We start from the raw sequence: 144179 nt of genomic DNA on the forward strand, positions 1-144179 counted from the left end.
GATACTTGAGGGGATTTAGATACATGAGAACGAAGAGATCATGAACTGATTAGAGGGTATTTGAGCGATGCACCGGTAAGATTTGGAGAGCGAGAACTGAAAGCTGGAATGAATAATTATGACATGATGGCCTTCGGAGGAAAGAAATGGAAACAACTCATGAATTGTTTCGGATGGTAAGAAAAGAATTGTCACAATCAAAAACAATTATGAGGATGGCATGAAGCTAGAACCATGAATCTCTTGAAGAACGGGTAAGGATTTAAGAGGAACTCTTCTTCGGTCTTCAAAATCCAAGAGTGACGACGAGAAACACCACTATGAATTGTTGGGACACTCTGGGAGAATTAAAAACAAGGAGGTTGAGCCAACAATGAAAAATAATTTTAAATCGATCCTGGAAAAACATATGACTGATGAAATTCATTCTTACGTCAAACTTCAAAAAGAATTTGGGAATGACTCCTAGAAAATTAGAAGATTCAGGTAAGATCCTGGAAAAAGACATGTGGGTTAGGGCCCACTCAAAGTTGCACCGTTGAACGATTGATTGAAAGGGGGGATTGCACCGGTTGAATTAAATGACTTCAATGAGATAATAATCTCCAATTAGCATGAACATATTAAGAATGGAAAACACGAATCTTCTGAGATATCTTGAGCACTCCGGATATGAACTGGGCAAGGTGAATAAATAAGAGAGCCTTGGATAAGAAATTCACATGGAAAGATATGTGAAACAAAAGGAAGAGATATAATCAACACGAAAGCTTGAATTAATCCACCAGAGAAGAAAAGAGACGAAGAATAATAAGCTTGTAGCTCCGTTAGTATCTTCCTGAGAATCACCGGATAAGAACATTGACGGAAAAGAATGGAGAGAGTTCCCACAAATAAAAGGATACATGATCAAGAAATCTGAGTCCTTGAAGAAAAGGGGTGGGAGGGCGGGAAAACAAAGGCAACTTGGGGACAGATGAAACGGATACCGTTGAGAAAACTTAGAATTGATCTCACAAATGTTGAAATGATCGGATCCACTTGAAGAGAAGCACACCGGTTGGAAAAGAATTGACATGACAATCTCGATGATCGAAAGGATTAATACTCCCATAGAAATATGAGAACACCGCTTGAAAGGTATGGAATCAACACTTGACATTGAAGCAACTCAAATACCACAACTCAAATCAAAACAAAGTATTGGCTTGCAGAAATAAGCCGGAACAAATACATATGATAGAGATTTACCCAATCCCATATCAGGCATCTGCCGGAAAGATATTCTAGGAGCTACTTGAATTCCCACCTATAAACTCCCGAAACTTTCTGGTTATGCAATCTGGTGTTGGGGATACAGGGGAGCAATATATCTCAGCCAAACTAACAATCCCTACATCCAGCTGTATCCATCCGTCAACACATAACCAAGAAAACTCCGGAAATCGTGTAAATCAACCTTCGAAAAGCATCCGTTATACGAGCTATGGCAATACTCCCGAACTCCCCAGTACTGGGTCGCGTCGAGGTTATCTTACCACTAGCTGCATAAAAGAGATTTTCGATGTCGGTGAAACTCAGGTATTCCAGAACTGCAACGATAAAATTATGACAACAACACCTCGGAGCTCAACTCCCCGGGACACTGCCACAACCCCTAAATGTCAGGAGGCACCAAGAACAATGTTCTCATCATAAGAATATCGGAACGATCCCAAGATACCCGCGTGATCCTAAATTTTTTTAGTGAAATTTGAGGAGAGGAAAGACAAAAACATCTACGTCAGGAGACCTCACCAGAGCTACGAAGGGACTGAGGAGTAAAAAGAATCCTACTCTCCGATATATATAATCCTAAGACTCAAAACATTTTTGTTCTAGACTCAACAACGCCATCGATTCGATCAAGCAGGAGGCTCCTAAGTCGGGGATGGCTCTGATTACTAACTTGTAACACCCACGATGTGGCTATATCTGCCACATGTCGAAGCACGACTTAGAGGCATAACCGCATGGTGGTTTTGTCGCAAGAAGGGTCATCTTCACACAATCCCATGTAATGAACAAGAATGGGATAAAGGGTTGGCTTACAATCGCCACTTAACACAATGAACATATAATTCATACATCATTCAAAGTACACACTTAGTCCGACTACGGACGAAGCCAAAAGAAAAGAAGATAACCCAACTGCTAGATTCCCGATCGTCCCAACTGGGCTCCACTACTGATCAACAAGAAATGAAACATAGCAACGACCAAGATCTTCGTTGAGCTCCCATCTGAGCTCGGTTGCATCACCTGCACTGGTGTCATCGGCACCTGCAACTGTTTGGTAGTATCTGGTGAGTCACGAGGACTCAGCAATCTCAAAACCCGCAAGATCAAGACTATTTAAGCTTACGGGTTGGAAAGGGTAATGGGGTGGAGCTGCAGCAAGCACTAAGCATATATGATGGAAAACATACGCAAATAAGAGCGAGAAGAGAAGCAACGGAACGGTCGTGAAGCTAGAAGTGATCAAGAAGTGATCCTGAAACTGCTTACGTTCATACATAACCCAAACCGTGTTCACTTCCCGGACTCCGCCGAGAAGAGACCATCACTGCTACACACGCGGTTCATGCATTTTAATTAAGTCAAGTGTCAAGTTCTCTACAACCGGACATTAACAAATTCCCATCTGCCACATAACCACGGGCACGGCTCTCGAAAGTTTTATACCCTGCAGGGGTGTCCCAACTTAGCCCATCACAAGCTCTCACAGTCAACGATGGATATTCCTTCTCCCAAGAAGACCCGATCAGTCTCGTAATCCCGGTTTGCAAGACATTTCAACAATGGTAAAACAAGACCAGCAAAGCCGCCCGATGTGCCGACAAATCCCGATAGGAGCTGCACATATCTCGTTCTCAGGGCACAACGGATAGGTCAGCCTACGAGTAAAACCAGCCCTTGAGTTGCCCCGTGGTGGCCCCGCAGTCTGCCTGGTTCGGACCAACACTCGAAGGAGCACTGGCCCCGGGGGGGTTAAATAAAGATGACCCTTGAGTATGCAGAACCCAAGGGAAAAAGGCTTAGGTGGCAAATGTTAAAACCAAGGTTGGGCCTTTCTGGAGGAGTTTTATTCAAAGCAAATTGTCAAGGGGGTCCCATAAATCACCCAACCGCGTAAGGAACGCAAAATCAAGGAACATAACACCGGTATGACGGAAAATAGGGCGGCAAGAGTGGAACAAAACACCAGGCATAAGGCTGAGCCTTCCACCCTTACCAAGTATATAGATGCATTAATTAAATAAGAGATATTGTGATATCCCAACATAATCCTGTCCATCATGGAGCAATCTTCAACTTCACCTGCAACTAACAACGCTATAAGAGGGGCTGAGCAAAAGCGGTAACATAGCCAAACAACGATTTGCTAGGAAGGGTGAAAAGGTTAGAGGCTGACATGGCAATATGGGAGGCATGGTAAATAAGTGATAGGTAGCGCAACATAGCGATAGAACGAAGCAACTAGCAAGCAAAGATAGAAGTGATATCGAGGGTAATGGTCATCTTGTCTGAGATCCCGCAAGGAAGAAGAACGAGTCCATGAAGAAGACAAACGGACGTAGTCGAACGAATCCTCACAACCCCGGAACAAAACCGAAGCTAACGAGAGAAGCAAACCGGAAAGAAGCAAACAACATGGTAAACACACAAGCATAATCATGGCATGATGCACGATCAAGTATGATGCATGTCCGGTTTAATGAGGCATGGCAAAGTGCAACAAACAATACTACAAGTTAAGTGGAGCTCAATATGCAACGAGTTGCATATTGACAAAACACCACATTGGCATATTTAGTTCTCTCCCGTTTAAACTACTCAAAAATATTAAATGTTGGTTAACATGGCAAGAGGGAAACAAAATCTGGTTGGTCTCGGAACGGTCAACGAAGGTGAGGGGGAAACACGGCAACTACGAGCGGATGCAAGTTTTAAAAACAATGACGGCAAGGAGTGTCGATGCAATGCGGATGATGCCATGAGATGAGATGCATGACCTGAGCAAAATGCAAAACAAAAGACAAAAACCCAACCATGAAGGAAATAACATATCACAAAGCCGGAAATGGCAAGAGTTGGAGTTAAAATTATGGAAAGTTACATCCGGGGCGTTACATTCTAGTAACCCCTCGGTGCTCTGATAAATAACTGAAACATCCCGAAACCATTCTGGTGTCCAAATACTATCGCCCAATTTATCAATCTTTACCTCTCGACCATTTCGAGACTTGTCGTCATGTCCGTGATCTCATCAGGGACTCTGAACAATCGTCGGTCACCAAAACACATAACTCATAATACATATTGTCATCGAACGTTAAGCGTGCGGACCCTACGGGTTCAAGAACTATGTAGACATGACCAAGACACATCTCTGGTCAATAACCAATAGCGAAACCTGGATGCTCATATTGGTTCCTACATATTCTACAAAGATCTTTATCGGTCAAACCGCAATAACAACATACGTTATTCCCTTTGTCATCGGTATGTCACTTGCTCGAGATTCAATCATCGGTATCCTCATATCTAGTTCAATCTCGTTACCGGCAAGTCTCTTTACTCATTCTATAATGCATCATACCGCAACTAACTCATTAGTCACATTGCTTGCAAGGCTTATAGTGATGTGCATTGCCGAGAGGGCCCAGAGATACCTCTTCGATACCGGAGTGACAAATCCTAATCTTGATCTGTGCCAGCCCAACAAACACCTTTGGAGACACCTGTAGAGCATCTTTATAATCACCCAGTTATGTTGTGACGTTTGATAGCACGCAAGGTGTTCCTCCGGTATTCGGGAGTTGCATAATCTGATAGTCAGAGGAATATGTATAAGTCATGAAGAAAGCAATAGCAATAAACTTAATGATCATTATGCTAAGCTAACAGATGGGTCTTGTCCATCACATAATTATCTAATGATGTGATCCCGTTCATCAAATGACAGCACATGTCTATGGTTAGGAAACTTAACCATCTTTGATTAACGAGCTAGTCAAGTAGAGGCATACTAGGGACACTTTGTTTTGTCTATGTATTCAGACATGTACTAAGTTTCCGGTTAATACAATTCTAGCATGAATAATAAACATTTAGCATGATATAAAGAAATATAAATAACAACTTTATTATTGCCTCTAGGGCATATTTCCTTCAACGTGCATGCTACGGGACTCACAAACATTAACACAAGTATTTCTCAAATTCACAATTACTCACTAACATAACTCTAATATCACCATCTCTATATCTCAAAACAATCAAACTTCTCATAGTATTCAATGCACTTTATATGAAAGTTTTTATTATATCCCTGTTGGATGTCTATCATATTAGGACTAAATTCATAACCAAAGCAAATTACCATGTTGTTTAAAGACTCTCAAAATAATATAAGTGAAGCATGAGAGTTCAACAATTTTTATAAAATAAAGCCACCGCTGTGCTCTAAAAAGATATAAGTGAAGCACTAGTGCAATATTGCCTAGCTCAAAAGATATAAGTGAAGCACATAGAGTATTCTAGTAAATCATGATTCATGCGTGTCCCTCTCAAAAGTTGTGTACAATACTACCTCTTGAGCACTGCATTGGTTTTCCCTTGAAGAGGAAAGGTTGATGCGGCAAAGTAGCGTAAGTATTTCCCTCAGTTTTTGAGAACCAAGGTATCAATCCAGTAGGAGGCTTCACGCAAGTCCCTCGTACCTACACAAACAAACAAGAACCTCGCAACCAACGCGATAAATGGGTTGTCAATCCCTTCACGACCACTTGTGAAAGTGAGATCTGATAGAGATAATAAGATAAGATAAATATTTTGGTATGTTTATGATATAGATTGGAAAGTAAAGATTGCAAAATAAAATAGATCGGAAACTTATATGATAGAAAATAGACCCGGGGCCCATATGTTTCACTAGTGGCTTCTCCCAAGATAGCATAAGTATTACGGTGGGTGAACAAATTACTGTCGAGCAATTGATAGAAAAGTGCATAGTTATGAGAATATCTAGGCATGGTCATGTATATAGGCATCACGTCCGCGATAAGTAGACCGAAATGATTCTGCATCTACTACTATTACTCCACACATCGACCGCTATCCACCATGCATCTAGAGTATTAAGTTCATAAGAACAGAGTAACGCATTAGGCAAGATGACATGATGTACAGGGATAAACTCAAGCAATATGATATAAACCCCGTCTTTTTATCCTCAATGGCAACAATACAATACGTGCCTTGCTGCCCCTGCTGTCACTGGGAAAGGACACTACAAGATTGAACCCAAAGCTAAGCACTTCTCCCATTGCAAGAAAGATCAATCTAGTAGGCCAAACCAAACTAATAATTCGAAGAGACTTGAAAGATAACCAATCATACATAAAAGAATTCAGAGGAGATTAAAATATTTCTCATAGATAAACTTGATCATAAACCCACAATTCATCGGATCTCGACAAACACATCGCAAAAAGAGTTACATCGAATAGATCTCCAAGAAGATCGAGGAGAACATAGTATCGAGATTCAAAGAGAGAGAAGAAGCCATCTAGCTAATAACTATGGACTCGAAGGTCTGAGGTAAACTACTCACAACTCATTGGAGAGGCTATGGTGTTGATATAGAAGCCCTCCGTGATCGATTCCCCCTCCTGCGGAGCGCCGTAAAAGGCTCCAAGATGGGATCTCACGAGTATAGAAGGTTGCGGCGGTGGAAATAGGTTTTCGTGGTGCTCCTGGATGTTTTCGGGGTACGTAGATATATATAGGCGAAGGAAGTCGGTCAAGAGAGCCACGAGGGGCCCACGAGGGTGGGGCGCCCCCCTAGGGCACGCCTTGCACCCTCGTGGTTGCCTCGACTGCTTCTTGACGTCCACTGCATGTCTCCTGGATTGCGTTTGTTCCAAAATGATCGCTCCCGAAGGTTTCATTCCGTTTGGACTCTGTTTGATATTCCTTTTCTTTGAAACACTGAAATAGGCAAAAAAAACAGCAATTCGGGAAGGGCCTCCGGTTAGTAGGTTAGTCCCAAAAATGATATAAAAGTGTATAGTAAAGCCCATAAACATCCAAAACAGGTAATATAATAGCATGGAACAATAAAAAATTATAGATACGTTGGAGACGTATCATACAACAAGGATGATTGTGGCAAACTAAAAAGAAAAGACTCAAATCCTACAAGACACTCCAAGCAAAACACATATCATGTGGTGAATAAAAATATAGCCTTAAGTAAAGTTACCGATAAATGAAGACAAAAGAGGGGATGCCTTCCAGGGCATCCCCAAGCTTAGGCTCTTGGTTGTCCTTGAATATTGCCTTGGGGTGCCCTGGGCATCCCCAAGCTTAGGCTCTTGTCACTCCTTATTCCATAGTCCATTAAATCCTTACCCAAAACATGAAAACTTCACAACACAAAATTCAACAGAAAATCTCATAAGCTCCGTTAGTATAAGAAAAAAAATCACCACTTTGGTATTGTTGTGAACTCATTCTTTATTTATATTGGTGTAACATCTACTATATTTTAATCCTTTTGTTGAGTTTTATAAGAAAACAAATTAGTTTTTACATACTTCCTATGCATAGGCATTTTATAAGCAAACAAATTATCAAGGCAATCAAAAACTAGCATATGCATGGAAGAAGAAAGAAACAATAGCAATCTCAACATAACGAGAGGTAATTTAGTGACATGAAAAATTTCTACAACTATTTTTTCCTCTCTCATAATAATTACATGTAGGATCATAATCAAATTCAACAATATAGCTATCACATGACATATTCTCAACACGATCCACATGCATGCGAAGTTGACACTTTTCCAAAATAGTGGGATTAACATTAACTAAAGTCGTGACCTCTCCAAACCCACTTTTATCAAAAATTTCATAAGTTTGAACATTCTCCAAATATGTGGGATCTAAACTTGATAATTTGCCAAACCCACTTTCAATATTATTGCAAACATTATTATCAATCTCATATTCATCATGGGGCTTAAATAAATTTTCAAGATCATAAGAAGAATCACCCAAATCATGATCATTGCAATAAGTAGCGGAAATAGCAAAACTAGCATCCCCAAGCTTGGGGTTTTGCATATTATTAGCATAGTTGACATTAATAAAATTTATAGTAACATCATTGCAATCATGCTTTTGATTCAAGGAACTATCAAGTATGGGTGCAATAGTAACAATCTCATGTTTAACATAAGGAACTATAGCAAATTCATCTCCATAAATATTGGCATCATGGCCACAAGAATAGCAAGCATCATGGTTATCAAGGGATATTTCAATCAAATCATCGGAATCATAACTATCTATAGATTCGTGCATATCATTATTTTCTTCCAAAGCAACGGTCATTCTCTCAATAAATTCTTTGACATAGGCATTATGAGCATAGTTTTCATAGCAATATTTAAGTATGTCAAAATTTTCAGATTTGCAGAGAGTAATATCATACATTTCAATCAAAGAAGCAACTCCATAAGCACCCTTAAAAGCAACAAATTCTTTAATTTGTTCGATATCATAGTAACTATAAACACCCTTTTCATAAGAAGATAAGATTTCATTATCATTAAACTCACATAGGTAGGGAAGGTGTTTTTTAGGGTTCTTAGAGCAACAAGTAAAATCACAAATTTCACAAATATTCCAAGCATAGCATAGCAAACAATTTATTTGATTCCATAAGAGCTTCCCTTTTTCAAACAAACGACGACGCACAAAATGAGCATGTTCATCTAAAGATTTTCCCTCAACTAAACTAGTTGGGATTTCAGCATGAGCACATATGGATCGAAGATGATCCAGGTAGAAAACTTTGAGTAGATCCATATCAATAGATTTTTAGCAAGCAAAGATGTAAGCAAAATAGAAGGCACATGGAAACACAAGCAAGCATAAGATCGAACGCAAAGAAGGGCGAATAGAAAAAGGCAAATCTTTTCAAAAAATTGTTTTAGAAGTGGGGGAGAGGCAAACGGTGAATAATATAATGCAAGAGATGATAGTTTTATGATGGGTACTTGGTGTGTCTTGACTTGGCGTAGATCTTCCCGGCAACAGCGTTAGAAATTCTTCCTGCTACTTCTTGAGCTTGCGTTGGTTTTTCCCTTGAAGAGGAAAGGGTGATGCAGCAAAGTAGAGATAAGTATTTCCCTCAGTTAGAGAACCAAGGTATCAATCTAGTAGGAGACAACGCACAAATCACCTAATACCTGCACAAACAATCAAACAACTTGCACCCAACGCGATAAAGGGGTTGTCAATCCCTTCACGGTTACTTGCAAAAGTGAGATCTGATAGAGATAGATGAAAATAAACAAATAGTAAAGTAAATATTTTTGGTATTTTTGGTTTATAGATCGGAAAGTAAAACATTGCAAAATAGTAGATCGGAATTAATATGATGGAAAATAGGCCCATGGGACATAGGTTCCACTAGAGGCTTCTCTCATAATAGCAAATAATACGGTGGGTGAACAAATTACTGTCGAGCAATTGATAGAAAAGCGCAAAGTTATGATGATATCTAAGGCAATGATTATGAAATATAGACATCACATCCGTGTCAAGTAGACCGAAATGATTCTGCATCTACTACTATTACTCCACACGTCGACCGACTCCCGCCTTCATCAAGAGTATTAAGTTCATCAAGAACAGTGTAACGCATTAAGTAAGATGACATGATGTAGCAGAATTAACTCAAGCAATATGATGAAAATCCCTTTTTTTATCCTCGATGGCAACAATAGAATATGTGCCTTGCTACCCCTACAGTCACTAGGAAAGGACACCGCAAGATTGAACCCAAAACTAAGCAGTTCTCCCATTGTAAGAAAAACCAATCTAGTTGGCCAAACCAAACCGATATTTCGAAGAGAAGTACAAAGATATCAAATCATGCATATAAGAATTCAGAGAAGATTCAAATAATATTCATAGATAAGCTAATCATAAATCCACAATCCATCGGATCTCGACAAACACACCACAAAGAATATTACATCGGATAGATCTCCAAGAACATCGAGGAGAACATGGTATTGAGAATCAAATAGAGAGAAGAAGCCATCTAGCTACTAGCTATGGACCCGTAGGTCTGTGGTAAACCACTCACGCTTCATTGAAAGGGCAATAGAGTTGATGTAGAAGCCCTCCGTGCTCGAATCCCCTCCGACAGGGTGCCGGAAAAGGCCCCTAGATGGGATCTCACGGGAAGAGAAGGTTGCGGCAGTGGAGAAGTCTTTTCGTGGATGCTTCTTCTGGTTTGGGAATATATGTGAATATATAGGTGAAAGAATTAGGCCAGGGGAGTCACGGGGGGGGCCCACAAGGCAGGGGGCACGCCCTCCACCCTTATGGCCGCCTCGTGGTTCCTCCGACTTAATCTCCAAGTCTCCTGGGTGTCTTTTGGTCCAAGAAAAATCATCGCGAAAGTTTTATTCCATTTGGACTCCGTTTGGTATTCCTTTTCCACAAAGCTAAAAAATAAGGAAAAAAACTGCCATTAGGCTCTAGGTTAGTAGGTTAGTCCCAAAAATAATATAAAATAGCATATTAATGCATATAAAACATCCAAAACAGATAATATAATAGCATGGAACAATAAAAAATTCTAAATACGTTGGAGACGTATGGCCTCTCCGATACTTGGAGTGACATCTATGCCAACTCAACAAAAACCTTCAGAGATACCTGCAGAACGTCTTTATGATCACCCAGTTACGTTGTGACGTTTGATAGCACACAAGGTATTCCTCCGGTATCTGGGAGTTGCATAATTTCATAGTCGAAGGAATATGTATTTGACATGAAGAAAGCAATAGCAATAAAACTGAACGATCATTATGCTAAGCTAATGGGTGGGTCTTGTCCATCACATCATTCTCCTAATGATGTGATCCTGTTATCAAATGACAACACATGTACATGATTAGGAAACCTTAACCTCTTTGATCAACGAGATAGTCTAGTAGAGGCTCACTAGGGACAAGGTATTTGTTTATGTATTCACACATTTATTTAAGTTTCTAATCAATACAATTCTAGCATGAATAATAAACCTTTATCATGAATAAGGAAATATAAAATAACAGCTTTATTATTGCCTCTAGGGCATCTTTCCTTCAGGCAAAGCCCGCGTGGTGCCGGTGGCGGCGGGATCTGCATCGCCATCTCCTAGTGAGGGGGACGTTGGGGGGCTCTTCTCTGACCTGAGGGCGGTCTTCGGAGGCTGGCGCGCCGTGGCCTGGTGGGGTGCGCAGGCGGATGGCGGACCGGGGCAGCGCAGCTCACTGGTCGTGCAGGTTGCGACGGTGCATCTCATCATGGCGGGTTCGGCCGTGCTAGATGCGAGCTGGCCGGGTGCGAGGGAGGCAGCTGGTGCTTGGCAAGAGGCACGGCGGGTCTGGTGGGGTTCAGCAACGGTGTGGTGGTCCAATTTGGTGGAGGCGGCGCTGTCTGGAGACAGCGGCGTGAGCTTACGGGCAAGTGGGTGACGACGCTGTGACGACTCAGCAAGAATGGAGTTCTGGCGAGCAGCAAGTGGCTGATCACTCCTATGATGTGTGGAGAGCGACACTGCGCTTTTGGTGGTGCTGGCATCAGAGTCTTCATGGTGAGGCAGGTTCGACCGTCGCAAGGCCGTCCCTTGGAGTGGACGATGGCTATTTGGGTGGTCCTGGACATTGCCGGAGGAGTGGGGTGGCTGCGGTTCTTCGCCATGGCTTGGAGTTGGTGGTGTGGTCGTGTTTGCCCCTTGCCGTGTGTGTGGCCGGCCCTCGGCCCTTGGCTTTGCGGCTTCATCGACTTGGCGCTGCGGTAGAGGCGGTGTGAGGCTTCTTGGACGGTGTCACCAAGTCCCTGGAGGTGTGGAGATGTGCGACACGCGGATGAAAGTCTTGCATGGTGATCGCCGGGCCGGCGGTGGTGGCACCCATGGTTGTCATTCCCCTCCTTAGAGGCGTCGTCGAGGCGTGTTCGTCATTTCCCTTGCTCTCTTGGAATTGGTGCCTGTCTCCGGGTGAAAGCCTCGATTCAGTGTTGGATCGACACGATGGCGGCGTCCTTGACGTTGTTCCTCCGTTGGGAGCATGGTGTTTGGAGACATGGTGGCTTCCTTGTTATCCTCCTCCAGTGCTCGCCGCTGTCCTCTCTTGATCCTCGGCGGCGCTATGTACGCCTGTCACCAGTGTTTCCAAGACGGCATCATCTTGGGATCTGATTGAGTCCTGCAATCCACTTGTTGTTTCCCCTTAGGCATTCAGAGTGGATGGTGCGTCAACACGAGATGCTCAGCGAAAGTTGGTGGTCTTCGGAGGTGTTCAGTGTCGGTCGTGACGTGATGCCTTGTATCAGCTTAGGATAGGCGTTTTTGTATTGCAGCTGCTTTGCGGTGGTGCTCGTCTTTGTTCTCACCCGGGTGTGGTGTGTTCTACGCTCGTTGTTTGCACCGAGTGCTAGTGTTCTTGTAATTGACATTCTGTCTTCTATAAAGCTATGGTACGCCTAGACGTACTCTCGAAAAAAGAAATAAATACTCCCTTCTTAAAGAATACAGTAAGGCGTGAAAAATGACAAAACTGACTCTTTCGACAAAATTCAACATAAAATGACCTATTTTAAAAAAAAACATAAAATGGTCCTTCCTTCATGATGCCCGCACTAGAGGCGCCATACTAGACTACACAATGCCCATATCAAAGGCGTCATGCAATGGCGTTGACCTTTCAACACAACAGCATGACGCCCTTGGTCAAGGCGCCATGCTCAATAGCATGACGCTCGTGGGCCGAGGCGCCATGCATATACGTTAATTGAAATACTTGATTGGTAGCTAGCTCATTGATACTTGCTTGCTTAGAATGAATGCATGCAAAATACTTTCTTAATAGCTAAGCCAGAGTAATGCAAAAACTGGACCTGTTGAAGATGCCCCTAAGTAGGTATAGCGGGTATTTGGATATGTATATATATCTATATATATATATATGTCATATGTATACATCCAGGTATTGGGTACATCCCCGCGAGCTCGTCGACCGGTGACTCGGATATCCAAATACATACACATAGAGTATATATATTAGAGTATATATATGAACTCTAGGTCGCGCCAGGCCTTGTCATGTTGTATATATACTAGCCATGCCCGCACCGCACCCTGTCGATATGTTGTCTATATATAGGAATTTTGAAATCGAAGAACAATAACGCATTATAATTTTTACTAATATATATTAACTTTTCAGCTCAGTTAACTACTCTCTTCGTTCTTAAATATAAGTCTTTTTAAAGTTTTAATATAGGCTACACATGGATCCACATAGATATAGTATAGAGTATAGATTCACCATTTTGCTCCCTAAGTAGTTCATATCAGAATCTCTAAAAATACTTATATTTAAGAGTGGAGGGAGTACCATTGAATTACCTACATTAATTCAATGCATTATTAAAAACTATTGGTTATTGAAAGAAAAATAAAAGAAGAACGTCGTCAATATCTGACAAGCTGGATGCGGCAGAAATTCGGTCACACATTAGACGCACGCCCGACACATCCATAAATTCGGGCGGACACGACCTCATTGCCACCCCAAACAGACAAAATCCGGATAAAACGGATATCCGTTTAGGGTCGTGCGTTGGAGTTGCCCTAAGATATATATTGCAAAGGACAAAAATTGAAGAGTGATTGGATCATCTATGCAGAGACGCCCCCCGTAACCTCCTCCTCCCTCCCCTCGTGCAGCGACGCTGCACCGCACCGGGGCCAACCCGTCAAGCCTCCTTCTCCTTCCCCCAGCAAACGACCCTCTCGCCGCCGCTGCGAGGGCATCGCAGGCTAAGCCTGCAGGCCGCAGCGGTGGCGGCGGAAACCTTCCTCGGTCGGTGATCTGATCTGGGTGGCGGCGACCCACTCCGGCCGATTCAAGGGCGGTGGCGCAGGCCGGCGGCGACCAGGGTTGTGGTGCTGGCGGCGGCGACGAAGGGATCATGTCGGCGGCTAGGGTGCCCGATCTGGATCCCTTTCAGATCTGGGTGGTGGTACCCCGAGCCATCGTGCGCGCCCTTTGTTCCGGCGCGGCAAGCGGCCTCTGGACTAGGCCCGCGACACGAGGATGTTGGGGGCTCCGGTCCTGGGTGTGGAGGTGGTGGCCATCTTCTTCGCCGGAGGTGGTCAGCTAGATGGTTGTGATTCTCGCATCTAGTCCCGGCGTCAAGTGGAGAGATGAGGCTACCGGTGAAAACCGTGCTATAATCATGGTGGGCGATGGCGGAGTTTTCACGTCATTATCTTGTTGAAGACATCGCTACTGTAGCTTCTATCGACTTGCTTGCGCTGCTCTGGGTGAAAACCTAGACCTGGAGTTTCCGGATCGGACGATGGCGGTGTTTTTGGTGTCGTTTTCCCTCATGGGGCATCATTTTTGAGCAGTGGATGGATGTAGGATTAGAGGATGGATTCTTTGGTGGAGCGGTGCGTCATCTCACTCATTGATGGCGGCGGGTCTCAGTGGCATGGCGCTGTGGTGACTCGGTGTCCGATGCGCGGAAATGGACTCACGCAGGAGGGTGACGCGGTCTGGCGTCATGGTGACGTCGACCGCGGCTAGACTGGGCAAGGTTGATGCAACAGTGTAGTTCTGAAGATGAATTGGTGGCAGGTGGCTGTGGCGGCCTCATACCCGGCAGGTGTCCTGGTTGAGGAGTGCGCCGGACCGGTGGGTGCCCCATATATAGCTGGCAGGCGTCCTGGATGGGATCTCAGGTCTTAAATGTTAGGATTGGCTGCGAGGTCTGTTTGGTATTAGGCCCAGACTATCAGCATCCCTTCATCAACTGGATAGGAGTAGCGACAGATGTTGCCTAGACGATGGCTTTAGTTTTACTGTTGTATGACTTTGTAAGATCTTGCGTGAATAATTAATAAAGTGGTTGCATGCATCATCCAGATGCAGAGGCCGGGGGTCCTCCTCCATTTCTAAAAAAGAAATCTATGCAGAGACGCTCGGAGGCCTCTGTGGACGCGTAAGGGCCGGATTAGCTAGGTTTACATGTAGATACTCATAGCTAGCTGCAGCACCACAAACAAGTCCAACGTATGGTCTTCTAGTGGCCTTGGTCTAGCTTAGCTGCTGCTATGTACGCGTCCGCTTTTTCTATTGCTCTACCTTAGCTACTAAGCAAGTAGTTTGCATGCACCTATTCTAAGCAAGCAAGTATCAATGACCTAGCTTCTAATACACGTTGCCTGATCTTGGTTCTTGCATCTTCGCAGGTTTTGGATCGTGGCTCATGGCTCTTGTATCTTCGTAGGTTTTGGATCATGGCTTGTTGCTGGATTCGGAGCAGACGGAGGTTTGGTGTCATAGGATGGGGACCGGAGGAAACTTTGGTTGGCTAGGCCGGTCCAGCATTGGCGACGTCACTCGACGCCCTTACCCTTCATGGAGGCGAAGCCGTGGTCTTTCCTATCCACCTTCGAACCCCTCCCGGACGAAAGTCCAAAATTCAGTCTGGATTGGGTAGTGACGACGTCCTGCGCGTCGTATCCTTCATGGAGGCGCCGTCTTGGGAGGACCTGCTGTTCGGGGGAGAGATGTTGTGGATGGTGGGCTCCGAGTACCTCCAGCAGTGGCGACGGTGTGGAGGTTGCCAGGTGGTGTGGTAGTGTATCCACTTCATAGATGGCGACGAGTTTTGGCGGCATGGTGCAACTGCATATCAACGACGGATGCGGCTGGATGGACGAGCGCAGGGCGGTGGAGCTGTCTGGCGCCATGGTGGCGTCGACGACAGCGAGACCGGGTAAGGTAGATGCAGCAGTAAACACTGAAGATGGATTGGTGGCAGGTGGCTGTGACGGTGGCCTCATACCCAGTAGGCGTCCTGGTTGAGGAGTGCATCGGACTGGTAGGTGCCCCATACCTGACAGGCGTCCTGGTTGGGACCTCGGGTCTTAGATGTTAGGTTTGGATGCGATGTCTGTTTGGTATTAGGCCCAGACTATCAGCGCCCCTTCGTCAACTGGTTAGGAGTAGCGATAGATGTTTCCTAGACGGTGGCTTTAGTCTTATTGTTGTATGACTTTGTACAGTCTTGTGTGAATAATTAATAAAGTAGTTGCATGCATCGTCCAGATGTAGAGCCCGGGGGTCCTCCTTATTTTCTAAAAAAAAACTTCTAATGCACGTACATGCATGGCGCCCTGGGACAGGGCGTCATGCTACTGAGCATGGCGCCTTGCCTAGGGGCGTCATGTTGTTTTGTCTGTCCTGGTGTGGCAGGTCAATGTCGTTTCCTGGCGCCTTTGACAGTGGCGTTATGTAGTCTAGCATGACGCCCCCGGTACGGGCCTCGTGCAGGAAGGGCCATTTTGTGATATTTTTAAGGGTCCTGATAACACCCACACGTGTGGCATATTAAACATTTGCCCACACATCGTGTGTGGCGTGGCAGGAGGCAGCCCACACGGGTTGTGTGTGGGCGAACATTTGAAAGTGCAACTATCCCTGGGTGGTTTTGGTAATTCCTAACAACATATAGTTCATTGAGCTAATGCTATTTCAAGATAAATATTTTAGGAAAGCTTAATGTTTGGCATGGCATGGATGAGAAACGTGGACCCCTCAAAATGCTAAGGACAAAAGGATTGGCTCAAGCTCAAAGCACAAGACTCTACATTTTTCATTTTAGTGATCCAAGATCACATTGAGTCCATAGGAAAAGCCAATACTATCAAGAGGGGGTGAGGTGTTGCTTAATGAGTTTCTTGCTCAAAGTGCTTAGTGATATGCTCCAAAAACCATCAACAACTTTCTCACATCCACATATGTCCACAACCAAAAGTCAAACTCGGCCCCATCGAATCTTTCTATCCGGCTCCACCGAGTTCAGTTGACATAGCCACTGCCAGAAACCCTAGTCTTTTCGGTATCACTGATAGGGATCTCGGTCTCACCGAGATGGGATTGTAATTTCTCTGTTTCCCTTCGTAACGTTTCGATCAAACCGAGATGAGCGATCGGTCCCACCGATATTGCAATGCAAACTCTCTGTTTCCCTTTCGTAACGTTTCGGTCCAACCGAGATGAGCGAATCGGTCCCACCGAGTTTGCCTGACTAATTCTCTGTTTGTCTATTACCAAAATCGATATCACCGAGTTTGAGTAATCGGTCTCACCGAGATTACGTTATGCCCTAACCCTAACGATATCTGTCCCACCGAGTTGACATGTCGGTCCACCGAAATGCCTAACGGTCACATTATGAACTAAATCGGTCTGACCGAGTTTCATGATTCGGTCCCACCGAGTTTGGTAAATTGTGTGTAACGGTTAGATTTTGTGTGGACGCTATATATACCCCTCCACCCACTCTTCATTCCTGGAGAGAGCCATCAGAACACACCTACACTTCCAACATACATTTTCTGAGAGAGAACCACCTACACTTGTGTTGAGGTCAAGATATTCCATTCCAACCACATAAATCTTGATCTCTAGCCTTCCCCAAGTTGCTTTCCACTCAAATCTTCTTTCCACCAAATCCAAATTCTGTGAGAGAGAGTTGAGTGTTGGGGAGACTATCATTTGAAGCACAAGAGCAAGGAGTTCATCATCAACACACCATCTATTACCTCTTGGAGAGTGGTGTCTCCTAGATTGGCTAGGTGTCACTTGGGAGCCTCCGTCAAGATTGTGGAGTTGAACCAAGGAGTTTGTAAGGGCAAGGAGATCGCCTACTTCGTGAAGATCTACCCGAGTGAGGCAAGTCCTTCGTGGGCGACAGCCATGGTGGGATAGACAAGGTTGCTTCTTCGTGGACCCTTTGTGGGTGGAGCCCTCCGTGGACTCGTGCAACTATTACCCTTCGTGAGTTGAAGTCTCCATCAACGTGGGTGTACGATAGCACCACCTATCGGAACCACGGATAAAAAATCTTTGTGTCAACATTGCGTTTGCTTCCTCAAACTCCTCCCTTTACCTTCATATGCAATTGTTTTACATTCCACTGCTATACTCTTAGAATTGCATGTGTAGGTTGATTGCTTGACTTGTGCTAAGTTGCTAAAATGTGCCAAGAACTAAAATTGGGAAAAGGCTAGATTTTATTTGGTCAAGTAGTCTAATCACCCCCCCCCCCTCTAGACATACTTTCGATCCTACAAGTGGTATCAGAGCTTTGGTCTCCATTGGCTTTGATTTCCATAGCTTTTGGTGGTCATAGCCTTGGTTTCACAACCTAGGAGAGTATGGCGTCTAGCGAGGGAAATTACCACCATAGAGGTCCTTACTTCGATGGTACAAATTTTGCAAGTTGGAAGCATAAGATTAAAATGCATATTCTTGGACATAACCCCGCCGTTTGGGCTATTGTGTGTATTGGTTTGCAAGGTGAATTCTTTGATGGGAGAGAACCGAACCATGAAGCTACCACGGAAGAGTTGAAGATGCTGCAATACAATGCACAAACTTGTGATATTCTCTTCAATGGATTGTGCCCCGAATAATTCAACAAAATCAGCCGTCTTGAGAATGCAAAGGAAATATGGGATACTTTGATTGATATGCACGAAGGTACCGACTCCATCAAGGAATCCAAATTGGATGTGCTTCAAAGTCAACTTGACAAGTTCAAAATGAAGGATGGTGAAGGCTTGCTCTCATCACAAATGAGATTGTCGGCTTAGGAAGTGAAGAGATGACCGATAAATTCATCATCAAGAAGATCCTAAGAGCCTTGGATGGAAAATATTATACCGTGTGCACATTGATCCAAATGATGCCCAATTACAAAGATCTCAAGCCAACAGAAGTCATTGGAAGAATTGTTGCTCATGAGATGTCACTCAAGGATAAGGAAGAGCTCCACAACAAGTCAAGTGGTGCTTACAAAGCCTCATGTGAAGCTCCCACATCATCAAGTGAGAAACAAACCTTCAATGAAGAATTGAGCCTAATGGTGAAGAACTTCAACAAGTTCTACAAGAGTAGAAGCAAGGAAAGAAGTTCCAAGTCAAGGTCCTACAATGACAAAAGGTCTTCTAGTCGTGAGCGTAATTGCTACAATTGTGGAAGACCCAGAAACTATTCCAATGAGTGTACGGCTCCCTACAAAAGAAGAGACGATTCTCCAGAATGAAGGAGTAGAAGAGAAGAATCACCATCAAGAGAAAGAAGGAGTAGAGATGATCGTTATGAACGAAGACCCTCTCGGAGAAGCAAGGATTCAGAAAGAAAGGATAAGTCATCAAGGAGCTACACGAAAAGAAAACATCAAGCTCATGTTGGTGAATGGGTATCCGGCTCCGACTCCGACAATCACTCCGAAAGAAGTTATCACTCGGACTCCGAATATACTCAAGATGAAGGTGTTGCCGGACTAGCACTTGTGACAACCAACTCCTACGACATGTTTGACTCACCAAATGAAGGAATTGGGAGATGCCTCATGGCTAAAGGTCCAAAGGTAACACACCCCGAGTATGTTGATTTCAATAGTGATGAAGATGATTTGCTAGGAGATGATGATTTACTTGTTTACAACTCTAGTTATGAAAACTATGATGGATTTTCTATTAATCATGCTAATCAAGATAAAACGAATGACGATGATAAGAAGGAGATTAAGCGTTTAACTAAAGAACTAAACACTCTTAAGTTAGTTCATGAAACTACCTTGGAAGATCATCGATAACTTTTAAAGACTCATGAGAAACTACTCTTTGAAAATCTCACCTTGAGCAAGAGCATGAGTTTTTAAAGGCAATCAATGATGATCTTCGCAAGAAAAGTTCTTCTTACATTGCCAAGCGTTTACTCTTGTCTACTTACATGCCACAAGTTAAATCTAACAACAAGTACAAGAAAGATTATTCATCTAGTAGTAACAACAATCATGCTAAATCCAATGTTGTTGCTTCTAGTAGTTCTCTTGATTCCACTAATGATTCTCTTAGCCAAGTTACACTTGAGCAAGAAAATAGCTTATTGAAGGGAATTATAGAGAAAGGTGTTTACAAGAGCCTTGCCGGAAGTAAGCAATTCGAGGAGATTGTACGCAATCAAGGAAGACACCGGAAGAATCAAGGTGTTGGTTTTGAACGAAAGTTCAATGCCAATGGAGTTGAGTGGGAAGAAGATCAATACCCCAAGACAAAGTTTGTTCCTTAACAAGAGAAATATGATCCTACTTTCAAAGGAACACAAGCTCAGGATGATCTTCCACCACAAGACCACAAGCAAAAAGGCAAGTGTAGGTGTCAAAACCGGCGGATCTCGGGTAGGGGGTCCCGAACTGTGCGTCTAAGGCTAATGGTAACAGGAGGCGGGGGACACAATGTTTACCCAGGTTCGGGCCCTCTTGATGGAGGTAATACCCTACTTCCTGCTAGATTGATCTTGATGATATGAGTATTACAAGAGTTGATCTACCACGAGATCATAGAGGCTAAACCCTAGAAGCTAGCCTATGATTATGATTGTTCTTGTCCTACGGACTAAACCCTCCGGTTTATATAGACAACGGAGGGGCTAGGGTTACACAAAGTCGGTTACAGAGAAGGAGATCTACATATCTGAATTGCCAAGCTTGCCTTCCACGCAAAGGAGAGTCCCACCTGGACACAGGACGAAGTCTTCTATCTTATATCTTCATAGTCCAACAGTCCGGCCAAAGTATATACTCCGGCTGTCCGAGGACCCCCTAATCCAGGACTCCCACAGTAGCCCCTGAACCAGGCTTCAATGACGATGAGTCCAGCGTGCAGATTGTCTTCGGCATTGCAAGGCGGGTTCCTTCTCCGAATTCTCCATAGAAGATCTTGAACACAAGGGTCGTGTCCGACTCTGCAAAACAAACTCCACATACTACCGTAGAGAGTACAATATTCCACCAATCTAATCTGTTGACAATTTTTCACAGCATGACATCACGCCACGACCCGGTCATTATTCGAACTGTTTTTCTCAACCTGCTACTGCACATATTGCGAGGTGGTTTCATTGGCACGTCTTGTTGAAGCAGAGATCGTGTCCCCTTATCACGGGATTCTCATCAATACGGGTGTGGGTAACCCAACTGCGCCATCAACACGGTGCTTGGGGAACAAGCAAGTTTATCGGGAAAGTGGGGAGACGCATGGTTTCTACCGTCTTTATAAAGAGATAAGGATTCCCCTTTTTTCACCCACGCCTTCTTCTTTCTCTGCTCATCCATTCTCCCTCGCTCTAGCTCCAGCGCCCAAGTTCTCACCCTCTCCGCAAAGCCATTCCAAGCATGTCCGGAGCGGGAGTCAAGTGGATGGCCTCCTCCGTTAAGGAGGAGGACATCATGAAGCTCCGGGAGGCCGGATACCTGGTCGCAGACATCACGCACCGGCTCCCTACCGAAGGGCAGATCATCCCTACCCCGGAGCCCCAGGAGAGGGTAGTGTTTCACTCTCACTTTGTCCGCGGACTGGGATTCCCCCTCCACCCATTTGTCCGTGGGCTCATGTTTTACTACGGGCTGGACTTCCATGATCTGGCCCCCAATTTCATCCTCAACATCTCGGTGTTTATCGTCGTGTGCGAGGCCTTCCTCCACATTACGCCCCACTTCGGCCTATGGCTGAAGACCTTCAACATGAAGCCGAAGGTGGTGGTCGGCCAGCAAGCAGAGTGCGGAGGCGCCATGGTGGGTAAGATGCCCAATGTCACTTGGCTCGAAGGCTCCTATGTGGAGACCGTGAAGGGGTAGCAATCGGGGTGGTTCTACATCACTGAGCCGCATGACACCAACTGGGCAGCAGCCCCCGAATTTCGATCCGGCATCCCCATGTGGCTCACCTCCTGGAAAGAGAAGGGCTTAGCCTGGGGCTCATCGGTGGAGCTGACCGGACTCCAGACCTGTATCAAAAACATGATAAGCAAGAAAATCAAGCTTGTGAACATGGTCCAGGTCGTGCTCTTCCGCCGGATCCTTCCGTGTCAAAGACGGGCTTTCAATATGTGGGAGTTCGACCTTGCCAAACACCAGACGCTGCGAGAGCTCTTCGATACAACGCACAAAGACGTCTGGAAGGTGTTGTTCAAGGCCGCCGAGGTACCTCCTCCCATAACCGAGGATCGTGGACTCAGCGCAAAGATGTTTCTTTCCCAGTATATTCGTGGGAGGAATCTAAGCCTCCACGTCAATTCAACAGGACTGGGTGGCGGTAGCGGAGCAGGTTGACTGTCCAGCTCCACTACCTAAAGATCCAACAACGGCTCTCTTAACGCAGATGCTGTTTCCAGCGCCCTACGAGGTGCCGGAGAAGAAGGCCAAGAAGAAGTCCACGGGGACCAGGAAAGGTCTCCGGCGGAAGGTTGTGTCGGACTCATCGTCCGAGGATACCAAGGCGCGCTCCTCCAACGAAAACGAGGAGGAGGAAGAAGAAAGCCCCCCCCCCCCCCAACCGGGGGGAGGGGGGAAGAAAAGGAAGGTCGCCCCGTCCGGGGAGGCCGAAGGTTCTAAGAAAGGAAGGACCCTCCCTCCGGACCACTCCACCACAGACGCCTACAGCGATGAGGAGTGGTTGCCAAGGGACAAGCCCCTGGCGAAGTCGTAAGTATCCGGACACTATAATACTTTCGGTATGTATTGTTGTATTGCTTCTTATCATGTCAAATATGACTGTGCAGGCCGGCCAAAGCCCACATCAATTTATCCTCCTCTGATGGGTCCTTGAGTCAGTTGGCTATGAACAACGATTCACTCCCGACGGCCACCTCCCCCCAGCCCGCGGATGACACCGAGGTGCTGTCCCAGAGGATACCGGACCAGGGGGAGACTGTTTTGGAGACGCCCCAAGGCTAAACCCCAGACGCCGGGCACATCGGGGGAAGACCCCCATGGATTCTGATTACGGGGGCCACAGCAAGTTTGGTCCCCATCCAGATACTGCGCTGGAACCTCCAGTGGTTCCGGATTCAGGCAGGCAGCCCCTCACTAAGGAGGGCGAGCCGCCTGTGCCGATGACCTTTGTCCATCCAGAGGCATCGGACAACTTGCTGGAAGCGCTTCGCGGCGCTTCCATAGACGAAGAGCACCGCACCGTCATGAGTGTGGTGATTGAGAAGGTCCGGTCCGCCAAAAGCGGATTGACCAAAGCCTGCGTCAGCCTCCTAACAGGTTTCGAGGTAAGTAATAAAATTATAAGAAAATATCACAGTATAGATAGTAGCCCCTGATGCTCTATTTCGTGTTCGGAAAGAAAGGCCGAACAGAGGATCAAATAACATCCACAGGAGTCTAACAGAATGTGTCTATGTGAATAAGCAGGCGTCGCTGTTGGCCGCTGTCGCCCGTACTGCGGAGGTTTCCGGACTAAAGCGGGACCTGGAGCGGACCGAAGGAGAGCTCGGCCTCGTGAAGAGGCAGCTCGAGGAGAACAAAGGTACATAATACCCCGTATGTATATTGATAAAGAAGGAATGGTTTTAGCTCATAGAAGCGTTATGAATTTCAATAGGGGCCACGACCGAAGTGGCGTCCCTTAAAAAGGTGCTGACCAAGGCCAAAGACAAAGCGGCCAAGGAGCGCACCGAGCGCGAAGCAAGAGGCCCGAGTTGGTGAGGTCCAACAAGAGCTCCAGGATTTTGTCAAAAAATATGAGTCCTTGGAGCGTGACTCCAAGACGCAAGAGTCCGAGCTTGCGAAGGCCCTCTAGAGCGCACGAGACGCCAAGATCGAAGCCCAAAAGGCCCTCCAGGAGATTGAGGCAGCCAAGAACATTGTGGCGGGTAAGGCATTCAATATGCAAACCAAGCATGTGAAGGAGACTTTCCTTTTACTTACCCAAATTTGGAGCTCTCCAGGAGCGTTCGCAGATCTGCAGCGCAACATATCTGATGCCGCAGAGTTCTACCGAGCTGAAGAGGGGAGCTTGATGGAGAAGTTGTTCTGGTCCCAGTATATTGGGGCCGAACATCCGATGACCTTGAGCGACCAGCTGAAGCAACTGGTCGAACTTCACAAGGCGGTTGAACTGGCCATGAAGGACCTCATAGTCCGGATGTGGCCTGCCGAGCCCCTGCCCACACTACAAAAAAAATACACTTCCGTGATGATACATGTTTGTCACAGTAGGTCGCGTTTTTTGTCATGCATGTACATCCATGACGATTTTATGACAGAACCAACATAGTCATACCTGTGCTATCGTAGAAGTGTTCCATGACATTACCAAAATTATCATCACAGAAGTGTCCACTTCCATGACGATAAATCGCATGTCACAGAAGTGCTTTCGTCAAGGGTGACTGACACATGGCATCCACCGTAACGGAACGCCGTTAAGCTATCGGGCCGAGTTTTGGATCCGATAACCCGTTAACAGCCCCGACCAATGGGAAATTTCCACGTGTAAAATTCTTATTGGCCGGACAAAACACGTGTCAGCTCGTCAGTGGGTCAGATAGGCGCCTATGATATGTCGACACGTGCCACGGCCCACCACTGGCCCATTTAGCTTACAAAGTCGGCCCGTTTGACTTGGTCAAAAGTTAACGGGCTGGCCCATGAAAAGCCTGTTAAGGGTCTCTTCGCAAATAGCCCATTTTACGGCCCGTTAACTCACGGCCCGTTAGGCCCTAAAGGAAATCGGCCCAACAACGTCATGTGGGCCGTCGAATATAACACCAGCCCATTTCACTTTCGGCCCATGTATGGCCCACGACGTCTTTCGGCCCATATGAGGCCTTCGTATCTTTCGGCCCTTTACAGGCCCACGGTGACTCTAGCCCATAATGAACAGTAATTTTCTTTGTACCCGTTAATGGCTCGTGATTTACATGGGCCGTTTCCATCCTGTGTTAGCTTTCGGCTTATGGACGGCCCATACGTTCTTGGGCTCTTTTTCGGCCCTCGATTACTTTCGGCCCGTGACTGGCCTGTTCCCCTAATGGGCCAAATTCGACCCATGGCAAGAGTCGGCCCGTTACTGGCCTGTTACCCTAATGGGACAAATTCGGCCCATGGCAAGAGTCGGCCCATTTTTGGCCTGTTAACCCGTTGCGCCATTTCCAGCCCGTCCTATATTCTGGCCCATTAACGACCGGTTATGCATGTGACAGAATTAAGCCTTTGCTGTCCTATGGCTTGTTAACGACTCGTTACCATGTTGGGCCGATACCAATTACGCCCGATTACGGCCCATGTAGACCCATTTATCCGATGGCCCAAGGCCCACCGATTCTACGGCCCTATTGGAGGCCCATTTATCGATGGCTCGTAGGAGACCCATGGATCCTACGGCCCGTAGGAGACCCATGGATCCTATAGCCCGTATATGGCCCATGGTAGTTGCGGCCACTAGAAAACCAGGGAAAAGAAGACTAGGAAATAAATAAGGCTGAAACTAACGCTAGGCTATTAAGGCGATTGCACAGATTACATCCACTCGGCATCAAAGATCGCCACCAGTGCAAATATAGGGAACACCCTACACTATACAAAAATGGCTTGCTGTTTTCTTCAGCCGGTGGCTGCACGTTAAGAATAAATTTTGTATCGCACCAAAACAAATTACAACTATATAACAAAAGGAAGGTTGGCATAAAACTTAACAGTCTAGCAGATAAATGCACCACCAGAAGTTCAGAAGCTCAGTTCATTTGACCTGACTGTTACGTTTCATGTTGTATTGTCCGATGGAGCACCATAACCCTCGACATCATTTCCATTAGGCTCGTGAACAACATAGCAAATGTCTGATAGTCTGCTTTCAAAACCATGCATATCTTGACGACATCGAACAATGTCTCTCCTTGTTTCACAAAGGGTCTCTGTTAGGGAATGGACTTGTGTCTGGAGCGCAGATACAACATTGCTTTGAGCTTGCATATCTTGATCATGAGGCAGTTTGGACGATATTGCCTTAACAACCAACCCAGTATTACGCAGGAACGTGCTTTTGGCACTGTTAGTGGACAGGTACTGACCCACTGCAGCAAGAGCTGACATTGCGGTTATAGTTGCCTCGCCACCTTCAGAAGGTGGCGGTTCCACCATTTTTTCCATAGCTCGCTGAAAAGTTGAGGTTTTACATTAGTAGTACCAGAACAGAAGATATTAAGGAGGCAGCAAAACCAAACAAAATAGCTTTGGTCTATATACAGAACTTATTCTGGTGAACCCATGTAAAATATTAGTTGTATTTTATTGCAAAGTACATAATAAAACCAGGTTCCAAACATATGACCATGTACCATCGCTAATGTATTGTCTATTTCTTCACATTGTATTGAGGGCTAAGGATAAAGAGACGAAGTTTATAATACGGTAAGCATAGTATGACATCATTCATATCACAAAACAACTGAGAACAGACAAACAGGCAATTGTAACATTGTGTGGGCAAGTCCAGCACGGAACTAGATTACGGGTCAAGATCAAAGGAACATCACTCCTCTCTTTTAAACCTTGTAAGGTGCAATGATACGCTAAGACAATTGTGTATAAAATTGAAAAGAGTAATAGACATTGGCTGCAAACCATGCAGTTCAAGGCACAAGTCAGAGTAAGTAGTAGTTAAAAGGCATGAGGATTAAGGACTTACAACAGCGGCTTTGACTGGTGTAGTCATGCCCTTCTTCTTGCTGGTGTGACAGTCCTTGAAGATTTCCACAACATTTGGTTCAGGTACTTTTTGGTCCTTGCGGGCTTTCCTCTGCATTTCGAACAAGTCAATATAGATCTGATAATATGGTACAGCGAAAAGAGTGAAACAACAGCTAATTACAAGAGCCTCGCAGTGTGCAATATAGCTACGAGATCCTGTCGTCTGTTGGAATTTCACTTTCGTACGGTTGGCCTTGTTCTTTGAACAGTTCACCTACAAGAAGATAGATTTGTGTGGCACATGCGTAAATAGGACTTCAACATGTGATCTGATCACATATATATAATGTACCTGATACTTCGGATCAGACCAGTGTTTAACAAGGCCCCTCCAGTCTTCATCCGATATATTTTCCACTGGAGATGTTTGGGAAAGTTCACTGTTAGCCTTGCCTTCAAAGTGAGTTTTCCTCAAGTTATACCGATACTGTCGCAGAGCAGACTTGAAAACATGGGTGCAAGCTTGTCTGGTTGCATCATCTTGGCTATCCAACTTGAACCTCATCTGTTGAAAATTATGGGAGTCTCATTATCAGCAACCTAGAAAGTATGGGACAGAGCAAGACGATATTACTAGTTTCCATACATAACCATACTTACAGATAAATGGTCGAGGAAGGTGTTGAACTGGGTTTCGTCTTTGTCATTCCTGTACTGAATCCATGTTGGGAGGATACGTACATGACACCTAACGGCAACCGCTGCCTCTGATACTAACTTGGCTGACTCTGTAGCATCACGTGGCCTTTTTAAACCTGCCTCAAAACGGATCTCCATTCTTCCTCCTCTAGATTTAGTTAACCTATCGAGCAATATCCCTGATGTTTGTTTCCTCTTGCGCCTAGGTGCTAGTCCAACAACGAACATAGGAAGTGTTAGTGTACATCAAACTGTGAGACTACATATAAAGAAGCATGCAACTGTAACTTGACTCCAGCAACTACCTTCTTGCTGTTGAAGCTCACAAGGTTCATCTGATATTGCCAACTCGTCTTGTGTCAAGAGTGCTTGGGAAGTAGTGTCAGGTGGCAAGGGAGCTTGGGAACGTGCTGCTAGCTCAGTTGACGCACGAGTAAGTCGTGCAGCTGGTAGTACTGTGGTAGGTGTTGCAAGAACTAGGGCTGTCTCTGCTTGTTTGGTGGCAGCTATTTGTTTCTGTTTGGCTTTTTTTGCAGCTCGTGTAGCATGGGATGCCGTGTTTGTAGAATTTTCCGCTGGACTTTGACCTTCTATTGCACCATCAGTACCAGCAGAATCTGCAGGATTCATCCGCTTCTCATTCCCTGCCATTCTGTGTTTCTTCCTCTTTCTCTGTGCCATGTTAAGTCAAGCCGACAAGAAAAACGAATAACAATTTAGTTCTTCAGAACAAATTGATGCGTGATGCAGACGAACTGAACTTTGATGTTAGACAACCACATGATAGGAGGATGTAATATGTATGAAAAACAGGACGGAAGAGATAACCAGAACTATGATGTGTAAACTAAGAAGAAGACATTTCACCAAATTAGAAGCAATGCAATGGAAGGTAGACACCATATGAAAGATGCTACAAATATCGCTCTGCCAAGTTAACAGTGTCTCATCATAAATGGCGTTTAAACAAATGTGAAGCAGTACAAGAAATAAATCATATGCAAGATGCAAACAACATCACACTACCATGTTAGAGGTCTCTCGTCATTAGTGCCATTGCATATTCACAGCATTGCATATTCACAGCTTATGATGTGTAAACTAAGGAGAAGGCATTTCAACAAATTAGAAGCAATGAAAGCTAGACACCATATGAAAGATGCAACGAATATCACTCTACCAAGTTAAAACTGTCTCGTCATAAGTGCCATTTCAACAAATTAGTAGTACAAGCTAGAAAAGAATGTGAGATGTAACCTATATCACACTCCGAAGTCAAACGTGTCTTATGATAAGTGATTGTTGCAGGTTACACAACAGTAGTAATTTGATGTAAGAACATGGTGTGATAGACAGATATTGTATGTTCTAGAAACAGGAACACGTGTCTTATTCAAGTATAATGTGTAAAGTAAGCAGATGGAATTCAACAAAATTAGAAGCAATACAAGCTAGACATCACACATAACATGCAACCACATATAACAGTGCCAAGTTAGAGGGAGCACCGGTGATGCTGCACTAGGGGAGACGTGCTCATCATAAACACAGCTTTGTTGAGTGTCTATGCATGTGTTGTCTTGGAAATCATCTTGGGGTGTGGAGGAGTAGAAACTGTAGAGGCCCTCCGTTCGGAAGGAGCACCTTTATCCGCTGCCTTGCTAACTTCCTTCCGCTTTATTGATTTTGAATTGTCAAGTAAAACCGACAAGAAAAAGCAATAAAATTCTCTCTTCAGAACTCATTCATGCATGATACTGACAATCACTACTTTGATGTAAGGCAAACACATGATACCAGGATGGAATATGTACGAAAAACAGGACGACATGGCATGTTCACAACTGTTTGTGTAAACTAAGCAGAAACCATTCCAGCAAATAAGAAGCAATGCAAGCTAGACACCACATGAAAGATGCAACCAATATGACTCTGCCAAGTTAAAAGCGTCCCATCATAAATGGAATTTCAACAAATTAGAAGCAGCGCATGCTATAAATCATATGAAAGATGCAACTAATATCGCACTGCATATACTAAAGGTGTCTCGTCATATTGATTGATGCGGGATACAAAAAACAATAGTTTTATGTAAGGACATGCTTAATAGACAGATGTACTATGTACTAAATACAGGAAGGCATGTCACATTAACAGGTATAATGTATAAGCTAAGCAGACTAGCACATGCAGTTTAACCAGATTGGAAGAATTACAATCTAGACACCATATGCAACATGCAACCACATATCACGCTGCCAAGTTAGAGCAAGCACCTGCGATGCTAGTGTAGGGGAAATGCTGTAATCAACTACAGAGCTACGTTCACTATCTTCATCTAGCATTTCTGTTTCTTGAGAATCATGTCGGGAGGCTGACGCTGCATTCTTTAAATGAGGAGTAGTCCCCTTGCCTGCCTGCCTCATCATAAGTGATTGATGAGGGATACACAAGAACATTAGTTTGATGTAAGAACATGGTTAATACACAGATGTACTAGTATGTACCAAAAACAGAAAGGCATGTCATATTCAAAGGTATAATGTGTAAGCTAAGCAGATGCAATTTAACCAAATTGGAAGCAATACAAGCTAGACATCCGGCTGGAGTGGTGAGCATGATCATCTAGGACCTGAGAGCCTGGTGGGAGGCGGGCTGCTTCGCCACCATCGCAGCTTTTTAGTTGGCTTCCAGGTGATGCCTATCTTTGATGGGCTTGTCACTGGCTCGGCCAGTGCCCTGACTAGCTATTTGTCTTCTGGTGCTCATGGGATGGTGGTTCATGTAAAAAAAAGTCCTTATCTTGGGGCTGTTTGGTTTGTGACTAACTTTGCCAAATGTTGCCACACCTAAAGCTAGGAAAGTTTGACTAACTTAGGTGAGTGTTTGGTTCAAGCCACACCTTAGGCAAGCCACACTTGGACCCCACATGGCATACACACAAAAAATGTGGCAATATTCCCTTAGGCTTGCCAATTTGTGGTTTTCATTTTGATCAACTTACCTTAGGCAAGTTTGGCAAAAATATGTGGCAAAGTGTGGCAATGCTAGGTCTAGAACCAAACAGCCCCAAAGACCGACTTCGGCCTTTTGAATACAAGCTAGACACCATATGGAACATGCAATCACATATGACACCGCGAAGTTAGAGCAAGCACCTGGGATGGTGGTTCATTGCGAGCGAGGTCATCAACTCCAGAGCTACGTTTACCGTCTCCATCTGCTGACACTGCACCCTTTATAGCACTGTAACATGTCGTGCATACCCGCGAAGAAAGCTGACGCGACTTCTCTCTTTTCTTTGCTGCTTCTCTTTCGGCAGACTCTGAAATACCCTTGCATAAAAACACAATAGTGAGAGTATGGGTGAAGTGTGTGCAGAACTAGTGCACTATAAAAGTAGCAGATAGCAGGTGGCTGAAAAATAAATGACAGGAGACATATGATAGCTCTACAACATTGCATGGCAAACAAAATTAGATTCTACTCCGTATGATTTTGTAATATATGAGCACAGGAAATGCAGGTACTCCTCTAGCACACCACCACATGTGGTCATATCTAAGATAACAGTCGACTGAAAATAAATAGGTCAGTCGATTTTTTTTAAATGAACCATCCGATCTATAAGGAACGGGCAGATGGCCTTCGTCTACCTCCTGCCAGTCACTATTGATGATCTTTCTCGAACCGCCAGCGACCACCAGCCCAGACCCCTGCCTCCGCCGCGCCGCCCTCCCCTCGACCTCACACCACCGTCGTGCTTGGCAGCGCCCCCAGGCCATCCCTTTAATCCCGGCCGACCTCCAGATCGGGCGCCAGTAGCTCTAGGCCGCACACGTACCTAAGATAAACACCAAGGCGCTGCTTCCCTGGCGTAATAGGCGTACTAGCACCTGTTACGCCGGGGAATGCTTCCGTTAATTGGGAATCAACTGGCCAGAAATTGAAATTCAGGGGGGCGACGAACCTCTAGCTAAGGTGAAATAGTATATGAGGAGAAACCTTGTGCATCACGAGTTACTAGGAACATCTAGTATCAAGAAGAAGCTGTCAACTAGTGTCTTCTGTGGGATGAATACTGTGCAAGCAGAGACGTAAGATTTGCACGAATAAGGGAAGAGGAGTACCTTTTTAGGTTGCCGGTGTGGTCACCTCCACATGTCGCGCTGATCTTCTTCTTTTTACCGGGGAAACTGATGTTCCGGAGGGTGCAGGCTTGGACGAACCCATGGCCAAATTGTTGACTGTGTTGTCGTGGCCATATGTCAGCGGAGGGGAAGCATATCCGAGACAACGAAGGATGGCGTAGCAGGAACAGCTCCGGTGCGGTGGAGAGTGGCGAAGTTGGAGCGGCAGTGGTGAGGCGCAGGACGGCATGGTTGAACTGGCTCGGGTACGGACGGCTCGGCCTCGGCTTCAACTACTAGCCGTGGAGGGCGATGCGGTTGAGGTTGCGGTGGATGACGACGTCGGGGTATCGGCTCCGGCGTGATGGAGGAGGGCGGCGGTTGATGTGTGGGATGGGGTGGCGGACGGAGGATGCCGGGGTTTCGCGGCTGGTGGAGAGGTAGTTTTGGCGCCCACGGAGTACGAATGGGGAATCAGACGGGTGGGGGCGAACCATGTTTCGGTCTGGGACGCGCTTGTTTTTGGCTTTTCTGAACAGAAGATGGGACATGCTTGTTTGAAATTTGGGGAAAGTACAAACTTTGCCCCCTCTTAAATTTTGGACCTACTGCGGGTCGGGGGTAGGATGGTAATCCCAGGTGTCCCAAATAGTGGGCGGGGGCGATTTCGGCCGCGCGCATGTGTGCTTAGGCGGCCATTGTGTATGAATGTTTTTCGGAGGCGGTTGCGTGGCGTCTAGATGAAGCTACAAACCTACCCCGGTTTAGACCTTTGGACGTCGGGCCGGTAGGTTTCACGGGTCGGAGTTATTAGAAAAGTAATTTCCCTGTACTACCAAACATTGGTCTCACACGGTTTCGGGCGAGTAGAGGCTCTTTTGGCGCTTCGTTCGAAATTTTGAAACACAAGCATTCACGTTTAGAGTACTCTTGAACTATGAGGATTGACCTAAATAGACAACGTTATATTTGACCTTGTATGTTTGAAAACCTCATTAAATTATCCGCTTCTTTTTGAAATTTTGACACTTGAAAATCCTATAACTACGATTATTTTGGAATGGAGGAGCTAAATTTGAATCTATTTTGTACACGACTACATATGCTATTATGTACAAAATCAGAGCAAAGATTGGTGCCCCCATAATTTAGGTATAGTTTACAAATGCCATGATATCAAATTCAAATAATTGAATGGACTTCATGTTGAATTCGATTTTTTTAAACCACCTTAAGTTGAATTCAAATGTATGCTAGTTCATAGGTAGCTATTTATAATGTTCATTGTGTAACTTTCGTATGTATAATGTGCTTTACACACACAACATGAACTATACTCACGTTTATATTCGGTTGCTAAAGCGATGCATTGTCTGGAGTTCAAAATACTAACTATGTGGATCAATTGTGTCAAATAATAACATAGACATGCTCAAATTTGATAGAATCTAGATGTCTGATGGATCAATGACCGCTCCTTACGCGAAGTGCAAATATCATGAGCCCATCCTAATATTTGGATACAATTTATATCTTTAATCAATGTGTACATCAGTCTTTTACGTGTAGTTTTACTCTCCATCGGAGGTCTCTCACACATGCTCACACACTCTCTCCCGAGGTGTCTTTCTCGCACACATGCTCTAGATATAACCCTCCCTCCCTCTCGTAACCATTTACAACTGTTTTCACTAACCTTTATCACAAGCACTCTTCCTCTCGCAAACGGACACACGCACAATCCCCATCGACCCTTTCTATATACATGGACCTGCCTACGTGTCTCATGTACGCACATTATCTTTAGGCCTGTCTCTCACGCATTGTCTCACACCTCTCTTCCTAATCGACGTGTATGATTCTAGCAGAGCATTCTGTAGGATGCCCCTTAAAGTTAGGTTGGATGAATAGTAATATCAGAGATAAAGGGGTTACCTTAGTCCAAGAACCTAGGGTTACAAATCCTAGCCAGCTTTGTTAGTGGACACAGAGTCCTTCACAATTCTGCTATCTTTGTCTTGTACGACTAGTCATCCATGGGTCTTCCTAAATGTGTCACGGGCCGACCAATATGGCGCAGGACGGAACCGAACGAAGGGCCTCACCTCAACCCACCGGACCTCACGGGGTGACACACACTCTGCCCCCACGTCTCATTATCTTCTCACACCCACACATTCCAACACAAACACCACACACACAGAAAATTTCTCCCGGTGCCTCTATCCCCCCCCTTGCATATACACACTCAAGGGAATGGAATCTCTCGTCGATCATATTCGTCTCTCTCTCTCTAGACCACTCTCATTTCTCGTGCTATCTCTCCCATGCCCCCCCTCGTCAGCCCCTCTATCCATGCCTCTCTCGAATACGTAATACGCACACATACCTCTCTAGGCCCCGCCAAATGCATCAACTACACATTCACACATGTTACATCGCATACCCATTCATCTAAAAAGCCCTCTCTTCACGTTTATTTTGCATACAACATTCCTTTTGAATAAAGTGTGGCCAAAAAATTATTTTAGAGTTTCTACATATATACAACATTACAAAGTTATATGGAGGAGTACGAACGCTAATTTGCATTGCATGGTGCCCACAATGATATTTATTCCGCACTGTGAATTTGTATATTTTTATACTATATACAAAGTTAGTCATAATAAAGAGAAACGAAGAGCATCTCTCTCTCCATCGCATACCCCCCCTGTACGCCCCTTTCACGTATGCACACAAAACTATCTCCAGGTCCTCTAAAAGTAAGCCTCCAGAAAATTCACGCATGTTTCATCTTTCTCTCGCGATATATGCAATGACGATCATTGTATTTGAAGCGAAAGCATGGTACGTACATTGGACTTCAGAATCCACTCATTACGGTCACCATTTACATTTAGTGGTTATTATACAGTCACGGGCTCATCGTACAACTCTATATTTGCTCATGACATGACTAGTTGACCAGTTAAACGCTCCACGTGGCACCTCTAGTGTTGCATCACATTATCTCACTACCATCATGCCCACCTGTCGACTTGTATCTACTCTACATCTACACTCTTATAAAATACATAAAATACACTCTTATAAAAAACAGAGTTGGTGATAATGGTGTGCCTGCCATCCTGCAATATAGGTCGTCCGATTTATATCTGGCGGATAGGAAAGAAACTATGGCAATTTTGCAAAAAGGTACCCACACACCTCTCCACATTTGCAAATAAGGCCTTCCCTCGTTCATCTTTTTCTCTCACAAGATAAACAAGTCATACAAATGCATCTTGAGGTTACATGCAACGCACGGGCATCTTGCTAGTAAGAATGAAAACAAACGACAAAAAAAATATTTGGACGGTGGTTCGAAGTCATGACCGCGGGCATAGCGGACAAGGTGGCCTTGTATTGGTATGCTGAGCCATCTGTTTTAGCACACTGGAGCTTGTGTGGTGATTATACACACACGCACGCATGCACACGAACTGCATCCACGCAACACTCACACAAACACATGCACACACGCATGCACGCAACACTCACACGTACACACGCAGCCATGCACGCACGCAACACTCACACGCACACACGCACACATGCATGCACACACCAGTACACCACACGACCAACACACACTCTCACGCTCAAGTGCTCAACCTACACGTGCATGCGCACACATCAGGCCCTGATAGACACATACACAACCAGGTGATTCCCGCGCACGGGTTGGAGCCTTGTCGCGCCTGCGTAAATTTGTGTTTATCTGACCTTTTCCCTATGCGAACTGACAGGTGGGACCCACAAGGAACATGGTCAATTTAACTAGTCAACATGGCGCCACGCAACCTATTTGGCCGGTCAACAAAGTGCAATCCGATGTTGAACCGTGAGCAAGTGACCGTATAATCACCGCAAAATGTATATAGTGACCATAATCAGCTTATTCTGAAGTTCGGTGACCGTATTACGCTTTTCTCTCTGTAGGCCCTCCAAAACTACATCTCTACACGTTCTCGCATGTTACAACACTACTACTACACTCTAACACAATAAATCATATGTGTTTTTAGTTTTACTAGATATCATATTGTTACTTATAATTATTCAGTTTGCGTACATTAAAATTGCCTTTGAAATGTATGGCCGGTATCATCTACCGCGCGGGAAAAATCCCGCCCTTTCCTGTTTAATCGGGTTTGTATCGATGGATCATGCGAAACAGCAAAACTATAGTACTATATAGTACAAGTGACAATTCACTGGGTTGTCGTGTCGTCTACTCCTCCGTTGTAAGAGTGGAGCGCTCACTTTCATAAATCTTCTAGTCCCTTTCGCTGACATGTGGGACATCAAGCTACCGGGTCCACGTGCCATACCGGAATACAGTGCAGAGCAGCCGGGGTGAAGCACCCCACTCATGGCGCCGGCATAGTAATGAGCAATGAGGCGTCAAATCACAAAGCTGCACCTTTCCCGCAGTTAATTTGGAGGGAAGAAGTAATAATGCTAAAAAAATAAGTTGGAGGGACGAAGCAACCATCATTTCACTCGTTGCTGAATCCGCTTCTCCCTCATCTTGTTCAACTTAACCACGTGTCGCTTCTGCCATTGTTCTGCCTCATGTGGGACGCGGATCGGCTTGGTAAAGCACTGACATGTGGGACCGCATGTTAAGTTGGAGGGACAAAGTAATGATGCTAAAAAAGAAGTTGGAGGGACGAAGCAACCATCATTTCACTCGTTGCTGAATCCGCTTCTCCCTCATCTTCTTCAACTTAACCACGTGTTGCTTCTGCCGTTGTTCTGCCTCATGTGGGACGCGGATCAGCTTGGTAAAACACTGACACGTGGGACCACATGTTAGCAAACCGCCAGGACAACATCCTCCGAAAATAAGAAACCTCCCCTGCCATCCGCACGGCAAAATCACCTCCTTTTTACTAATCTTGATTCTATAACTTTTTAGATCAATATAATTGAGATTTGTATAGATAGAACACAGGAGCAAAACCAAGTGGTACGGTTAAGGGCATCCACAATGTGTAGCCAAATGTGAAAATAGCTTTTGGCATCATGGGAACCATTATGGACGGTGTTGCCAAAGCCAAAAAGATGGAACCGAAGCTCCCTGATTGATTGATTGAAGGAATAGAAAAATGCAACGTCTCTCCTCTTTCTCCCATGCTTGGACGCATGTAGTACAATATAGAGCAGAGAGTCTACTCCCATGTCCCTACTATCACAAATCACAAAGCAGTGAGGCGTCAAATCACAAAAGCACGGACGAAACAACCACCATTTCACTCTTCGCTGACTCCACTTCTCCATCATCTTCTTCGAGAAACCATCTCACCGCACTAGTACTCCTAGTAGTACTAGTACTTTGGTTCAACGGACTTCTTGGATGCAAAGGCGGTTGTCTCGGCTTGCAGGCGGCACTTGCGGACGACTTACCGTGGTCTCCCTCAATGGTGTTCTCCGTCGAACGCACTTCGACAAACCACAAAAAAAAGATATCATCGACGTCACCGCAATGGGGAAGGAAGTCAAATATAGTTACTACCTCCACTTTTTTGTACACAAGGCCAGTAATATCAAAATTACAATTTGCAAAGGGCCACTAACACTAATCGAGGCAAAATTGATGGGGTTAGCAACCAAGGACATTAATATCCCCTGCATGCATGCGGAAGTGAGAAGGTTGGTTTGCATGGCGCTGCATTAATCAAGCGATGAGGAGTGAGATGGTTAGCTCTTTGGTCTTTGGAGAAAAAAATATGCATTAATTGACACGTGAAACGAGGATTTGTATCGATTAAATCCCGCGAAGGAAAACCCCGCCTTTCTTTTTTAACACTAGTACTCCTGGTATGTACGTACTTATCCTGTTTTGGTCTAGGCCTTGCATTGCCAAACTTCGCCACACATTTTTGCCAAGCTTGCCTAAAGTTTTCAAAATGAGAAGGAGGTACACTTGCGCACGGCTGTCGCGGTCGTACCGCACCCTCACACGGTCGCTCCTGCATGTCGCGGTTGCACCGCACCCTCACACAGTCGCTCCTGCACGCCGCAAACCCAACCAAGGGAACGCACCCTCACTGACACGTGCTGTCGCATGTGATTCAGCCATCCTATCACTGACACATAATTTTCGTTCATAGAGTATGTTTATCCAACCGCATGTTGGGGAGTATCCGTACGGCCCGTGCGGTGGTCTGTTGGGGAAGAAGAAGAGGTGAGGAAGAAGGAAAGAAGGGTTAGGAGACGTAGGGTATTCATCCAACCGCCTGAAATGGCAGACTGACCCAAGTAAGGTGAGTTGCATAACAAATATATGTTTTTACATAGCAAAAGATCCATAAAAACAACAACATAACGAAAAACTATCACTGCTCGCGGAAAGAGACGGCCTCGTCGTCTTTGGCTGCCGACGTGAACCAGCCGTAGCTGCCGACGTGTGTCTCCGCACCGTGGTTGTCCTCGGCCTCCAGCTACTCGTTCAAGCAGAGCGTGCAGGCGCTCTGCACGGACAAGAGCATAGCCCAGTTCAAGTCGAGGACGTCCAGTTCCGCCTGCAGGAGGGCCTCGATGGCAGCGGCATCCGCGTGCTCCGCGTTGAGTCGAGCCTCCGCCGCCCGGTTCAAGTCCAGGATGTCTGGTTCCGCCTGCAGGAGGGCATCGATGAGAGCGGCATTCGCGCGCTGCATCGAGTCGAGCCTCTGCCGTCCGGTTCAAGTCCAGGACGTCTGGTTCCGCCTGCAGGAGGGCCTCGATGGTAGCGGCATCCGCACGCTCCGCCTCAAATTGAGCCTCCGCCGCCAGTTCACATCCACGACATCCGGTTCCGCCTGCAGGAGAGCCTCGATGGCAGCGGCATGCGCGCGCTCCATGTCGAGTTGAGGCTCTGCCTCCCGGTCCTCCTTTAGTATCGCCATGTTGAACCGCTGGTCCGCCTGCACCATGGGGGACTCGGACGCCGGCACGAAGTCGACGTCCCGCGTCTCATACCCATCGGGGGCCTTCTGCGCCGCGACCTCCGCCATGAACATTGGATCGGGTTCCTCCTCCTCGTAGCTTGGCTCCAGAGAACTCGGGGATTGGCCCGCTGCAAAGCGAGCTTGGGAACGGAGGTCTGTGGCGCCGACCGCCGCCGCGATTTCTGCGCGGCGCTCCGGCGTCAGCATCTTGTAGTAAGTGATCTTGCGGCGCACCATGGCTTTCCAGCGAACTAGGGGACGCTTGATGCGGGCTAGGGGATCGAAAGGTGGGGGAATGGGCTGGAGATTTGGTGTGGTTTTAGGGCAGTGGCTGGCGTAGGCCGAGCAGCGAAGGTTCTGGTGTGAATAGTGGTTCCGGTGACGACCGATCAATCAGTTTTTACCGTACATCGCTCTTGTCGCGTTCGCGTTGCAGCCCGGCACGCTGGACCCTCCATGTCGCTCACCGAATGGAACGCACTTCGTCTTGCGGTTTTTTTGCTCGCTTGTGGGACCGTAGTTGAGAGCAAACTGACGCCCCTCCCCCTCCCCCGCCCGCGTCATTTATTATACTACCACTCCCTCCGTTTTATGCGGAATAAATAAAAACAGAGGGAGTATACTATGGATGAGGATCCCCTGACGTGGCCAAACCCATTGAGTAACTGACATGCGGGGCTTAGCAAGCATGGGGTCCGCCAGTAAGTGACTAAAAGGGAGGGTAAGGCAGGGATACCTACGTCAGAGGATCCACTTCCACTACTACTCCCTCCTTCCATTTACTATACAGGGCCTAATGCGTTTTTCGAGGCTAACTTTGACCAAATGTTAGAGTAATAATATATGACATGCAACTTACACGAAGCATACGGTCAAATTCGTATGTGAAAGGAGTTTCCAATGATATAATTTTTACATTATACATCTCATGTACTATTAATCTTGTCAATAGTCAAATGGAAACCATCTCGAGTACAAATCTAGGAGTACGTACGAATCTAACAATATTGATTGGGTGTTGTTGAATGTTGATACCTTTTTGATCAAAGTAGAAATACTTTGACTGCACATAAAACTTATATCTAAACTAGAAAGGATAGGAGGGAGTATATTGTACGTTCAAAAACGAAACGAACATTGAATACCCTTTATATATGATTTGCGGATGCTATGATCACCGGTTCAAAATTTTGAATCCGCCTTAGGTATCACGTGCCCCCACTCGTTCCCTCTCGATTTCATCTCGGGGTCCGGAGATCTATTGAAAGAGGACTAGGGTGGGTACATGCGAATGATACTCGGCGGAATGTTCAAATGAGGCATGCGGGAGGATGGACTCGACTGGAGGGCGACATGATCGATGGAGAAGAGGGTTGGAGAGGAATGAGAAATAAGCAAACGCCACATGATTATACTTGAATGGCTCAAATAAACAATAAGTTGTCTCGCTTGGCCTACATAGTGAAAGGCCTAATGCGCAACGCGGAGCACTGACGCTCGAATATGGCCGGGAAAACAGGGAAACCGACATGTGGGGCACACCCATCGGGACGACGTAGCGCAGACTAGTCCAATGGAGGAGCTGGCCCACGACCTCCTCGCCACCGACAACCGTTCATGTGGGTCGTTGGGGCCAACAACGGGGCGCAGCTCCAGCAGCGCCTCTGGACATGGCGACCGCGGTGAGCGACACACTCATATCATTGCTAGACACGGTCGGTTTCAGTGTGCCGAGGGTGGCGTTAGTGTTGTGGCACGACCAACAGTATGTTTGGTTTGTGCCCAAGGTTGCCCCATCAAAGCATTGGGTAACCAAAATTTTGGTTGAGGTATTGGTTGTCCATGATTTGGCCGACATTGGCAAGAAAAATGAACTAGAGTTGGCTAGAGTTCATTGTCATGCCAAAAAAATGGCAACCATCCAAACAAAGACCAATCTTTGGGTCATGACCAAAATTTTGGTTGAGGTATTGGTTGCCCATGATTTGGCCGACATTGGCAAGAAAAATGAACTAGAGTTGGCCTAGAGTTCATTGGCATGCCAAAAAATGGCAACCATCCAAACAAAGACCAATCTTTGGGTCATGACCAAAATTTTGGTAAGGTGCACTTTGGCCACAATCCAAACACACCCCAACACCCGGCTCGTCCAGGATGCACGGGGCGCCGCGACACGTACGCGGAGTGGTGTAGCGCGGCCAACTGCATCCTCTGGACCTGAGACCATGCCGGGTCATCTTGCTTTTTCAATGACATGCGGGGATCGCATGTGAGCAAAGGGCATCTCCAACGTTTACACGACCGCAGCTGACTACCCTGGCACACCAAAACCCTCGTCCCTCGCGCCGTCGCGTGGTGCGTTCCCAGCCGGCGCCAGCTACCCGCATTCATGTCGTCCGTTCGTATGTCATCGTTAAGAGGCTCAGTGCCCAAGGAACCAACTCCAGCGACTTAATGACGCACCCGGATGCTTGGCCTCACCGGAATGCGCTACTTAAAGCGGCAACGCCCAACTAAACTCCACACCGTAGCGCATCGTCGTCCTACCTGGCACCACATCCGCCATGAGCGCAAGTGCGAATGCTCTGTGGGAGAGCTTGTCTTCAGGGATGAAGCTCGAGGTCACCGCCCTCGCTCAAGTCGCCTCTCACGATGCAATAGTGGCGTAGCCGGACACGGACGCGACCGCACAAGCGGTGGCCACGCTGGCGGCCGACGACAGGAGCACCGTCAGCCACGCGTCCTACTTGCCGCCGTCCAACGTCCGGCACCGCCGAGGTCGGGGACTCCTCCGAGGATGAGTAGGGCATGGGAGGCGGCAGGGCATGGTGTGCCAACCGGCCGGTCCATATCCCGTGTTCTACTCTTCCTCGCCGGAGACCGCACCTTCACTTCACGAGTCTTGAACCCCGCCCCTGTACATAGAGATCGCAGATGGAGGACATCGGTCGCCGCTGTAGAATAGGTTTAGGGTCGGGTTTCTTTTATTTTCCTGTCTTATAAAAGTTCGAGATGTAATGAAAATCTGTCGTGTTTGCATTAATCTCGGCCGGTGTATATGAACTTTCACAATAATATACATATTGTAGGAGTACTAGCAAGATGCCCGTGCATTGCACGGAAGATCAAGATCTTGTGGGAGAAAAGGATGAACGAGGGAAAGCCTTATCTGCAAATGTGGAGAGGAGTGCGGGTAAATTGCCATAGTTTCCTTCCTATCCGTTAGATATAGATTGGACAGACTATATTGCAGGATGACAGGCACACCATCATCACCAACTCTGCTTTTTATTGAACCGAGACAAATCTAACATGCGAAGTAAAGAAAACACATAGGGTCTATACATACACAAATTATCTTAGGCACTCCAATAGTACGTCCACTACACATTCACGCATTTCACATCTTTCTACATCCATGGGAACCTACAAAAGGGTTAACGTAAATTGCCTCTCTCTCTCTCCTCCCCTGATTTTCATGGTGGTGGGCCCCTCCCTCCCCCCAATCTACAATCAACAACTCACACGTTTCACATTACGTTAATTACGTAACTAGGATTACGTAAGTGTAGCATTACTCATCCTAAAAAACCCAACTAAGCCAACCTCCCAGCATATCGCGCGGGAAAAGACCCGGCCGCACCGTTTTAGTCGGGATTACCGGATTACTAGTAGTAGTATTGATGGATCGCGCGAAGCAACAATTTTTTTTTGAGGAGGCAAAGCACCTAGTTTAAAAGGAAAAAAGGCGGTACACTCACAGCACTCCTGTCGCGGTCGCATTGCACCCCACACACGTTCGGTCCTGCACATGGCTCATGCAAACGGAACGCGCTTCAGCTTGCCTCTTCACTGACACGTGGGACTGCACTTGGATAAACCGACCATGCGCCAAACTCCCCCGCCCACCGCGCGAAAATCCTCCCCCCCCCCCCCACACACAAAAAAAATCCCCCCAAATCCAATTCAACCGCCCTTCGGCCAACTAGCCAATAATATTCCCGACTCCCCCCCCCCTGTCCCCCTCCACTCCATTCGCTCTGCCAAAGCCGCCCTCCCCGCCGCGCCGATACGTCAGCGCCGCGGTTCATCAAGGGGACGCACAGCGATCCTCTCGCTCCCACAGTACGCTCTCGTAGACTGCCGTCCTCTAGCCACGCCGCCACCTCTGGCTATGTTCTTGTGGAGGTGCACGGCGGTCAGCGCCGCCACCGCTGGTGACGTTCGTGTGGAGACGCATGGCGGTCAGCTTCTCCCACGGTACGCGCATTCTAGACTGAGGCCCCGTTCATGTCGGTGTAGCGCTGAATGTTAGCTGGTAGACGCTGTTAATCTCACTGTTTGCCGAAGTAGTTTACTGTCAATATGCTCTTCTTAAGAAGCTTCCTTGCCCTGTTCTGCACTCAATCTGCTTAGCTGAGATGGCATGCCAAGGTTGATTAGTTGCTAAAATATCCTGCCATATATTTATTGTGACGTAGATTGCCATGGTCTAGTAGCCAATCTGTTAGGTGAAATAGCTCTACACCGTTTTATACTCGATCTTTGTTGCTGCGATGGCCTTCGATAGTTCGATGTTTGTGTGCTCGGCCTCATTGACTGCTGAAACAGCCTGCCGTAATTTAGCACTCAAATCTGTTTGCTGAATTAGCTTTACATATACTTCGTTACTTAGATCTGCTCGTCCAAATATCTTGCCATAGCTTTAGACATTGACATAGGTATTTTTTTCTGGACTTCATAAAAAAGCATATATGTTTTTCCTGTAATATCTAGTAGAAGAACTAATTTGTATGTCTAACAGATGGACATGACTTGGATAACTTCTGCTCGAAGATTCTCCGCTGCATATGTCGAGGGGGTTGAAAACTTCATGAACTTTATCAGAGCTGAGTACGGTGGTCCGAAATCAGATGTGCTCTGCCCGTGTAGCAGTTGTATGAATTCAGTTACAAGACCCCAGTCAACTGTGCAAAATCATCTACACTCGTATGGGATGTCGGTCACATATACTAGGTTGGTTCATCATGGTGAAGCTGTGAATGTCAATGTTATTGACTACGTGGAAGTAGCAGATCACCATCTTGATCTGCCTGATGCTCAGGTGGAAGAGGAGGAGGAGGTGGTGGTGGCGGAGCCAGTGAGTTTGACCAACATTGAAACAATGCTACGAAATGCTCGTGCATTCCGTGAACTTTCACCTGCAGAAGAAAAATGGTGGGCCCACATGTTGGAACAATGCAATGTTGCTGTCACCCCAGGAAATAAGTTGTCAGTATTCTTAGCTATGGTCACCTTTCTTCAGGTGAAGACATCTGAGCGGATGACAAACAAATCATTCGATGCGATGTTGGCTGCTTTCCGCAAATCTTTCCCAGATGCGTCTGAGCTGCCACACATCTACAGCAAAAAAAAGAATTTCCTTCGTGTAGTTGGAATTGGATATGATATGATCCATGTTTGTAAGAATAATTGTGTTCTGTTCTAGAAGGATTATGCCAACTTAAGTGAATGCCCAAAATGCAAATCATCAAGATGGAAAGACGGCGATGTTGTGAAGAGGATTCCTCCTAATGTTCTGAGACATTTTCCAATTACACCAAGATTGCAGAGGTTGTTTCATGATGCTGAAACAAGAGAGGGTGTACTGTAGCATTCTAGGAACCAGGAGTACAGAGATCAGAATGTAATGAGCCATCAATCTCATGGTAGTGAGTGGAAAAGCTTCAATGATAAACACAAAAAGTTTGCTGCTGACCCGAGAAACATTAGACTTGGCTTAGCTTCAAATGGATTAAACCCATTTGGCCACCAGAGCGCCACAAATAGCATGTGGCCAGTGCTTGTTATCCCTTACAACATGCCTCCAAATGTCTGCACCAAAGAATCAAACTACATGATGGCCTTGCTCATCCCAGGTCCAAAAAGTCCTGGAAAGGATTTTGATTTGTTCATGGAGCCTCTTGTGGAGGAACTTCAACAGCTATGGAAGGGTGTTGTCACTCGAGACCTATATAGCAGCCAACCAGCTGATTTCTTTCTGCGTGCTGTTATAGGTTGGTGCATCCATGATTATCCGGCTTTGGGCACTATGTCAGGGCGAACGCCACATGGTTACAATGCATGTGTTTGTTGTGACAGGAATCCGCTGTCATACGCGATACTTAGCAATATTTGTTACATTGGACACCGCCGTTTCCTTGCCAAGGACAAGCAGCATCCTAGAAAATACCGAAGACATGTGTTCAATGCAAAGCATGAAAACTGTGATGCGCCAAAGAGGCTCACCGCCGATGAGTTGCAAGTGGAATTAGAGAAGGTCATGCATATTACACCAGGAAACCATCCTGGTAATGGTAGCGGGAAAATGAGGCGTGGCAGGGCAGAAGAGAGATTATTGTTTACCCGCAGGTCCACTTTGTGGGACTTGGAGTATTGGAAAGATTTGGATCTGCGGCATAATCTTGATGTGATGCACATCGAGAAAAATATATGTGACAGCATTATCGGCACACTTCTTAATATTGAAGGCAAGATGAAAGATACCTTAAAATCTAGGATTGATTTGACACACCTGGGTATCAGAAAGGATTTGTAGGTGCAAGATGAAGGTAAACCACGGGATATGGCACTAGCTGTGTACGTCTTGGACAAGGTAAAAAGAAAAGAATTATGCGAGGTCCTGTCACGTGTGACATTCCCACATGGATTTGCTTCCAACCCTGAAAGGAGAGTCAGTGCAGATGGAAACAAGGTACAAGGGTTGAAAACTCATGACTGCCACGTCCTACTTCAAAGGGTTTTACCTGTTATCCTTAGAGGATTGGGCCGCCCTGACTTATACAGAGCAGTTGCAAAGTTGGGACAATTCTTTAGGGAACTCTGCAGTAGAAATATCAGGATAGAAGCTTTGGAGCGTCTTAGAGACAAGATACCAACTATCCTATGCAACCTTGAGAAGATATATCCTCCAGCCTTCTTTGATGTGATGGTGCATTTGGCTGTTCATCTACCTGATGAGGCACTACTTAGAGGTCCAGTACAGTATGGCTGGATGTACCCTATTGCAAGGCGGCTAGGCACTTTCAAGGGCTATGTTAGGAATAGAGCTAGACCCGAGGGTTCCATTGCAGAGGCCTACATTGCTACAGAAGCATTGACATTCTGCTCAAAATACATTGAAACAGCTGATCAGCTTAGCAAAGAGGTGGGTGAAGACAATCCCGGGCTCAATGTTTTCGATTATTCTGTTCGAGTTACAGGGAAGAGTCGACAAGAGGACAAACCTAAAGATTTGGACAAAATAGTTTGGTATGTGTTGAATAACTGTCCTGAGATACTACCTTATATCAAGTAAGTGCAGTACTGCAGCTTATACATCGTAATCTACTAAACTTGCAGCACATTCTTATATATTTAGATGTTTGACGCGATCATTATGTTGTGCAACATCTACAAAGAGGAATTACTGCCGCAAAATCCAAGAAACATTGACAAACTGGTTATGGCAGGATTTGTGAAATGGTTCAAGAACCATGTAAGCTTTTGAAGTGCATTGTCAGTTTTTTAAATATATTGAGTACATAAGATGATCAGCTTGTCTATTTTCCACCCATAGGTTAAGAAGATGCAGGAGGATGGGCAAGCAGTTGATGATGCCCTTTACTCACTAGCAATGGGTCCTGATACTCGGGTAAGACATTATGAATCTTGCGTTGTTGGAGATGTGCGCTACAACACCCTTGCACGAGACGAAGGCAGGAAGACAAAACAGTGCCATCATGAGCACAGATACGTATGACAAAGAGACAACTAAAATGTATGCTAACATAACAGACATTGTTCAGTTGCAGTATATCTCCAGTTTCGAGGATCATCGGTGTGTGGTTCTGTTGTGTTGTCATTGGTATAACCTGTTTTCCAGGATCGCAAAACCTAGAGCTGATGATTATTTCAAATCCATCAATGTCAAGGCGGCGTACCAGACCAACGAGCCTTTTATTTTGGCAAATCAAGCAACATAGATATTTTTCTTGGAAGACACATTTGCACGTAGCGATGACTGGAGAGTATTGCAAAGGTTTGAGCAGAGGAATTCGTTTAATGAAGTTGCACAACAAGATGATGCTTACACTGCTCCTGATGTACAAGATAACACCGATGTTCCTAATATCTTTGAGAACCATCACGTCAATGACGCCGGCAAAAAGATTGCCTGTCGTGCTGTGGACATACAAGAGTTGATCAAGAAGAAGCCAATGTTCGAGGACGTTGAGGACGAAGAAGAAGATGACACCGTGGGGAATTACGATTCAGACTGATACACATGGCAAAGATGTTGACGCTGCTCCTGCGGATGATGATTACATTGCTTTTGTCGTATTTTCCTGTCAGGAGACGTTTTTTTATCTACTATGTGAAATTGTGTTTGCTATGACAACTGAAACCTGATGAACATGTTGTTTAGTATTTTGCTGTGAGAATATCACTTATTAGGTATGCTGATTTGTGTTTGGTGATTGTATGACAACTAAAACATGAGTACTCATATTTGGCTGTGAAACTTGAATTTGATGACATAGTTTGTTGTTGGACTGCAATTTGCTCGACGTCTTCGAATGAGAACAAAGCTGACCCGACAGGGCCTCTGCTATTTATTTATTTATGAGCAAAAGGGGATACCCCCCGATTTCCGTTAATAGAAATCATTAGATGTTCACAACACTACGCCCATCCTGCTACATAGGTTTCATTCATTACTAGTTTCAGCAAAGTGCTCATGTCATAGCCACTGAATACATCACGAGTGCTACATACACTACAAATAAAGAGACAATCATCCTACAGAGCACATCGATTTTTCCCATTATATTCACAAGCTCTTTCATCTCCTCATTGCTGTCAAGGCTGTTCAGCAGCTGTTGCTTGGCCATGATCTGAGGAACTGCATCTTTAACCTTCTGCTCTGCATCTTCCTCTTCTGTCGTTCCTTCAGTTACTTGTCCAACACCCCAACCTGCCGGTATTGGGATTCCTCAGCCAACCAAATAATCAGCGTAGTTGTATTCCCCGACATCAGCAACTTCCCAGAAATACAAATCACACGAATCTTCCCTTTTCTGCACGAATCAAATTGGAAGATCATCAACCAAACTATTAAAAAAATCATCAACTGAAAGCAGCAGAACAACACTTAAACATATTATTACCCCATGATTCGGGCATTTGTAGAAGACTCGGCCAAGGTTGAGGATTGTGGTTGAGACGCGACGAATGACTCTGTGTGATTTGCAGCAGTGGCACCACACCAACGGCAGCGGGTTGCGATGAGCAATCGGCTGCAGTGCGCGTGCCGGCGGGGGTGTGATGAGACCCACAGGCGATGGTACGGCTGGTGACTTGGTGCATATCTGGTTGTTGCCTGCTGAAGAGTAGGTGGACGAGCAGCCAGTAGACATGGTTGCTGCGGCTAGAGCTTCTGATGTTAGGCAGAGTAAGTTGAGATGAGGAGAAGCGAACGTTGGATATGTCAGTTTCATTACTTGCAGAGTAGCATAGCACCATATATAGTCATAGTCTAGGTTTGGATTCGAACCAGCTACAGGAGCACGTCTCTCTTTTTTCTAAAACTCGGCAACGTCTCTTTACTCTTACACTAGCTTGTTCTGTACGCCTTCCCAAGTCTTTGATTTTCTTTCCTTTTTTTTGCTAGGAAGGAAGGAGGACAAAATTGAGAGTTCCTGGGACTCGAACCCAAGACCTCTCAGTTGAAAACCAAGGGTGCTAGTCACATATGTGGCGAATGTTCCCTATGAGGAGGACGGCAGACGAGCGCATTTTCCTCGCAGTTTTCTTCCTATATATAAAAAAGTATGCTACTTGGTGTCCGCTTAGTCAACAAACGATTGTGCCAACCTTGACCGTTGGATTGACATTCAATGTATGTCGAGTTTCTTCAGTCTCTTCTTCCTCGAGCCGCCAAAGCCAAACCAGCGTCGGCGGGACCGCCTGCTCCTGCCTCCCATGGCTGGCTGTGATCTTCCCGGGCTCCTGTTCGTTCCCGTCTGAGGCCTCACAATCGTCCTCCGCCTTGGTTCGCTCGCCGCGGCGCCGCCCTCCGGTGTTGTCAACATGGTCAACAACCGAGAGGAATAAGGAGATGACTGTACATGGTGAGGATGACAGTAGGGACCCAGCAGCGCGCGCAGTAATTTTGTTTTTCGGACGGAGAAGGGTATCAACTGGGTTGTGCGGGACCCGTGGCCCATCTAGCCCAGGCTTTTATCCATATGTTTAGCACATGACCAGCCTAGTTTGTTTTTTTTCTTTCTTAAAAATGGCTAGCCAGCTATTTTTTTTGCACAATAACCAACATAGGCCTACTTGCTTTTCTACGCCCTGCTGGGCCGGAAATCTTTCAAGACGAGGAGGGATGCATTTTTCCCAGAAAATGGGCTATAAGTAAAAAAGAAATGGGCTATAAGTAATAAGAAATGGGCTATAAGTAATAATAAATAGGCTGTAAAATGAAAAAATACAGCAAACAGGCAATTAGTTCCAAAATATTGTTTTCTTTCGTATTTTGATATTTTAAATTTCATTGTTTTTGTGCGGATAAAATTTCATTGAATTTAAATTAACGTATATTTAGATTTAAAATTAATTTGAATCTGGCTAGAAATTTTGGGTTGTATGTTGTTTGGGACAGATTTGGAGGCTGACTTGTGGGTCTACTAGGTTGACGTGTACTTTGGCTTTGTCAACTTAGTCCACAAACGATTCTAGCAGCAGTGACCATTGGATGTTAATCCAACGGCCATGCTGCTTCTTCAATATCTGATCTTCTTGCTCCAGCCGCCCAAACCAGCTCCGATGGGACTGCCTACTCCCGCCTCCTGTGGTCGGCTGTGCTGCCGCACAGGCCGTGCCCCACCCTACTTCATTGCTGGCCAGGCCATTCCTCTACTCACCCACACCTCCTGTTATTTTCCGGCGATGACAGTCGGACCAGTAAACCCTCGTACTCCCCACCGCGTGGGCAACCATTGCCGAGTCTTCCCCGGCTCCATGTCGTTCCCTTCCTAGGCCTCGCCGTTGTCCACCGCCATGGTGCTCTCGGCGCAGCCTGGTCAACGTGGTCAAAGAACGGCATCCATCAGTCGTGGACTGTACGTGGAGAGGCTGACAGCTGGGTCCATAGCCGCACACAAGGAAATGCCTCCTTATTACGCGTAAAATAATGATTCCTCCACCTGACAGCTGGGACCCACCAGAAGGGCCTCTGTATTTCGCGAAAAAATGTTCCCCCCGCTGACATGTCGGACCCACCAGCTATATCTTCGCATGCAAGGAAGTGCCTCCTTATTACGCACAAAAAAATGAATACCCCCCTCCTAGCTGGGACCCACCATAGTGGGAGGATGACTTGTGGGCCAACTAAGTTGACGGGGACGAAGGGCTTTGTCAACTTAGACAATATGAACGATTCTAGCTCTAGTAACCGTACGATGTCCATCCAACGGCTGTAGTGCTTCTTCAACCTCTGGTCTTCTTGCTCTAGCCGCCCAAAGCAGCACCGGTCGTGCCGCATGCTCCTGCCTCCCGTGGCTGGCTATGCTGTCACGGAGGCCTCACCGCCCCCTACTATTCCCACCGCTGGCCAGGCCTTGCGGCGACGGCAGCCTCACGCCACAGTCGAACCAGTGAACCCTCGTACTCCTCTTCGCGCGGGCTTCCACTGTCGCGTCTTCCCCGGCTCCACGTCGTCCCCTTCATAGGCCTCGCCGTCGTCCACCACCGTGGTGCTCTCTGCACGGCCTGGTCAACGTGGTCAAGGAACGACTTCCATCGGACGTGGGTTGTACGTGGAGAGGCTGACAGCTGGGTCCACGGCCGCAGCAAGGAAGTGCCTCCTTATTACGCAGAAAATAACGATTCCTCCACTTGATAGCTGGGACCCACCGGACGGGCCATTGTATTTCGCAAAAAAACATTTCCCCCTGACTGCTGGGACCCACCAGCTACATCTTCGCACGCAAGGAAGTGCGTCCGGGCAAAAAAAACGATTCACCCCCTTGACTGCTGGGACCCACCAGCTACATCTTCGCACGCAAGGAAGTGCGTCCGGGCAAAAAAAAGATTTGCTCCCTGACTGCTGGGACCCAACAGCTACATCTTCGCACACAAGGAAGTGCGTCCGGGCAAAAAAAACGATTCACCCCCTGACTGCTGGGACCCACCAGCTACATCTTCGCACGCAAGGAAGTGCGTCCACGCAAAAAAATGATTCGCCCCCCTAACTGCTGGGACCCACCAGCTACATCTTCGCACGCAAGGAAGTGCGTCCGGGCAAAAAAAAAATGATTCGCCCCCCTGACTACTGGGACCCACTAGCTACATTTTCGCATGCAAGGAAGTGCCTGACAGTCGGGACCCACCTGGTCGAAGCGTATGTAGCATTGTCATTCTGGTCGCGAATGTGTACGTACATATATACTGGTCGATGTAGAGGCACGCACGTGTCGATGTAGAGGCGCGCACGTGTCGTAGTAGAGGCACGTACATGTCATAGTAGAGGCGCACACGTAGCATGTACACGTATGTACAACAGCCAGTGTACAAGAAAGAAAATACGGCCATGTATGTGTACATATGGGTGGGGTCTCGAACGCCTACTCGCGCATACGTACGGCCAGGGCTCATGTACGTGGCTGGGTCGGAATGGAGAAACAGCGTTGTCATCGTGTTCATGGGGAGCCAATCGGCTGGGTCGGAACGGAATGCGTGGTCGTGTTCATCGGGAGGGCTTGGACGGAACACGCGATGGAAACGAGGCCTGGCGTACCGCAGAACGGAGGAAACGTCCTTGTGTTCGACCGGCCACGTTGAAATGGGGGTCCTGTTGATCGGGAGGGGTCTGGCATACCGCAAAACGGAGGAAACGAACCTCCTACGGTCGAAACGGGGGTCCCGTTGATCGGGAGGGGTGTGGCGTACTGCAAAACGGACGAGGACCTCCTACGGTCGAAACAGGGGTCCTGTTGATCGGGAGGGGTGTGGCGTACCGCAAAACGGACGAAACGGACTTGTGTTGGAGCGCTACAGTCGAAACGGGGGTCCTGTTCATCGGGAGGGGTGTGGCGTACCGCAAAATGGGACTCCACGGGATACTGTTCATCTCCACCGTCGACCTCCTCCATCCTCCACGGGCTACCGTCGACCTCCTCCAGCCTCCATGGGCTCATGTTCATCCAGCCTCCACCGCATGCTACTCCACCGGCTACTGTTCAACCACCCCTCCACGGGCACCCCTCCACCGTCTACTGTTCATCCAGCCCTCCACACCACGGGGTCCTGTTCATCCAGAGGCAACGCCACCGCTCACTGTTCATCCAACCCCCCCCCCCACAATGCTCACTGTTCATCCCAGAGGCAGCATTGATCGGCTTCAGTTAGCAGCAGTAGCGAAGGAATCGCTCGATCAAGTTTCAAAAAAAGAGGAATCGCTCGATTGGGTTCAGTTAACAGCCATCGATCGATCGCTCGGGTTCAGTAACGCGTAGCCTGCAGTGCAATCGCTCGAGTTCAGTTAGAGCCCAATGCCTCGCTCGGGTTCAGTTAGAGCCAACGCCTCCCACACACGCGCGTACGTGTATGAGAGAAACGCGCATTGCTCGGCTCCCGACCTCCCACCGTAACCGGGAACTCCCCAAAATTTTCCTCACCCTCGCTTCTACCACGGTTTTTTCCGTTATGGACGGCCCAAAGAATGTCATGCAGCTGCGTCTCCGGCCCGCCCAGGACGAAAAGCCCATTTTCTGTCATGATTTTTTGTCATAGAAGTAGGAGCCCACCACATCTATGATGATACCGGGTTTTGTCATAAATATCTCATAGAAGTGTCATATGTATGACAGAAAAAAAATTCGTTTGGCCCAAAATGTCACGGATGTGTCTTTTTTTTGTAGTGCCAGCAGCTACTTCGGCCTGGTGAAGCGGCCTGTGTCTGCCTGCCCGCGGCTCGAAGTCATAAAGCGGTTAGTCTGCATTGAAGGTGCACGCAGAGCCTTCGCCCGCGCGAAAGTGCACTGGACGAAGATGGATGCCGAGAAGCTGGTGACGGAGGGGCCACCGAAGGGCAAGGAGCACTGCCACCCCGAGAAATATTAAGACGGTGTCCTGAAGGGCGCCCGCCTCGTGGCGGAGGAATGTGCTAAGGATGTAATATTTCAATGAATGTACTCATTTGATCCTGTAATATGAAAACGAGTTCATTTGCGCTATATAACGCTTGTTGATTTAAAATTTTACCTTCTGGGCGGCCGTTTATAAAATCTGAGAGTTGGCCAGTCGTCGGTATCTGCCCCCATGTAACTAGTACCGGGGTGTTCGGGATAAATCTAAACACTCTTTATCCAAATTTTTGGTCCTTTAAGGAGGTGTTTAGCGCAACGAACAAGGCAATCGGACTATACAGCTTTATCACTCTCACTTAGCCATAGAAGTCTATAATTTTAAATTTTGGCATAGCCCCTTATATTCGGAAGGCCGAACTTGGGGCGCTATACATGCCTAAATTGGACAAGGCCGATTCCTCGCCCAAAGTGGAAAAAATCTTGAAGGATTTGAGACCTCTCGAACAGCGACCAGCTCTCGCCTCATCATGACAGTCAATTTTTGGCTTTCTCTACTTAGGTGCTCGTCTGGAAGAACCGGGACACAATCGCAGTAGTTCTCCCTGTAACACCTTAGCCGATGTAGTGGAACGTAAGGTAGCAAAACATGGGAGCCGGGCAAACCCAACTATTGACCCAAGACATGATTCGGAGTTGATGCATATAATGCTATAAGTTCGGGGTGACGCACTGTCAAAAGTGTTCGGACTTTTCTTGCCGTCTTATGGGGTACACTGAAGCCCCTGGCGAGCTGAACGTACCCAAATGTACGGGTGCAATTTGTAATAAATAAGCAGTCAAGGAAAAAAGATAAAGAAATGTAATAATAAGATGATGATGTACATTGTTTCCGATTGTTATTTAGATAATACGTCGAGGCGTATGTATACAAGTAGTGCGATAAGCAAAAATATGACTATTTGACATGTCCTGACCAAAGGCGAGCTACGTGTGGGTATGTAAAATAGGTATAGCGATCATTATCAGAGACCACCTGGGGATTCCTTTGTACGTCAAAGCTCCTTGCTTCCTTGGTGTTTCCGTCCCGTGATGGGTCCAAATAGCCTCCAGAAAGTAGGGACCTGAAAGAAAGAAAAGGATGAAAGTGTACGGGTCCTGGGGCGGTTGAGCCGCATTGTAGCTGTGCCTCCGCCTATGCCCATGGTATTTCAAGTGCGTAATTATGTACGTGCGGTATAAATTTCACCGCTTGACTAGGACTAGGACGAAGGTCGAATTGCTAGGCGAGATCCATACGATCCTGTTGCAGAGTACTTCGGACTCACTTGGCGGTGTCCGGGGGCTTTATTGCTGAGTTAGAGATCTGTCTAAGAAGGTTGCTTTGTACTTCTGCTGCGAGGGCCACAGTGTGCTCCTCTGTATGGAGGGAGCGCTCTGTGTTTCCATTGACTGCTATAACCCCGTGAGGTCCGGGCATCTTGAGCTTGAGGTATGCATAGTGCGGTACCGCATTGAATCTGGCGAATGCGGTTTGTCCGAGCAGTGCGTGATAGCCGCTGCGGAAGGGGACGATATCAAAGATTAACTCCTCACTTCGGAAGTTGTCCGGGGATCCGAAGACTACTTCTAGTGTGATTGAGCGCCAATGTGCAAGGGTAGCAACAGGCTTCTACACCTGGTATGACACCTTTAAAGGTGGTTTTAATCCTTGAGGGATCGATGCCCATTTTGCGCACTGTATCCTGATAGAGCAGGTTCAGGCTATTGCCACCTTCCATAAGGACTCTTGTAATGTGGAATCCGTCAATGATGGGGTCGAGGAGCAACGCAGCCGAACCGCCATGACGGATACTGGTTGGATGGTCCCTGCGATCAAAAGTGATCGGACAAGAAGACCATAGGTTGAACTTGGGGCGACTGGCTCCATCGCATAGACATCCCTTAGTGCACGCTACCGTTCCCGCTTGGGAATGTGGGTTGCGTATATCATGTTTACCGTTTTCACTTGGGGAGGAAATTTCTTCTGTCCTCCTGTGTTCGGCAGTCGGGCTCCTCATCCTTGTCACTATGCAGCCCCTTTTCCTTGTTTTCGGCATTCAACTTGCCGGCCTGTTTGAACACCCAGCATTCTCTGCTGGTGTGGTTGGCTGGTTTATCGGGGGTGCCGTGAATTTGACACGAGCGATCGAGTATGCGGTCCAGACTTGATGGGCCCGGATTGTTTCTTTTGAATGGCTTTTTCCGCTTACTGGACTTAGAGCCACTGAATCTGGCATTAACTTTCATGTCTTCGATGTTATCGCCATTGTTGCGACGCTTATGTCTGTTGCGTCAGGGCTTGTCGTTGTTATCTCTAGCATCTGAAGTGCCAGGATTTCTTGATGTGTTGTTGCTGCGAGCCAACCAGCTGTCCTCGCCCGCACAAAAGCGGGTCATAAGTGTCATGAGGGCTGCCATGGACTTCGGCTTCTCTTGGCCGAGGTGTCGTGCGAGCCACTCATCGCGGATGTTATGCTTAAAGGCCGCTAGGGCTTCTGCATCTGGACAGTCCACAATTTGGTTCTTTTTAGTTAGGAACTGAGTCCAGAATTTCCTTGCCGACTCTCCGGACTGTTGGGTTATGTGACTTAAGTCATCAGCATCCGAGGGTCGCACATAAGTACCCTGGAAGTTGTTAAGGAATGCATCTTCTAGGTTCTCTCAACTGCCAATGGAGTTTGCTGGCAGGCTATTCAGCCAATGCCGAGCCAGTCCTTTGAGTTTTAGTGGGAGGTACTTGATAGCATGTAGATCATCGCCGCGTGCCATGTGAATGTGGAGAAGGAAATCTTCTATCCATACCGCGGGGTTTGTTGTACCATCATATGATTCAATGATCACGAGTTTAAACCCTTTTGGGAATTCATGATCCATTACTTCATCCATGAAGCATAAGGGGTGTGCGGCGCCTCTATGTTGGGCTACATCACGACGCAGTTTAAATGAGTCTGGTCTGTTGTATTCGGCCCGGCTAGATTTGTTTTTAGTATATCCGGCGTGACGGTCATCGTCACGTGTTGGGGCGCGCCCCCGTGATCCGTAGATCGATCTTGACTGTCCTGCTTTGTTTTCCAATTTGTCTCGCAGGTCATGCGTGTAGCCCCGGGCCTTCATGTTTTTGCTTGTTTGGCGACGGGGTGCAGGCTGGACTTCGGGCTAATACGCTGCTTTGTCTCGGCCACGAGGTGGCCGGTCAGCCGCATCCTGTGCTGGTAGTGTAGGCTTTAATGCCTCCTCCTCGAGCTGAGGTAGCAACCTACGCTTTGGGTAACTTTGGTTGGGCGCTCGAGTCCGTATTCCTCGGCCGCCAGGACCTCAGTCCATCTGTTAGTTAACAGATCTTGATCAGCTTGAAGCTATTGTTGCTTTTTCTTCAGGCTTTTTACAGTGGCTATAAGCCGGCGCTTGAAGCGCTCCTGCTTGACGGGGTCCTCAGGCACGATGAATTCTTCGTCGTCGAGGCTCACCTCGTCTTCGGAGAGGGGCATGTAATTATCATCCTCTGAGTCTCCATCCATTGCCTGCTTATCAGGGCTAACTTGCCCATCCTCCTGGCCGGCTTGCTCGAAGCTTGGCTGGTCGGGATTGTTTTCGTATTCGGCATCATCCGGAGTGCTATTGTCTCTTGTGCTGGGATCGCCATTTTTGCTATGGGGGGGCTTAGAGCGGCGCCGTCGGCGCTTAGATTGCTTCTCGAGGGGATTATCCTCTGTTGCCTCGTTGCCATTGCTTTCTTTGGGCGTGTCCACCATATATATATCATATGATGAGGTGGCTGTCCAGCGCCCTGTGGGTGGTGGTTCCTATTCTTCTCCTGCATCGTCGTCCATATCGTCGATGTCTTCGGAGTTGAAATCGAGCATGTCGGTTAAGTCATCGACAGTGGCTATTAAGTGGGTGGTGGGTAGGGAACGAATTTCATCGTCGTCCGCTTCCCACTCAAGCCGGACATAGTTCAGCCAAGAGTCTCCTGACAGGGAGAAAGACTTCAATGAATTTAGCACGTCACTCAAGGGCGAGTGCTGAAAGATATCCGCAGAGGTAAACTCCATGATCGGTGCCCAATCGGATTCAACAGGCACAGACGTGCGCGGTTCGGAGCCTATGGTCGGAGACGAGTCCGAGGGTCCGATGACACAGACCACATTGGAGGTGAAGTCTGTGTTCGGCTCCAGCGCTGATGAGTGTGCGGCCTCTATGGCGGGGTCTATCCACCCGTCTTCGGATGGCGCAATCTGCTCCGGATCTAGGGCCAGGGCAACCGCAGGTGTGATATCCCGAACACCGTCCGATGGCAGATCTAGGTCATGCTCCTCGTGACTGTTCGGCACACCTGTCATGGGCTCGAATCCGTTGAAGATCAAGTCTCCGCGGATGTCGGCGGTGTAGTTCAGGCTTCCAAACCTGACCTAATGGCCAGGGGTGTAGCTATCGATCTGCTCCAGATGGCCAAGCGAGTTGGCCCGCAGTACGAAGCCGCCGAATACGAAAATCTGTCTGAGGAGGAAAAGCTCGCCTTGGATCGCGTCGTTGTAGATGATTGAATGAGCCATCAAGCCTTACCGTGACGACACAGTTCAACTCTCAATGAAAGCACCAATGTCGGTGTCAAAACCGGCGGATCTCGGGTAGGGGGTCCCAAACTGTGCGTCTAAGGCTAATGGTAACAGGAGGCGGGGGACACAATGTTTACCCAGGTTCGGGCCCTCCCGATGGAGGTAATACCCTACTTCCTGCTAGATTGATCTTGATGATATGAGTATTACAAGAGTTGATCTACCACGAGATTGTAGAGGCTAAACCCTAGAAGCTAGCCTATGATTATGATTGTTCTTGTCCTACGGACTAAACCCTCTGGTTTATATAGATACCGGAGGGGGCTAGGGTTACATAGAGTCGGTTACAGAGAAGGAGATCTACATATCCAAATTGCCAACTTGCCTTCCACGCAAAGGAGAGTCTCGCCCGGACACGGGACGAAGTCTTCTATCTTCTATCTTCATAGTCCAACAGTCGGGCCAAAGTATATAGTCCGGCTGTCCGAGGACCCCCTAATCCAGGACTCCCTCAGCAAGGACAAGCTTCAAGAGGAGATTGATGCATTTGAAGAAGCTCCTAAGGCCTTGGTCAAGTGGGTTCCCAAGACTACATCAAGTTCTACTTCATCAAGTACGACTACAACTCCAAGTATTCCCATCAAGATGGTTTGGATCCCTAAGAAGAAGAACTAGAGAGTTCTTGAGGGTGACTCTGCCAACATACTTCACTCTTATCATTTTGGCAAGGACAAGTGCAAACAACTTCCATATCTTGCACTAGTCCAAGGAGTCACAAACCCTCTTATTGGTAAGACGAGGAACAAGGTAACCTAAGCTTTCATGGACAACACCTTGTGTATACATCACTCTATGTCGATGGATATCTTTGCTTGTTCCTTGTGGGACTAACCCGTGTAGGTATTGAAAGTGCAACTCACTCCAATGGACTGCTCAGAATGATCTACATCAACATTGAGCATCCACATCTTCAATACCTACATGAAGTCATTATTGACAAAACCCAAGGTTAGTTCATCCCTCTTAGGGGGGATATCACATCTAGGGGGAGCTTTACTCTAAGAATTGAGCTAAAGCAACTCTAATGGTGTGAACACAAGAATGCTTTATGTAAAAGTGGTATCCCCACTTGTGCTTAAATGATGAGTATGACCTATGATCAAATGTTCTCATTTGACTCCTAAGTCAATATACTCATATATAGATGACATAGTCATCGCCAATTGCTTGATAGATGCTAGATTGTTTGTGCATGCTTTGTCACATATTTCATTTGTCATTTTATTGTGTGAGCATGTTGGATGCATATTTTACTCATTCGAGGACATCCATTTGTTGCTTTGATTGTTTGGCTTTTTCTCTTTTGCCAAATGGATGGACAAGAATGCCTAAGAACTCCCTCTAGCTATCTATGCTTTCTTTGTCTCAAACTCTATTCATGCTACATCACAAAGTTTGATCAAGTCAGATTTGAACCACTCTGTGTGAGGAGCACTCGGAGTCCCCGATTCGTCATAGACTTAAACTTCCAAAACTTCTTTGTGCATTTCGGTCTGACCGATTCCCTTTTTCGGTCATACCAAGATCACTAAGTTGATCTAGGTTTTCAATCTCGGTGCAACCGATTAGAACCTTTCGGTCACACCGAGTTGCAGTAACTGCTCGCAGTTTTGCATCTCTGTGCCACCGAGTTCTTCCACTCGGTCACACCGATAGGGTCAGGTTATATATACTGATGGGTCAAATTTTGGAAAAATTTCCGAAACCCTTCACCTGCTCTGCCTCTTCGGGTCTCCGGATCATCTTCTCGCCGCCAGCGACCTCCCGCCGCTGGTCTCCGCCACCGTCAACGGCAATCTGCCCCGCCGTTGCTACCGTAGCAAGTTCACCGCCGAGTTAGGGTATGAACTTGATACTTTGTGCTATTCATTAACTCCGATTCCTAGCACAAGGACAATGCCATGTTTCTTGCCACGATTTAAATCGATCCATCCAGCTAAAACTTCCTTAGGTCTAGATTGATTCGAAAATTTTAGGGTTAGCTCTCCGCAGAACTCATCTCGGACCGATAGAACTGTAGAAATCGGTCTCACAGATTCGGCCTTGGCCATTGCACATGCGCTTTTTGGTCTGACCGAAACGTGCAAATCAGTGTGACCGAGTTCAAGATTCTGTGAAACCCTAGCAATCTCGGTGCCACCGAATTGTGACTCGGCCCTACCGAGTTCACTAGTTTTGGTTCCAAGTGTTGCTTCGGTATCACTGAGTGTGTCAATTCGGTAGCTCCGAGATCACTTCTGTAGAGAACTAAAACTAAGCTTTTTGACTCAATTGTTTTGGAAAACCTTTGTACTTTGTGATGCTCATCTACTCTACCTCAGCTACAACCTATTCACAGGGTCTGCTTACAGTTTGCCTGAAGATGTCTGATCAAAGTGATAGTCAGAACAAGTCAGAGGAACAGGTTCAGTTGAGTGGGGCACTAATCCCTCCAGTAGCTATGATGAGGGCAGCAGGAGCACACCTAGTAACTTGCCAAAGGCAGCTACCAGGACAAGGAAGAAGAAAACCTCAGATTCTAAAGATGAGGATTATGTGGTTGTTGAAGATGAGGCCACTTCAAGGAAAAAGGTGCTAAAAAAGGAGTATGGCACAACTGTTGCAACTAAGCCAGGAATGAAAACAAAGGCTCCAGCAAGAAGAGTTCCAATGTCAAAAGCCAGAGCCTCAACTGTTGAAGCTTCCAAATCAAAGAAAGTTGCCATAGGTGAAACTATGAAGTTCACCATTGAATCAAATGATGGTGAAGCAGCAGGTGATGGTAAGAAGAAGAAGAGGGCAAGAACCACTACTGCCAAAGTTCTTGGCAAGCCTCCATGATGAGAGATTCAGAAGAAGAAGAACAAGAGGATGCCGCACCAGCACCCAAAGCTCAGAAGCTCATGGGAGATGCAATCAGATCAGGGGCTACTCCATCTAAGCCCAAAGATGCTGCTCCAGATCAAAAGCCTAAACCCAAGAGGAACACCAGAAGTATTTCAGCTGAGGAGAAGAACAAGGCACCAGTGCCTGAAGCTGAAGAAGAACAAGATGATTCACTTGTTTTGAGAAAACTGAAGCCCAAGATCCCTAACCACAATGATGCACATCCTGTTGCAGAAAACATGAAAATCAGGAAGGATTCAGGACTGAGATTATGGAGACAGTCTGATCCATATGCTGTCAGGAGAAGAACTGTTGTTGACTACAGGTTTCACACTAAGGAACAACAAGACTTTTATGAGACAATTTTGCTTGACAAGAAGCCTATTGTCTGTGACATGAGATGGGTTAACTGGGAGTACATCAAGGAGAATGAAGATCACTATCCAGGTGTATATGACAGCTTCAAAGCATGTGGAGTTGATACATTTGTTGCCCAGAAGCTCACCAAGTGGAATGATGAGCTTATCATGCAGTTTTACTCCACTGCCCACTTCTACCCAGATGGGAAGATCATTTGGATGTCAGAAGGTACTAGGTACCAATCCTCTGTGGAAGAATGGGCTCAGTTGATCAATGCCCCAGAAGAAAATGAAGATGACTTGGATGTCTATGCCAAGAACAAGAAGGATCACAACTCAATGGCCAGCATGTACAAGAAGATTCCTGATGCAGATCTAGAGACTCACAAGTTTGGCTCAGTGAAGCACTTGCTGTCAGGGCTGCCAACCATCAATACAATTCCGAGGCACACTCTGTTGCCAAAGTCAGGAGATCACAGAATGATCAGGGGACACTCCATCAACTTGTTGCATATATTTGATGTTCCTCAAAAGTTCAAGGTGATGAGTCTGATTGTGGAAACAATCAAGAGGACAACTGCAGATCAGAAGAGATCTTGTGGGTGTGCTCCACAGATTCAGATGCTCATCCAGATGGCATGCATATTTGTTGGACAAGGAGCACTTACCCCTCAAGCCAGACTTTGAGGACAACACTGTTGTTATGAATGAAGAAGATCCATCATTTGTGCAAGCACATGAGAAGAGAGAGAAGGCAAGGGCAGAGAAAGCTGCAAAGATGCCAACTGCTGAAGAAGCATCTCAGATATTCTTCAAGAGCAAGCAAGATCAGCTTGGATATCTGAATGCCTCCACTTTGAGGATTGAGAAGGGCTTGGCCACCCTGACTCAAAACCAGGAGAGCTTGGAGAGGATCATTGAGCAGAAATTCTATGATCTTGATGTCAAGGTAACTGAGATCCAGTCAGTAGTTGAGCAACTTCAGGAGGAAGTGGAGGAGAAGAAGGGCAAGTCTACTACAAATGCTTTTGCCAGAGTGCCCAGAGGACAGAGATCTGTTGCAGTGGCAGTCACAGATACTAGAGCTACAGTATCAGCACCAGCTGCTACAGCTCCAGTGCCACCTCCAACAGCCACTCCACCAGCTCCAGCTACATCAACAGAAGCTTTTGTCCTTGGAGCCATCTCTACACCACCTCCCGAAGACCAAGCCTGAGAGTCGTTTAGCACTATGCATTTTTTGAACTTTTTGGTAACTTGTTGCCAAAGGGGGAGAAAATGTATAGATCATAGGCTTCGAGAGAGAGTGTTGCTTTTTATCTCTTTTGTTTTTGATTGAACTTATTGATTGTGTGCTTGTGAGATACTTGTTTACTTGTTCGATCATGTGTTGGATCATATGCTACCCTTGATGCTTGTTGGATGATATTATCTCTTATATCCTTATATGATCATTCACTTGCTTGGTGATGAGTTCATGCTTTTAACTTCTATCTTTTTGAGCGCTCCACCAAGATGTATGTGACATGGAAGAGTGACCCATGATCCTAACACATTGTGCATTTGCAGTCCAAAGCAAATTTTAAATAATGCACAAATTTAGGGGTAGCTCTTGCTTATCACATACTTCTCAAAGCGACGATGTTTTTCAATCTTATTATCATTTGTCGAAGCTTTGATCTATATGTTGTCATCAATTACCAAAAAGGGGGAGATTGAAAGTGCAACTATCCCTGGGTGGTTTTGGTAATTCCTAACAACATATAGCTCATTGAGCTAATGCTGTTTCAAGATAAATATTTCAGGAAAGCTCAATGTTTGGCATGGCATGGATGAGAAACGTGGACCCCTCAAAATGCTAAGGACAAAAGGATTGCCTCAAGCTCAAAGCACAAGACTCTACATTTTACATTTTAGTGATCCAAGATCACATTGAGTCCATAGGAAAAGCCAATACTATCAAGAGGGGGTGAGGTGTTGCTTAATGAGTTTCTTACTCAAAATTCTTAGTGATATGCTCCAAAAACCCTCAACAACTTTCTGACATCCACATATGTCCCAAACCAAAAGTCAAACTCGGCCCCACCAAATCTTTCTATCCGGCGCCACCGAGTTCAGTTGACATAGCCACTGCCAGAAACCCTAGTCTTTTCGGTCTCACCGATAGGGATCTCGGTCTCACCGAGATGGGATTGTAATCTCTCTATTTCCCTTCGTAACATTTCGGTCAAACCGAGATGAGCGATCGATCCCACCGAGATTGCAATGCAAACTCTCTGTTTACCTTTCGTAATGTTTCGGTCCAACCGAGATGAGCGAATCGGTCCCATCAAGTTTGCCTAGCCAACTCTTTGTTTGTCTATTACCAAATCGGTCTCACCGAGTTGAGTAATCGGTCTCACCGAGATTACGTTATGCCCTAACTCTAACGATTTCGGTCCCACCGAGTTGACATGTCGGTCCCACCGAAATGCCTAACGGTCACATTATGAACTAAATCGGTCTGACCGAGTTTCACGATTCGGTCCCACCGAGTTTGGGAAATTGTGTGTAACGGTTAGATTTTGTGTGGAGGCTATATATACCCCTCCACCCACTCTTCATTCATGGAGAGAGCCATCAGAACATGCCTACACTTCCAACATACATTTTCTGAGAGAGAACCACCTACACTTGTGTTGAGGTCAAGATATTCCATTCCAACCACATAAATCTTGATCTCTAGCCTTCCCCAAGTTGCTTTCCACTCAAATCTTCTTTCCACCAAATCCAAATTCTGTGAGAGAGAGTTGAGTGTTGGGGAGACTATCATTTGAAGCACAAGAGCAAGGAGTTCATCATCAACACACCATCTATTACCTCTTGGAGAGTGGTGTCTCCTAGATTGGCTAGGTGTCACTTGGGAGCCTCCGTCAAGATTATGAAGTTGAACCAATGAGTTTGTAAGGGCAAGGAGATCGCCTACTTCGTGAAGATCTACCCGAGTGAGGCAAGTCCTTCGTGGGCGACGGCCATGGTGGGATAGACAAGGTTGCTTCTTCGTGGACCCTTCGTGGGTGGAGTCCTCCGTGGACTCACGCAACCGTTATCTTTTGTGGGTTGAAGTCTCCATCAATGTGGATGTATGATAGCACCACCTATCGGAACCACGGATAAAAAATCTTCGTGTCAACATTGCGTTTGCTTCCTCAAACTCCTCCCTTTACCTTCATATGCAATTGTTTTACATTCCGCTGCTATACTCTTAGAATTGCATGTGTAGGTTGAGTGCTTGACTTGTGCTAAGTTGCTAAAATATGCCAAGAACTAAAATTGGGAAATGCTAGATTTTATTTGGTCAAGTAGTCTAATCACCCCCCTCTAGACATACTTTCAATCCTACAACATTAGAATTGCCCACACGTGTGGGCGCAACTACTTCGTGCCACACGCCCAATAAGTACTACTCATCCTCACCCCGCGCGTGTGCCACCATGCAAATATGCCCACACGTCCGGGTGCAGCTATGTTAGGTACCCGCGGAATGACGATTTAGTTGCCATTTGGGATGGCAGATGTAGTTATTCGGGATGGCAAATGTAGCTGTAAAAGCATGGCAACTCTTTTTTTTTGGTTAACTATAGTTGTCATGTCTAATTTATGGTAGTTGTCGCGTGTAATCAAACCATAATTATCGTGTGTGATTAACTACTTGCCACATATGGTCAAACAGTAGTTGCCATGTGTGTTTACCTAGTTGTCACGTGTTTTCCAACCATAGTTACCATGTATGGTTAATCACAATTGTTATGTGTGTTTATCTGGTTGCCACGTACGTGCAACTGCAGTTGTCGTCTAACAACGAATCATAGTTGTTATGTGTGTTTACCTAGTTGCCACGTGCGCGCAACTTTAATTGCCATCCAACAATGTATGAGTGCCGTGTGGGCGAAAAGTAGTTCGCTCATACACGTGTGAACTAGGTGGTGGTTGTGTGGGCAGAAACTAGTTCGCCCACACAGCGCAGTTGGCAGGCCGCGTGCTGCGGGGCATGTGGACGAACTCTCCACGTCCACACACACGATGATGCCCACGTGACGCTCAGATTTTAACAGATTTATTTAGGATCGTGCAAAATAAAATTAACGTGGATCAAGGCAAGTGGCGTTATCATTTGGGTTTTTTTAAATAAGGTTATTTTATGCTAAACTTTGCCTAAACGGCCAGTTTTGTGGTTTTTCAGGAACCTTCTAGATTTATCATTTCTTTGATTGTGGATGATGTAACAATTATTTAAAAGAAATAAAGTGAGCCATGATGACATTCCCTCAAAAAATGGTAAAGACAAAGATGAAGATTAGGTAAAAATATATGCATGTGGAGCGCCGTGGTGGGTACAGCATGGACCTCGAACACGTACGGTGTACTGCGACATGAAGCTACCTCTTTTTGATGGAGATGAAGAAGAGTAGACGTAACTAAAACCAACCTGCGGCCTTGGGAATTTTAATTGCCTGGTTTTTTTAGACACTATTTTCTTGGGCATCTTTTGAGACACTATTTTAATTGCCTGGTGACTCTGAGGAGCCGCCCCACGCACCTAGCCCATGCACTCAATGATAGCAGGCCAGATGTTCGCGAATTTAAAAAACACGAGCTTGGAAAATGTTTGTGAAGTTGAAAATTTTCCGCGAATTCTGAAGATGTTCGTGAATTCAAAATAAATTTATTATTTTTTAAAAAAACATGAATTTTAAAATGTTCACTAATATAACATTTCTTCACAGTTTTGAAAAATATATTCACAAGTTTGAAGGATGTTCACTAATACAAAATTTCTTCACAGTTTTGGAAAACTATTTATAAGTTTGAAAGATGTGCACAAATTTTAGAAATATTTATGAAGTTGACAAATGTTCATCATATATTTAAGAGAATTGACCCTATATTGTAAAATGCTTGATGCGTATTAAAAATATACATCAAATAGATAGAAAATGTTCATGTGTTTTTAAAAATAAATAAAAAATAAAATTGGGAAAATAAAAATTAAAAATTAAATCAATAAAAATAATTAAGAAAATAAAAGGCAAAACAAAAAGATAATAGAAACCATAGAAACGGGAATCAAAAGAGAGAGAAAACAATCTAGACACTAGACCATTTTAGGAACAACATTGTAAAAACCTAACTTAAGTTGTTATGCAAGAGGACACGAGTCCGGAGGAAAAAATCATTTACTGGGCGGCCCGCTTAGAAATCTCCTGTAGAGATAGACTAGAGGTGGAAGATACATGTGACAGTTGGGTCAAGTTGGTTAGTGAGAGTAGCAAATTATTCCATTTGGGATATATGTTTTTACATGAAAAACAACTTTAGGTTCGATTTAGACCGGGATCGGTAAGTTCAGTGTGCCAACGACCTGGGATTTGGAGTGGGGGTTCGATTTAATTAAGTTCTACACGTTTAGGGTTTAAAATAGACTTCCCCTAGGCAAGAGGAGCCGGAGGCAAACCCTAAATGACGCCTTATGTGCTCGTTTCTTCACTTATCGCAAACGGACGCACCCCCTTGCTGCGCTGGGCCGACCTATTTTCCTTTTTTCTGTTGTTTCTTCACTTTTCGCAAACGGGTGCACACTCCGTGTTGCGCTAGGCCGGTCTATTTTCCCTCTTTTTTCGTCGCTTCTTCACTTTTCGCAAATGGGCGTGTGAGGACGGGGTTCGAACTCAGGATATCCACGTCCACAGGGCTGCGCACCGACTACTACGACAAGCTGACAGATGTGCCTCCATACTTCTTTTATTTTATTTATTCTTTGTCAAGGTTGCTTTTTTGGGAACAATTTTTTATTTTTTCCATTTTGTGTTTCTTTTTCCTTTTTCCATTTTGTGTTTCATTTTTCTTTTACTAAATTCACAAACTTTTTACAATTCATGTTTTTTTTCAAAATCAATGAACATTGTTTTTCAAATTCATGAACTTTTTTTCAATAAATATGAACTTTTGTCAAACTGATGATCTTTTTTTCAAAATTGATGAAGTTTTTTACAGTCGATGAACTTTTGTAAAATCAATGAACTTTTTTCAAAATCGATGTACTTTTTCCCAAGTCGATGAGTTTTTTTTCAAAACCTATGTATTTTTTTGAAAATCAACGAACTTCTTCAAAGTGGATGAATTTTTTTCTAAGTTGATGAACTTTTTTCAAATCAATGAAGTTTTTTTCAAATTCAATGAACTATGTTTCAAAATCAATTAACTATTTCCAAATCGATGAACTTTCGTGAAAACCGATGAACTTTTTGAAAAATCAAAATCGATGAACCTTTTCAAAATTTGACGAACTTTTATTCAAAATCAAGGGAATTTTTGAAATTCACGAACTTTTTCTAAAATACTTTCAATTAATTCGAAAATCAAAGCACTACAGTAAACATAACTTTTCAATAAATTTGTGTGGCTACAAATTTTCTTAAATGTTCGCCCTGCAATTCATCACTACAACGTAGAAAGGTCAGGTGGTTATCCGTACTCCAACGTGGTTGTCGCGGTGCAAGTTTGTTCCTCGTATAGCACCACTTTTGTTTTTTTTTCGTGGTTGATTGAAGTTTTGCTAGGCTGGCCCAGTAATAACATGACCTACGAGCGCTGGCGCTGGGAGCTCCCGGAGCCGGGCATGTACACGTCGCAAATGCTAGTTCTCGCATTAAGCGAGACTGTAGAGAACCCTCGCTGAAGTGTTTCAGTACTTGGGTCAGCCCATCTTCACGCATAAATTAAAGGGAAAAGAAGATTTAAGGGGGGAGAACGCGAGGTCGAACCGTGGTCTTCCAGGAGATCGCCGTGGTAGCTGGTAGTAGTGGGGACGCGAATTACTTGAGGCAACCCAAATCAGTCTTTTATGTTGCTTTTCTTTTGTTCATGTTTTTCTTCTCCGATTTTTTCTGCTTTTGTTTTTTTTCTTCTCCATTTTTTGCTTTTCTTTTGTTTTTTTCTTATATTTGTTTTCGTCTTCATCCTACATTTTTGTATATGTCAAAAACATTTTTTTAATAAGTGGTCAACATTTTTTATATACACGTTCAACTTCGTCTGAACGCTTATTCAACATTTTTGAAATACTTGTTCAACATTTTTTTCAGATACATGTTCAACATTTTTTAAATACTCATTCAACATTGTTTTAATACTTATTCAACAATTTTGAAATACTTCTTCAACATTGTTAACATTTATTCCACATTTTTAATAATTATTCAACAATTTTAACTACTTGCTCAACATTTTTTAAATACTCGTTCTACATTTTCTAAAACATATTCAACATTTTTCAAATACTTTTTAACATTTCCAAATACTTGCTTCAACATTTTTTAATACTTATTCAACATTTTTAATACTTATTCAACATTTTTTTAAATACTTGTTGAACCATTTTTTCAAAAAAAGAAGAAGATTTTTTTGTAATATATAAATATAAATAGAATATTTCCAAGTATAAACAAAAGTACAAAAGCCTTGCATGGATGAAAAAATAGGTCATGAAATGAATATTTTACAGCCGACATAGTTCTTGTTTCTGTGATCTATTACTAGCTAATTTTTTTAAATAATACTTTTTTTATTAATTTTCATAAATATTACGCTGGGTAATTTTTTTTCAAAAATAATACACCGTCGGCCCGCTGCAGGCCGACTGGGCCTAGTCGGCCCACAGCAGGGCGATTGCATTCCAGTCGGCCTACAGTTGGCCGACTGGCCCCAGTCGGCCCACTGTGGGCGGATTGGGTCCTATCGGCCCACTGTGGGCCGACAGGAGCTAATCGGCTCGCTGTAGGCTAATTGTTTTTGCAAAAAAAAGTAGGCATAAAAAATATATGTTCAAAAATATGTTAATCATGTAATTAAAAAATGTTAAACATGTATAAAAAATGTTCCTGGTGTATATAAAAAATGTACAATATATATGCAAAACAGTTGACTAAAAAATATATTTTAAAAAGTGTTAATCATGTATTTAAAAAATGTTAAATGTGTGTATAAAAATATTCCTTATCTATACAAAAAATATAGAATGTGTATGAAAAAAAGTTGACACCAAAAAAATATATTTCATGACTATGGATGCTTTGATCCAAGCTAGTGCAGGACTATGAATGAAAAAATAGGTGATGAAATGAATATTTCATGACACCAAAAAAATATGTCGACATGTGTTTTAAAAAGCTAGCTTGGATGGCTAGCAGCAACAGCTCCTATCGAAGCATCCAGGGTTCGAATCCTGATACTGTAGTTCGCTTCAGCGAGAGATCGAGCAGACTCGCGTCAAGCGAGAAATAGGGGTTTGTCTCAAAAAAAGAAAGTGAGAAATAGGGGTGCTTTGAGGGGAAATCCCTATTGGACGCTCGCTGCGTCACAATGTCGAGCAAATGCACACAGGAGCGAGCGGGATCGCATGTACTGAGCCGGCCCAATATCTGGTTTTATGCGTTTTGGGAACCTTCCAGAAGGTTCTCTGAACCGGTTTTTGTCTGTTTTTTCCCTTGTGTTTTCTTTTTTGGGGTTTTCCCTTTTCTGTTTCCCTTTGTATTTTCTTTTTTCAAAAAATGTTTAGAAATTTGGAACATGTTCACATTTTAAGTTTTTGTTCACAAATTAGGGAATTTGGGAAATTTGAAAAAAGGATACCATTTAGAAAAATTGTTCACAATTTAAAAAATGTTCAGAAACTTGAGAAAATGTTCCGGGTTTCCAATTTTATTCTAGAATTTTGCAATTGCTCACTTTTGAAAATTCGTTCTGACACTTTAAAATCTGATTATTATTCTTCTTTCTTTTTTATTTTCTTTTCCTTTTGCTGTTTCTTTCTTTCTTCTTTGTTTCTTTTTTTTCGTTTTCAAGTTGATATTTTTCTTTTATTTTAATTCAAACCTTTTAAGATTTTAAAAATGTTCTACTTTTAAAAATATGTCAACAATTTGAAAAAATGTACAGGAATTTTGGAAAATGTTTGTATACTTCAAAATTTGTTCAGTTTGCAAATTTAGAAAATTTTCCTATTTCAAAAAAAAACTTCCTAAATTGCAAAAATTGTTTGCGGTTGCAAAATTTGGTCTGAAATTAAAAAAAGCGTGTTTGATAAAATGTTCAGGAATTTCAAAAAATGTCTGTCGTTTCAAATTCTGTTAGGTATTTCATGAAGTTCCGTTTTCATATTTTTGTTCACAAATTCAAAAAAAATCGCGGTTTCTTTTTGTATGTAATTTCATAAAATGTTCCATTTTTTAATATTTGTTCAAATATTCAAGAAAAATCGTGGTTTAAAATTTGTTCGGGATTTCATAATTTGTTCACAACTTCAAAAAATGTTTCACGTTTTTCAAAAACATTTTCTGCAGTTTCAGTTTTTTGTGCACGTATGCCAAAAAATGTTCCTGTGTACAAAATATGTTGTGAAATGAAAAAAATGATCGTACTTTTTCAAAATATACACCTTCAGAAAAAATGTACAATTTATTTTAAGAGGTTCACTACAGTGTGTAATTCTGGTTCGATACAATAGACAAGTCCGGTTGTACGGCTGTGCCCGTTATTAAAAGTGTGCGTACCCTAAAAAAAAGTGCGTGTTGGTTTCCTACAAGCAATGCTCCTTCCTTCCGCTTTTTTGCTTTCTTTTCTTTCCACCCGTACAGCGCGATGGGCCGGCCCAGTCAGGCTGCGCCTCTGTGTGTGGCGACGACATTTTGACGCAAAGCGCGTCCAATAGGACCTCCCGCTTTGAGGCAGATCCTATTTGACGCTCGTTAGCGTCAAAAGGTTGTCCCTTCGCTGAGGCGAACATCTGATTGGGCCGGCCCATGTACGGGGTTTGTCTGTTCGTCGTTCGCTGTTTCCTGCTGTTTTTTTTTTCGTTTTTCTTCTGTGGTTTTATGCTTCTGTTTTTTCAATGTTTTGTCCGGTCTTCGGAGGTTTTGTTCTGGTTTTTTATTTTTGGTTCAATTTTCCTTTGGTTTTTTATTTTTCTTTTATTTTATTTTATCTTTTTTCTTCCTCTCTTTTCTGTGTGTTATATAAAGCTTCACCGCGTATTACAAAAATGTTAATTGTATATTAAGAAAATCTTCAGCATATTTATGAAAAAGTCACCACACATTAGAAAATGTTCATTCTGTATTACAAAAATGTTCATCATACATTTAACAAATGTTCACCATATATTAAGGAAATGTTCAACATATTTAAAAAATGCTCATTGTGTACTTAAAAAATGTTCAGCATATATTGCAACGGGGACATTAACATTCATGTCGCACAATATTTATTTTCTCTTGCACATCAAGATACACTATCAAGTTTTTTAAACTGTTATAATCAATCTTCTTACTCATCATTTTAATTTTTCCTCCACTAACTATTTCAGTCTCTCCAATCCAAGTCTGTTTGCAACTGAACCGTTCCATCAAATAAATGGAGGATACTATATTGCAACCTAAAACAATAAATTGTTGATTGGTGTTGTTTCGCGGCCAAGGGTTGTTCTAGCCAGTCTCTTGGAGAACCTTTATTTTGACCAGAATACTATGTTGCAATCTAAAACAGTAAATTGAGTAGTGGTACATACTTTTAAAATAATCATCTATCCATTAGAGAATATTTCTTCCAACTCTATCATCTAAAGTTGTCAACTGTCTACAAAACTATAGTAGGTTGGTTCGTCTGCTAACGCTCTAGCGTCTTCCATCGTCTGCTATATATTGTTTATCTTTTATATAAGACCATCCAATAAATCTAGGATCATCATGTAGCGTCTTCCTAGTTTAATTCAATGTCATTGTTCATTGAACAAAATGGTCAGAATATCAACAACAAACATGGGATTTTCCATCGAGTTATCTAAACCAATAGTATGGCGTTGCATACACATAAGACAATGCAGTCTAGCACAAGCACGACAAAGCAAGGTTCGCATGTGCACGAATATTGGACCATCAAGCTCTTGAAGGCAAATAACCGAACGCCTGGTGGGTACCTAGAAAACTTTCCAAAACACAATTATTACTTACAATTTGGAACCGATGAAGGTGCCGTCCACTGGAGGCTTGTCACACCGCCGTTCTTTGACATTGCATCCTCTTGCTGCTGCATGTGTCGCTAGTGATGCCCCATGATGGACGCCTTCCGAGTCAAACAATGCATAACGTACGAAGCGACCTTATGCATTTCTCGTAACGTACCGCCAGCTGAGGAGGAGTACACAAGCTACACAGAGGGATAGCATGCGGGGGCGGTGTACATCATCCTGCCCACGAGACCACGCCACTGGCGCGGCATCTGAGAGGAGACGCCCTGTACCCTCGCCGGCAAGGCAGTTGCAATGGAGTGACAAGAAAGACCCACCAGATCTGGCTATGTAGGTGGGGTCCATCCATCCATGTGGAAGACGGCCACGACGTCGGCAAGGAAGGGGGCAAGCGCCAAAGCGGTATCAGGGAGATTGCGGCCGATGTGGACGAGCGGGGCAGTCGGCGGCGCGCTGGCAGGGTGCAACTGTGCAAGGAAGGGTCGAAGGTGGCGACGGCATATGAGCACCTGGAGGAGGCGATGTGGCGGCCGAGGAGGCGCTTGAGCGTGAGGGAGAAAAGGGGTCGAGGGCGGGGTGGGGCTGCGTGCCTAGGTTTTTGATTACCACTGCCGTAGTTTTTTTCTTTTGAAAGTAATAGGACATGAAGAACGATGTAATAGGGGAAACGGCACGTTGTGTTTCTTTTAGGTAGTAGAGATTCATTGTATATCACAAAAATGTTCAAAGTGCATTTAAAAATCATTCAGCGTAAATCAGAAAAAAAAGTTTAATGGTGGGATTTTTTCTTCTTTTTTCTGGCGCTGCCTTTATGGTTCTTAAATGTTCGCGCGGCGCTTAATCACAAGCGTTTAGCTGCTGTAGTGGTAAAGATCAGTTACTCGCAATCGTCGGGCTGTGATTTCGAAACCTCGATGGGACATCTTTGGGGGTGTTTGTTTTCAGGGACTTTTTGATGTAGGGACTAGAAAAAGTCCTTCTTAGAGACTTTTTTATCAAATGGGAGGGACTTTTAGGGACTAAACTAGGCATTTGGGACTAAAAAGAAGAAGACCATATATGAGAGTCTTTTTGGGACTTTTCCCTGGCCTGCCCCCCACCTCACCTTATCCACATCTGTAGTAGTTCATTATTAGGGGCAATATGGTCTTTTAGCATGTCATTTATTATCCTCTAGTCTCTGTTTAGTCCCTGGAAACAAACAGGTAGGAACTAGAGACTTTTTACGTGAGACTAAAAAAAGTCCTAGGACTTTTTAAACAAACAGGGCCTTTGTTTCATATTTTTATGACCACATCGAATGGGCCGGCCCATTCAGTTCGCGCGACGCTGACGAGCGTCAGCTAGTTGCTAAACCCTAGTAACAGCCTCCATTCGCCACTCTGTTCCTCCGCCCGCCACTAAACCCTAACATCCCGCCTCCACCCGCCGCTAACCCTAGAACCACCCGCCACCCAATCCGACGCTCTTCCTCTAATCCTCCACTCACCACCCTGCTCGCCGCTGGCGGTTGAATTCCACTGGCCACACTCCGCCACACCCCTGCTCGTCCCGACGCTATGAATCCGCCAGATCCACCCGCAAATCTTACGAGGAATCAGAAAAAGAAGCAGAGGTTGAAGGCGAAGAATGCTGCTAAGAGAGAGCAGGATATGATAAAGCAGATGGCCGAGGCCGAGAGGAAACAGAAGGAGGAGGAGGAGGAAAGGGAAAGGATGCTGGCCGAGGCCGAGAGGAAAAAGAAGGAGGAGGAGGAGGAAAGGGAAAGGATGCTGGCCGAGGCCGAGAAGAAAAAGGAGGAGGACAGAGTGACAAAACACAGGGAGAAGATGAAATCGCTTGCTAAGGAAGATATTGATACATTCTATGCTTTGACATCTAATAAGTATGCCAAAAAGGAGAAAAAGCTCTGAAGGTAGATCCTACTGGTCCCAGCGTTGGTAGCACAGGCATTCCCGAGCAGATTGATCTTGGCAGTTCCTCTGCCAACAAGAGTGATCAACCCCAGGATGATCTTGGCAGTGGCATTATGGAACAAGCTGATGAAATAGATGATGACCTTTCTGGAAGAAAGAACATGTGGTCTTTGTCAGATACAACGGTGAAGTTAAAGTCAGACTTGCATGTTGCAGGGCAGAAGCAGCCTTGGGCAAACGTGTCTGCGGGGAAAACTCAGGATATTTCAGATGAAAAGCATATTGTAATGTTCGAAGATTTTCTATCCTCGTAAGCTTCTTTAACCCTGCTCCTTCATTTCTATTAGTTGATGTCCAATTAATTTGATTTATTGTATGATAGAAGTTTTTGAACGTGGAAGAAATTTGAAATTGTAGTACATGATAGGAGGAAATTTGGCTGCCTTGTCCTTGCTAATATTTTCCCACATGTTCTACATGCTGCGGTCTTAGACTGGTCCACACATTGTCAGTTGCTGAAAGGCGCATTAATATGCCTCAAGACCAAGGTTCCAAAAAGCGCTAGCGTTAATTCCAAGTTTTGCCGATGCCTAGCGTGAGTCAATAATACAAGAATTTTCCGTATAGCTGTCCTCAACTATAAAATATATTCTATGATAGTGTCTATACTGATCTTATAGCGTGAGCTGCCTTAAAGTTTGCAATCAACAACAGACACACTGAAAACTTAGGTTGAAGTATTTGTGTGTCAATTTTTTTAACGGCTGTATGTCGAATTGATAACTTGATTGGCACATTGGAGCTAAATTAGTTACGTTCCCATGTAAAAAAATACTCCCTCTGTTGGTAAGTATAAGTCTTTTTAGATATTCTACTATAGAGACTACATTCGGATGTATATAGACGCCTTCTAGAGTATAGGTTCATTCATTTTGCTCCGTATGTAGTCTATAGTGGAATCTCTTAAAAGACTTGTATTTAGGAACAGAGGAAGTATTATATTTTCTAGGATGATTCCATGTTGATGGTAGGTGGTGAATATATGATACAGTTGGTGTGAGAAGCTTAGTGCCGGGCGTAATTTCTTGGTTCTTCACTTGTTAACAGAGAAGAAATACTAAAAATATTCTGCACCTGTACCATTCTGCTGAGTGACATTTGATTGTACCGTTATATACTTATAACTGTTGAAGGTATAACTGTATTTTTTACTCCAGGCATAGAAATGAATCTGATGGAAATAATGGGTCAGAGTTCTACTTTCCAGCTTACGTTGAGCTCATGAAGAAGCTAAAAACTTATAAGTTACAAGTGGACTTCATGTTTCTCTTGTCCGACAAGAAATACAAAGATTTGGCTGTTAGGATCGGAAAGAACGATGAACATCAGTGGCTGAAGGGTGCGGTCGCACGGTTCTTACATGCCAATGGTATGAACAGTGAGGACTTGGAGACCCTGAAGGAGAAAGTTTCAGTGTGCTTCATAAACAAGGAGAGGTAAACACATGCAGTCAGCCAGTCACAGTTTTCAGCTTAATTTATTTCGTGCATAAGGATGTTGATAAGGACATTCTATGGCTTAGAGGACAGGGTATCTATCTATAGAGGGCTATGGTCGCTGGCTGGTATATTTAGCACTTAACTGCCCTGATTTCGAGTTTTGTTTTTTCCCACTTGTTTTCTTGGTAATCAAAGCCGAATGTTATCTTCTTCCAAACCAATGCAAGTTACCAACTATTTTCATTTCCCATTGACAATGTGGTTGACTCTGAAACCTTATTTCAAAGACATAGATCAACCAGGCAAAGAAACTAGATGAAATGCATCATTGCATCCCGTCAGGTTGCAACTAACCAAAGTATGAATGCCGTGATCAGAATAAAAACATCACCGCAACAGTCAACATGCACTGCACTTACATAGAGACTTTACAGCCCACTCTCATATTTAGCTTTTCGTGTGCGCTTCAGTTTGTAGTTTCTGACATATGATTCCACTGCATGACAGCCTGCTGCCTCTGAGAATCTTCATGGAAAAGAAACCTCGTTGGACAATCACCGCAAATAAAGAGCGTCCTCTTACAGAACATGGGGGCGGTTCCTTTTCGTTAGTGATCTGTGAGGTTGTAAAGACACACAAAAAGAAGAGAAGTTACAAGGGCCTGCTCAAAGAGGACGACATCCTCTTGGGAGAACATTTCTGCTGGATTTATAGCAAGCAGCTTCAGGATGAACCAGATGCAAGTTTTGTTGCAGATTTCAAGTCCATTTGGACTGTCATGGCACCTTTTTACACAACAGATGGGGAAACATATCCTCAAAATTTCAGAGTACTGCATGACACTCTTCATCTGAAACATATTAGCCATTATGAAGTCAGAACTCGCTGGTTCAACGAGTTCATAATGTTCACTCCATCACTTGCTCCATCAGATGCTAAGCGGTGTTTTGTTGTGGAGCTACGGCGATCAGTTATAGAGACTGATTCTCAACTGGAGGAGTTCCTCACACGTGTACCATTTGGGCCCTGGCAAAAATGGGGCAGATCTGAATCTTCGGAATCAGAAGATAATAATTGGACAGTTGGCATTAAAAATTCATCTTCACCCGTTCTCAGTGGAGTATTCTTGTATGATCCTGACAAACCCAAGACCACAGAGATTAAGCAAACAGCCAACCAGAACCAGCAAAGGTCCACCCAAGGCAAGACTATCACCAAGGGTAGTCAGACAGTAGCCTCCAAAGGCCGCAAGGTTCAGTTAGCTACCAACCAGAGAGGAGTCCCCACCACCACCAATAATCAGCCAAGCACCAGCAGGGAAGTTGGGTCTCAAAGATATACAAACACGGTCTGGAGTATGCTCAACTATGACCGATGCGTAGTTGAGCATGGGGCAGGGCATGCTGGAGGAGTGGTTGTTGTTGAAAACGAGAAATCCATGGAAATTCACGCTTCAGAGCAGCTGCCATACATTCTGGCTTATCTTATGTTCACAATGCTGAGGGACAATTTGGTTAAGAAGCCTTGGTAAGATTTTTTCCGAATGAGTTTATTTATTTATTATTTTCAAATTTATGTATCTAAACGCCCCCCTTACTCTTGTAGGCTCGCACATGTGTGGGATACTTACAAGAAGCTGTTTTGTCGTCGGAAGGCGGACTAGAAGAATAACATACCAGGAATTCTTTTTTTGGCGTGAAGGTATGTTTCTTGGATTTTCTCACAAGGGTGATAGCAGAGGTTATTTCTTCTGACCTTTGTATACCTATTCTCAGGCTAATTGGTGACCTGGTGGTTGAAAAACTTACTGGAGAAGACCTTTACAACAGAACATTGGCAATGGAATTATCGTAGTTTAGTTGTAGATGCTCGAGCGTTGATGCGATCTCATGTGGATGCTCTGCTGAACCGGTGCAAAGAGATTTGTGTCAATCGTCTATTTGTGCTACATAACAGCAAACCAGTCATGAGCAAGTACTTCAGAAATGATTTAATCGGTAAAAAATCTGATTGGGAGAAACAGAGGAAGCTTTGGCTCGTGGTGTTATCATTTTGGTACTGATGCTAGTTTTTACTTGCTTCTGAGTGTGTTTTTGGTGGTCTGAAGAGTTGGGCGTTGAAAGAGAGAACATCGACATGGCTCGTACCACCATATGGTCATATTATCTGGACCATTGAGTTGAGCATGTGGATCTGCACCACTTCATTTAGTGAATATTGGAGCAAACCGAAGAAACCAGCTTTTTGGCACTATACCCTCCGAGTATGTATGTTCGGGTTGCGGGGCGAGTCAATGGGAAAAACACCTGCCTCGTAAGAAGACCATGGTTAAATCCGTGTAGCTGCTGTGATGCATGAATGGGTCTTTAATTACTGCATGCGCCAAACCATGCATGCTGTTCGTCTGCTTGAGCGCCTGATGTATTCTCTTTACTGCATTTTTCTTTTCTAGTTTCAGCGGATTGTGGCGAGGGCCGAGACGAATCCAATGCGATGCAGCAGCCGGTGGGGATCTATCGAGCGTCGTAGAAGGTGGCTTTTCCAGAGGACCCCTTCGAGGACAAAAATGTTAGTTTGCTTCCACAAAAATTGGGGATCTGGCGCTGTGATTGCTCAGAACCGTGGTTGCAGGCTCCCAATCTATGAGGACACCTTGAATCTGAGTGGAGTTGCGGAGGTTCGAGGAGGCACATCGGTAGGAATGGGCAGGACCGAGGAATGGGCAGGACCGAACACATCTGTTTTCCTTAAGAATGTTTACGGGGATAACCACCTAAAACTATGGTTAGCCTAATAAAACTCTGGATAAGTGAAACTTGGTTCCCATACGAAACTGAAAAAGTGAGATTTAAAACTAGTATCGGCTGTCGTTGTTTCCGGCAAACCTACAGCCGTCGCGAGCCAATCACACTATCAGCGGAGAAACTATTTTTTGTCCAAAAAGACCCCTGGCCAACGGAATTGTCAAAAAGGACTACCCGTGGATAAATTTGCGGCCGGTGCGGCAGGCAACACGTGGCACCTGCCGCCACACCAGGAGGCGGCGGGCCCTGCCGCCACCGCAGGAGGCGGCCACCCAGGGGAAACGACATTGCTGCAGTGCGAGTCGCTGCGACGGAACAGGGCGAGCCAGGTGGGCCCTGCCGCCATCGCCGGAGGCGGCCTCTCCCTGGTGCTGTCCCTGGCTGGTCGACAGGCCGTGCAGGCCGCGGGCCTAGCCGATGGGCCACGCCGCCACTGCTGTTGGCGGCAGCCTTGCTACACGCGCCCCGGTTGATTCTGACGCAGACTACACACTGAACGCGGGAATATGTACGCTTTTGGTTCTTTCGCCCGGGAATCAGTCTGCTTTTCTACTTTTGCCTCAGCGGATGCGACGGCACTGCGAGAATCGCTCTGACTATTTCTTGAGCGGATGCGACGGCACTGCGGTAATCAGTCACTCGCTGCGGGAACCTGTTGTGCCGACACTACAGGGACCCTAAAATTTCCCGCCTAATTTCGTTCGTTCGCGCTTATTTTTTCGCCATCATTTGTCATCTAAGCCTATAAAAGGAGACACCGAGGCTCTCGTCCAGCCATCCTCTTCCCGCCAACCCTTTCCCTCCATACCCAGTCGTTCTTTCCCGCTATTTTCTCCTCTCTACCTATAAAACCCCCTCCACACGGAGGTGAATAAGCAGTGTAGTGTAGTGTAGTCGAGATGTCCCATTATCCTTTCGATCGTAGTTTTCACCCTGGGATGAGCAGATGTCTTCTGAGGTTAGCCACTGATTTCAGGATGGACAATAGGATAGTTCCATGGGACGAACTCACCGGTAGTGACACCATAATGAATGAGTTGGCCCATGAATTACGTAGGTCTGGGTGGCCTGAAAGGACTTATGAGGAGGTACGTACAAAACTTCTTAGGTTGCATGAAAGGTGGAAGAAGGTAGTGGAGCCGAAGAGTGAAACTTTCAGAAGGACTGCAACAAAGCATCCATTTTTATGGACTAAAGAAAGCGAGGACGACGATGATATCTTCATGTCGCCGCTTTCGGGTTCTGCATCCTAGAAGGACAAGAGTTCTGCATCGTCCAAGGGCAAGAGTTCCGCGTCCTTGAAGGGCAAGAGTTCTGCATCGACGGAGGATGACGATGATGCCTTCATGTAGTTTTTAAGCTACGTCCTCAAAGGGCAAGATTGTCGTGGTTCTGAACGCTGGACAGAGGGACGTGGAGGACGATGTGTGAGTTTACTGTCTTAATTTCTACAGTTTCGTGTAGCTTTATTTCGCAATCGTTTGTATCTTAATTTCTGCAGTTTAGTGTAGCTTTATTTCAATACTTAAATGTATCTTTATTTCAATAGTATGATGTATCTTAATTTCAGTTGTACCGTGTCTTGATGAAAAAAAATAGTTTTACAATAAAACGTAGCATTTTATTTCCCTCCACTAATTATCGAATGTCATGCAACAAGTACAAGCACAAACTAATAATGCAAGTACATCTGAATTTAACGGGACTGGTGCATTTTTATTTCAGCATATATAATGTTTCATACATAAGTCAGAAGGTCTGATACTGACATATGTAGATACAATGGGTCGCACACATAGATAGATGAATCATTATAGTCGATGACGGCCACCTGGCCTTCTCTTCGGACCGGAAAGCTTCAAGCGATTAGGTGGTCGAGTTACACGAAGACCGTGACCGTACTCCAGTTGGTCTTCCTGTGTCTGCTACTCCTGCATAGGTGGTGGAGTCTGTAATCCTTGTTGCGAACATGATGCATAATTGTAGGCGTATGGTTGTTGTGACTTCTCGGAGATAAAAGATGGGCCAATAACGTCCTCTCCGAAGAATTCCGTAACTACTGCATTAAAATTGTCGCCATCATCATGTGATAATCCCTGTATGCGTGTGTTGAGGCCAGGTTGGGTGTACTCATCGTCCCAATTTACATCAGGTATGTCCTGCACATAGAAACATTGTAAATAAAAACTGTTAAAGGATAATATGTAATGTCACTATAAATGCATTAAAATGTAAACATGACTACCTGATCAGATCCCTCGCCTGTACTGTCTGGACATTCTACCTGGTACTGGTTTAAATCTGAGACACGAGTCTCCTCGTGCATGGAGATCCCTCGCGTGGAGAGATACGGCTGAGATCCCTCACCTTGAGTGTATGCGCCATATCCTGTGTATGCATATGGGTTTGGGGAAAGATACAACTCGGGCATTGAATCCAAGCCCATGCCATGGTCCTGCGATGTCTGCCCCTGACGAAGCAGCACCGAAGAAGAGTGATGTAGTGGCTGAGATGAGTCATGTCGTGGCAATGTCGTTGTAGTACTCGGACCCCCCCCCACTGCCCATGGCTTGTACGCGCCTCGCTCGGTCTGGACGACGGCGCCGCACTCGGTCTGGCTGACCTTGGTACTAGCATGTTGTACGCTCCTGTGACAACGTCGTCGCCTCTACAACATCTCAACTTTGCTACCATGTATTCTTTAAGACGTTTATGGAATGACTTGACAACTGATCCCCTGGCCGGCATGCCTTCCGTTGCGATCTGCCCTATTTCATTGGCAGTTTGAAGCTGAAAAATATTTGGTTGTTATTTGGTTGAAATGATAATGAAATAATGGACCTGAAAAAATTACTAATGATTACCATCTAGTCACGATAGAAAGCTGCATGCAGCTCAACATGTCTCTGCATCTGCTCCTCGTGCGTGAGATTTGTTGGTATCGTAGCTGGTTGACTGGCCAGGCTTGTACGCGTGCTGATGCAGTACCACTGCTTGTACGCTTGAGCTGTACTTCCATCGTACGGTCTGCAAAATTATATAATTACATCAACCGTTGTGATGAAAGCAAAGCATCTTCACGCATCGTATGGTCATCGTAATAAAATAATGTAAATAAAATGTATCTAAGTTGATACACTATATCTGCTAGCGCTTCATTTTCCCACTTGTGTACCCATTGAATGTTGCGTTCCCTCCAATTGTAAGAACTCCAACTGTGGCCCATATTGGTTAGCCTGCAAATTATGTAACAAAGTGTGAGTTTAGTAAATTAAAAAGGGCAATGACTATTTAGGGAGGTCACATCTTACTTATGGGTTTCCTCGTCGGTACATCTTGGAAAAGGTGGTGGAATCTCCTGATACAGACCGAACTGTCTCATGACACGCTCTGGGTTGTAAGGCTCAACACACCACAGAAACAATAAGTAGCAGCGATTCAGCCAGAATGCACTATCGGTCAGCATGCCTCCTGTGATGGGTCGTATATCAAAGACCATCTATACATGCTCCTGAGTCCATGGGTTCCATGTGACTACAGACTCATCAAGTACCTCAAACCTGGTGGTATATAGGGTAACAATTTTTCGCAATACTTGGAGATCAATGTTTCCGTGCCTTTGTCCACCTGCTGGCCATAGTTACACTGCTGCCCTCGCTACAGTCGTATGGGTGTATGGGATTAAGTATACGAGGTCGTCCTACAGGAAGGTATTCCCAGGACCGCAACTATAGAAAATCGTAGGGGACACAAACTAACAGAGCTTTTTTTGTGAAGGAAGTTTTTTGTGTGGCATCACACAAGCCTCTATATGTATGAGATAGAATGGCAGAACCGAAGCTGTATTTTGGCTGCTCGGGTAAAGGTTCATCTACCATCTTCTCCACAATGTAGATGAGACCAAGGAGAAGTACATCCCCGTGTGAATTTGGAAACATAACCCCAAGGAGCCACAACAAATATGAAGGAAATATGCCCTAGAGGCAATAACAAAGTTATTATTTATTTCCTTATATCATGATAAATGTTTATTATTCATGCTAGAATTGTATTAACCGGAAACATAATACATGTGTGAATACATAGACAAACAGAGTGTCACTAGTATGCCTCTACTTGACTAGCTCGTTAATCAAAGATGGTTATGTTTCCTAACCATGGACAAAGAGTTGTTATTTGATTAACGGGATCACATCATTAGGAGAATGATGTGATTGACTTGACCCATTCCGTTAGCTTAGCACTTGATCGTTTAAGTATTTTGCTACTGCTTTCTTCATGACTTATACATGTTCCTGTGACTATGAGATTATGCAACTCCCGTTTACCAGAGGAACACTTTGTGTGCTACCAAACGTCACAACGTAACTGGGTGATTATAAAGGTGCTCTACAGGTGTCTCTGAAGGTACATGTTGGGTTGGCGTATTTTGAGATTAGGTTTTGTCACTCCGATTGTCGGAGAGGTATCTCTGGGCCCTCTCGGTAATACACATCACTTAAAGCCTTGCAAGCATCGCAACTAATGAGTTAGTTGTGGGATGATGTATTACGGAACGAGTAAAGAGACTTGCCGGTAACGAGATTGAACTAGGTATTGGATACCTACGATCGAATCTCGGGCAAGTAACATACCGATGACAAAGGGAACAATGTATCTTGTTATGCGGTTTGACCGATAAAGATGTTCGTAGAATATGTAGGAGCCAATATGAACATCCAGGTTCCGCTATTGGTTATTGACCGAGAATAGTTCTAGGTCATGTCTACATAGTTCTCGAATCCATAGGGTCCGCACGCTTAACGTTACGATGACAGTTTTATTATGAGTTTATAAGTTTTGATGTACCGAAGGAGTTCGGAGTCCCAGATGAGATCGGGGACATGACGAGGAGTCTCGAAGTGGTTGAGACATAAAGATCGATATATTGGACGACTATATTCGGAGTTCGGAAAGGTTCCGAGTGGTTCGGGTATTTTTGGGAGTACTGGGAGTTACGGGAATACGGGGGAGAAGTATTGGGCCTTATTGGGCCATACGGGAAAGAGAGAGGGGCTGCCTAGGGCAGGCCGCGCGCCCCCCAAGGCCTAGTCCGAATTGGACTAGGGGGAGGGGCTGCGCCCCCTCCTTCCTTCCCTTCTCCCTCCCCCTTCCTTGTCTCCTACTCCTAATACTTGGAAGGATTCCTAGTTGGACTAGGAAAGGGGGAATCCTACTCCCGGTGGGAGTAGGACTCCCCTAGGGCGCGCCATAGAGAGGGCCGGCCCTCCCCTCCTCCACTCCTTTATATACGGGGGCAGGGGGCACCCCATAGACACACAAGTTGATCTACGGCTCGTTCCTTAGCCGTGTGCGGTGCCCCCCTCCACCATATTCCACCTCGGTCATATCGTCGCGAAGTTTAGGCGAAGCCGTGCGCCGGTAGAATATCATCATCGTCACTACACCGTCGTTGTGACGGAACTCATTCCCGATGCTTTGCTGGATTGGATCCCGGGGAACGTCATCGAGCTGAACGTGTGCTGAACACGGAGGTGCCGTACGTTCGGTGCTTGGACCGGTCGAATCGTAAAGACGTACGACTACATCAACCGCGTTGTCATAACGCTTCCGCTTACGGTCTACGAGGGTACGTGGACAATACTCTCCCCTCTCGTTGCTATGCCATCACCATGATCTTGCGTGTGTGTAGGATTTTTTTTGAAATTACTACGTTCCCCAACAGTGGCATCCGAGCCTAGGTTTTATGCGTTGATGTTATATGCACGAGTAGAACACAAGTGAGTTGTGGGCGATATAAGTCATACTGCTTACCAGCATGTCATACTTTGGTTCGGCGGTATTGTTGGATGAAGCGGCCCGGACCGACATTATGCGTATGCTTATGCGAGACTGGTTCTACCGACGTGCTTTGCACACAGGTGGCTGGCGGGTGTCAGTTTCTCCAACTTTAGTTGAACCGAGTGTGGCTACGCCCGGTCCTTGTGAAGGTTAAAACAGCACTAACTTGACAAACTATCGTTGTGGTTTTGATGCGTAGGTAAGAACGGTTCTTGCTCAGCCCGTAGCAGCCACGTAAAATTTGCAACAACAAAGTAGAGGATGTCTAACTTGTTTTTGCAGGGCATGTTGTGATGTGATATGGTCAAGACATGATGAGATATAAGTTGTTGTATGAGATGATCATGTTTTGTTGAAGTTATCGGCAACTAGCAGTAGCCCTATGGTTGTCTCTTTGTTGCATAAGATGCAAGTGCCAAATAATTGCTTTACTTTATCGCTATGCGATAGCAATAGTTGCAAGAGCAATAGTTGGCGAGACGACCATGTGACGACACATTGATATAGATCAAGATGATGAAGATCATGGTGTCGTGCCGGTGACGATAGAGATCATGACAGTACTTTGGAGATGGAGATCAAAGGCGCAAGATGATCATGGCCATATCATGTCACATATTTTGATTGCATATGATGTTTATCTACTATACATCTTATTCTTGCTTTGATTGACGGTAGCATTTTAAGATGATCTTTCACTCTCACTAATTATCAAGAAGTGTTCTTCCTGAGTATGCACCGTTGCCAAAGTTCGTCGTGCCCAGACACCACGTGATGATCGGGTGTGATAAGCTCTACGTCCATCTACAACGGGTGCAAGCCAGTTTTGCACATGCGGAATACTCAGGTTAAACTTGACGAGCCTAGCATATGCAGATATGGCCTCGGAACACGGAGACCGAAAGGTCGAGCGTGAATCATATAGTAGATATGATCAACATAGTGATGTTCACCATTGAAAACTACTCCATCTCACGTGATGATCGGTTATGGTTTAGTTGATTTGGATCACGTGATCACTTAGATGACTCGAGAGATGTCTGTCTAAGTGGGAGTTCTTAAGTAATATGATTAATTGAACTTAAATTTATCATGAACTTAGTCCTGGTAGTATTTTGCAAATTATGTTGTAGATCAATAGCTCGCGTTGTTGCTTTCATATGTTTATTTTGATATGTTCTTAGAGAAAATTATGTTGAAAAATGTTAGTAACAATGATGCGGATTGGATCCGTGATATGAGGTTTATCCTCATTGCTGCACAGAAGAATTATGTCCTTAATGCACCGCTAGGTGACAGGCCTATTGCAGGAGCAGATGCAGACGTTATGAACGTTTGGCTAGCTCAATATGATGACTACTTGATATTTTAGTGCACCATACTTAACGGCTTAGAATCGGGACTTCAAAGACGTTTTGAACGTCATGGACCATATGAGATGTTCCAGGAATTGAAGTTAATATTTCAAGCAAATACCCGAGTTGAGAGATATGAAGTCTCCAACAAGTTCTATAGCTAAAGGATGGAGGAGAATCGCTCAACTAGTGAGCAAGTGCTCAGATTGTCTGGGTACTACAATCGCTTGAATCAAGTGGGAGTTAATCTTCCAGATAAGATAGTGATTGATAGAATTCTCTAGTCACCATCACCAAGTTAGTAGAACTTCATGATGAACTATAGTATGCAAAGGATGACGAAAACGATTCCCGAGCTCTTCGTGATGTTGAAATCGATGAAGGTAGAAATCAAGAAAGAGCATCAAGTGTTGATGATTGACAAGACCACTAGTTTCAAGATAATGGCAAAGGGAAAGAAAGGGAACTTCAAGTAGAATGACAAGCAAGTTGTCACTCCCGCGAAGAAACCCAAAGCTGAACCTAAAGCCTGAAACTGAGTGCTTCTACTGCAAAGGAAATGGTCACTGGAAGTGGAACTACTCCAAATATTTGGTGGATAAGAAGGATGGCAAAGTGAACAAGGGTATATTTGATATACAGGTTATTGATGTGTGCTTTACTAGTGTTTATAGTAGCCCCTGAGTATTTGATACTTGTTCGGTTGCTAAGATTAGTAACTCAAAACAGGAGTTACAGAATAAACAAAGACTAGTTGAAGGGGAAGTGACGATGAGTGTTGGAAGTAGTTCCAAGATTGATATGATCATCATCGCACACTCCCTATACTTTCGGGATTAGTGTTAAACCTAAATAAATGTTATTTGGCGTTTGCGTTGAGCATGAATATGATTTGATCATGTTTATTGCAATACAGTTATTCATTTAAAATCAAAGAATAATTGTTGTTCTGTTTAAATGAATAAAACCTTCAATGGTCATACACCCAATGAAAATAGTTTGTTGGATCTCGATCGTAGTGATACACATATTCATAATATTGATGCCAAAAGATGCAAAGTTAATAATGATAGTGCAACTTATTTGTGGCACTGCCGTTTGGGTCATATCGGTGTAAAGCGCATGAAGAAACTCCATGCTGATGGGTTTTTGGAATCACTTGATTATGAATCATTTGATGCTTGCGAACCGTGCCTATTGGGCAAGATGACTGAAACTCTGTTGTTCGGAACAATGGAACGAGATACTGACTTGTTGGAAATAATACATACCGATGTATACGGTCCAATGAGTGTTGATGCTCGTGGTAGGTATCGTTATTTTCTGACCTTCACAAGATGATTTGAGCAGATATGAGTATATCTACTTAATGAAGCACAAGTCTGAAACATTTGAAAAGTTCAAAGAATTTCAGAGTGAAGTGGAAAAATCATCGTAACAAGAAAATAAAGTTTCTACGATCTGATCGTGGAGACGAATATTTGAGTTACGAGTTTGGTCTTCAATTAAAACAATGTGGAATAGTTTCACAGCTCACGCCACCTGGAACACCACAACGTTATGGTGTGTCCGAACGTCGTAACTGCACTTTATTGGATATGGTGCGATCTATGATGTCTCTTATCGGTTTTACCACTATCGTTTTGGGGTTGTGCATTAGAGACAGCTGCATTCACGTTTAAAAGGGCACCATCTAAATCCGTTGAGACGACACCGTATGAACTATGGTTTAGCAGTAAACCTAAGCTGTCGTTTCTTAAAGTTTGGAGTTGCGATGCTTATATGAAAAAGTTTCAACCTGATAAGCTCGAACCCAAATCGGAGAAGTGCGTCTTCATAGAATACCCAAAGGAAACTGTTGGATACTCCTTCTATCACAAATCCAAAGGCAAAACAGTCATTGCTAAGAATGGATCCTTTCTAGAGAAGGAGTTTCTCTCGAAAGAAGTGAGTGGGAGGAAAGTAGAACTTGATGAGGTAATTGTACCTGCTCCCTTATTTGAAAGTAGTTCATCACAGAAATTTGTTCCTGTGACTACTACACCAATTAGTGAGGAAGTTAATGATGATGATCATGAAACTTCAGATTAAGTTACTACAGAACCTCGTAGGTCTTCCAGAGTAAGATCCGCACCAGAGTGGTACGGTAATCCTGTTCTGGAAGTTATGTTACTAAACCATGACAAACCTACGAACTATGAAGAAGCGATGGTGGGCCCAGATTCCACAAAATGGCTTGAGGCCATGAGATCTGAGGTAAGATCCATGTATGAAAACAAAGTATGGACTTTGATTGACTTGCCAATGATCGGCGAGACATTGAGATTAAATGGATCTTCAAGAGGAAGACGGACGCTGATAGTGTTACTATCTACAAAGCTAGAATTGTCGCAAAAGGTTTTCGACAAGTTCAAGGTGTTGACTACGATGAGAGTTTTTCACTCGTATCTATGCTTAAGTCTGTCTGGATCATGTTAGCAATTGCCACATTTTATGAAATCTGGCAAATGGATGTCAAAACTGCATTCCTTAATGGATTTTTAAAGAAGAGTTGTATATGATGCAACCAGAAGGTTTTGTCGATCCGAAAGGTGCTAACAAAGTGTGCAAGCTCCAGTGATCCATTAATGGACTGGTGCAAGCCTCTCGGAGTTGGAATATACGCTTTGATGAGTTGATCAAAGCATATGGTTTTATACAGACTTTTGGAAAGGCCTGCATTTTCAAGAAAGTGAGTGGGAGCTCTGTAGAATTTTTGATATTATATGTGCAAGACATATTGTTGATTGGAAATGATATAGAATTTCTGGATAGCATAAAAGGATACTTGAATAAAAGGTTTTTCAATGAAAGACCTCAGTGAAGCTGCTTACATATTGAGCATCAAGATCTATTGAGATAGATCAAGACGCTTGATAAGTTTTTTCAATAAGTACATACCTTGTCAAGATTTTGAAATAGTTCAAAATGGAACAGTTAAAGAAAGAGTTCTTGCCTGTGTTGCAAAGGTGTGAAATTGAGTAAGACTCAAGACCCGACCATGGCAGAAAATAGAAAGAGAATGAAACTCATTCCCTATGCATCAGTCATAGGTTCTATAAAAGTATGCCATGCTATGGACCAAACCTATTGTATACTCTGCCCTGTGTTAAGCAAGGGAGTACAATAGTGATCTAAGAGTAGATCACTGGACATCGGTCAAAATTATCCTTAGTGGAATAAGGAAATATTTCTCGATTATGGAGGTGAAAAAAGGTTCGTCGTAAAAGGTTACGTCGATGCAAGTTTTGACACAGATCTAGATGACTCTAAGTCTTGATCTAGATACATATTGAAAGTAGGAGCAATTAGCTATAGTAGCTCCGTGCAGAGCATTGTTGACATAGAGATTTGCAAAATACATATGGATCTGAATGTGGCAGACCCGTTGACTAAACTTCTCTCACAAGCAAAACATGATCACACCTTAGTACTCTTTGGGTGTTAATCACATAGCGATGTGAACTACATTATTGACTCTAGTAAACCGTTTGGGTGTTGGTCACATGACGATGTGAACAATGGGTGTTAATCACATGATGATGTGAACTATTGATGTTAAATCACATGGCGATGTGACCTAGATTATTGACTCTAGTGCAAGTGGGAGACTGAAGGAAATATGCCCTAGAGGCAATAATAAAGTTATTATTTATTTCCTTACATCATGATAAATGTTTATTATTCATGCTAGAATTGTATTAACCGGAAACATAATACATGTGTGAATACATAGACAAACAGAGTGTCACTAGTATGCCTCTACTTGACTAGCTCGTTAATCAAAGATGGTTATGTTTCCTAACCATGGACAAAGAGTTGTTATTTGATTAACGGGATCACATCATTAGGAGAATGATGTGATTGACTTGACCCATTCCGTTAGCTTAGCACTTGATCGTTTAAGTATTTTGCTACTGCTTTCTTCATGACTTATACATGTTCCTGTGACTATCAGATTATGCAACTCCCATTTATCAGAGGAACACTTTGTGTGCTACCAAACGTCACAACGTAACTGGGTGATTATAAAGGTGCTCTACAGGTGTCTCTGAAGGTACATGTTGGGTTGTCGTATTTCGAGATTAGGTTTTGTCACTCCGATTGTCGGAGAGGTATCTCTGGGCCCTCTCGGTAATACACATCACTTAAAGCCTTGCAAGCATTGCAACTAATGAGTTAGTTGTGGGATGATGTATTACGGAACGAGTAAAGAGACTTGCCGGTAACGAGATTGAACTAGGTATTGGATACCGATGATCGAATCTCGGGCAAGTAACATACCAATGACAAAGGGAACAACGTATGTTGTTATGCGGTTTGACCGATAAAGATCTTCATAGAATATGTAGGAGCCAATATGAACATCCAGGTTCCGCTATTGGTTATTGACCGAGAATAGTTCTAGGTCATGTCTACATAGTTCTCGAACCCGTAGGGTTCGCACGCTTAATGTTACGATGACAGTTTTATTATGAGTTTATAAGTTTTGATGTACCGAAGGAGTTCGGAGTCCCGTATGAGATCAGGGACATGACGAGGAGTCTCGAAATGGTCGAGACGTAAAGATCGATATATTGGACGACTATATTCGGAGTTCGGAAAGGTTCCGAGTGGTTCGGGTATTTTTGGGAGTACCAGGGAGTTACGGGAATACGGGGGAGAAGTATTGGGCCTTATTGGGCCATACAGGAAAGAGAGAGGGGCTGCCTAGGGTAGGCCGCGCGCCCCCCAAGGCCTAGTCCAAATTGGACTAGGGGGAGGGGCTGCGCCCCCTCCTTCCTTCCCTTCTCCCTCCCCCTTCCTTGTCTCCTACTCCTAATACTTGGAAGGATTCCTAGTTGGACTAGGAAAGGGGGAATCCTACTCCCGGTGGGAGTAAGACTCCCCTAGGGCGCGCCATAGAGAGGGCCGGCCCTCCCCTCCCCCACTCCTTTATATACGGGGGCAGGGGGCACCCCATAGGCACACAAGTTGATCTACAGATCGTTCCTTAGCCGTGTGCGGTGCCCCCCTCCACCATATTCCACCTCGGTCATATCGTCGCGGAGTTTAGGCGAAGCCCTGCGCCGGTAGAACATCATCATCGTCACCACGCCGTCGTGCTGACGGAACTCAACCCCGATGCTTTGCTGGATTGGAGCCCGGGGAACATCATCGAGCTGAACGTGTGCTGAACACGGAGGTGCCGTACGTTCGGTGCTTGGATCAGTCAAATCGTGAAGACGTACGACTACATCAACCGCGTTGTCATAACGCTTCCGCTTACGGTCTACGAGTGTACGTGGACAACACTCTCCCCTCTCGTTGCTATGCCATCACCATGATCTTGCGTATGCGTAGGATTTTTTTTTTGAAATTACTACGTTCCCCAACAAAATACGCAAATAGATGTCTTTTCCTCATCTCAGAATCAATGAAGCTAGAAAAATTAAGAAAGTTATCACGAAGCCAGGAGAGTGGAATGCCACGAGGGCCACCAGTACGTTGTGATTTTGGCATTGTCATCCCAAGATAGTCTGATATATTTTGTGCCCAAGATGTATACACTCGTGGAGAGACTAACGGCTCACCTCTAATTGGTGGAGTGAAATGATTGATATAGTTGACTAGAGAGGGGGAGGGATGAATAGGTAACTGCTACGTCTTAAGCTTGCGTTGGTTTTCCTTGAAGAGGAAAGGGTGATGGAGCAATAGTAGCGTAAGTATTTCCCTCGGTTTTTGAGAACCAAGGTATCAATCCAGTAGGAGGCTCCTCAAAAGTCCCACGCACCTGCACAAACAAACAAGAACTCACAACCAACACAATAAAGGGGTTGTCAATCCCTTCACGGCCACTTGCGAAAGTGAGATCTGATAGAGATAATAAGATAAGATAAATATATTTTTGGTATTTTATAATATATATTGAAAAAGTAAAGATGCAAATAAAAGTAGATTGAAAGCTTATATGATAAAAGATAGACCCGGGGGCCATAGGTTTCACTAGTGGCTTCTCTCAAGATAGCATAAGTATTACGGTGGGTGAACAAATTACTATCGAGCAATTGATAGAAAAGCGAATAATTATGAGATTACCTAGGCATGATCATGTATATAGGCATCACGTCCGTGACAAGTAGACCGCCTCCTGCCTGCATCTACCACTATTACTCCACACATCGACCGCTATCCAGCATGCATCTAGAGTATTAAGTTCATAAAGAACAGAGTAACACATTAAAAAAGATGACATGATGTAGAGGGATAAACTCATGCAATATGATATAAACCCCATCTTTTTATCCTTGATGGCAACAATACAATACGTGCCTTGCTGCCCCTGCTGTCACTGGGAAAGGATATTGCAACATTGAACCCAAAGCTAAGCACTTCTCCCATTGCAAGAAAGATCAATCTAGTAGGCCAAACCAAACTGATAATTCGAAGAGACTTGCAAAGATAACTTAATCACACATAAAAGAATTCAGGGGAGATTCAAATATTTCTCATAGATAAACTTGATCATAAACCCACAATTCATCGGATCTCGACAAACACACCGCAAAAAGAGTTACATCGAATATATCTCCAAGAAGATCGAGGAGAACATGGTATTGAGATTCAAAGAGAGAAAAGAAGCCATCTAGCTAATAACTATGGACCCGAAGGTCTGTGGTAAACTACTCACAACTCATCGGAGAGGCTATGGTGTTGATGTAGAAACCCTCCGTGGTTGATTCCCCCTTCGGTGAAGTGCCGATGAAGGCTCCAAGATGGGATCTCGCGGATACAGAAGGTTATGGTGGTGGAAATAGTTTTTCGTGGTCGCCTATGATGTTCTCGGGGTACATGGGTATATATAGGAGGAAGAAGTAGGTCGGTGGACGCCCGAGAGGCCCACGAGACAGGGGGCGCGCCCAGTAGGGGGGGGGGCGCCCTCCACCCTCGTGGCCTCCTCGATTGCTTCTTGACTTGCACTTCAAGTCCTCTGGATTTCCAAAAAGATCGCTCCCAAAGGTTTCATTTCGTTTCGACTCCGTTTGATATTCCTTTTCTTCAAAACACCAAAATAGGCAAAAAAACAGCAATACAGGGTGGGCCTCCGGTTAGTAGGTTAGTCCTAAAAAATGATATAAAAGTGTAAAGTAAAGCCCATAAACATCCAAAATAGGTAATATAATAGCATGCAACAATAAAAAATTATAGATACGTTGGAGACATATCAAGCATCCCCAAGCTTAATTCCTGCTCGTCCTCGAGTAGGTAAATGATAAAAACAGAATTTGTGATGTGGAATGCTACCTAGCATAATTCTCAATGTAATTTTCTTTATTGTGGCATGATTGCTCAGATCCAAATGATTCAAGATAAAAGCTTATAAAACATAAAAATAGTAATACTCGAAGCATACTAACAAATAATCATGTCCTATCAAAATAACATAGCCAAAGAAAGCTTATCCGTACATAATCATATAGTTAGGCCATGCTTCATTTTCATTACACAAAATACTCCCATCATGCACAACCTCGATGATGAGCCGAGCAATTGGTTCATACTTTTTAACGCGCTTCAGCGTTTTCAACTCTTACGCAATACATGAGCGCAAGCCATGGACATAGCACTATGGTGGTATAAGGTGGTGGTTGTGAGGACAAAAAGGGAGAAGATAGTCTCACATCAACTAGGCGTATCAACAGGCTATGGAGATGCCCATCAATAGATATCAATGTGAGTGAGTAGGGATTGCCATGCAACGGATGCACTAGAGCTATAAATGTATGAAAGCTCAACAAAAAAAACTAAGTGGGTGTGCATCCAACTCGCTTGCTCACGAAGACCTAGGGCATTTTGAGGAAGCCCATCATTGGAATATACAAGCCAAGTTATAATGCAAAATTCCCACTAGTATATGAAAGTGAAAACACAAGAGACTCTCTATCATGAAGATCATGGTGCTATTTTGAAGCACAAGTGTGGAAAAGAGATAGTAGCATTGTCCCTTCTCTTTTTTTCTCTCTCTTTTTTTTCGTTTGGCCTTTCTCTTTTTTTATTTGGCCTTTTTTTTATTTGGTGGGCTCTTTGGCCTCTTTTTTTTAAAGTCCGAAGTCTCATCCCGAGTTGTGGGTGAATCATAGTCTTCATCATCCTTTCCTCACTTGGGACAATGCTCTAATAATGAAGATCATCACACTTTGATTAATTTACAACTCGAGAATTACAACTCAACACTTAGAACAAAATATGACTTTATATGAATGCCTCCGGCGGTATACCGGGATATGCAATGAATCAAGAGTTACATGTATGAAAATTATGAGGGTGGCCTTGCCACAAATACAATGTCAACTACATGATCATGCAAAGAGCAATATGACAATGATGGAGCGTGTCATAATAACGAAACAGTGGAAAGTTGCATGGCAATATATCTCGGAATGGCTATGGAAATGCCATAATAGGTAGGTATGGTGGCTGTTTTGAGGAAGGTAAATAATGGGTGCATGATACCGGCGAAAGTTGCGCGACACAATAGAGGCTAGCAAAGTGGAAGGGTGAGTGTGCGTATATCCATGGACTCACATTAGTCATAAAGAACTCATATACTTATTGCAAAAGTCTACTTGCCCTCGAAGCAAAGTACTACTACGCATGCCCCTAGAGGGATAGATTGGTAGGAAAAGACCATCGCTCGTCCCCGACTGCCATTCATAAGGAAGACAATCAAAAGAGCACCTCATGCAACAAATTTGTCACACAACTTTTACCATACGTGCATGCTACGGGACTTGCCAACTTCAACACAAGTATTTCTCAATTTCATAATTACCCACTAGCATGACTCTAACATTACCACCTTTATATCTCAAAACAATTATCAAGCATCAAATATATCCTAGTGTTTAATGCACTTTCTATGATAGTTTTTATTATACCCAACTTGGGTGCTCATCATTCTAGGACCAAATTTATAACCATAGCAAATACTATGCTGTTCTAAAAGACTCTCAAAATAATATAAGATAAGCATGAGAGATCAACAATTTCTTCAAAATTAAGCCACCGCCATGCTCTAAAAGATATAAGTGAAGCACTAGAGCAAAAACTATCTAGCTCAAAAGATATAAGTGAAGCACATAGAGTATTCTAATAAATTCTAATCAAGTGGGTTCTCCCAAAAGGTGTGTACAGAAAGGATGATTGTGGAAAACTAAAAAACAAAGACTAATATCATACAAGACGCTCCAAGCAAAACACATATCATGTGGCGAATAAAAATATAGCTCCAAGTAAAGTTACCGATAAACGAAGACGAAAGAGGGGATGCCTTCCGGGGCATCCCCAAGCTTAGGCTTTTGGATATTCTTGAATATCTTGGGGTGCCATGGGAATCCCCAAGCTTAGTCTCTTGCCACTCCTTATTCCATAGTCCATCAAATCTTTACCCAAAACTTGAAAACTTCACAACACAAAACTCAACAGGAAATCTCATAAGCTCCATTAGTGAAAGAAAGAAAAACCACCACATAAGGTACTGTAATGAACTCATTCTTTATTTATATTGGTGTTAAACCTACTGTATTTCAACTTTTCTATGGTTCATATCCTTACATACTAGCCATAGATGCATCAAAATAAGCAAACAACACACGAAAAACAGAATCTGTCAAAAACAGAACCATTTATAGCAATCTGTAACTCTCGAATACTTCTGGAACTCCAAAAAATCATACCAAAATAGGAAGTCCTGGACAATTTGTCTATTGATCTACAGCAAAAAGAATCGACGCAAAAGAACGTTTCTGTGAATTACTAAAATTATTTTCGTGCGTGCAAAGTTTCTGTTTTTCAGCAGAATCAAATTAACTATCACCATAGGTTATCCTATAGGTTCTACTTGGCACAAACACTAAATAAAACATATAAACACATCTAAACATAAGGTAGATCAAGAATTTATTACTAAACAGAAACAAAAACAAAAAACACAAATAAAATTGGTTTGCCTCCCAACTAGCGCTATCGTTTAATGCACCTAGCTAGGCATAAAAGCGAGGATAGATCTAAGTAGTGCCATCTTTGGCACTCAATTCATAAGTAGCTCACATGATAGATTCATAAGGTAATTTAACTTTCTTTCTTGGAAAGTGCTCCATGCCTTTCTTAATGGAAATTGGAATCTAATATTCCCTTCCTTCATATCAATAATCGCACCTATCGTTCTAAGGAAAGGTCTACCAAGAATAATAGGACAAGAAGATTGCAATCTATATCAAGAACGATAAAATCTACGGGCACCAAATTCCTATTGCAACAATGAGAACATCATTTATCCTTCCCATGGGCTTTTTAATGGTGGAATCCACAAGGTGGAAATTTAAAGAGCAATCATCAAGATCATGGAAACCTAGAATATCACATAAAGTTTTCGGAATCGTGGAAACACTAGCACCTAAATCACATAAAGCATAACACTCATGATCTTTAATTTTAATCTTTATAGTAGGTTCCCACTCATCATAAAGTTTCCTAGGTATAGAAACTTCCAAATTAAGTTTTTCATCAAAAGATTGCATCAAGGCATCAACAATATGTTTGGTAAAAGCTTTATTTTGACTATAAGCATGAGGAGAATTCACAATGGATTGCAACAAGGAAATACAATCTTCTAAAGAACAATTATCATAATTAAATTCCTTGAAATCCAAGATAGTGGGTTCAATGCTATTTAAAGTCTTGACCTCTTCAATCCCACTTTTACCAAATTTAGCATCAAAATCTAGAAACTCCGAATCATTGGGACGCCTTTTAACTAAAGTTGACTCATCTCCAGTCCCATCATTATTAAGATTCATATTGCAAAACAAAGATCTAATAGGGGACACATCAATAACTTTAAGATCTTCAGCATTATTTTCATCTAACTTTTCTGGTTTGGCAGCCATCTTATTGACTTAGGTAGCTTGCTTATCAGAAATTTAGGCTATAGAATCGAGCCGAGTAATTTGAGAGTTCAAACCATAAAATTCTTTAGACATATCATCAAGCTCTTTGTTCATAAACCCCATAAAACTTTTTTGTTCTTTAAGCTCTTTTCTGAAGAAATTATTATGCTCAAATTGTAAAGTCATAAAACTTCTAACGTTTGATTCAATCTCTTCCAACCTTCTAAGATGAAGGTCGGAGTTCTTAGGCAAAGCCATAAGGGCAAACAGGCACACAAAAAGACAAGCGAAAGAGAGAGGAGAATGGGAAAGAGAGGGCGAATAAAACAACAAAGGTGAAGTGGGGGAGAGGAAAACGAGAGGCAAATGGCAAATAATGTAAATGCGAGGGAGATGAGTTTGTGATGGGTACTTGGTATGTCTTGACTTGAGCGAAGACCTCCCCGGCAACGGTGCAAGAAATCCTTCTTGCTATGTCTTGAGCTTGCGTTGGTTTTCCTTGAAGAGGAAAGGGTGATGCAGCAATAGTATCGTAAGTATTTCCCTCAGTTTTTGAGAACCAAGGTATCAATCCAGTAAGAGTCTCCTCAAAAGTCTCACGCACCTACACAAACAAACAAGAACTTGCAACTAACGCAATAAAGGGGTTGTCAATCCCTTCACGACCACTTGTGAAAGTGAGATCTGATAGAGATAATAAGATAAGATAAATATATTTTTGGTATTTTATAATATAGATTGGAAAAGTAAAGATGCAAATAAAAGTAGATTGAAAGCTTCTATGATAAAAGATAGACCCGGGGGCCATAGGTTTCACTAGTGGCTTCTCTCAAAATAGCATAAGTATTACGGTGGGTGAAAAAATTACTGTCAAGCAATTGATAGAAAAGCGAATAATTATGAGATTATCTAGGCATGATCATGTATATAGGCAACACGTCCGTGACAAGTAGACCGACTCCTGCCTGCATCTACTACTATTACTCCACACATCGACCGCTATCCAGCATGCATCTAGATTATTAAGTTCATAAAGAACAGAGTAACACATTAAGAAAGATGACATGATGTAGAGGGATAAACTCATGCAATATGATATAAACCCCATCTTTTTATCCTCGATGGCAACAATACAATACGTGCCTTGCTGCCCCTGCTGTCACTGGGAAAGGACACTGCAAGATTGAACCCAAAGCTAAGCACTTCTCTCATTGCAAGAAAGATCAATCTAGTAGGCCAAACCAAACTGATAATTCGAAGAGACTTGCAAAGATAACTTAATCACACATAAAAGAATTCAGAGGAGATTCAAATATTTCTCATAGATAAACTTGATCATAAACCCACAATTCATCGGATCTCGACAAACACACCGCAAAAAGAGTTACATCGAATAGATATCCAAGAAGATCGAGGAGAACATGGTATTGAGATTCAAAGAGAGAGAAGAAGCCATCTAGCTAATAACTATGGACCCGAAGGTCTGTGGTAAACTACTCACAACTCATCGGAGAGGATATGGTGTTGATGTAGAAGCCCTCCATGGTTGATTCCTCCTCCGGCGGAGCGCCGGGGAAGGCTCCAAGATGGGATCTCGCGGATACAGAAGGTTACGGTGGTGGAAATAGTTTTTCGTGGTCACCTCTGATGTTCTCGAGGTACGTGGGTATATATAGGAGGAAGAAGTAGGTCGGTGGACACCCGAGGGGCCCACGAGATAGGGGGCATGCCCAGTAGGGGGGGGGGGCGCCCTCCACCCTCGTGGCCTCCTCAATTGCTTCTTGACTTGCACTCCAAGTCCTCTGGATCACGTTTGTTCCAAACAGATCGCTCCCGAAGGTTTCATTCCATTTGGACTCCATTTGATATTCCTTTTCTTCGAAACACCGTGATAACCCACAAGTATAGGGGATCACAACCGTTTTCGAGGGTAGAGTATTCAACCCAAATTTATTGATTCGACACAAGGGGAGCCAAAGAATATTCTCAAGTATTAGCAACTGAGTTGTTAATTCAACCACACCTGGGAACTTAGTATCTGCAGCAAAGTGTTTAGTAGCAAAGTAATATGGTAGTGGTGGTAACGGTAACAAAAGTAAAGATAGTAAAAGTAATGTTTTTGGTATTTTGTAGAGATTGTAACAGTAGCAACGGAAAAGTAAATAAGTGTAAACCAGTATATGGAAAACTCGTAGGCACCGGATTAGCGATGGATAATTATGCCGGATGTGGTTCATCATGTAGCAGTCATAACATAGGGTGACACAGAACTAGCTCCAATTCATCAATGTAATGTAGGCATGTATTCCATATATAGTCATACGTGCTTATGGAAAAGAAGTTGCATGACATCTTTTGTCCTACCCTCCCGTGGCAGCGGGGTCCTATCGGAAACTAAGGGATATTAAGGCCTCCTTTTAATAGAGAACCGGAACAAAGCATTAGCACATAGTGAATTCATGAACTCCTCAAACTACGGTCATCACCGGGAGTGGTCCCGATTATTGTCACTTCGGGGTTGCCGGATCATAACACATAGTAGGTGACTATAGACTTGCAAGATAGGATCTAGAACACACATATATTCATGAAAACATAATAGGTTCAGATCTGAAATCATGGCACTCGGGCACTAGTGACAAGCATTAAGCATAGCAAAGTCATAGCAACATCAATCTCAGAACATAATGGATACTAGGGATCAAACCCTAACAAAACTAACTCGATTACATGATAAATCTCATCCAACCCATCACCGTCCAGCAAGCCTACGATGCAATTACTCACGCACGGCGGTGAGCACCATGAAATTGGTGATGGAGGATGGTTGATGATGACGATGACGACGAATCCCCCTCTCCGGAGCCCCGAACGGACTCCAGATCAGCCCTCCCGAGAGAGATTAGGGCTTGGCGGTGGCTCTGTATCGTAAAACGTGATGATTTCTTCTCTCTGATTTTTTTCTCCCCGAAAGCCAATATATGGAGTTGGAGTTGGCGTCGGAGGGCCACCAGGGGGCCCATGAGGTAGGGGGCGCGCCCAGGGGGGGCGCCCCCACCCTCGTGAGCAGGGTGTGGGCCCCCTGGTCTTCATCTTTTGTGAGGATTTTTCTTTATTTTTTCTAAGGTGTTCCGTGGAGTTTCAGGACATTCCGAGAATCTTTATTTTCTGCACAAAAAACAACACCATGGCAGTTCTGCTGAAAACAGCGTCAGTCTGGGTTAGTTCCATTCAAATCATACAAGTTAGAGTCCAAAACAAGGGCAAAAGTGTTTGGAAAAGTAGATACGACGGAGACATATCACACTGACATAGGCAAAAAAACAACAATACAAGCTGGGCCTCCGGTTAGTAGGTTAGTCCCAAAAAATGATATAAAAGTGTAAAGTAAAGCCCATAAACATCCAAAATAGGTAATATAATAGCATGGAACAATCAAAAATTATAGATACGTTGGAGACGTATCAGCAACTAACAATTTTTAGCTTTTCTTTACCAAATTAAACTTTGCATCAAAGTAGGTTGTCTAGATATGCAACTAGGTGAGCAACCTATATGATGCAACAACAACAAGCACACAAGCAAGCAAGGGATACAACACAAATAAGCTTGCAGAAGTAAAGGCACGAGATAACCAAGAGTGGAGCCGATGAAGACGAGGATGTGTTACCAAAGTTCCTTCTTTTTGAGGGGAAGTACGTCTCTGTTGGAGCGGTGTGGAGGCACAATGCTCCCCAAGAAGCCACTAGGGCCACCGTATTCTCCTCACGCCCTCACACAATGCGAGATGCTGTGATTCCACTATTGGTGCCCTTGAAGGCGGCGACCGAACCTTTACAAACAAGGTTGGGGCAATCTCCAGAACTTAATTGGAGTCTCCCAACGACACCATGAAGCTTCACCACAATGGACTATGGCTCCGCGGTGACCTCAACCGTCTAGGGTGCTCAAACACCCAAGAGTAACAAGATCTGCTAGGGATTAGTGGAGGGAATCAAATTTCTCTTGGTGGAAGTGTAGATCGGGGCCTTCTCAACCAATCCCGAGCAAATCAACAAGTTTGATTGGCTAGGGAGAGAGATCGGGCAAAAATGAAGCTTGGAGCAACAATGGAGCTTTTGGGGGAAGAGGTGGGTCAACTTTGGAGAAGAAGACCCTCTTTTAGAGAGGGGGGAACAATCCAACTGTTACCCCCCAAAACAGCCGCGCAGAGGGCGGTACTACCGCAGGGGGCAGCGGTACTACCGCTCCCTCTCGCGGTACTGCCGCTGCCAGGGAGGGCAAGCAGATGGGCAGAAGACGGACCCAGTGCGGTACTGCCGCGGTGGTAGGGCGGTACTACCGCTCTCGAGCGGTACTACTACTTCTACTGCCGCTGCTTAGTGCCGCACAATCCGACACGAGAGGCGACCCCCTCGAGTCGACGCGGTAGGAGCCCGGTACCGTAGCGGTACTACGGCTGAGGACCCACAGGCGGTACTACCACTGGAGAGCGGTACTGCCGCCTGCGGCTCTTGAATGGTACTACCGCTGGGCACCGCGGTACTACCGTTGGGACCAAATCACACGCATAGAAAGGGAAGAAAACCTCCATCGAAGCGGGAAGGCTTAGTGGGTGCAAAAAGGATGTGTACGTGTTGATTCCACCCTAGCCTTACCAAAGCGGACCCCCTCTTGATAGTACGGTGACTCCTACGAAACAAGTCCACCAAAACAGAAACGAAAGAGGTACACCGTCTTGATTAAAACTCCGAGGGGAAGGAATCGTCTCGTGCCAAAGGATGAATCTCTGAAATGCTCAAAGCACACGATTAGTCTGCAAACGTGTTGTCATCAATCACCAAAACTACATCGAGAGAGATATGCCTTAAGAATCTCCCCCTTTTTGGTGGATTGATGACAACCAGGGATTTGCACAAGGATAGGACATGAAAGTAAAGATAACCTTAGAACTACAAAATATAGATGGGCCCCCCCTGAATGTGTGCACCTAATAAGTGGTGCCTTTGGAATGCAAGGCACACACATTAGGATCAACACTCCCCCTATATTTTATAGTCCAACAACCTAAGCAGATGGGTACATGTGAGCAGGGTATATAACAGGATAAGCATGCAACTCACAAATTACCAAAGTACTTGATAGACAAAGATAATAAAGGATGAGGTAGCATATGTCTCACACCATATGACTGGAACTAGGTCTCACAGGCACAAAACCAAACAAAGCAAACGACGAGAGAAAAGACAGAACTCGGCAACGACACAACAAACCACAAAGACACACTTCAACTCGGCAACGATGACATAAATCCCTAGACTCTCTCTCCCTTTGGCATCAAGACACCAAAAAGGCAAAGAGCGTTGCTACAGCTCCAGGTGATAGCAAACTGAGGATCTCGAACATCACATCCCAGCGGGATCGTCTGCACCACCGTCATCGATAGGAAACTTCTCAGTGTCTGAATCGGTCCATGGGCAGTGCTGCTGAACCCACTCCTCCACATCAGCAATCCTTCCCTCAGATCCGCCATTAACAATTGCACCCAACTGACGCATGAGCTCTTTGTGACGGCTGCAGGCCTTCTTCTCAGAGACATGAGACATGTACTGGCCATGAGACTCCAGGCAGAAGAGTTTCTTCATCTTGCGCTTAATCTTCTTTGCCCAAGAGGGCTCCACTCCGGAGGGCTCATAGTCCTCATCATCATCGGCCTCAGCCTCGCCCTCGGTCTCCATGTCAGCAGCATGAGATGGACCTCCAGACTTAGGAGCCGGGGTGCCCCAATTGTCCTTCTTCCTCAGACGCTTGATCTCATGACAAAGAAACTCTCCAGTTTCCAGTAGCACCCTAGGATAGACATGTGCCCAGGCCTTCTCAATGAGCAACATGATAAACGAACCATAGATCGGGCACTTGCGCTCAGAAATGGTAGAGAGAAGTTTAGACCACATAACATGAGAAATGTCCAGAGACTCGCCAGTGTTTGTGTCCTTCTCATGCTGGCAGAAGAGAAGCATGTCCACGAGATAGGAGTGGACCATATCCAGATTCCCGATACAAGGGAATAGAGTCTCTCGGAAAACGCGATGAAGGATGTCTATAAAGGCAGGCAGCTCATAGGTTTCCTTCTCAGTCACGGGGTGAATCTTCACAGTACAGTAGGGCCAGAGAGCTTGCTTGTGAGTGGAGGTTGCATTGCGGTGAGGACGGAAGCCGACTGGAGTCTCAAGCCCGTGATCTTCCACCCCAAGTAACTCCATGAAGGCCTTCCACTTGACAGAAAGCAACTTGCCATTTGTCATCCAGGTCAGAGTCCTTTCTATATCAGTTCCAAGATGGACAGTGGCATAGAATTGAGCCACCAAATCTGCATCAAAGTCCTTGTTGAACTGCATGATTCTGAGAATGTTCAGCTGAGAGCACATCTGAAGGGCTTCGCCAAAGTACTCAGGGTTCTTTTCCATAGCATCCGTGTCGATGGAACATACATCAACATAGAGATTCTTCTTAGCCTTGATCACATCAAAGAAGATGGCAAACTAAAAGCGGTTCCAGAACGGGCGGTTGACCAAAGTGGGTTCTTGGTCTTCCGCATAGGGGTTGCGGCGACGCCTTTCCCAGAATTCCTTGGCAGTCATCTCAGTCATAGTCTTGCCCCTCGACTTCAGCTTGTTGGCAGGCTTCTTCTTGAGTTGAGGCGGAGGTTGAGTACTTGAGGAAGCACCCGCTGTCTCAGAGGTGCGGTAGCGCTTTGACGTTGAGCATCCGGGTTTGACATGGCGGGCTTGCTACTCAGGATGTTCATCACCTGGAACCAAACATACGAGTAGAAGAAACAGCACGAAATAAAGAGCATAAGCCTCCAAACAAAACAACATGGATCAAAAAGTGGTAGGAGAATGATGGAATTGGGCATCTAGCAGTAGTACCGCGACCCACCCGCGACAGTACCGCTCGATTGGTAGTACCGCGCCAGATGAGCGGTAGTACCGCTCTAGACGGGGAACAACGGTTCCCTACTGCTGTGGACAGATCCGGCACTACCAGTGATGCCAAATTCAAAAATAATCCTACCAAACCTCAATCCAAAGGGTCTAGATGCCATCTCCATCCTACTCAAGCCTCGACTTAGCCAAAAATCGAGAAAAGCAATGCCTATTGCCCCTAACAACTAGATGTGAGATCTAGGCAAAGAGAGAACGGGAACGGGGTCAATACCGACATCCATGGCAAGAGGACGCGGTGGGGATCGATTCCACCGGATGAACTGGAGAGGGACGACACGTAGACGGCAGCCGGCCGAAGCCCTCCTGCGGCGAGACGTCGCTGGAGCAACGAAGAAGACGAGCGAGTGGAGTGAATGGGTATGGGGGAGAAAGGCAACTCCCCTGCCCCAACATAACCCCCCAACTCCCGCCCTGTAGCGGTAGTACCGCTGGGGTGGGCGGTAGTACCGCGCACCCAGCGGTAGTACCGCTCAACCGTGAAAAGACTGGCCAAAACGGCTTAGCTCAAGAAAAGAAACCAACTAGAAAACGAGAGAAAACACACACGCAAAACCAACACAAAGAGGACGAGAAACACACACCTCTCCAAGAGAGGGCGGTGGCCGAGGCCACGTATGTTTGAGTCCGAAGGTATGGCGCCGCGAAGATTTTAACCTTGGGCCCATGACCAAAACTCATCTTTGAAGCACAAGTACCATAAAAAATGGCTAATGTGAAAGAGTTTGATTAGTTTATGCATAATGGAGGGAGAGAAAGTTCATTGAGAGAACAACACTCCCCCTATGTCCATGCCTACACTTAGACAAGAAAGCATGATGAGTATGGTGGGGTGTGCAAGGGTTCAAACCACATTGCTCGAATCAATGATATTTAGCTCATGCCTTAACTCGCGAAATCTTGCTTCATCCAAGGGCTTCGTGAAAATGTCTACAAGGTTATCATGAGTGTTGACATACATGAGCTTGATCTCCCTTCGCCTAATGTGATCCCGGATGAAGTGATACCGAATCTCAATATGCTTCGTCTTGAAGTGTTGCACCAGGTTGAGAGAGATCTTGATGGTACTTTCATTGTCACACCAAAGAGGCACTTCGTCACAAGTGACACCGTAATCCTTCAAAGTTTGCCTCATCCATAGGAGTTGAGCACAACAACTATCGGCAGCCACATACTCTACTTCGGTGGACGAGACAGATACACAACTTTGCTTCTTGGAAGACCAACTCACTAAGGAGCAACCAAGTAATTGGCACCCTGCTACGTCTTGAGCTTGCGTTGGTTTTCCTTGAAGAGGAAAGGGTGATGCAGCAATAGTAGCGTAAGTATTTCCCTCAGTTTTTGAGAACCAAGGTATCAATCCAGTAGGAGGCTCCTCAAAAGTCCCACACACCTACATAAACAAACAAAGAACTCGCAACCAACAGAATAAAGGGGTTGTCAATCCCTTCACGTCCACTTGCGAAAGTGAGATCTGATAGAGATAGTATGATAAGATAAATATATTTTTGGTATTTTATAATATAGATGCGAAAAGTAAAGATGCAAATGAAAGTAGATCGAAAGCTTATATGATAAAAGATAGACCCGGGGGCCATAGGTTTCACTAATGGCTTCTCTCAAGATAGCATAAGTATTACGGTGGGTGAACAAATTACTGTCGAGCAATTGATAGAAAAGCGAATAATTATGAGATTATCTAGGCATGATCATGTATATAGGCATCACGTCCGTGACAAGTAGACTGACTCCTGCCTGCATCTACTACTATTACTCCACACATCAACCGCTATCCAGCATGCATCTAGAGTATTAAGTTCAAAAGAACAGAGTAACACATTCAGAAATATGATATGATGTAGAGGGATAAACTCAAGCAATATGATATAAACCCCATCTTTTTATCCTCGATGGCAACAATACAATACGTGCCTTGCAACCCTTTCTGTCACTGGGTAAGGACACCACAAGATTGAACCCAAAGCTAATCACTTCTCCCATGGCAAGAAATATCAATCCAGTAGGCCAAACCAAACTAATAATTCGAAGAGACTTGCAAAGATAACTCAATGATACATAAAAGAATTCAGAGGAGATTCAAACATTTCTCATAGATAAACTTGATCATAAACCCACAATTCATCGGATCTCGACAAACACACCACAAGAAGAGTTTACATCGAATAGATCTCCACAAGAGAGGGGGAGAAAATTGTATTGAGATCCAAAAAGAGAGAAGAAGCCATCTAGCTAATAACTATGGACCCGAAGGTCTGTGGTAAACTACTCACAACTCATCGGAGGGGCTATGGTGTTGATGTAGAAGCCCTCCGTGGTCGATTCCCCCTCCGGCGGAGCGCCGACGAAGGCTCCAAGATGGGATCTCGTGGATACAGAAGGTTACGGCAGTGGAAATTGTTTTTCGTTGGCTCCCTGTATGTTTTCGGGGTACGTAGGTATATATAGGAGGAAGAAGTACGTCGGTGGCCGCTCGAGGGGCCCAGGAGACAGGGGCGCGCCCAGGAGGGGTGGGCACGCCCTTCTATCTCCTGGCCGCCTCGATTGCTTCTTGACTTGCATGCAAGTCCTCTGGATCACGTTCATTCCAAAAATCACGCTCCCGAAGGTTTCATTCCGTTTGGACTCCGTTTGATATTCCTTTTCTTTGAAATACTGAAATAGGCAAAAAAACAGCAATACGGGCTGGGCCTCCGGTTAGTATGTTAGTCCCAAAAATGATATAAATGTGTAAAATAAAGCCCATAAACATCCAAAAGGGGTAATATAATAGCATGGAACAATAAAAAATTATAGATATGTTGGAGACGTATCAAGCACCCCCAAGCTTAATTCCTGCTCGTCCTCGAGTAGGTAAATGATAAAAACAGAATTTTTGATGTGGAATGCTACCTAGCATAATTCTTAATGTAATTCTCTTTATTGTGGCATGAATGTTCAGATCCAAATGATTCAAGATAAAAGCTTATAAAACATAAAAATAATCATGCTTCGAAGCATACTAACAAATAATCATGTCCTATCAAAATAGCATAGCCAAAGAAAGCTTATCCCTACAAAATCGTATAGTTAGGCCATGCTTCATTTTCATTACACAAAATACTCCCATCATGCACAACCCCGGTTTCAGCCAAGCAATTGGTTCATACTTTTTAATGCGCTTCAGCTTTTTCAACTCTTACGCAATACATGAGCGCAAGCCATGGACATAACACTATGGTGGTATATGGTGGTGGTTGTGAGGACAAAAAAGAGGGAGAAGATAGTCTCACATCAACTAGGTGTATTAACGGGCTATGGAGATGCCCATCATTAGATATCAATGTGAGTGAGTAGGGATTGCCATGCAACGGATGCATTAGAGCTATAAATATATGAAAGCTCAACAAAAGAAACTAAGTGGGTGTGCATCCAACTTGCTTGCTCATGAAGACCTAGGGCATTTTGAGGAAGCCCATCATTGGAATATACAAGACAAGTTCTATAATGAAAAATTCCCAATCAGTATATGAAAGTGACAACATAGGAAACTCTCTATCATGAAGACCATGGTGTTACTTTGAAGCACAAGTGTGGAAAAGGAGATAATAGCATTGTCCCTTCTCTCTTTTTCTCTCATTTTATTTTTCCCCCTTTTTTCTTTTTTTTCTTTTGGCCTTTCTTCTTTTTTTTGGCCTTTTTTTTCTTTTTAAAGTCCGAAGTATCATCCCGACTTGTGGGGGAATCATAGTCTTCATCATCATTTCCTCACTGGGACAATGCTCTAATAATGAAGATCATCACACTTTTATTGATTTACAACTCAAGAATTACAACTCAAAACTAGAACAAGATATGAATCTATATGAATGCCTCCGGCGGTGTACCGGGATATGCAATGAATCAAGAGCGACATGTATGAAAATTATGAAGGTGGCCTTGCCACAAATACGATGTCAACTACATGATCATGCAAAGAGCAATATGGCAATGATGAAGTGTGTCATAATAAATGGAATGGTGGAAAGTTGCATGGCAATATATCTCGGAATGGCTATGGAAATGCCATAATAGGCAGGTATAGTGGCTGTTTTGAGGAAGGTAAATAATGGGTGCATGATACCGGTGAAAGTTGCGCGGTATAATAGAGGCTACCAAAGTGGAAGGATGAGTGTGCGTATATCCATGGACTTACATTAGTCATAAAGAACTCATATACTTATTGCAAAAGTATACTTGCCCTCGAAGCAAAGTACTACTACGCATGCTCCTAGGGGAAGGGTTGGTAGGAGTTAACCATCGCGCGATCCCGACCTCCACTCACAAGGAAGGCAATTAAAAGAGCACCTCATGCAACAAATTTGTCACACAACTTTTACCATACGTGCATGCTATGGGACTTGCCAACTTCAACACAAGTATTTCTCAATTTCATAATTACCCACTAGCACGAATCTAACATTACTACCTCTATATCTCAAAACAATTATCAAGCATCAAATTGATCCTAGTGTTTTATGCACTTTCTATGATAGTTTTTATTATACCCAACTTGAATGCTCACCATTGTAGGACCATTTTATAACCATAGAAAATACCATATTGTTCTAAAAGACTCTCAATATAATATAAGTGAAGCATGATAGACTAGCAATTTCTTCAAAATTAAGCCACCGCCGTGCTCTAAAAGATATAAGTGAAGCACTACAGCAAAAACTATCAAGCTCAAAAGATATAAGTGAAGCACATAGAGTGTTCTAGCAAATTCTAATCAAGTGGGATTCTACCAAAAGGTGTGTACAACAAGTATGATTGTGGTAAACTAAAAATCAAATACTAATATAATACACGACGCTCCAAGCAAAACACATATCATGCGGCAAATAAAAATATAGCTCCAAGTAAAGTTACCAATGAACGAAGACGAAAGAGGGGACGCCTTCCCGGGGCACCCCCAAGCTTAGGCTTTTCGCTATTCTTGAATATCTTGGGGTGCCATGGGAATCCCCAAGATTAGGCTTTTGCCACTCCTTATTCCATAGTCCATCAAAGTTTTACCCAAAACATGAAAACTTCACAACACAAAACTCAACAGGAAATCTTATAAGCTCCGTTAGTGAAAGAAAACAAAACCACCACATAAGGTACTGTAATGAACTCATTAATTATTTATTTTTATGTTAAACCTACTGTATTCCAACTTCTCTATGGTTTATAAACTATTTTACTAGCCATAGATGCATGAAAATAAGCAAACAACACACGAAAGGAAGAATCTGTCAAAAACAGAACAGTCTGTAGAAAACTATAACTAACGCAAACTTATGGAACTCTAAAAATCCTACCAAAACAGGAAGTCCTAGAAAATTTGTCTATTGATCAGCATCAAAAAGAATTAACGCAAAAGCACGTTTATGTAATTTAACAAAACTAATTTCATGCGCGCAAAGTTTCTGTTTTTCAGCAGAATCAAATCAACTATCATCATAGATTATCCTATAGGTTCTACTTGGCACAAACACTAATTAAAACATAAAAACACATCTAAACAGAAGGTAGATGCAAAAATTTATTACTAAACATAAACAAAAACAAAAAACACAAATAAAATTGGGTTGCCTCCCAACTAGCGCTATCGTTTAACGCCCCTAGCTCGGCATAAAAGCGAAGATAGATCTAAGTGGTGCCATCTTTGGCACTCAATTCATAAGTAGCTCGCATGATAGATTCATAAGGTAATTTAAATTTCTTTCTTGGAAAGTGCTCCATGCCTTTCCTTAATGGAAATTGGAATCTAATATTCCGTTCCTTCATATCAATAATCGCACCAATCGTTCTAAGGAAAGGTCTACCAAGAATAATAGGGCAAGAAAGATTGCAATCTATATCAAGAACGATAAAATCTACGGGCACCAAATTTCTATTTGCAACAATGAGAACATCATTGATCCTTCCCATTGGATTTTTAATGGTGGAATCCGCAAGGTGCAAATTTAAAGAGCAATCATCAAGATCATGGAAACCTAGAATATCACATAAAGTTTTTGGAATCGTGGAAACACTAGCACCCAAATCACACAAAGCAAAACACTCATGATCTTTAATTCTAATCTTTATAGTAGGTTCCTACTCATCATTAAGTTTTCTAGGTATAGAAACTTCCAAATTAAGTTTTTCATCATAAGATTGTATCAAGGCATCAACGATATGTTTGGTAAAAGCCTTATTTTGACTATAAGCATGAGGAGAATTAACAACAGATTGCAACAAGGAAATACAACCTTCTAAATAACAATTATCATAATCAAATTCCTTGAAATCCGAGATAGTGGGTTCAATGCTATTTAAAGTCATGACCTCTCCAATCCCACTTTTACCAAATTTAGCATCAAGATCTAAAAACTCTGAATTCTTGGGACGCCTTCTAACTAAAGTTGACTCATCTCCAGTCCCATTATTATCAAGATTCATATTGCAAAACAAAGATCTAATAGGAGACACATCAATAACTTTATGATCTTCATCATTATTTTCATGGGAACTAGAAGAACACGCCTTTACAAAGCAATCTTTCTTAGCACGCAATCTAGCGGTTCTTTCCTTACACTCATCAATGGAAATTCTCATGGCTTTGAGAGACTCATTGATATCATGCTTAGGAGGAGTATATCTAATTTTAAGAGAATCAACATCAAGCGAAAGTCTATCAACGTTCTAGCCAAATCATGAACTTTGAGCATTTTTTTCTTCAAGCAAAGCATTAAAATTCTTTTGAGAAATCATAAATTCTTTCACACTATTCTCAAAATCAGAGGTCATCTTATTGAAATTACCATAAGAATTATTGTAGAATTTCCATAATTATTAGAGGAATTACTAGGGAACGGTCTAGAATTGAAGTTTCCTCTATAAGCATTGTTTCCAAGACTATTCCTACCAACAAAATTCACATCCACAGATTCATTATTATTCTCAATCAAAGTAGACAAAGGCATATCATTGGGATCAAGAGGAGTATTTTTAGTAGCAAACAACTTCATAAGTTCATCCATCTTTCCACTCAAAACATTGATTTCTTCTATAGCATGCACTTTTTTACTAGAAGATCTTTCGGTGTGCCATTGAGAATAATTAGCCATAATATTATCGAGAAGTTTTGTAGCATCTCCTAACGTGATTTCCATAAACGTGCCTCCTGCTGCCGAATCTAAAAGATTTCTAGAAGCAAAGTTCAAACCGGCATAAATTTTTTGTATGATCATCCATAAATTCAAACCATGAGTAGGGAAATCGTGAATCATCAATTCCATTCTTTCCCAAGATTGGGCAACATGCTCATGATCAAGTTGTTTAACATTCATAATTTCGTTCCTAAGAGTGATAATCTTAGCGGGAGGAAAATACTTAGAGATAAAAGCATCTTTGCACTTGTTCCAAGAATCAATACTATTTTTAGGCAAAGATGAAAACCAAACTTTAGCACGATCTCTAAGTGAAAATGGGAATAACTTCAATTTAACAATATCGTTATCCGTATCTTTCTTCTTTTGCATATCACACAAATCAACAAAGTTGTTTAGATGGGTAGCAGCATCTTCACTAGGAAGGCCAGCGAATTGATCTTTCATAACAAGATTCAGCAAAGCAGTATTGATTTCACAAGACTCAACATCATTAAGAGGAGCAATCGAAGTACTAAGGAAATCATTTTTATTGGTATTGGAGAAATCACACAATTTGGTATTATCTTGCGCCATGGCAACAAGTAATCCAACACACAAGCAAACAGAAAAGGCAAGCGAAAAAGAGAGGAGAAGATTGGGAAAGAGAGGGCAAATAAAACAGCAAGGGTGAAGTTGGGGAGAGGAAAACGAGAGGCAAATGGCAAATAATGTAAATGCGAGGGAGATGAGTTTGTGATGGGTACGTGGTATGTATTGACTTGAGCGAAGACCTCCCCGGCAACGGCGCCAGAAATCCTTCTTGCTACGTCTTGAGCTTGCGTTGGTTTTCCTTGAAGAGGAAAGGGTGATGCAGCAATGGTAGCGTAAGTATTTCCCTCAGTTTTGAGAACCAAGGTATCAATCAAGTAGGAGGCTCCTCAAAAGTCCCACGCACCTACACAAACAAATAAAGAACTCGCAACCAACGCAATAATGGGGTTGTCAATCCCTTCACGGCCACTTGCGAAAGTGAGATCTGATAGAGATAGTATGATAAGATAAATATATTTTTGGTATTTTATAATATAGATGCGAAAAGTAAAGATGCAAATAAAGGTAGATTGAAAGCTTATATGATAAAAGATAGACCCGGGGGCCATAGGTTTCACTAGTGGCTTCTCTCAAGATAGCATAAGTATTACGGTGGGTGAACAAATTACTGTCGAGCAATTGATAGAAAAGCAAATAATTATGAGATTATCTAGGCATGATCATGTATATAGGCATCACGTCCGTGACAAGTAGACCGACTCCTGCCTGCATCTACTACTATTACTCCACACATCGACCGCTATCCAGCATGCACCTAGAGTATTAAGTTCATAAGAACAGAGTAACGCATTAAGAAAGATGACATGCCGCAGAGGGATAAACTCAAGCAATACGATATAAACCCCATCTTTTTATCCTCGATGGCAACAATACAATACGTGCCTTGCAACCCTTTCTGTCACTGGGTAAGGACACCGCAAGATTGAACCCAAAGCTAAGCACTTCTCCCATGGCAAGAAAGATCAATCTGGTAGGCCAAACCAAACTGATAATTCGAAGAGACTTGCAAAGATAACTCAATCATACATAAAAGAATTCAGAGGAGATTCAAATATTTCTCATAGATAAACTTGATCATAAACCCACAATTCATCGGATCTCGACAAACACACCGCAAAAAGAGTTTACATCGAATAGATCTCCACAAGAGAGGGGGAGAACATTGTATTGAGATCCAAAAAGAGAGAAGAAGCCATCTAGCTAATAACTATGGACCCGAAGGTCTGTGTTAAACTACTCACAACTCATCGGAGGGGCTATGGTGATGATGTAGAAGCCCTCCATGGTCGATTCCCCCTCTGGCGGAGCGCCGACGAAGGCTCCAAGATGGGACCTCGCAGATACAGAAGGTTACGGTGGTGAAAATTGTTTTTTGTTGGCTCCCTGGATGTTTTCGGGGTACGTAGGTATATATAGGAGGAAGAAGTACATCGGTGGCTGCTCGAGGGGCCCAGGAGACAGGGGGCACACCCAGGAGGGGTCGGCGCGCCCTCATATCTCCTGACCGCCTCAATTGCTTCTTGACTTGCACTCCAAGTCCTCTGGATCACGTTCGTTCCAAAAATCACGCTCCCGAAGGTGTCATTCCGTTTGGACTCCGTTTGATATTCCTTTTCTTCGAAATACTGAAATAGGCAAAAAAAATAGCAATACGGGCTGGGCCTCCGGTTAGTAGGTTAGTCCCAGAAATGATATAAATGTGTAAAATAAAGCCCATAAACATCCAAAAGGGGTAATATAATAGCATATAACAATCAAAAATTATAGATACGTTGGAGACCTATCACACCCTCCTGAGGTGGACTTGCTATCCACTTTGTCTCCCGCCCAATCTGAATCAGTATAGCCCAAAATATCAAAGCTGGCTCCTCTTGGGTACCATAAGCCAAAGTTTTGGGTATGAGCCAAATATCGAAAGATTTGCTTGACCGCCACAAAGTGGCTTTCCTTAGGTGCGGCTTGAAACCATGCACAAATTCCCACACTCAACATGATATCCGGTCTAGATGCACAAAGGTAAAGCAAGGAGCCAATCATGGAGCGATATACCTTTTGATCCATCGCTTTACCATTGGGATCAATGGCAAGTTGGCACTTGGTGGAAACTGGAGTGGAAGCCGGCTTGACATCACTTAGCTTGAATCTTTTTTAGCATGTATTGAGTGTATTTGGCTTGGTTGATGAAATTACCTTCTCTTCTTTGCTTGATATCGAAACCGAGGAAGAACTTCAACTCTCCCATCGAAGACATCTTGAACTTAGAGGTCATGAGAGCGGCAAATTCCTCATTGAAAGCTTTGTTAGGGGAACCAAAGATAATATCATCAACATATAGTTGGCACACAAACAACTCCCCTTTGACCTTCTTAGTAAAAAGAGTGGGATCGATTTGCCCGACTTCAAATCCACGATCTTGCAACAGCTCGGTAAGGTGGTCATACCACGCACGTGGGGCTTGCTTGAGGCCATAGAGTGCCTTATCGAGTTGATACACATGATCGGGGAAGTAGGGATCCTCGAACCCGGGGGTTGCTTGACATATACCAACTCATTAATAGGACCATTAAGAAAAGCACTCTTCACATCCATTTGTTGCAACTTGAAATTATGATGATAAGCATAAGCAATCAACAAACGAATGGATTCAAGGCAAGCAACGGGAGCAAAGGTTTCACCATAGTCGATACCCTCAACTTGGGAGTAGCCTTGTGCTGCCAACCTTGCCTTGTTGCGAACAATGATCCCATGAGCATCTTGCTTGTTCTTGAATATCCACTTGGTTCCAATGACATTGTGCTTCCCTGATGGTCTTGGCACCAATCTCCACACCTTGTTGTACTCAAAGTTGTTGAGTTCTTCATGCATGTCATTGAGCCAATCCGGATCTTCGAGCGCCTCATAGACCTTTTGGGGTTCAACACAAGAGACAAACGCGTGATATTCACAATAATTTGCTAATTGTCTATGAGTGCTTACCCCCTTTCTTAGGCTTCCAACCACATTCTCCATGAGATGACCTTTGGTAGTGAGCTTGGAAGCTATCTTCGCGGCACGACGCTCTAATTCCTCCTCGGATGTGAAAAGAGGAGGGGTAACTTGATCATCTTGAGCGCCGTCATGAGCTTGTTCTTGATCTTGAGCTTGCTCTTGATCTTGAACTTGCTCGAAGGGGAGAACTTGACCTTGGGCATCATTTGGTGGTTCACCACCATCTTGAGGTTGATCTTGCACTTGATCTTGTTCATGAGGTTGAGGGCCTTCACTTTGTTCTTCGGAAGCATGTGGGTCTTGGGTTAGTGATGGCTCCACTTGAGTGGAGCATTGTCCTTCTCCTTCAGCCACAAGGGGTTCCTCAATGGGTAGGATATGACCAACACCCATTCTTCTTATGGCTCGGGGAGGAATTTCATCACCTACATCACAAATACCACTTTGCTCCACTTGGGAGCCGTTATTCTCGTCAAACTCCATGTTACACGTCTCCTCAATGAGTCCGGTGGACTTGTTGAGGACACGGTAAGCATGAGAGTTTGTAGCATAACCAACAAATATGCCCTCATGAGCTCTAGCCTCAAATTTAGACAAACGAACACCTTTCTTGAGAATGAAACACTTACACCCGAATACCCGGAAGTACTTGAGGTTGGGCTTGTTACCGGTAAGTATTTCATAAGGAGTCTTGTTCAAGCCTTTGCGGAGATAGAGCCGATTGGATGCATGACAAGCTGTGTTGATGGCTTCGGCCCGAAAGTTGTATGGAGACTTGAACTCCACCATCATGGTCCTTGCGCATCCATCAACGTTCGGTTCTTCCTCTCCGCGACACCATTTTGTTGAGGGGTATAAGGTGCAGAATATTGATGCTTGATCCCCTCATCACTCAGAAACTCATCCAAGGTGTAGTTCTTGAACTCAGTGCCATTGTCACTCCTTATTGATGCTTGAGGGCCACGTTATCAATATCAAAGAAAGTGGCAAAGCCCATGAGTGCAAGTTGACGAACGGAAAGTAGATTGTAAGCAAGGGACTCAACAAGCATGACTTTCTCGATCGTTAGATCATGAGAAATGACAACCTTGCCAAGACCCAATACCTTAGAATACGAGGCATCACCCCACTTGACATTGGTGGGCATAGAAGGGATCTTGTGCACGTCCACCACCAAGTCCTTGCTTTCGGTCATATGATTTGTTGCTCCACTATCGAGCAACCATGATCCCCCACCGGAAGCAAACACCTACAAGAGATCAATCCTTGGTTTTAGGTACCCATTTTGTAATGGGTCCTTTAATGTCAGTAACAAGGGTCTTAGGAACCCAAATAGACCATTCAATGTACTTATAAGGAGAACCAACAAATTTAGCATAAACATGCCCATCACTAGCACGGCACAACACATAAGAAGGGTTAAAGTCGTCGGCTTTGTTGGAAGGGGTGGCATTGCCCTTTTTGACATCACCACCCTTCACATTGTTCTTCTTCTCCTTAGGAGCACCCTCTCCCTCCTTCACAAAAGTTTGCTTGAGAGGGGGAGGTCGTTTGGTCTTGTCATTCTTCTTCTTGTTCTTGGACTTGGGTGCGAACCCAACTCCCTCCTTGGACACAACTTCCTTTTGATTACTCAAAAGGTCATTGAGGTTCTTCCCACCTTGTATGCACGTCACAAGGCCTTTCTCAAGTTTCTCCTTCAACTTGGCATTCTCCTCCACAAGATGCACATGCTCACAACACGGGTTAGTGGCATTTGCATTATCAATTAATACCATATGAGGAAAGGTGGCTTTTTCCTTGGTTAGCTTCACTTGGAGTTGATCATGAGACTCCTTGAGGCTAGCATGAGCACCCTTCAAGACCTTGTGGGCCTTGTCGAGTAAATCAAACTCCTCCTTGAGTCTAGCATGGTCAACCCCAAGTTTAGCCTTCTCGGAATTTAGCACACGAGATACAACACGAGCATGATCAAGATCTTTCTTTAATTTAGCATGGTCATCGTTGTGTGACTCCTCAAGAACCAAACGATGCCCACACTCTTCCTCAAGAGTGTTAGAGAGATCCCATATCTCATCGGCATAGTCACGATTATGACCTTCCATCTTAGAGATGGTTTCTTCATGAGCCTCGATCATGTCATTGGCTTCACCAAGTTGTTCCAAGAGAGCAACGAAGTGCTTCTTGGATTTGCCCTTGAGCTTACTCATAAAAGACTCAAATTCATTCACTTCCTCATTAGACCCCTCACTTTCATAAATGCCATCCATCAAGGAGGGATTAGTAATGATGGTGGTTTTTATGTTGGGGGTTACCTTGTTGGTGGCTTTAGCCATGAGACACTTGGCGGTGATGTTCTCATTGGGTGAGTCGAAGAGGGACACCCGTGGAGTTGTGGCAATGACAACAAAGGCCATGGCCATGGACTCACTATCTTCATCATTGTCGTCATCCTCATGATATTCTTCTTGCACCACCAAACCTCGAGTAGGAGTCTTTTTGGTGAAGTTGTTCTTGTTGGGGAAGGACTTGGCTTTGTCTTTTCGGATGAGCTTGCCACCATTGTCTTCCCGCTTCTCGTAAGGGAAATCCACAACAAAGTGGCTCACATTGCCACAATTGTAACATGTTCTCACACGTTGCTTGCCCTTGAACTCACTTGAGTTGTTCTTGTTGAAGTTGGGCCTTGTGTTCTTCTTGCTCCAAAATTGCCTTGAGGCAAGAGCCATGTGCTCATGGTAATCATATTTTGTATCTTCGGGGTTGCACTCCTCATCTTCCTCTTCTTCCTCTTCTTCCACAATAACCTTGGCCTTCAAGGCAAGGTTGGGCTTCCTTTCTCTTTGAGAATGCAACATCGCGTTGTCGGCGGTCTTGTCCAAGATCCTCATTGTCACAAACTCATCCAACACTTCATTTGGGATCAAGGAGTGGAAGTCCGGTCTTTGACGGATGACGGAGGACATGACCTTGTGGTAAGGCATCATTGCTTTGAGGAACTTGCGCTTGATCCAATTGTCATCCGTGTCCTTGCTCCCATGATCTAGGAGTGAGACCGCGAGTTAGGTTACTCTCCGAAAGAGCTCACGAGGTTCTTCGTCTTCTTTCATTGCAAACTCATCGGCTTCATCTTGCACCACTTCATAGTTGGAGCGTTGAATGCTCGCGCTTCCCTTATAAAGGGAAACAACACAATGCCATGCATATTTGGCCATAGCGAAGGGTCAAAGATGAGGGGGTGGAACTGCATCTTGGATGATGAAGAGAGCATTCTCATTGAATTGATTATCCACGGCTTCTCTAGGGGTGAAGTTGCTTCGGTCATGTGGATAGAAACCTTCTTCAATGATTCCCCAAAGATTAGTATTCACGTGATTTAAATGACGCTTGAAGAGATAAAGCCAAGAATCAAAGTCCTCATTTTTCACAATCTTAGGAGGAGGGCCGACATGATTTAAATGAGTAGAGGGAATCGGTCATCCATAAATTGGAGGTTCCACATGGGCAAAGATGCCGGTGCCATTTCTACCACTAGTAGAAGGACCCTTTTCACTAGTAGCCCCCCCTTGTCGGAGTTAGCATCCGTCACCTTGTTAGTGGGATCACCCACTTTCATCGGTGAGGTAGATAGTTTAAGTCATTCTAAGAATTTATTAAACATGCTTTCAGCCTCGGTTGTCATGGAGGTTTTCAATGTGTCCAAAGCCACATTGAATTCTTCACGAGAAACCGCGGTTCCCCCATCGGCCGTAGACGAGCTCGGATTCACACCAGAGTGCTCCTCCCCACCGTCTATGGTGTCAACTGTAGGACCTTGAAGTAAGTCTAGAGGGGGGGGGGGTTATTAGACTACTTGACCAATTAAAAACTTAACCTTTTCCCAATTTTAGAGTTTGGCAGATTTTAGCTATTTTAGGACAGTCAAGCAATCATCACACAATTCAAGCAAGCATGCAAAGAGTGTATAGGCAGCGGAAATTAAAGCATGCAACTTGCAAGAAAGTAAAGGGAAGGGTTTGGAGGATTCAAACACAATTGGAGACACAGATGTTTTTGCGTGGTTCCGATAGGTGGTGCTATCGTACATCCACGTTGATGGAGACTTCAACCCACGAAGGGTAATGGCTGCACGAGTCCACGGAGGGCTCCACCCACAAAGGGTCCACGAAGTAGCAACCTTGTCTATCCCACCATGGACGTCGCCCACGAAGGACTTGCCTCACTAGCGGTAGATCTTCACGAAGTAGGCGATCTCCTTGCCCTTACAAACTCCTTGGTTCAACTCCACAATCTTGTCGGAGGCTCCCAAGTGACACCTAGCCAATCTAGGAGATACCACTCTCCAAGAAGTAACAAATGGTGCGTTGATGATGAACTCCTTGCTCTTGTGCTTCAAAAGATAGTCTCCCCAACACTCAACTCTCTCTCATAGGATTTGGATCAGGTGGAAAGAGGGTTTGAGTGGAAAGCAACTTGGGGAAGGCTGGAGATCAAGATTCATATGGTAGGAATGGAATATCTTGGCCTCAACACATGAGTAGGTAGTTCCCTCTCAGAAATGGTAAGTTGGAAGTGTAGGTTTAGTCTAATGGCTCTCTCCATGAATGAAGAGGAGGTGGAGGGGTATATATAGCCTCCACACAAAATCTAACTGTTACACACAATTTACCAAACTCGGTGGGACCGAATCGTTAAACTCGGTCGGACCAATTTAGTAAACCTAGTGACCGTTAGTGATTTTCGGTGGGACTGACATGCATCTCGGTGAGACCGATTCGGTTAGGGTTAGGGCATAACGTAATCTCAGTGAGACCGATTACACAAACTCGGTGAGACCGACTTTGGTAATTAGCTAACCAGAGAGTTGGTCAGGTAAACTCGGTGGGACCGATTTGCTCTTTTCGGTGAGACCGAAATGTTACAAAAAGGAAACAAAGAGTTTACATTGCAATCTCGGTGGGACCGATCGCTCACTTCGGTTAGACCGAAACGTTACGAAGGGAAACAGAGATATTGCAACCCCATCTTGGTGAGACCGAGATCCCTATTGGTAAAACCGATTTGCTTAGGGTTTGTGGCAGTGGCTATGACTTTTGGAATCGGTGGCGCCGGATAGAGAATCGGTGTGACCGATTTTGGCTTTAGGTTTAGGTCATTTGTGGATGTGGGAAAGTAGTTGAGGGTTTTGGAGCATATCACTAAGCACATGAAGCAAGACGCTCATTAAGCAACACCTCATCCCTTCTTGATAGTATTGGATTTTCCTATAGACTCAATGTGATCTTGGATCACTAAAATGTAAAATGAAGAGTCTTGAGCTTTTGAGCTTGAGCCAATCCTTTGTCCTTAGTATTTTGAGGGATCCACTTTCATCATCCATGTCATGCCATTCATTGAGCTTTCCTGAAATAATAGTATTGGAATAGCATTAGCTCAATGAGCTATATGTTGTTATGAATTACCAAAACCACCTAGGGATAGTTGCACTTTCAATCTCCCCCTTTTTGGTAATTGATGACAACATATAGATCAAAGCTTCGACAAATGATAATAAAATTTAAATAACATCGTCGCTTTGAGAAGTATGTGATAAGCAAGAGCTCCCCCTAAATTTGTGCATAGTTTTAGATTTGCTTTGGACTGGAAATGCATAATGAATTAGGCTCATGGGTTACTCTTCCATGTCACATACATCTTGGTGGAGCGCTCAAAATAATAAACAATGAATACATGCACTCATCACCAAGCATAGTGAATGATCACATAAGATAGATAAGATAATATCAAGCATGCATAAGTGTAGCTTATGATCAAACACATGATCATCAATGTCTCACAAGCATAGTATCTCAACCAAAAGCAAACAAAGATCAAATAAAGCAAGAGAGAACAAAAGCAACACTCTCTCTCTCGAAGCCTGTGATCTATACATTTTTCTCCCCCTTTGGCAACAATTTACCAAAAAGTTCATAGAAAATGCATAGTGCTAGATCGACTCTCAGGCTTGATCTTCTGGTGGTGGTGTCCTGATAACTCGGACGAAGGCTTCAGTTGATGTAGAGGTTACTGGAGTTGATGCTGATGTTGGTTGCAGTGGAGCTGAAGGGGCAGTAGCTGGTGCTGAAGATGTTGCTCTAGTGTCTGGCACTGGCACTGCAACTGACCTCTGGGCTCTGGGCACTCTGGCAAAGACATTTGTGGTAGTCTTGCCCTTCCTCTCCTGCATGTCATCCTGTAGCTGCTCCACAACGGACTGAATCTCAGTTACCTTGACATCTAGATCATAGAATTTTTGTTCCATGATTCTCTCCAGGCTCTCCTGATTCTAAGTTAAGGTGGCCAACTCCTTCTCAATCCTCAGAGATGATGCTATAAGGTAACCAAGCTGCTCCTGCTTGTTTTTCAAGAAATACTCAGATGCCTCCTCTTGAGTTGGCATCTTGGCAGCCTTCTCCTTCCTTGCCTTCTCCTTCTTCTCCTGAGCTTGAATTGATTGTGGATCATCTTCATTCATGACAACCTCATTGTCCTCAAAGTCTGGATAAAGTGGAAAGTGTTCCTTATCCAACTGATATTTTCCTGTGCCCATCTTTGAGTTTATCAATTCTTGAATCTGAGGTGCATATCCACAGCTCCTCTTCTGATCTGCTGCAGTCCTCTTGATTGTTTCAATGATCAGGCTCATGACTTTGAACTTCTGTGGCACATCAAACACATGCAACATGTTGATGGCATGCCCTCTGATCATGTTATGGTCACCAGACTTGGGCAACAAAGTGTGCCTCAGAATCCAATTTATGGTTGGCAACCCTGACAGCAGAAAGTGAACTGATCCAAACTTGTGAGTCTCTAATGCCTTGTCTGAAATTTCCTTGTACATGTGAGCCATTGAATTGTGACCCATCTTCTTCTTTGCACAAATGTCTAGGTCATGCTCATTTTCCTTGGGGGCCTTGATCAGACTTGCCCATTCTTCAATAGTGGACTGGTACCTTGTACCTTCAGACATCCAAACTATTCTTCCATCTGGGTAAAAGTGTGTTGTGGAGTAGAACTGCATGATAAGCTCATCATTCCAGTTGGTGAACTTCTGTCCAACAAAATCTGCAACTCCACAAGCAACAAAGCTGTCTTGCACTCCAGGATAGTGCTGTTCATTTTCCTTGATGAATTCCCAGTCAACCCACCTCATATCACAGACTATGGGTTTCTTGTCCAACAGAATTGTTTCATAGAAGTCCTGCTGTTCCTTTGTGTGGAACCTGTAGTCAACAGTAGTTCTTCTCCTTGTGGCATATGGATCTTCCATCCTTCACAGTCTCAGCCCTGAATCCTTCCTGATACTCATGTCCTCAGCCACAGGATGAGCATCATTGTGGTCTGGTATCTTTGGCTTGAGCTTCCTTAGAACTTGTCCTTCTTCATCTTCCTCCTCGGCAACCTCATGCACTGGGGCCTTGTTCTTCTCAGTAGCTGGAATACTCCTGGTATTCCTCTTTGGTGCAGACTTGGCCTTGGGGGCAGCTTTGGGTGCTTCCTTGGGCTTAGATGTTGCAGCCCCTGATCCGATTGCATCACCCATAAGCTTTGGTGCCTTTGGTGCTGGTGCAGCAAGCTCTTCCTCTTCCATCATGGAAGGTTGCCCAACAACTCTGGCTATGGTCTTCTTGACCCTTTCCTTCCTCTTCTTCCTTTCATCAGCTGGCTCTTTGGGATCAGGCCTTTCAGGCAGTTGAGTTGATGCTCTGGCCTTGGGCATAGGTTGCCTTCTTGCAGGCCTTTTAATTTTCATGCGTGGCTTTATATCCTTTGCTGAGCCAATTTCCTTCTTGAGCACCACTTTCTTGGAAGTAGCCTCATCTTCCTCAGCCCTGTAATCTTCATCCTCTGAATCTGAAGTTCTTTTCCTCCTTTGCCTAGTTGCAGCCTTAGGCAAATTGCTAGGAGTACTTCTGCTCCCTTCATCTGAAGTTGAGGGACTAGTGCCCTCACTCAAGTCCATCTGCTCTTCTGTCTTGTTCTGGCTGTCACTTTGATCAGACATTCTGCAAAAGCTGACTGCTGACCCTGTGAAGAGTTATAGATGAGATAGAAAAGATGAGCATCATAAAATGCAGAGGTTTTTGCAAAAGAATGACTCAAAAGTTCAGTTTTAATTTTCCACAGAAAGCATTTCGGATCAACCGATTTTAAAACTCGGTAATACCGAAGCAGTTTTTGGAACCTAAAATGATGAACTCGGTTGGACCGAGTCACAGTTCGGTGGCATCGAGATTGCTAGGGTTTCACTGAATCCTAAAATTGGTCGCACCGATTAGTAATTCTCGGTCAGACCGAGAGTCACTAGTGCAATGGCATAAGCCAAATCGGTGAGACCGAGTTTTTCAACTCGGTGGGTCCGAGATGGTTTCGGAGGAAACCTAACCCTAAAAATTTGAATCACATCTAATCAATGAACTACTTTGGCTGGATAGAAGAGTTTCAATTGTGGCAAGAATCAATAAGAAAACAATGTGCTAGGAATCAGACGTGGATAGCACAAAGATCAAGTCCATACCCTAACTTGGCAGTGGACTTGCTACGACGGCAACGGTGGGGACGAAATCCATTGACGGCGGCGGAGACCAATGACAGGAGGCTGCTGGCGATGAGGAGACGATCCGGAGACCACGATGGCGGATCGAGCTATTGCGCGGGCGAAGGGTTTCGGAGAAATTTCCAAAATTTTGCCCGTGGCTATATATAGCCTGACCCTGTCGGTGTGACCGAGTGGAACAACTCGGTGGCACCGAGATGCATAACTGTGTTCAGTTATAGCAACTCGGTGAGACCGAAAAGTTCAAATCGGTTGCACCGAGATTGAAAACTCAGATCAACTTAATGATCTTGGTAGGACCGAAATGGAGGAATCGGTCAGACCGAGAATCACAAAGAGGTTTTGGAGTTTAAGTCTATGACGAATCGGGGACTCCGAGTGCTCCTCACACAGAGTGGTTCGAATCTAACTTGATCAAATTTTGTGATGTAGCATGAATAGAGTTTGAGACGAGAAAAGCATAGATAGCTAAAGAAGGTTCTTAGGCATTCTTGTCCATCCACTTGGCCAAACGAAGAAAGAACCAAACAGTCAAAACAACAAGTGGATGTCCTTGAATGAGTAAAAATATGCACCAACATGCTCACACAATAAGATGGCAAATGAAATATGTGGCAAAGCATGCACAACCAATTCTAGCATCTATCAAACAATTGGCGATGACTAGGTCATCTATATATGAGTATATTGACTTAGGAGTCAAATGAGAACATTTGATCATAGGTCATACTCATCATTTAAGATCAAGTGGGGTTACCACTTTTACATAATGCATTAATGTGTTCACACCATTAGAGTTGCTTTGACTCAATTCTTTGAGTTAAGCTCCCCCTAGATGTGAGATCCCCCCTTAGAGGGATGAACTAACCTTGGGTTTTGTCGATGATGACTTCATGTAGGTGTTGAAGATGTAGATGCTCAATGTTGATGTAGATCATTTGGAGCAATCCTTTGGAGTGAGTTGCACTTTCAACTTGCCTACATGGGTTAGTCCCACAAGGAACAAACAAGAATATCCATAGACATAGAGTGATGCACACACAAGATGATGTCCATGAAAACATTAGGTTACCTTGTCCCTTGCCTTACCAACAAGAGGGTTTGTGACTCCTTGAACTAGTGCAAGATGTGAAAGTTGATTGCACTTGTTCTTGCCAAAATGATATGAGTGAAGAATGTTGGTGGAGTCACCCTCAAGAACTCTCTAGTTCTTCTTCTTCGGGATCCACATCATCTTGATGGGAATCCTTGGAGTTGTAGTTGTACTTGATGAAGTAGAACTTGACGTAGTCTTGGGGACTGAGGGAGTCCTAGATTAGGGGGTGTCCGAATGGCCGGACTATGACCTTCATCCGGACTCCCGGACTATGAAGATACAAGATTGAAGACTCCGTCCCGTGTCCAGATGGGACTTTCCTTGACGTGGAAGGCAAGCTTGGCGATACGATATGAAGATCTCCTCCCATTGTAACTGACTCTGTGTAACCCTAGCCCTCTCCGGTGTCTATATAAACCGGAGAGTTTTAGTCCATAGGACGAACAACAATCATACCATAGGCTAGATTCTAGGGTTTAGCCACTCCGATCTCGTGGTAGATCTACTCTTGTACTACCCATATCATCAATATTAATCAAGCAGGAGTAGGGTTTTACCTCCATCAAGAGGGCCCGAACCTGGGTAAAAACATCGTGTCCCTTGTCTCCTATTACCATCCGCCTAGACGCACAGTTCGGGACCCCCTACCCGAGATCCGCCGGTTTTGACACCGACATTGGTGCTTTCATTGAGAGTTCCTCTGTGTAGGCGCCTTTTAGGCCCGATGGCTTCTTCGCTCGTCAATCGCGATGCGGTCCGGGATGAGACTTTTCTCCCCGGACAGATCTTCGTATTCAGCGGCTTCGCACTGCGGGCTAACTCGTTCGGCCATCTGGAGCAGATCGAGAGCTATGCCCCTGGCCATCAGGTCAGGTTTGGAAGCTTGAACTACATGACCGACATCTGCGGGGATTTGATCGTCGACGGATTCGAGCCACAACCGGGCGCGCCACACTGTGATGATGGGAACGATTTGGCTCTGTCATCGGACAACGCCCAGAGCGCCGCTCAGGTGTCCGCTCCGACCATTAGCTCGGAGCCCACTACGTCAGTCGGGGACGGACGGTTAGATGCCACCCCGGAAACTGCAATCTCTATGGCGATAGAGCCGGATACCGGCCTAGTCCCTCGCAAGGCCGTGACTCCGAGGTGCCGGACTTTGATCCGGACTCCGTAAATCCCGCACCTCTCCCGGTTAAGCTCGATTGGGCTCCGGTCATGGAGTTCACCGCCGCGGATGTCTTTCAGCACTCACCTTTTGGCAACATCCTGAATTCGTTAAAGTCTCTCTCTTTGTCAGGAGAGCCCTGGACGGACTACGGCCAACACGGTTGGGACGCGGACGACGAAGAAATTTGTAGCCCACCCACCACCCACTTTGTAGCCACTGTCGACGATTTAACCGACATGCTCGACTTCGACTCCGAAGACATCGACGGCATGGACACCGATGAAGGAGACGATCAAGAACCAGTGCCTATAGGGAACTGGAAAGCCACCTCGTCATATGACATATACATGGTGGACACCCCTAAAGCGGGGGATGGCGAGGAGAAAACGGAGGATGACCCCTCCAAGAAGCAACCCAAGCGCCGATGTCAGCGGCGCCGCTCTAAGTCCCGCCAAAGCAAAAACGACGATTCCAGCACCGGAGATAACAATACACCGGACAGTGCCGAAGACAACCCCCTCTAGCAGGATTCAGTGCAGGAGAACGAAGGAGCCAGCCCTCATGAGAGAGCGACCGACAAAGAGGATGAGGACGACAATTACATGCCTCCCTCCGAAGACGAGGCAAGCCTCGACGACGATGAATTAGTCATGCTAGAGGATCCCGTCGAGCAAGAGCGTTTCAAACGCAGACTTGTAGCCACGACAAGCAGCCTCAAGAAGAAACAGCAGCAGCTTAGAGCTGACCAAGACTTGCTAGCCGACAGATGGACCGAAGTCCTGGCGGCCGAAGAGTATAAACTAGAACGCCCATCCAAGAGCTACCCGAAGCGCAGGCTGCTTCCCCAACTTGAGGAGCAAGCAACTAAACCTACATCACCAGCGTACGATGCACCCGATCGGTCACCCCGTGGCCGCGATAGAGAGGCCTTCAGGCCCTCGACCCAAGCCGCACCCCGACATTGCTCAAAACATACCAGAGTACGGGGAGACGCAACAGACCTGCGAGACATCCTGGAGAATAAGGCAAGGCAAACAAGATCGATCTACGGATCGCATGGGCACCCTGCTTCACGTGACGCTAGCCGTCACGCCGAACATAATAAGTATGGCCCGGCCGAATACAGCAGACCAAGCTCGTCTGAGCTGCGTCGCGATATAGCTCAGTACAGGGGCGCCGCACACCCACTATGCTTAACAGACGAAGTAATGGATCATCAAATCCCCGAGGGCTTCAAACCCGTAAACATCGAATCATATGATGGCACAACAGATCCTGCGGTATGGATCGAGGATTATCTCCTTCACATCCACATGGCCCGTGGCGATGATCTACACGCCATCAAATACCTCCCGCTCAAGCTTAAAGGACCAGCTCGACATTGGCTTAATAGCCTGCCAGCAGAGTCGATCAGTTGTTGGGAGGACCTGGAATCCGCATTCCTTGACAACTTCCAGGGCATGTGCGTGCGACCACCAGACGCCGATGACCTAAGCCACATAATCCAGCAACCAGAGGAATCGGCCAGACAGTTCTGGACACGGTTCCCGATCAAGAAAAACCAAATAGTCGATTGTCCAGACGTCGAGGCCCTCGCAGCCTTCAGGCACAACATCCGAGACGAATGGCTTGCCCGGCACCTAGGACAGGAAAAGCCGAAGTCTATGGCAGCCCTCACGACACTCATGACCCACTTCTGCGCGGGAGAAGACAACTGGCTAGCTCGTAGCAATAACATAAGCAAGAGCCCCGTCAATTTGGATAACAAGGATAACAACGGCAGGTCACGCCGCAACAAGCATAAGCACCACATTAACGGTGAAAATACTGAAGATACGGCAGTCAATGCCGGATTCAGAGGCTCTAAACCGGGTCAGCGGAAGAAGCCATTCAAACGAAACCCTCAGGGCCCATCCAGCTTAGACCGGATACTTGATCGCTTGTGCCAGATACACGGCACCCCCGAACAGCCAGCCAATCACACCAACATGGATTGTTGGGTGTTCAAGCAGGCAGGCAAGATAAGTGCCGAGACCAGAGACAAGGGGCTACATAGCGATGACGAGGAGGGGCCCTGGCCGCCGAACAACAAAGGACAGAAGGGATTTCCCCCTCAAGTTCGGACGGTGAATATGATATAAGCAACCCACATCCCCAAAAGGGAGCGGAAGCATGCTCTCAAGGACGTCTATGCGCTGGAGCCAGTCGCCCCAAAGTTCAACCCATGGTCCTCCTGCCCGATCACTTTTGATCGACGGGACCATCCCACCAGCATCCGTCACGGCGGATTCGCCGCACTGGTCCTAGACCCAATTATCGACGGATTTCACCTTACCAGAGTCCTAATGGACGGCGGCAGTAGCCTGAACCTGCTTTACCAGGACATAGTGCGAAAAATGGGCATCGATCCTTCAAGGATTAAACCCACAAATACAACCTTCAAAGGTGTCATACCAGGGGTCGAAGCCAGCTGTACAGGCTCGGTCACACTAGAGGTGGTCTTCGGATCACCAGATAACTTCCGTAGCGAGGAGTTAATCTTCGACATAGTCCCATTCCGCAACGGCTATCACGCCCTGCTCGGACGAACCGCATTTGCAAAATTCAATGCGGTGCCGCACTACGCATATCTCAAGCTCAAGATGCCAGGACCTCGCGGAGTCATCACGGTAAATGGAAACACAGAACGCTCTCTCCGAACGGAGGAGCACACGGCAGCCCTGGCGGCGGAAGTACATAGTAGCCTCTCAAGGTAGTTCTCCAATCCAGGCGCCAAACGTCCGGATAACGTCAAGCGAGCCCGAAGTAACCTACAACAAATCCGACTGGCACGTTCCGAGCAAGCATAGCAGTGCGGCCCCGACCCCAGCCCCTGCCAAACGGCAATGCTGGTACCACGCGTACATAATTATGCCTTAGAGATACCATGGGCATAAGGGGAGGGGCACAAACAACGGCACACCCAGAATGCGGCTCAATCGCACTAGGGGGCTCCCTATTTCGCCGTTTTCCTTTTTCACACACTTTCAGGACCCAACTATTCGGAAGGCCTATCCGGCAATACTATCGCCGAACCAACGATGCAATAGCCAGGGAGGAAGCAAGCCACGTCAAAGGTCAAGGTGGTCTCTATAACGAGTTTAATACCTGTTTCTCTTACAATCCTGCAGCTTGCCCCTAAAGGGGAATATGTCAAATACTCCCATCTCTTGCTTACCGCACTTTTTGTATCGTTCTGCTTTCGCAGCAGCCCTTTTTTAATAAGCAATACATAGCTCTTACCTATTATGGTACTTATCTATTTTTATATGCAAACATGTTCAGTCATGACACTATGCAACCGTACACTTTGGCACGGATAATACACCAGGGGCTTACAATACCCCATAACGTGGTGTGAGAAGACCGAACACTCTAACAAGTGCGGCACCCCGAACTTATAGCACTATATGCATCGACTCCGAATCATGTCTTTGGTCTATAGTTGGGTTTGCCCGGCTCCCATGTTTTGGTACCTTATGTTCCGCATTGTTGGCTAAGGTAGCGCTGGGAGAACTACTGCGATTGTGCCCCAGTTGAGCTGGGTTAACACCTCAGTAGAGAAAGCTAAAACTGACTGTCATGATAGTGCGAGAGACCGGTCACTGTTCGCGAGGTTTTTTCGAGTCCTTAAAGACTTATGCCGCTTCAAGCGAGGAACCGGACTTACCCGGCCTAGGCGTGGATAGCGCCCCGAACTCGGTCTTCTGAACACTAGGGGCTTCGCCGAAATTTAAAATTATAGAATTATATGGCTAAGTGAGAGTGATAAAGCATTATAAGTCCGACGACCTGGTTCGCTGTGCTGAACGCCTCCCTAGATGGACCCAAGAATGGGAACAAGAGCGCTCAGGTTTATCCCGAACACCCCAGCGCTCGTGGCATGGGGGTCGAAGCCGATGATTTGCATCTCTCAGATTTGATAAACGGACGCACAGAAGGTAATATTTTAAATTAACAAGCGTTGCCTAACGCATATGAACAAAGCTTCAGCGTACAGGATAACAAATGCGAGTTTATTCAAAAATTACATCTTTGGAGCACTCATCTGCTATGCGGCGGGCACCCTTCAGAACGCCATTGTAATACATCTCGGGCGTACGATACTCCTTGCCCGGCGGTGGCGCGTCCGTCAACAGCTTCTCCGCGTCTAGCTTGCCCCAGTGCACCTTAGCACGGGCAAGGGCCCGACGGGCACCTTCAATACAAATGGAGCGCTTGACGACCTCAATCCACGGACACACGTCCACCAGCCGCCGCACCAGACCAAAGTAGCTCCCAGGCATGGCTTCTCCAGGCCACAGCCGAGCTATGAGGCCCTTCATGGCCTGTTCGGCCACCTTGTGGAGCTCAACCAGCTGCTTCAGTTGGTCGCTCAGGGGCACCGGATGTTCGGCCTCAGCATACTGAGACCAGAACACTTTTTCCGTCGAGCTCCCCTCTTCGGCTGGGTAGTATGCGGCGGCATCAGACACACTACAGGGCAGATCGGCGAACGCTCCTGGAGAGCTCTGGATTCGGGTAAGTAGCAGATAATTAACTTTTATATTTTTGCTTTGCATAAAGGATGCCTTACCCACCGCTATCTTCTTCATCGCCTCGATCTCCTGAAGGGCCTTCTGGGCTTCGGCCTTAGCGGTCTTGGCACTCTCAAGAGCCAAGGCAAGCTCGGACTCTCGAGTCTTCGAGTCACGCTCCAAACTCTCGTGTTTTTCCACGAGAGCCTGGAGCTCTTGCCGCACCTCCGTCACCCGCGCCTCCTGCTTCTCTCGCTCGGTGCGCTCCAAGGCTGCACTCTTTTCGGCCTTCGAAACCGCCTCTTTCAGGGTCGCCACCTTGGTCGTGGCTCCTGCAACATTAACGTTGGTCCTATTATTATTATGCAACCAAGTATTTCTATATACATTTACAGGAGGTGCTACGTACCCTCTTTATCCTCGAGCTGCTTCTTGGCACGGCCGAGCTCGCTCTCGGACCGCTCGAGGCTTTCCTTCAAGGCATTGACCTCCGCCATCAGTGCGGCAGAGGTCAGCAGTGCTGCCTGCATTCCCATATTGACATATTTCTATTAGACTCCTGCGTATATCTTTTAAGATCCTCAGTTCGGCTTTTCTTTCCGAACATCGAACTAAGCATCGGGGGCTACTGTCTATGCGGTAACATTTTTATATATGTTTTTGAACACATACCTCAAAGCCCGTTAACAGGCTTGTGCAGGCTTCCGTCAGTCCGCTCTTGGCGGACTGAACCTTCTAAATCACCGCACTCATAACAGTGCGGTGTTCTTCATCGATAGAGGCGCCGTCGAGCGCCTCCAGCAAATTGTCCAGCGCCTCCGGGTGGACGGAAGTCGCCGCCATCGCGGACTTGCCCTTCTTGTGAAGGCGCCGCCTGTCGGGCTCTAGAACCACTGATGGTTCCGTAGCAGTGTCCGGCCCAAGGCCGGACTTAGATCCCTCCGGGGTTTTACCCCCTTTGGGTTGGGAGTCCGTAAGGTCGCCTTGTGGCGCTTCTAGGACCACCTCCTCCTGATTTTGTCCCCTACGGGACTCCACCTCCACGCCGTTTGTAGGGAGAGGGGAGGAGGCCGTCGGAAGTGAAGCGCTATTCACATCCGACAAATTCAGAGATCCGCTCGACGAATCGCCAAGCTGAGCTCTGGGCGGACTGTATGATTAGCTTCGGTGTTAGAAGCTATCAAATAATAAAGGAGTGCAGTAAGTCATTCGGGTAGCCGGACACTTACGATTTTGCCAGGGGCTTGACCCTGGAGGGCCAGTCCTCCTCGCTGTCTTCGGCGTCGGGGGCGTAGTCCGGCAGAAGGGGCTTCCCCTTCTTGGACCCTCCGGCTTCCCCAGTTGGGGCGGCCTTTCTCTTCTTTCCTCCCCCCGTCGGAGGGGGAGAGGCATCTTCTTCTTCCTCCTCCTCATCTTCGGAGGCGGAGGGCGCGTTGGAGCCGTCGGGAAAATCCGACGACACCGGGCGCCGGGAACTCTTTCGGGTCCCCGTGGCCTTCTCCTTGGCCTTCTTCTCCGGCACCACATGGGGTGCCGGAACCAGTAGCTTCGCTAAGTGTGCGTCTACTGGGCCTTCGAGCAAAGGGGCCGGACAGTCAAACTGTCCGGATGTCCTCTTCCAATCCTGTCAAAGGAATGGGAGTTTAGATCCCACATAAGGTCACACTATGAAATGCGGATATCCCGTAAGGACTAAAGGTAAGCTTACTTCGGAGGCTTGACGTTTGGCGCAGAACCCGCGGTCCTCGGTGATGGGAGGGGAGACCTTGGAGCTTTTGAAAAGCACCTTCCAAGCGTCCTCGTGCTTCGTTTCGAAGAGCCGGGACAGAGTCTGGTGCCGGGCCGGGTCGAACTCCCACAAATTGAAGTCCCGCCGTTGACACGGGAGGATCCGGCGGAAGAGCATGACCTGGACCACGTTGACAAGTTTGACCTTCTTGGTCACCAGGTCTCGGACGCGGGTTTGGATTCCGATCACCTCTTCCGGATTGCCCCACGACCGGCCCGTCTCTTTCCAAGATGTGAGCCGGGTGGGGATGCCGGATTGAAATTCAGGGGCCGCTGCCCATTTGGGGTCCCGCGGCTCGGTAATATAAAACCACCCAGATTGCCACCCTTTGATGGTTTCCACGAAGGCACCCTCGAGCCAGGTGACGTTGGCTATCTTGCCCACCAAAGCGCCTCCGCATTCCGCCTGTCGGCCTTGCACGACCTTCGGCTTGACGCTGAAGATCTTCAGCCATAGGCCAAAGTGGGGCTGGATGCGGAAGAAGGCCTCGCACACGACGATAAACGCCGAGATATTGAGGATGAAGTTCGGGGCCAGATCGTGGAAGTCCAGGCCATAGTAGAACATGAGCCCCTGGACGAATGGGTGAAGAGGAAAACCCAGCCCGCGGAGGAAATGGGGAAGAAAAACAACCCTCTCATGGGTCCTGGGGGTGGGGATGAGTTGCCCCGCATCTGGGAGCCGGTGCGCGATATTGTTAGACAAGTATCCGGCCTTCCTCAGGTTTTCGATTTGTCCCTCCGTGACGGAGGAGGCCATCCATTTACCTCCCGCTCCTGACATGGTTGGAGAAGGTTGAGGTGGGAAGTGCGGGCTTGGGCGCTGGAGCTCGAGCGCGCAGGGACAGATAAGCGGAGGAGGAAGAGGGCGTGAATGGAAGGGGCGGATTCTTATCCCCTTATATGGGCGGCCGAAACTACGAGCCCCCCACCGGCCTAATAAAACTCCCTTATCCCCCAAGCGCCGCAGTTAATGGCGCGGTTGGGTTACCCACACCCGTATTGATGAGAATCCCGAAATAAGGGGACACGATCTTTGCTTTGACAAGACGTGCCAAGGAAACCGCCTCGCTAAACGCGCTGAGGTGGAACAATAAAATGAATAAAGAGCTTGGCTATGGCATGATGTCACGCCACGGAATACGTCAGCAGGTCCGATTGATACGAATATTATTCTCTCTACGAAGGAATGTGGAACTTATTTTGCAGAGCCGGACACTACCCTGGTGTTCAACATCTTCTATGAAATATTCGAAGGAGGAACCCGCCTTGCAATGCCGAAGACAACTTGCGTGCCGGACTCTTCGTCATTGAAGCCTGGTTCAGGAGCTACTGAGGGAGTCCTGGATTAGGGGGTGTCCGGATGGCCGGACTATGACCTTCGGCCGGACTCCCGGACTATGAAGATACAAGATTGAAGACTCCGTCCCGTGTCCGGATGGGACTTTCCTTGACGTGGAAGGCAAGCTTGGCGATACGATATGAAGATCTCCTCCCATTGTAACCGACTCTGTGTAACCCTAGCCCTCTCCGGTGTCTATATAAACCGGAGAGTTTTAGTCCATAGGACAAACAACAATCATACCATAGGCTAGATTCTAGGGTTTAGCCACTCCGATCTCGTGGTAGATATACTCTTGTACTACCCATATCATCAATATTAATCAAGCAGGAGTAGGGTTTTACCTCCATCGAGAGGGCCCGAACCTTGGTAAAATCATCGTGTCCCTTGTCTCCCGTTACCATCCGCCTAGACGCACAGTTCGGGACCCCCTACCCGAGATCCGCCGGTTTTGACACCGACAGGGACCCAACTGAACGAGGCTTTAGGTGCTTCTTCAAATGCATCAATCTCTTCTTGAAGCTTGTCCTTGCCTTTGTTCTTGTGGTCTTGTGGTGGAAGATCATCTTGAGCTTGTGTCCCCTTGAAGGAAGTAGGATCATACTTCTCTTGTTGAGGAACAAACTTCGTCTTGGGGTATTGATCTTCCTCCCATTCAACTCCATTGGCATTGAACTTTCATTCAAAACCAACACCTTGATTCTTCCGGTGTCTTCCTTGCTTGCGTACAATTTCCTCGAATTGCTTACTCCCGGCAAGGCTCTTGTAAACACCTTTCTCTATAATTCCCTTCAATAAACTATTTTCTTGCTCAAGTGTAACTTGGCTAAGAGAATCATTAGTGGAATCAAGAGAACTACTAGAAGCAACAACACTGGATTTAACATTATTATTGTTACTACTAGAGGAAGTATCTTTCTTGTACTTGTTACTAGACTTGACTTGAGGTATGTAAGTAGATAAGAGTAACGCTTGGCAATGTAAGAAGAACTTTTCTTGCGAAGATTATCATTGATTGCCTTTAAGAACTCATGCTCTTGCTCAAGATTGAGCTTTTCAAAGTGTAACTTCTCATGAGCCCTTAAAAGTTCTCGATGATCTTCGAAGATAGTTTCATGAGCCAACTTAAGAGTGTTTAGTTCTTTAGTTAGAAGCTCAATTTTCTCCTTATCATTGGCATTCGTTTGATTAGCATGATTAATTGACGTTTCATCATAGTATTCATCACTAGAGTTGTCAACAAGTAAATCATCATCCACAAGCAAGTCATCTTCATCACTATCAACATACTCGGGATGTGTTACCTTTGGACCTTTGGGCATGAAGCATCTTCCAATTCCTTCATTTGGTGAATCAAATATGTCGTAGGAGTTGGTTGACACAAGTGCTAGACCGGCAACACCTTCATCTTGAGTATGTTCGGAGTCGGAGTGATAGCTTCTCTCGGAGTGATTGTCGGATTCGGAGTCGGAAACCCATTCACCAATATGAGCTTGATGTCTTCATTTTGTGTAGCTCCTTGATGACTTGTCCTTCCTTTCCGAATCCTTGCTTCTCCGTGAGGGTCTTCATTCATAACGATCATCTCTACTCCTCCTCTCTCTTGGTGGTGATTCTTCTCTTTTGCTTCTTCTTTTTGGAGAATCTTATCTTCTTTTGTAGGGTGCCGTACACTCATTGGAGTAGTGTCCAGGCTTCCCACAATTGTAGCAATTGCGCTCTCGACTATAAGATCTCTTGTCATGATAAGACCTTGACTTGGAGCTTCTTTCTTTGCTTCTACTCTTGTAGAATTTGTTGAAGTTCTTCACCATTAAGCTCAATTCTTCATTGAAGGTTTGTTTCTCACTTGATGATGTGGGGGCTTCACTTGAGGCTTTGTAAGCACCACTTGACTTGTTGTGAAGTTCCTCCTTATCCTTGAGTGACATCTCATGAGCAACAATTCTTCCAATGACTTCTGTTGTCTTGAGATTTTTGTAGTTTGGCATCATTTGGATCAATGTGCACACGGTATCATACTTTCCATCCAATGCTCTTAGGATTTTCTTGATGATGAATTTGTCGGTCATCTCTTCACTCCCTAAGCCGGCAATCTCATTTGTTATAAGTGCAAGCCTAGAGTACATTTCAGCGACACCTTCACCATCCTTCATTTTGAACTTGTCAAGCTGACTTTGGAGCACATCCAACTTGGATTCCTTGACGGACTCGGTACCTTCGTGCATATCAATCAAAGTATCCCAAATTTCCTTTGCATTCTCAAGACGGCTAATTTTGTTGAATTCTTCGGGGCACAATCCATTGAAGATGATATCACAGGCTTGAGCGTTGTATTGCAGCATCTTCAATTCTTCTGCATTCGCTTCACGGTTCGGTTCTCTCCCATCGAAGAATTCACCTTGCAAGCCAATACAAATAATTGCCCAAACGGCGGGGTTATGTCCGAGAATATGCATTTTCATCTTATGCTTACAACTAGCAAAATTAGTACCATCAAAGTAAGGACCTCTACGGTGATAATTTCCGTCGCTAGACGCCATACTCTCCTAGGTTGTGAAACCAAGGCTATAACCACCAAAAGCTATGGAAATCAAAGCAAATGGAGACCAAAGCTCTGATACCACTTGTAGGACCTTGAAGTAAGTCTAGAGGGGGGTGATTAGACTACTTGACCAATTAAAAACTTAATCTTTTCCCAATTTTAGAGTTTGGCAGATTTTAGCTATTTCAGGACAAGTCAAGCAATCATCACACAATTCAAGCAAGCATGCAAAGAGTGTATAGGCAGCTGAAATTAAAGCATGCAACTTGCAAGAAAGTTAAGGGAAGGGTTTGGAGGATTCAAATGCAATTGGAGGCACGGATGTTTTTGGCGTGGTTCTGATAGGTGGTGCTATCGTACATCCACGTTGATGGAGACTTCAACCCACAAAGGGTAACGGCTGCGCGAGTCCACAGAGGGCTCCACCCACGAAGGGTCCACGAAGTAGCAACCTTGTCTATCCCACCATGGCCGTCGCTCACGAAGGACTTGCCTCACTAGCGGTAGATCTTCACGAAGTAGGCGATCTCCTTGCCCTTACAAACTCCTTGGTTCAACTCCACAATCTTGTTGGAGGCTCCCAAGTGACACCTAGCCAATCTAGGAGACACCACTCTCCAAGAAGTAACAAATGGTGCGTTGATGATGAACTCCTTGCTCTTGTGCTTCAAAAGATAGTCTCCCCAACACTCAACTCTCTCTCGTAGGATTTGGATTTGGTGGAAAGAGGGTTTGAGTGGAAAGCAACTTGGGGAAGGCTAGAGATCAAGATTCATATGGTAGGAATGGAATATCTTGGCCTCAACACATGAGTAGGTAGTTCTCTCTCAGAAATGGTAAGTTGGAAGTGTAGGTTTAGTCTGATGGCTCTCTCCACGAATGAAGAGGAGGTGGAGGGGTATATATAGCCTCCACACAAAATCTAACTGTTACACACAATTTACCAAACTCGGTGGGACCGAATCGTTAAACTCGGTTGGACCGATTTAGTAAACCTAGTGACTGTTAGTGATTTTCGGTGGGACTGACATGCATCTCGGTGAGACCGATTCAGTTAGGGTTAGGGCATAACGTAATCTTGGTGAGACCGATTACACAAACTCGGTGAGACCGACTTTGTAATTAGCTAACCAGAGAGTTGGTCAGGTAAACTCGGTGGGACCGATTTGCTCTTTTCGGTGAGACCAAAATGTTACAAAAAGGAAACAGAGAGTTTACATTGCAATCTCGCTCACTTCAGTTAGACCGAAACATTACGAAGGGAAACAGAGAGATTGCAACCCCATCTCGGTGAGGCCGAGATCCCTATCGGTAAGACCGATTTGCTTAGGGTTTGTGGCAGTGGCTATGACTTTTGGAATCGGTGGCGCCGGATAGAAAGAATCGGTGTGACCGATTTTGGCTTTAGGTTTAGGTCATTTGTGGATGTGGGAAAGTAGTTGAGGGTTTTGGATATCACTAAGCACATGAAGCAAGAGGCTCATTAAGAAACACCTCATCCCTTCTTGATAGTATTGGCTTTTCCTATAGACTCGATGTGATCTTGGATCACTAAAATGTAAAATGAAGAGTCTTGAGCTTTTGAGCTTGAGCCAATCCTTTGTCCTTAGTATTTTGAGGGATCCACTTTCATCATCCATGCCATGCCATTCATTGAGCTTTCCTGAAATAATAGTCTTGGAATAGCATTAGCTCAATGAGCTATATGTTGTTATGAATTACCAAAACCACCTAGGGATAGTTGCACTTTCATCAACCATACTCTTCGAACGGCAAAGTCCTTAATAAAGAGATGAGGCTCTGATACCAATTGAAAGGATCAATATAGTTGACTAGAGGGGTGGGTGAATAGGCAACTAACAATTTTTAGCTTTTCTTTACCAAATTAAACTTTGCATCAAAGTAGGTTGTCTAGATATGCAACTAGGTGAGCAACCTATATGATGCAACAACAACAAGCACACAAGCAAGCAAGGGATACAACACAAATAAGCTTGCACAAGTAAAGGCACGAGATAACCAAGAGTGGAGCCGGTGAAGACGAGGATGTGTTACCGAAGTTCCTTCCTTTTGAGGGGAAGTACGTCTCCGTTGGAGCGGTGTGGAGGCACAATGCTCCCCAAGAAGCCACTAGGGCCACCGTATTCTCCTCACACCCTCACACAATGCGAGATGTCGTAATTCCACTATTGGTGCCCTTGAAGGCGGCGACCAAACCTTTACAAACAAGGTTGGGGCAATCTCCACAACTTAAATGGAGGCTCCCAACGACACCACGAAGCTTCACCACAATGGACTATGGCTCCGCGGTGACCTCAACCGTCTAGGGTGCTCAAACACCCGAGAGTAATAAGATCCGCTAGGGATTAGTGGGGGGAATCAAATTTCTCTTGGTGGAAGTGTAGATCGGGGCCTTCTCAACCAATCCCAAGGAAATCAACAAGTTTGATTGGCTAGGGAGAGAGATCGGGCGAGAATGGAGCTTGGAGCAACAATGGAGCTCTTGGGGGAAGAGGTGGGTCAACTTTGGAGAAGAAGACCCCCTTTTATAGAGGGGGAACAATCCAACCGTTACCCCCCAAAAAAGCCCCACAGAGGGCGGTACTACCGCAGGGGGTAGCGGTACTACCGCTGGCCCCATTGGTACTACCGCTCCCCCTTGCGGTACTGCCGCGGCCAGGGAGGGGAAGCAAATGGGTAGAAGACGGACCTAGTGTGGTACTGCCGCGGTGGTAGGGCGGTACTACCGCTCTCGAGCAGTACTACCGCTTCTACTGCCGCTGCTTAGTCCCGCACAATCCGACAGGAGAGGCGACCCCCTTGAGTCGATGCGGTAGGAGCCCGATATCGCAGCGGTACTACGACTGAGGACCCATAGGCGGTACTACCGCTGCAGAGCGGTACTGCCGCCTGTGGCTCTTGAGCGGTACTACCGCTGGGCACCGCGGTACTACCGCTGGGACCAAATCACACTCATAGAAAGGGAAGAAAACCTCCATCGAAATGGGAAGGCTCAGTGGGCGCAAAAAGGATGTGTACGTGTTGATTCCATCCTAGCCTTACCAAAGCAGACCCCCTCTTGATAGTACGGTGACTCCTATGTAACAAGTCCACCAAAACAGAAACGAAAGAGCTACACCATCTTGATTAAAACTCCGAGGGGAAGGAATCGTCTCGTGCCAAAGGATGAATCTCTGAAATGCTCAAAGCACACGATTAGTCCGCAAACGTGTTGTCATCAATCACCAAAACTACATCGAGAGAGATATGCCTTAACATAGAGCAAGGAGCATAGAAACATTTTTCAGTGTAGGTGCAAGCTCCCCAAAACGAAAGTGAAAGGTGTGAGTTTCAGGTCTCCACCGGTCACGAGGGATGTCAAAAGGGATGGGTCCAAACGTAACTGGTCTTTGCATGATGTGAGCCTAGCAAAAGCATGTAGTCCTTAAGCATCAAGGTGAGGAACCAAAGAATTGTGTATTGGCCAGGTTTTCTTTATGGTTCGAAGTCTGAAACTCCGATAATCATGTTCTTTATTTGGGGTCAAAAATAGGTGGCAACAGTGGCCGGTGTCATGGGGCCCCTCCAAAAGCACTGGCACTTCAGCCATAACCTGCACACAAACATACAAAAAATAACTTAAAAATACAAAGAGATATAATTTACATTAATTAACTGAAGTTAACATCACGGGTACAATAATACAAAGATATTCAATTTAAAATAAATATAAATACAATAACACAAAGAGATTCAATAATACAAAGAGATTCAATTTAAATTAATAAGAATATAATACAAATATAAGTAGACATAGCGAGTACAGATAAATCAACATCATGTGGTGTTGTTTGCTCAATACGGGAATTCCCTACGTGAATGTCCAGGACACCTACAAACGCGACATCGCCTTGGTTCTCCCATCTGGCTATGGTCCATGTCATTGCGATGACGCCTAGATACATCGTCCCTTGGCGGTTCTCATCAAGTCGGCGTCCGGAACCCATTTCGGCCCATCTGGCCACAGCATTTTGTAGTTCATATCAATGCCCCAGGCCCAGAACTCACCGTTCCAAGTGTTGTACAGATTGCACATGTTCAAGTACGGCGATATGTATGGCTTGACACTGATTTTTTGATCTGCAGCCGCCCAGAGCACATGACTACAAGGGTAGCCCTCAAGCTTGGGCTTGTTACACGTGCACTCATAGGACATTGGGCCGAGGGTGACGACTTGCTTTTTTGATCCTCTATGGTGACCCTTGACGTACTTGGCTCACACATTGACCTCCCACTTATTCCTAAGTGCGTCCACTTTCCTGCAGCCATGGCTTTGGGACTTCTTTGCTTTCTCGTCGTGATGTCTTTGCATCTTCTCGGACCATGGCTTGTTCAATTCAACTTGTGCTTTAGCCACGGTAACCCTGTTTGCAAAGTATGACAAGATCCGGTTCCAAGTTTCTTCAATTAGGGCTATGATAGGCAGGGCTCTCACCCCTTTAAGAACACCATTGTACACCTCTGACATGTTGCTGGTCATCATTCCATACTGAGCCCCGGTGTCGTGAGACTGCGCCCACTTGTACAAATCAGGGCAATTCTCGCCGATCCACTGGCTCAAATTTATGGCTGTCCTACGACCCCTCCGGTCTTCTCTCTACGGCAAGGCCGCGCACTCGATCTCACCATTGATACCTGCCAAGATGGCATTCATTTTGGCTTCAGTTTTCTGCATGCACATCCTCTTGAATAACTTGAACCAATCCTTATTCTTGAATTTGGACTAAAAGTTTGTTGCCAAATGCCGCAAGCACCACCTTCCCTCTAGATCCGGCCACCCCCACTCTTCTAACGACTCCTTACTTATGCGCGAGCACTTAATAATCCTGTGTTGCGATCAGAGATGATACAAACATCTAAACGCTCTTTCACGACACCCATCTTCACGCAGCTCAGGAACCACAACCAGCTATCTTTGTTCTCGCTCTCGACCAGTGCTATGCAATAGGAAGAAGCTGATTATTTGCATCTGCTGCAATCGCCACCAATAGTGTGCCCTTGTACTTTCCAGTGAGAAAGGTACCATCAACTGATAATACTGGGCGACAGTGCCTGAAGGCTTGTATAGTCTAGGCGAATGCCCGGAATAAGCGGTCCAGGATTAACTCACCCGGGTTCTTTGGGTTTGGACGTTCTCTCCGCCAAACTTTGGTCCCCCTATTGGCACTTGCTATCTGATGAAGCATTCTGGGGGCATAAGAATAGGCCTCCTCATATGTTCCATACAAGTTCTAGAATATATTTTCCTTCACACGCCTAGCCTTGTTGTAGCTGATAGGGAAGCCAATCTGATCTACTGCATCTTTTTGCAAAGCCCTAACACTAATGTTCAGACTTCCCTGCACAATCGTTTCCATCACCTGTGCCACATATCTTGCTGTCACATTGCGGTGATTTGAAAGAGTCCTAGTTTGCTCATAGCTATGTTGCACTATTTTTGTGATATGCCATGACTGACATACCCCAGGCTTCAGTCTAGCGAGAACTCTTCCGCGGCAACCTTTCGTGGTGTGGATGCATATGACCTTCAACTCTTTTTTATCAGACTGCTTCACTTTATGATGGCGGTGGAGGGCGATTGCATACCTATTAATTGCCTGGTAAGCAGACTTCTTGTCTGGGAAAACCTGCCCAACCTCCAGGCTCCTCGCTTCTAGGCCAAAAACAGAGTGAAATTCATTTGTGATGCTCATATCCTGGAACAACCCAGGTTGCAGTGATGCCGCGACCGCCCTCTGTGGAGGAACATCTTCTTCTCTGTTTGACTCGGAAGAGGCGGAAGAGTGATCGTCATCATCTAGCGCCTTCGGCAATCCCTCCACATGTTCACTCATGTCAACGGCCGCAAACCAATATCATGTGGCATACACAGGCTGGTCGCCCGTCGGTTCCGATGGGCCGATGCTAGGGGCTGATGTGATGGCCAACTCGACCTCACCGCCCCTGCTACTGCATCCGGCAACATCGGTGATTGAAATAAACTCCACATACACCATCGGCTGACCAAACACTGGGTTATTGGGATTGCTTGCAAACCTCATGTACGACCCCCACGACTGATCACCTGTGACAGGCCGCAAACCCCAACGGGCAGCTGTCCCATCATTTCCTCCATCAGCGACGAAGGCCTCCATTGTCATTTTCCCCCCTGCATCCCTGGGCCAAACACCGCTCGAATGCACCTTCTGACAGTTGCGTAACCCATGTTGACCATGTCTCTAACTACAAATGTAGTCGACTCGCACAAGGACACATCCATCCCGAAAGGACCGTCGCGTAAGACATTCCCATAGTACACTACTAAATTTTCCATAGTACCTAACCAAAATACATGTTTACATTTCAAACAATTAGTAACTGAACATTTAGTAGTAGTACGATGACAACATTTACACATCATACGACTAAAATAATAATCGTATTTTCGTTACAAATATTCGGTTTGTTTTTAGAATCATTTGCTTAGACTTTTCGGGGTTGTTTGGTTAACGGGTATTTAGAGATCTATTTTTTCACAAACTCGTCTATGAGCGCCACAAACTAAAACTCTGTTTGCTTTTCTCTAATTACCCCAAAAATATCCTAAACTGGTTCTCGTAACATGCAAAAACTAAGCTTTTGGAAAAAGAATATTAGTAAAAACTAATTTTCTTACAATAGGTTATGACAAAACTGATGGTAATTACTCGCTATCCAAACAACCACTAAACATAATAGTATGATAATAACATTTTAATATCATATGAGTAAAACATTTAATTTCTTCCGGCTTTATATACTTTTTTCATATCATACGATAACAATCATTTATTTACAAATAATAATATTTGCAGCAGCATGCATATTATTCACGATAGTACAACAATATAAAAAATATTAACAAAATTACAGCGTCATTTATACCTTAGCTCCAATATGGATGTGCTTGCGAATGCAATTAAGCGTCAAAATAGTTCGAATAAATATCCGTCACCAGTACTATGTGAACGGAGTCAACCTATTATCACATGAACATCAATATTACACAAGGATTTTTCTTTCTGCTATCAAAAGTAGGAAAATAGCACTTGCATGTATGTGGTCATCACCTCAAAAGGGACAACGAAGATGGAAACACAATTTCTTCAATCACGTCATCTCCTCCTTGTTTGCTACTAATATGAATTATTTTACCTAATTACATACATCATCATGTACATTAGCACCTAATCTTAACATATAAAATTTAGATTATTGCGACATAACAAAGTAGACATAAGGTTTCCTAACTATAGACTTAGTAATAAACATACCACATCAAATAACATACCACATACAATGAACAATTGCAGTGCAATTTTTTTCTTAATTACCGTATTAACATCTTCTCTCACATCTCAATACTAATGGACGCAGCTAACATTGATACAACATCTTCAACCTACTCTTCTAAAACAATAGTATAAATGTTGTATCTACCGTCTGCAAATTTTTCTAACCTCTAAGCACTTACATCGCATAGCTAATGACGAGCTAAAAGACTAACTAATTACCACCGTGCATGCATAAAAAAACATATATTGCAAAGCTCATACCTCGTTCTTCCCGTTCGTACTTCACTTTGCACGGCAAATCCTACTCCAGAAACTCCAAATGACTCCTCCTACTGCTGAAATAATGCCTAAAACAACATACAATTACACTTAGGAACTAATCAAACAGAACAAAAACATCACGCATGTGAATGGAACCAACAAAAATGGATAGATCTTACCTTAATCTACCTTTTCTTCAATTTCAGCATCTTCTAAATCCAACTCTAAATCAGCCAAAATCACGACTGAAAGTGGCTACCAAGTTTTCCTTTATGTGTATTCTTATAGACTTAGAGAGAGCAGAGAGGCAGAGAAGGCAACCAGAGATTTCTGAGAGAGAGTGTATGCACACGGAGTCGCAGTTGTGCGTATAAATAGAAGAGGAGCATTGTTTTGTCGGCAAAACGAGTTAGAACTCACCAACCGCGGCCTCAGACTCCAGCATCGTGGTGTCTCATCACATGCAGCAACATCAATGCTCTTCGGTGTGCGGCACGAAATCACGCGTACAAATAAGCACGCCTGAGTGTTGTCGCTTCGGCTACAGACGGAAGCGTAAATCACGCAGGCAGGCGGGGATCCGATTCCAGATCATTAGAACTTGCGGCAGAAAGCAAAAGAAAGCATGGCCATCAAATTTGGTGTTGTCACCTCCGCTGCAGCAGCAACTTTCGAAGCATGGGAATCAGCGGAGTTTGCATCGAAATCAGTGTTGTTAGTCACGGAAATCAGCACCGCTTCTTTTCCCGCGCGCGCATGCAGCAGCCAGCCGCCTCGGCTAGTGGCGGCGAGGCCCACTGGCGGGGCCCGTGACCTGCACGGCCTATCGACCAGGGAGCGACCGCGCCAGGAAAGGCCGCCTCTGGCGGTGGCGGCAGGGCCCACCTGGCCCGTCCTGTTCCGTCGCAGCGACTCGCACTGCAGCAATGCCATTTCCCCTGGGTGGCCGCCTCTTGCGGTGGCGGCAGGGCCCGCTGCCTCCTGGCGTGGCGGCAGGTGCCACGTGTCGTCTGCCGCACCTGCCGCCACGTCCCAGGGGGTCTTTTTTGTCAAATTTATCCACGGGTAGTCTTTTTTTGACAATTCGGTTGGCCAGGGGGTCCTTTTGGACAAAATCCGGAGAAACTAGTGTTCAGCGTCCTCACCGGTCACCGTTGTTGTGCTCATAAGTTCATTGCTCACATCGAAGGTATTGTTGTGCTCGTTGTGATCATGTATTGCATAGGATAACCTCTTGCATGATAGTGTGCGTAGATGAGCGGGGTGCCAGGAGCGCGGGAAGCATGCATACCTTGATCATGAGGTGGAGGCGACGAGTGAAACGAATTGTCATGGTGTCGCGTGGAAAGAGCACAAAGCAACTGCGTCACAGATGGCCCAAACAAAGAATTGCTTCCCATCCAAACAAGAAATTGTATAGGCTTATCGTAGCAGAAAAAGTAGGTCTGTTCCTAAAAATATTCTAAAAACTGGTTTTCAAAAAATCTTGCATCTAATCCTTGGCATCCAAACAACCACTTAATATCAACAGGTATTTTGCGGTGCACAACTCAAACGGCTGGAACAGCCGGGTCCTGTTGAACGTGGTTGAACGGTCCAGTTCAGACCAAAAGGAGACTGTGCGGGCGAACTGCACACATGGCTCATTAAATTCGATGGTACAGTGGGCCTCCTCACAGTTCATACAGTCAGGGGGAAAATCAAATACAACTGCCTATACATTGATTGGTGGAAATCTC

Source organism: Triticum aestivum, chromosome 5B (genome assembly GCF_018294505.1).
Source record: "Triticum aestivum cultivar Chinese Spring chromosome 5B, IWGSC CS RefSeq v2.1, whole genome shotgun sequence".
NCBI lineage: Eukaryota > Viridiplantae > Streptophyta > Magnoliopsida > Poales > Poaceae > Triticum > Triticum aestivum.